The sequence below is a fragment of the Nyctereutes procyonoides genome, unplaced genomic scaffold (genome assembly GCF_905146905.1).
Source record: "Nyctereutes procyonoides isolate TBG_1078 unplaced genomic scaffold, NYPRO_anot_genome, whole genome shotgun sequence".
In the NCBI taxonomy this organism is placed as follows: Eukaryota; Metazoa; Chordata; class Mammalia; order Carnivora; family Canidae; genus Nyctereutes; species Nyctereutes procyonoides.
Genome location: NW_026575160.1, coordinates 28,757,387 through 28,901,565, shown reverse-complemented (window position 1 = coordinate 28,901,565; position 144,179 = coordinate 28,757,387). Strand labels below are relative to the sequence as shown.

Here is a 144,179-nt window from a genome sequence, read left to right as displayed (position 1 = left end):
CATAAAATATTTTATTTAAAAAAATTCCTTCTTACATAACAACCAAATACAGTAGCTTACAATGTGTGTGAATATATTTTATCATTTGAATCCTTGCCTTTTTTTTCTTTTAATATTCTGCATAGAGAATTGCGATCATGCTCAGGTTTCAGCTTAGAGGAAATTTTAAGTTACTTTCACTGTGCATTTCCTGAGTATGTGTGTCAATGTGTTATTTTCGGGTTTGTGCCCTTGCATTTTGTTCTATCTTGCTCATATTTGGGGATTATTTCTTCAAATACATTTCTGAAAAAATTATTTCATGTTTCTATGATAAAGGTAATATAGGTAGTTACATTATTAAATTTGACTTTATATGGTAAAGATAACTAAGAGTGTTCCAAATTTGGTCAGAGAGGAATCTTATTACCTTAAAATTAAATTTTGGGGATGCCTGGGTGGCTCAGCAGTTGGGTGTCTGCCTTTGGTTCAGGGTGTGACCCCAGGGTCCTGGGATCAAGTCCCACATTGGGCTCCCTGCATGGAGCCTGCTTCTCCCTCTGCCTGTGTCTCTGCCTCTCTCCCTCTCTCTGTGTCTCTCATGAATAAATAAATAAAATCTTAAAAAATGATAAAATTAAATTTTGTTATTGAAACTTCCAATTTGTTTTACTTCCAATGTTTATATTTTCTTCAGATTTATTGTCTAATTCAATGATACTCTTTTCTAAGGTTATAATAGTAGATTATTAAGTACCAAAATACTAAAATACCTAATACTATAGTTTGTATTAGGTGATCTGAGAGAATTTGTTAGTTCAATATTTGTTCATAAATATTCAATTTATAAATAATCTTATTTTTTTTCAGATAAAGACATGGTAGGTATTTTTGTATAAATTAACAAAAATTATCCATTTGTTTCCATTAGGAATTAATTTGACCTCTTGCTTTATTTGGTGACAGAAAAATAATAAATGAATAATAAATGAATATACTTGACATTTTAATATAAGAAAACTTATTGAAAAAAAGAAAAAAACATTGAATTTTATAGATTTTGCTAAGAATTAACAATATTGGATTTCTTTAGGGATTTTGAAATGAGCTGTATACTTAAACACATATTTATATTGCTTTATATATGCCTATTTTTATGTCTATAAAATAAATATATATTTATATTGTTTTAATATTATATATATTTATTATTATTTTTAAATTTTTATTTATTTATGATAGTCACACAGAGAGAGAGAGAGGCAGAGACACAGGCAGAGGGAGAAGCAGGCTCCATGCACCGGGAGCCCGACGTGGGATTCGATCCCGGGTCTCCAGGATCGCGCCCTGGGCCAAAGGCAGGCGCCAAACCGCTGCGCCACCCAGGGATCCCATTATATATATTTATATACATATATGTATTTTTTTTAAAGAAGCAGATCTGGGAGTCAGAGTACATATCACCACTAGAAGCTAAAAATGATCAAATATTTTGATTAAAATTTACTCTAGACCATTAGAGATCAATTTATGAAAATATATAATACATTTTTAAAGATTTATTTATTTATTTTAGAGAGAGAGAGAGCATGCAGAGTGGAGAGAGGTGTAGAGAGAAAGGGAGAGAGAGAGTCCCAAGCAAACTCTCCATTGAGGGTAGAGCCCAATGCAGGGCTTGATCTATGATAATGAGATCACAACCAACTCGGTTTCAGCTCAATGGAGTGAGTCATCCAAGAGCCCATCTAAAAATATTTTAAAGTTGATTAGTAAAAAGATTAATTAATTGTGGTTGGCAAAAAGAAAAAAAACATTTGGGGAGTTTTTATAATTTTTGATACAAGAATCATGAACCTATCAACTAAGGTAGGGGCAGTAAGAAGGAGAAGGGTGGGGAGATTATTTAACTATTGATTAACACGTTATTGGTATAGGATTAATCATTAATTATGACTGCTTTGGAAAAAGGAAGCAGTGCTCACTAAAAACCTACATGAATAAATCATGTCAATCTAAAATTATAGCTAAGAATCATGACAGATATCTATTACATTGTTGATTAATAGTGGTCTCCTAACCTGGAGGTAAGGCTCTAGCAGCATTTCAGGGAATATTTGAACTTTTCCTCTTCAACACTTTTGTCATTAACATGAAGAGGGAATATGTATCAAATATGTATTTAGGATTACTCAAGATCTTCGTTTCGTACTGAGTCAATTCTGATTAGATGTGTTTTTTTGGGCAATTGTAAGTTTTGCTTTCAAAATCATTTCCATATAGATATTGATTATATTCTCTTTTTAGTCTCATATCTTTTTTATTATATTGTTTATGTCTTCTCTATTTTTTTTATCAATCTTTTCAGAGATTTATCTCTTTTGTTAGGCTTTTTTTTCCTTGAAAAGTTGAAGAACCAACTTCAGCTTTGTTGATCTTCTCTAGAGTACTCTGGTTTCTATTTCATTGAACTTGAAGAATAATTACTCTTTATATGTATTTGAGCTCAGCATGTTAGCCAAGAATCAAGTATGGAGAAATGTAATGTTGACAAACCTCAAATTTAACATATCTTAACAAATTATAGTTACCTATTTTTCCTATTTCTACAAGTTCCGTTCTTATTTCTATTATTTCTTTGTGTTCAGCATTTGCATTTATTTTTATTATTTCAGTGTGTTCAAGTTCAGTATATTCTCTTCTTGGAAATATCCTTGGAAAATATAAATGTTATAATAAAAAATGAGAGAGTAGATCGTTGTAAAAATAGCCTGTATATACATTGAAGAACTAGATATATCTAATAGACTTTCTGCAGTTGCTTTATGACTTCAGGATATATTTTTTGTCTTTTATTTTTAGATTTATTATTGAGACTTGTGAAGGCAAAGCATTCTTTTTTGGTAGTGTTAAAAATTAATAAATTTTACTTCATAGATAAACTGTTTATATACAAGTCATCTTTCTCCCACGTTGTTAATTATTTAAAAAATCTCCAGTCAAACTATTCAGAGTTATAACTAAAATGTTTTGTACATATTGTTTGGACTATTAGAACTTTTCAGTGTCAGGAACTCAGTTTAATTCTTTTTCAGACATAGATATATAATTTTCAGCTTTTTACTTTCCTGCTTACTTAACTTCCACAAATCTAAATCTGTCCACCCACAATTTACTTTCCAATCCTTTTAGGTTTTTAAGGACAGATTTTCTGAATTGTTTTCAAGTCACACTTAATGTAATATTTAACTATTTCCTGACTTGGCAAAATTGAAATAGGTATTTGCCCAGATTCAGGGAGAGCAGGGCCAGCCTTATATAAAAAAAATAGGTAATCCTCTTGTCATACAATGTAAGGGAAACAGGAACTTCCAAGTCTCTTCAACTCCCTCAAAAATAGGAAAAAGAAATTGCTTCATTTTGCTTGAAATCCTCATTTTATTTTGCAACACTCCCTGAAACTCTGCCTATTAAACATTCACTCAAGATACTATTCCCTTTCAAGATAAACAAGGGAAAAAAATCCTCAAATGATGAATATTTATATGGATTTGTTCTTTTTGAAATATCTTAGATAAATTGGAGAGAGAGAGTGGAACTTCTGAGGAGAAAATGGTGAGAAGATTTTCAAGGTTTTCAGTGAACTACAGGCTTTGGTGACATATTGTTACTTTAGGTTAGAAATGAGGCAAGAACTCCTTTTCCTTTCTCCCTCAAGGAATTTGATTTACTGAAGAGCAGCTTGACAGCACTGAAAGCTGGAGGTTAATGGCCAAACACGTTATTAGAGAAGGAATGTAGAGTAAGTGGAAGAAAGACTAGTGAAGGACACCATTTTGACTAAAGATGGATTATTTAAAAGTGATTTTGGGGAGTACTAGCTATAATTACACAGATATTAATAAATATTTGCTAAATTAACAAATAAATGCATGATCAAAAAAGGTAGAAGTAGGTATCAACAGTCAAAGCAATTGAGACAGGATAATCTCCTGTTAATTGCCCTGTGCACCTGGACTAAGCAAAACAAAGTGAAAATCAGTCATGCTAAGTGCTTTTTTTCGTGGATATCCAAAATTCTTGTCAATTGTCTACAGCTTTCTCCATATTTCTCTTGTCTTCATTTTTTGTTTCACTTTCTATTCCATGATTCAGAGCCAAGAATGATCAAGATCTCACTGGAGGTGCCATTTTGGTTTTGCTGAAATCAGAGGCATTGCAGACATGCTCAGATTAGCACTTGAAAGTTATTGATTCATCTCTGTCCTATACATGAAAACATCCATGAATAATAAGTCATCCGTAAGCACCTGAAATGAGTAAATCAAATTTTGTGGAAAATTAGGGAATCTGTAGTAATATAAGCTATGGAAAATAAAGAGTTTTTTTCCAGCTCCTGCCTCATGTTTTATGGCCTTATCCTTCTGGGCTAAAGGGGTTGTTCCAAAGATCCATCTAACTCTCCCCTTTACAAAACTCTATATGCAGTAATTTGAATCTAAGAAATTTTAGTAGAAAAATCAGAATTTAAATGTTGATTTAAAATGTGCTTTATATTTTACACAAACTGATCTCAAAGATCATGATACCACTTAAAAATTTTTCACTGTGCTTTTTTTAAATACAAATAATTCTTAGGTGAGAGAATAATTGAATTCCAATATTTAACTTGAAATCGCCTCTTGGCCAAGATGAATTATAGTCTTTAAATTGTACTTTGATTTTAATAGGTCATATACTCCTACTGTGTAAACTGCCTAGGGAATAATTTAGTAAATTTTAAATTGCATTATCTTCTCAAGACTACTAGGGTACTATTGAGCTACTAAAGATGCAATTTATACAGTAGACATAATATATGATATACATTTAGCTCCAGTGATTTTTTTTAAATGTGTAAGTCTATTTTTTTTTAAAACATCACACAAAATAATTACAATTCGGCTAAACTGCTTTATCTCAACTATTTAACACTTCACCAGTTAAGTTCAAAAGCTCTCAAGCATTTTACATGTTTCCCAGGCTCATTACAACTCAGAGAAAGAAAAATGTAATTTAGCATTTTAAAATTAAAGCATAATGTTGTTCTTCACATTTATCTCAGACACATATTCCCTGACAGTTTTAAAAACATGCTCATCTATTTAATCTCCACTAACTCAGAATTACAAACTAAAAAAAGAAATATTTTCCAGCATATTAAATGTTGACTAATATCTTTGGGAGGAATGCACTTTAACCGAGATGAAAACGAATGTGTGTAAAATAACAATTTCCAAGGAGAAAAGCAGCTACCAAGGTTGCTACATATTCGTGTCCTCTGATGATTTTTTCCTGATCTTCATAGCTTTGTGATGGACCTGGAGTCAGAATAAAGGAGAATTGTTTAGATGACTCAAACATTTAATGAAAAATGGGTGAATTTATTTCTTCATTAGGAAGAGAAAAGCCTCCAGGGCCATCAGGCTACGTCAGGTAAGCAGAGCACCTTCTGCCCCGGGCAGGCCTTGCATGAACACTGCCAGTGTTTACCAGGAAAATTCTTATTTTACTTCGTTCACTTTGCTGACCAAGGCTCCTGCTGTTTGATGTGTCCCTTCTTTAGGTAAGATAATAACCTCAATCCAGTCGCATTCCATTTTTTTTTAACTGCCTGGGAAGCCCTTTCCTCAGTTTAGGACGACACCGTATAACTTTAATGTGATGTTATGTCTTGATTCAACTGCAGAGGGCCGAGAATCCTAGGGGAACACCATCCCCATCCCCATCAAATCCATACCATAAGTGTGCACATATGTGTATATATTCACCACCGCCATACAATAGGTGATGAAGACTGACACAAGTTCAAATGGTGAAATGTTCTTTGCTTTAAGAGTCAATCTATGATCAATTTAAAATTCATGCCATAGTTAATGCGCAATAGCTAAAAGTCTGCGCTGGATATAAATCCTTTCGTTGGTGTCCATTTTTATCAGTGTTAAAATAGTTCAACAGGGTTCTTCTAAAAATCAGCATTCTACCCCCAACCCCCATCCCTCCACTGTCTCTGTCCCAGAAGCATCTCCATTCATGATTTTAGCTTATTTGTTTCGTACTGGTCAAGTCTCTAAATGATGTATTCAGAGGAGGAACTCCAGTAGGCCGTGATTATGTTTTCCACGTGATCAAATCAGTGTCTGTAGTGATGCCACCTCTTTCATTCCTTTTTGAGTGGTTTTTATTTTCTCTCTCTATTTTCTATTCTGCTTGACTAGAATTCTGTGTTTTATTGATTTTCTCAACCAGTTTTTGGTTTCTTTAATTTATTTCTATTTCACTAATTTTCACTCTGATCTTTAGTATTTCCTTTCTTTTACTCACTTTGGGTTTAATCTGCCTTCTTTTTCTAGTTTCTTTCTTTCTTCTTTCTTCTTTCTTTTTTTCTTTTTCTAGTTTCTTAAGGTAGAATCTGAGGTCTCTGGTATGAGGCATTTCTTCTTTTTAATATAGGAATATGCTGGTAAAAATTCCTCCCTAAGCACTGCTTTACCAGCATCTCATATATTTAGCTGCCTTATTTTTCTTTTCATTCAGTTCAAAATACCCAGTTTCTCTTTTGATTTCCTTTTTGACCATGGGTTATTTAGAAGTATATTATTTTGTTCCAAATGTTTGGTGATTTTCCAGAGATCTTTCAGTTTCGATTCTGTTTTGACTGTAGAGAACATACTTGGTGTGACATGATTTTTTTTTTTAATGTATAAATATTTGTTTTGTTGCCAATACTATGTTCTATCTTGGTAAATTTTTCATCTATACATGAAAACAATGTGAATTTGTTGTGGTTAGATGAGATCCCTAAGATTTTAGGGGTGCCTGGGTGACTCAGTTGGTTAAGTGTCCAACTCTTGATTTTGGCTCAGATCATTATCTCAAGGTCTGGCTCCTGCTCAGCATGGAGTCTGCTGGAGATTCTCTCCCTGTTTCTGTGCCCCTCAGTCACCTCCACCCCTGATACTTGCTCAAGCACCCTGTGCTCTCTCTAAATAAATACATCATACATACATACATACATAAAATCTTTTTTTAAATCCCTAAGATTTCAAGATTTTCTATTTCTTATTGTAGTTCTATCAGTTTTTGCTTCATATATTTTGAATTTCTATCATTAGTTGCATAACTGTTTAAAATCATTAGGTCCTCAACACCTTCATTATTATAAAGTGGACTTCTTTATTGCTAATATTCTTTGCTCAGAAACCTGCTTCAAGTGATAGTACTGTTCTTTTGACTAGTGTTTTTATTATAAGTTTTTTTCCATTCTTTCATATTTAAAGTATTTATTACTTTATTCTTAAAATGTATTTCTCATAGAGACCATACAGTTGGGCCTTACTTTTTTTAAAAAAGGCAATTTTACAATCTTGGCCTTTGAATACAGGTAATAAAACAATTTACATTTAATGTAGATTATTAATTATTAATTTGGGTCATTTAAATCTATCATCTTAAATTGTCTTTTTTTATTTTTCCATCCATTTTCTGTTCTCCTTTCCCTCATTTTCTGCCTGTTTTTGGATTAGTCAAGTTAAACAGATATTGTTTATGATTCCATCTTATCTCCTTTGTTGGTTTATTCATATGATTCTATTTAGTTATTTTAATTGTTACTTTAAGGTTTAAATTTTGTATCTTGAGTTATGACAGGTTAGTTTCAGTCGATAGCATACCTTTTGATGTGTGCTATTAGAACCTAACAATAATAGATTTCCATTCTCCTCCCTGTAAGCTTGTGCTATTTTTTCATGAATTTTACTTTTACATGTATTATAAATTTCACATTATACTTGTCATGATTTTTGTTTAAATAGTCAATTATCTTTTAGAGAAGTTTAAATAGAAAAAAATCATATCTGTCCATAAATTACTATTTGTAGTCCCTTTCTTTTCTTTTCTTTTCTTTTTAAGATTTTTTTTTTTTTTATTTAATCGTGAGAGACACAGAGAGGCAGAGGAAGAAGCAGGCTCCCCATGGAGCAGGGAGCCCAATGCGGGACTGGAACCCAATGTGGGACTGGAGCCCACTGCGGGGCTCAATCCCAGGACCCCGGTACCACAACCTTAGCCTAAGGCAGATGCTGAACCACTGAACCACCCAGGTGCCCTGTAGTCCCTTTCTTCCTTTAACATTTCTTATAGTATGGATTTGCTGGTGATGAATTCTTTCAGATTTTGTATGTCTAGAAAAGTATTTCACCTTCATTTTCAAAAGATATTTTTGTTGAGTTTAGAAAACTAGGTTTATCATTTTTATGTTTCAGTACCTATTTCACTGACTTCAGTAACAGAAATCTGCTGTCGTCTTTATCTTTGTTCCTCTATACATAACATGTTTTCCTTCTCTGGCTACTTTTAAGATTTTGTCTTTATCACTGGCTTTGAAAAATTTAGTAATGATATGCCACGATGTTTAGGACTTGGGGTTAATTGAACTTCTTGGATCTCTGCGTTTATAGTTTTTATCATACTTGAAAAGTTTTGGGCCATTATTTCTCCCAATATTTTTTTCTGTTCTCTCTCTTTTCCTGACTCTGGGGAATACAACTGCACATATTTTAGGCTACTTGAAGTTGTCCCACAGCTAACTGACATTGCGTTCATTTTTATTGTTGTTGTTATTCTTGTTTTACTCTGTTTCTTTTTGGATTGTATATTTTGGTATGAGTTTAAGTTTCCTAACCTTTTTCCTCAGCAGTATGTAATCTGTTATTCCAATCCAGTATACTTTGTGTCTCACATGCTTTTTCAAACTTACGGTACAATTATCATAATGTTTTAATGGCATTTTCTTCTTATTCCTGAAAATTGATTTTTCTTGATCGATTTTTCTCCTCAGTTTGGGTTGTGTTCTTCTGTTTTTTTACATCTTTGATCATTTTTTCTCTTTTTTTTTTCTCTCTTTTTGATAATTTTTTAACACTTTCCAGATATTGCAAATTTTACCTTATTAGATGCTGGATATTTTTGTATTCTTATAAATATTTTTGAACTTTGTTCTGGGACACAATTCAGTGACTTAGAAAGTATTTGAAAATTTTGGATCATGGTTTTAAGTTTTTGTTTTGGTTTTTAGATAGGACCAGATCAGTGCTAAAGCTAGGGTTAAGTATCCTCATAATTGAGACAAGATCATTCTGGGTTCTCTATCCAATGCCTGTGAATCATGCTTTCCAGAATGTCCACTGTCTCTAATTATTTCAGGTAGTTCTTTGGTTTGGGCTATTTTTCTTACATAAATGTGCTAATCAGCATGTAGTTGAATACTTTGAGGGATACCTGCTGATATCTGGAGTTCTTTCTCTGTGCAGCTCTTTTCTCCCCAGTATGCTGTCCTGAGAACTCTATCCACCTTGGTCTCCCCATATTCTCATTTCTGCTTTCCACACTTATAGAATCTGCCAGCTTCTGCATAGGTTGACTTTTCTCTGTAAGACAGGCTGGAAAACTCTCATGGCAGTAAACTAGGGGCATCACTGAGCTTATTTTATTCTTGATTGTCTCCTGTCTCTCAGGGATCATTCTCTTATTAACTCATGTCCAGTTTTGTGATAGTTGGGTTGTTTGTTTGTTTTTTGGGGGCACCTGGGTGGCTCAGTTGGTTAAGCATTGGCCTTCCTCTCAGGTCATTATCCCAGGGTCCTGGGATCGAATCCTACATGGAGTCCTGCATGGGGCTCCCTGCTCAGTGGGGAGCCTGCTTCTCTCTCTATCTCTGCCTCCCATTCTCTCTCTCTCTGTCTCTCATGACTGAATACATAAAATCTAAAAAAGAAAAAGAAAAAAAAAGGGAAAGAAAGTTAGTTTTGTTTTGTTTTTTTCAAATTTTTTGTCTTTTTTTTTTTTTGTTTTTTTCTGTTAGAAGAGTAAGTCCAGTCCCTTTATCAGCTATAGTAGCATTCAGTTTATGCTTTCTTAACAATATTTTTACTACTGTTTTAGTAAGGTTTAACAATGTGCTAGCAATCATTATAAAGTAATCCTTAATAGCTGTTAATTATAGTATCAATGAAAACAGAAACAATATGGCACAGTATGTACCAAATAGGAACACCCGGGAATGTGGGTTATCATAGTAAAAAGATCATAGAAACATAATAGAAATATCTGGTGAAATGAATGAAACTTACAATTGATTAGTTTGTCATATTTCAAGCTTTCTCTGTATTCTTGATTTTTTTGTTTGCAAAACAGATATTACTATAGCTATACTGAATTCTTCACAGAATTGTGAAGTCACTGGAATTATGTGTATGTAACATTCCATTGAAAAATCAACATTTTACTTACAGTATCTCTTTAAAAGTTTTACATTTTGATTGTATAAAATATTTATTACAAATATTTTTGCAACATATAATCCACATAGATTTATGATGTTGCTCATATAATTTGTAGGAAAAACCAATATGACAGCACTAAAAAAGTCCAAATAGACTACAAAATCACCTTATAACAAATATTGCAAAATATTTGTATGTTTAATTCATTTGGAATTATTTAGATTCATATTCTTTTTTATACACATATATTTCTATCTTTTTAATTTTGTCTACATAATTCAATAAGGATTTAAATTAAAGATGAAATAACATGAAATAGCATTGGAAAAAGAAAAAAAAAGCCATATTTAAATGACAGACATTACCGTAGCATTGATTCCAAACTATGGGGCCTATTGCTTTTAAAAGCATAACTTCAAACACAATGCTAAATTTGTTTTAAATATAACTATGGAATTACTGAGAGGAATCTTTTCCCATTTATGTCAGAGATGAAAGATGATTTGTGATAATGCAGAGCTATTTTCCTGTCATCATAATTGGACTTATTCGCTAAACTGAATTAACAACATAGATGATCAGGAGCCTGCCCATTGATATCTAATTACACATATAACTAGTGATAAAAGTTTTAGGTTGCAGTTTGTGCTTTTAAAATACTTTTTGCTTTTGTAAAATTCCATACACATTTATATATTCATATGAATATAATATCGTAAGATCATAGAAGGAAATTTACTCTAATTTAGTAAGCTACAAGTATAATTCTGACTTGGTAAAACTTATTTATTAACTGGTTTAAATTGATAATAAAGATAAAGATATATTATACCAAGTTTAGGAGCTTAATCTGTGAGTAGGATAAATCTGAATTCAGATGCTGGCTCCATTAGTAGGTTTGCCAGATAAAACATACAACGCCCGGCTATACCTGAGTATCAGGCGAACAATCATTTTTTTTTTTTTTTGGTATATGTATGACCCACACAATATCATTTCAGTTTTATCTGAAATTAAAAGGCATCTGACCATCTTGTATTTTTATTTGCTAAACCAGGCAGCCCCATCCAGCAATCATCATCATCTGAGTATTGAACTTCTTCATTCTCTGATCTGGATTGTGTCATTCTCTGGATCTGGGTCATTCTCTCTAAAACTGGTTTTGTGTTGGTCATTTCAATACTTCTATAGATATCATTAAAACTTTGGTCTTTTAATCCTTTGATCTTTTTTCCTCCCAGGGATCTTGGACTCTATTACGTTAACCAGCCTTTTATGCGATTATATTCTAGACATCATCATTCCAGATATAGGCACATCTTTCATGATTTTTAATTCCGTGAATTCCATCACCAACTAACACATCGTGTTTTTTATTTCATATCATTGAAGACCCTCAACTACTGGCATTAAGTCTTTTTTACTCCACTGGGACCTACAACTCATTGATCTTTCCACCATTTCATTACCTTTATCTTTCATGGTCGTAATTCTCTCCTTATTGAATAGATTCCACAGTTCTTCATGGCAGTATAGAATTTCTGTTATATCAGCCAGACTGCCTGGAATAAAAAGGCTTAAACCTTGCCTTCACCACTTACTAGCTATAACCTTCAATAATTTACTTAATCTTTCTGCTTCAGTTTACTAATCTGTAAAATGGAGAAAATAACAGTTACATATGCCATGTAAGATTATTGTGAAGAAAAAATAATTTATGTAATGTGCCCAGAGCAGTTCCTTCTTGGCATACAGTATACACTATTGGGTTAGCTTTTGTTATTATTGTCATCATTATTAACAGTATCACCACTGGCAACATCAAAATGCCTTTGTTCACACTCTTCAAATGTTCAAATTCTTTGTCCATCTCTTCCTTCACCTTTCTGATCTGCCAAAACCTCAAGCCTATTTAAATACAACTGTACTCTGGACATTGCCCACAGGAAGTAGAGGGAAGAAAACCCTAAACAAACAGGCTGTCTGGTTTCACTTTAAATTAATAACTATGAATTTCAAATTGGCTTTTACTATTGCCTAGAAATTCAATTACATGTCCAAATTCATTCCATCTGTCTTTCAAATCTCTCCTTCCTCACCAACCTTGCATGCCTCTCCCCGCTCTTACATTCTACGTCACTCAGGAATTGTGAGCCATTGGAAGAGAACTTCCAAAAACTCTCACCCCCCACATTTCCCATTTTCCAGCTTTCTGAGTCTGTCCACACTCCCTGGCTTCCCTCCTTTCACTCTGAATGGACTCTTGGTGCCTCTACCTTGACCAATCCCTCCATTTGTGCACTGCATCTACTCTCCTCCTTTATGTTTGCATTTGGTAATTTAATGGGCATCTAGAAATTAACATGTTGCAAACCACACTGCTCATTTCTCCAGCAGCCCCATCCTCAGGACAGTTCCTCAGGACAGAATTTGGCTCCTCTCTCCTTCTTACAGCACAAATCCTTAGCATGAGGCTCCAAAAAGCACCTGACATACCAAAAAGTCAATTTAACTAGTCTTTAGTTTGACAATATGGATTAAGTAGATGATAAACAGTAGTACCTATCAAAATTTTTTGGAAGGATTAGACCAATAATGCATGAAAAGTGCTGATCACAGTGTGTAGAAAATATTCAAAAAATGTTTGCAGCTATTTTTGCTATTATTAATGCTGTTCCTTTTTCTGTTCCTCCTCCTCCAGAATATACTAATATGGATACATACATGTATGCTGTGCTTGAATGTAAAATACCACGGGCATAAATGTTTCAGATGTGTATTAATACAAAATAATACTGTTTGTTCCAGTTCTGTAGAAGAGCAATTTCTTTTGGACAGCTTATATGAGTATAACTTGATAGGTACCTAAAGAATCTCATCACTAGAAGTAATGTTTTGTGATGTTAAGAATTCAACTTTAGGGGCACCTGGCTGGCTAGTTGGAGGAGCATAGGACTCAGGATTTGGAGGTCATGAGTTCAAGCCCCACATTTAGTAAAGAGATTACTAAAATGAATAAATAAACTTAAAAACAATTCAACTTTAGACAGACTTCCTTCCTGAGCATGAATTTTGCCTCCAATATGACTTTGTGTCTTACTTGAACTCTATGCTTCAATTTATCACCTATAATATGGGAATTATTAGGATCTCCTCATTGGATTGTTTAATTTTTCCATATTTATATAGTTTTTAGTATGATTACTGAGATATTATAGCACTTTGTATAACACTTTGTAAGTGTTCACTTTTGGTTTTATTATAACGAAGTGGTCTTCTCCATAAGAAGGTTCCAAGGCGTAAATTTAAAAGATTATATAATAGTTCATCTCCCTTGCAGGTGTTATAGTCTATGCATACGGGAATAGTTCTTTTTTTTCGGGAATAGTTTTTATTTCAAAAATGTAAATCATTGTGTGATTTTGCCCTAGATCCTTTGCCATTTTTTTTGTATTTATGTCTTTCTGGAAGGAGATAGGATGATTTTAGCTGCACTTAAAGTGCAGGAAATATCATCAATATGTTTAGTGGGTTTAGTCGTACACTGAGTAATTTCATTTATTCATTAGAGAGCTATTAAGTGCTAATTATATGTTGTGCACTAAATTTTGTGGTGGGGTTCAGTGGTGATTAAGGTGAAAAAATTTTCTGTTCTCTTTGAACTCATGAAACAAGGAAGAGATATTTTTCACATAAATTATTAGAAACCAAACTATTCCTTTTCTTTTGGATACCTGTGTTAGATTACAGATCCAGCTGACTTCATAGCATCATATGGTGCCAGTTTTTAGGCAGCACAGCAACAACAATGAGATACCTGGGCTGTAGTGCGCTAATTTGCTCAGGTTTCCGCCATGCAATTCCTTACATAACTGGTAAAATCAAATTTAGTTTCCTTTCCACTGAAGTGACACTGCTAGAAATAAATTTGAAAAAGAGAAACCCTTCACAGACACTGTCCTGTCCCAGTTGGTATTTTGCACCTTACATAGGCAGGTTCCAAGCGGAGCTACAGATTATGCCTCCAAGCCTGAGACCAGTCAGCTGTCAGAGGCCTGAAGTCAACAGGTGTAGGCAGTCAAAATGCTGAAGGAGAGAATGACACTCAGCATCTGGCTGTTTACCAGGAACCAGTGATTCACTTTATTATCTAACCTCGAATATGCTTCCCAAATGGTTGTTGCTCAAGAAACTGATGAAAACACCAGGACTAAAGAAATTGAAGACTGTTTTGTCGGTGTAGTAGCCAGAAGAAAATAAACTTACAATCTGAAAGACATAATAACAAAATAAGTGGTTAGATACATCTATTCTAGTAACTGTAGCGCTGTGAAAGGAAAGAATATTCCAAACAATTTAATTTTATATTCAGAACATGCAATAAATCTCTTGTTTTGAGTAGAAAGAAGCATTATATTAGTGGTAATAAGAGCAAATGTTTGTTCTTATTAAATAGATTCTGTACAAATACCTTAAAAGATCAATTAATGAAGGGGCAACACATTGTTGGCCTATGGGCTAGCCCATAAGACTTGCTCTGGCCATGATGGAGAATACACGTCGACAAACCTTGGAGTATTTAATACATCCCACTCCTGTCTTCTTTAGGGCAACTTACAACTATGTTGAATATTCAGAAGGCTGAGTTCTCAACTTCTGAAAAAAAACTTTATATTGCTCCCATTGGAAGACTTAAGTGATGATTCAGCCATAAACTTAAATGATCGAATTTTAGAGATTGTAGATTGCCTTTTTAGTTTTCAGCAAATAATTATGCATTATGTAGCAGCTGAGAGTCCCAGAAATTAGATAGTAGTGGCTTTGTGGTTCACATTCACAGGAAGACCCCATGTAGCAGCCAGAAGAGTTCCTTCATAGCATTAGCATTCCCATCCATGCATTCTCCTTCAGTAACCAAAGAGTTCAATAGTGTTTGGCTTATTTTTATGACCATCAAGTACATGAGAAGTTGACCTTGGGTTTGTCAGTGTATGAGTAAACCCAATCGTGATCTTCCATGACATTTCTCAGCAGAGACATCTCAAATGGTCATAGTCTCAAATACTTAGACGCACATTTTCATATGGGTTTCCTTTCCTTTTCCTACTTACCTATTACTTGCAGGTAAAACTAAGCTGTTTTTAATACTTTTTCATTGAAAATAAGGAATGTTTTATTCTTAACACATTTTAATAAATATAAGTAGATATCTCAAATTTGATCATAGCTCGCATGGCCAGATTTGCTCGATGAGAACTGATTCTTTTTACTTAAATCCTCCTGTACTGTGACTCAGTTTTAACAATTTATGTTTTAGCCGACCATTTCCTCAGAAGAATTCAATGAGGGTTTTTTTTAATGACTTTTCCATTCATAAGCTTATTCCCCTTTGTATACCTTCACTTACAGTGCATATAGTTTTTCAAAAACTTTGGTCCTCTGTAGTGTGAGACATCTATTATTAATAAAATATTGGTAGATTTTTTTCTGAATTGTCTTGAGGAATAGTGTTCTATTACTCAGGGAAAAGAAGTCTTTCAGAATGAGGTATTCTTACAGAAAAATCATTATATACACATATGTTCATAAGATACACTATTAAATTTAGTAGTCCCATCACATGTAAGCTTCAGATATTGTTGCTTTAATGCATTCCCTCACTACTTTGATACAAGCCTTAAGATGTTGCCACTAGTTCTTTGATGATTTCCTCTGATGTTACAGTACCTTTCTTTTTTCTCCAAAAAAATCTGTTTTGCATAAACATGAGAAGTCAAGGCAGTTTGAGTTAACGAGTAAAGAGATTCAAGTTTTAGCAACAAATGTACATATATCTGTGATCAGCTCTCTTACACATTATGGCCCTCTCTTTCAATGTAAGGAAAGTTTATTTTTAGATTTCTGGAAAATATAACCATTATCTTTCAGAGGAACCCAAATAAGTTATTTAGGTTTATAATTTTGAAGTTTATTCAGCCTTTTCCTCATTGAATCAATGAGAGTTATTAATAAAAGTTAGAGGGAGAAGAGTCATATTGACCTAGATTCTGACTTCCTCTTACGCCTTTCTTCTATCATTCCTACCTAGTTTCTGAATGTGTCCTGCATTCTGCTGGATTCAGGAATGGTTTTTCTTTCTTTCTTTCTTTTTTTTTTTTAAATGTTTAGTTCTAGCTTCCAAATCCGTTTGTGGTAATTACCTTTAACAAAAAGCTATTATGTCCCTAGGTTTTTATTCCTGTAGAGATGAACGATTAGCAAATTAATAATGAACTTAACTTTCTCCATTTAACTATAAAGTTCTGCTTTCAATTACACTATACTTAATAATATAGTGTTTTATACTTGAACTTTGCTCAGAGTATATCTTAAGTATTTTCACTGTAAAAAAGAGTTGACTACATGAGATGATGGATATGTTAACTATCTTGATCATGGTAGTCATTTCATACTATCAAGTATATCAAATCATTATATTGTGCATTTTAAATATATGCATTTATATCATTCCATCATTCCTCAATAAAGCTGGAAACATTTTTTAAAAGCCACCTAATATTCAGAATTAAATAATATTAGTTAAACAACTCCAAGTTTATTTTGATATTAGGCAGTATCCATCTCATATCACTTCTTTTGTTCACCGTCTGGTCCAGTTGTCCACATTGTGAATGTTTCCCTGAGCCCCCGCAACCCATTTAATTGTTCCTTCTTCATATGCAACATGATCCTTCTAGTGCTTATACTGTATTATATATTTTTTTGTAACCAAGCATGTTCTTCTGTGGCTCTATTCCAGAAAAGAATGCCATTCTAACCAACTCTCAGTGGTACCTGTGGGGTGGCATTTATCTCATTGTGCTAAAATGTCATTTTCACTTTGCTACCTATACTCCGTGAATTGATAATATAGACATCTAAAACCTTACTATTGTGTCTGATACTTTTACCCGTTTTTTTCTTTTCTTTAAAATTAAGGTTACTAGGCACCACTTTCACTATTGTTCCTTCTAGTCACACTATTGTGTCTCTCTAATACCTGATTTATAGTTTCATATCCGATTGCCAACTGAAGGTGAACAGTTGTAGGTCTGCATATTGTGTGAGAGATACATCTCTTGCCCCTTGCTTTGTGAAATGTCTGAACGTGAATCTATCTTGTGGGAGTTAGAGTCACCAACAGCCATATTGCTTGTGTGTGTGTGTGTGTGTGTGTGTGTGTGTTCTCTTTGTTTCAGAGCTGTTAGCCAAAACAGGGGAGCATAACAGAAAACACAAAACCTGTGAAAACCCTGGGTTTTTAGAGGCTCAGCTTTGCCTGCTTTGAAAAGAAACCAATGAAGTTCAGTTTTCTACATGATTAGCAAGATCTATCCACAGAAGAAAAGAATCACTTCTGAGCACACCATTACTTGTCATAGGTTTTCAGATATATCAACATGGTTACTGATACTTACCAGCTCCCTTTTTTATCTTACTTAACATAGGAAGTTCTCAAAGGTTGAATTTGATAGTCTTCTAACTTTAAATTTTTTGAAATATGTTATTTAAAAAAATCACAGTATTCCACAATATACTCAAGTGAAAGCACCTTGCACAACTCTTGGCACTCGTTTCATATGCCCAAAATTACTCGAAAATAGAACTGACATTTGGAGAGAGTTTTACTTATCTTTTATGGTAGTTAGCCCACTTTCACTAGCATTTTAAAAGTTGGTTATATTTTCATTTCTTTTCTTTTTATATCTTCCTCCTTTTTCCTCATTAGTTTATCAAAAAACGAAAGGAAACATTATCATATGGGAAATGTAACACATAGAAATGTCATATGGAAAAATAAGGCAATTCACAGGGCTTACACCCAGTGCAATTAGTGTGTTTACCTGCTAGTCTAGACACACCCAGTTATTTGTATCTTGAGACACATTTCAGTTAGCAGACTTAACAAGTCTTGTTTAAATCTCACAACAGGAGATAAAATACAGGAGATAGATACACAAGCTATTTGAACTAAGTATCTTGGGAAATTAAGTATTAACAATCCCTTGAGGGAAACCTCTACATAATAAGAACATATTCCATTCTAAATTTCCTAAGCCATGGCAATATATCTAATTTATTTTGCCATTTGAACTCTGTCAAAATAAAAGTGAATAATCCAATCTTCATACTTTAACCATTTGGCATAATAATATTCTCACAAACACAAAGGCCATGCATGGAATATGGCAAATCTGGGTTAAACTATATTGCATGGGTTCAGACGGTAAGAGTGGAGTTGAAAAGATGGTTTGGAAAGTGCAAGATGAAAAAAAAAATTAAAAGAAAAGGAAAGTGCAAGATGGCTTTCATTGACCATGATATGAGTGGCAATTGTAAAACAAAAATAATATTAAAATATCAGTCTTTATAATTTCTAATTTATATGTCCTTGTAAAAATTTAAGGGAAAAATATTTCAAATGCTGATTTGAGTATTTATTTTGGCTTCTCTTTTGAGAACCCATGCGAACAAATATATAGGTATGTATATACATATTTATTTTTTAAATTAGGAAATAAGAACAAATCATGTTGGCTACTTCCTGGATACTATCGATTAAAAAACACTATTCCTGCCAGTGCAATCATTTTCTTGGGATTTATTGACACCCTTATTGAAATCCTATGAGCCTCATTTTCCTTTATTTTATTCCTATATGATGAAGGACATACTGACAAAGTGAATTTAGATACCATCGACATTTGTTGTCACCAAGAGTAGGAGTTATCTCTGACAGAACATCTATACCTTGCCTTATTCTGCTCTTTTTGTTCAATTCACATCTCTATCTCTCCTTCTTCCGTTTTTCTTATTTTACTTTATCAGAATATAGTTTTATTATTGGCAAAAATGTCAATGAAAAGACACAAAACAAGAAATGTGCTTTGATGATTCTTTTGTATGCATGGGCATTTTTTAAACCTCTGAAGGAATTTTTAAAAATGGAAACAGGGAAAAATATTTCTACATTTTCTTCTTCCAACTCTCTGCTCTTATTACCCTTTCCAGAATTTCTCCCTTTAAACATAAGTGCATTGTTATTATAGTTTTCTCAGGGAAACTTTATTTTTTATAGCAAAATACGTATTTATGACATGTCTCTCTCATATTTTTATGCTTTGAAAGGTGACAACTTCCCCCCATTGTAGATAGATTCTGGGAAGCGTTTTCATCATAGAACTCAAGAACAAGCATCACAATACCGACAAGCATACATACGTTTATACATAGAGTTTGTTTTAATTTTAATTCTTACCTCTCCAAGTTATGATGGCCAAAAATTATCATCTTCAGCTATCTATTTGTTTCTCCTCCTATTCCTGTACCGAATCTCTTTTCTTATTTGTATTTATAGTGAAATGGTTCAGAATAAAACTCACAATATCTTATTGGGTGGACTGAATTTGTCTCTTAGGTGACATTATGGAAAAATACAGCTTCACTGAATAGTAATTCGCTGGGAAAAATTGATGTATTAAAGACTATTAGGAGTCATTGGCTCTAATAACAAATACCCTTGTTCTCTCTTTCAACACACGGGAGAATTGTGGGTTAATTTCCTTTGAACTAGGTAGGCATGGCCCTTGATAACTTCAGCCAGTGAATGATAAACAGAAGTGAGTCACTTCCTGCAGAAACTTTAAGAACCTGTATATGGTTCTCCACATCTTGTTTCCCTGCCTCAGTGGTATTGAACGCATATGTAGGCTTGGGACCTCCATGAATGTGGAACAGAGCTCTCCACTATTCCACGCTGGACATGTAGAATATGAAATAGCATTTCATTTTTAACATTCTCGTTTTTTGGAGTTGTTTGTTTCAACAACATATTCTATCCTTCGCTGTCTGACAGCAACTGTACGATTTTGGCAGACTGTAGAAGACTTGTCATTTTTCCAATCTCTAGGGAGCTGCAATGTCAATCATGGGACATGGCATCTCGTTTGAAATATCCTAACATTACAAAGGAAGAAGCTTTAAGCTTTTATTTTATGGGTAAGACATTGTCTACTCTAACAGTGCTCAGATTAGATGGCAGCCTCCATGGAATATTTTTGATTTCTGAAACTTTATATATAATAATTCCTTCACAAATTTAAATATATCTTCCTTCTTTACCTTAAAGATTCATTGCCTTCCAAATGCAAACGCTTTTGGGAGGGAGAATATTTTAAGTCTTATCAGTCATTTATACGTTAGTGAATAAAGTGTGTAATGAATTAGAGAGTTTTCTAAAAATAGTTTTAGATAGCAGCAAAGTGGGCGGATGATAAGGAATTATGGTATCTACCTGGCAAAAGGGAAAAGGACACTGAGATTTCATGTTAAAGACAAATGTTGCCTACTTCATAATTTCCAGAAGGGCTGGTTCTTCTTTAATCCTCTAGTGTGTGCCAGAATCAAGATCAAACATCAACTTTAGGGAAATCTTAAAGCCTTTGGCATCACAGAAGAGTTAAATTATATTAATGCCTTGAAGGATTCCAGAGACTTCTTCAAAACTGAATTGTTAGTGATAGAAAAACTTGGAAAAGTTCATTTGAGTTTATTGATAGAATTTACCCATTTATCATGGAACAATGGTAAGTCCATGCACTTCTGTTGATTCTGGTGGATTGGTGAGTTGATGTTTCTGAAGTTCACTAAGGTAGATGAAGAATTTTATTTTATTTTTTATTGAAGTTCAATTTGCTAACGTATAGTTTGACACCCAGTGCTCATCCCGTCAAGTGCCCTCCTCAGTGTCCATCACCCAGTTACTCCATCCCCCCTCCCGCCTCCCCTTCCACTACTCTTTGTTTCCCAGAGTTAGGAGTCTCTCTGTTTGTCATCCTCTCTAATTTTTCCACACTCATTTTCCCTCCTTTCCCGTATAACCCCCTTCACTATTTCTTATATTAACCATATGAGTGAAACCATATGATGACTTTCCTTCTCTGATTGGCTTACCTCACTCAGCATAATACCCTCCAGTTCCATCCACATTGAAGTAAATGGTGGGTATTCGTCGTTTCTGATGGCTGAGGAATATTCCATTGCGTATAGACCACATCTTCTTTATCCACTCATCTGTCGAAGGACATCGAGGCTCCTTCCACAGCTTGGCTATTGTGGACCTTGCTGCTATGAATATTGGGGTGCAGGTGTCCCAGCATTTCACTACATCAGTATCTATGGGGTAAATCCCCAGCAGTGCAATCGCTGGGTCGTTCGTAGGGCAGGTCTATTTTTAACTCTTTGAGGAACCTCCACACTGTTTTCCAGTGTGGCTGCACCAGCTTGCATTCCTACCAACAGTGCAAGAGGGTTCCTCTTTCTCCACATCCTCTCCAACATCTGTCGTTTCCTGTCTTGTTAATTTTCACCATTCTCAATGGTGTGAGGTGGTATCTCATTGTGGTTTTGATTTGTATTTCCCTGATGGCAAGTGATGCGGAGCATTTTCTCTTGTGCTTGTTGGGCACGTCTATGTCTTCTTTGATGAAGAATTTTAGAAGTAAAAAACAACTACTGCAGTTATATGCTATGCACATTTTACTGGTGTTCCACAGTCATTGTGCCTGGTTGCTTCTTGTTAAGGACATAATAACTTTGATAGGATAAAACTTGAGTGCAATTTTATATTTTAAAAGTTTACAAATACTCTACTTGCTAGAATGCTAATGATAGTAAAAATCTAGGTAAGTTCCAATGTTCATATTTTAGTGAGATTAATTCCTCTCTATGTTAAATAGTCTGTAGTTCTTAAATAATGTCAGAATTCAAGATCAGATTTGACATTTGGTGTTTGTTAAAGTGCTATTCAGGCAATGTTTGGAGTTAAAACATGGAATATAATGACATAAAAACATGGAATATTCACTAACTTTTGCACGTCCCCAAACTGATAATGAAATCAGAATTTTAAATAATCAATACCAATTATTTACCAAGTGACTGAATCATAACGTTGATCTCTTCCCAAAGCATGATTCCTACTTATGAGTGACATATAAATTTCAGTTCTACATACTCAAAAACTGATTTTGTTTGTTTGTTTTCTGTGGTAATATTGATCTTGGGCTTTCTTTCCCAACTTCTTAGGAGAGGTATATCATTTCCTTTGATGTATTTGAGTCCTTTTTAAGAGAGAAGCTAGGTTTCTTCAGTGTTTACCAAATTGGAAACTTTCTATAAAGTAATGATGTCTTTGACTTGTTAGTAAGAAAAAAGACATATTTAAAGGCATAAATATCCTCAACATCCCAAGCAATAGTTCTAAAATCAATTTCCATTAAAAAGATTTTTACCTTTTATCTTCTGTGAAAGCAATCTGAAGTAACAACAAATGGGTTGTTTTTCCATTTTGAAAGGCTAATACGCTACCTTCTCATCAGCTTTTCACAGCTGTAGTACTACTTTCTGGGTCTCTTCCCAAAAAGGCAAGCATTTGGCAAGCAGTAATTTTTTTCCTGTGTGATCTGTTAATATTTTTAATGAAAATGTTATTTCACTTAATCATTATATATTATTGATTACCTTAATGTTTCCAAATACGATAGATTTTAGAAACCAAACAACCTCTCATTTCATGGCATTTCCTATTTCAATATCCTATTTCCTATGAAAATCATATATAAGAAAATAACCCCCTTATTCCTTACATCGTTTTTGTTTGTTATTTTAAATACTACTCCATTAAATTACTGTTTTTCTGTCTTGCAACTCTTTTAAACCATGGTTCATTTATCTTTCAAACTCTATTAGATTTTAATCTCCTTGAGGGTAAGAACCGTGGTGTTTTCCTTTGTATCCTAGCACCTGATATATGGTAGGCATTCAATAGAAACTTACTAGCAAATGAATAAATAAACGAATATGTTATTAGTTTTGATGGGAAGGTTAATGTAAAGAACACTGAGGCTTAGTATGTCATGTAGACTGTCTGCTGTGTGACAGCACCAATTCTAAATGCTTGGAACAGATACTGTTGGTGTCGTCTATACTTCCACACACCCCTTGCCGTGTCAGTGAATGACAGCTTGTCTTCCAACAGCCTCCAATGGAGGTTTTGTCAGAGGGCTGCCCTCATTGTGACAGAAACCACTTTGCTTATGTGCAACTTGGGCGGGATGTGTCTGGGAATCAATTTTCCTTGCAGACAGTCAGAAAACAGTGATTGATAGATTTTGAGGGGATAACTATTCTAGATTCTTTACTCCTTGCCTAGGATAAGTCAGAGATATGTATTCTACATAATTTTCGGGGTCATAAAACTAAGACAGAATCACTACTAATAGAAGAAGATAATGTTATAATCCAATCCAGCGATAAGCGCATTTTCAGGTAAGAAGACAAAAAAAAAAAAAAATAAAAAACATTTATAATGCAGTGGTGACAATTAACTATATACTATGGAAGCTGCAGACAAAAAAGCATTTTCTGAGTTTTTGTTTTGTCAAATTACAAAAAAATAGTTCTTTTTTAAGAGAGGCTTTAATACTTATGTCATCAAATATGTTGGAGTTTTCTGTTGATACATTACTCTGTGGGTTATAAAATAATCACATTTTTCTAAATGATGTCTTGAAATTTTTATATTTAAATCTGTAAGAGTTTAAAATTAGATTTTTGCTGTAGCAGATGTATGGGGTCTCTTTCTCTCCCTCTCCTACTTCTTTTCTCTCAACAAACTGTTAGTCACCCTTACTGTATTTATTGAGGAATGTATCAATTTCCTATTAATGTGACATATAACCTTCAATACATACTAAATTTCTAAAAATGAAGATTTGGGTTTTCTATTATATACCAGTAGTAAAATGTTTTAGTCAGTGTAGTTTTATAGTGTGTTCAATATCTTATTTTTCAAATACTTTCTCACAATATTTAATTTAAAAATATTTTGCCTGTTTTTCACTTATTATTCTTAGTAAATAATAATAGAAATACCCAATAGAATGAAATTAGAATTCTGATGGATATTATATTGAATTTATAAATATATTTGATATGAAAATATATTGACATTAACACATTAGAAATATGTGTAAAACTCCATCTGTTCACACATACACATAAGTACATTTAACTCACTCCTTCCTTCCTTCCTTCCTTCCTTCCTTCCTTCCTTCCTTCCTTCCTTCCTTCCTTCCTTCCTTTCTTCCTTCATCTTTCAAGGGAATATTACGGACAGGTCAGATATGACCTAGACTTTGAAAAAAGGAGATTCTTATAGCAAGACATTCTAAGCAGAAGGAAAGGAGGATGTTTCTAATAAAGCTTGAAGTCCAGCCTCAGATTCGGTTGTGAAGACTTTTGTAAGCTATTTTAGAGAATTTAGAATCAAAGTTTAGGTAGTAGGAAATTTCTGATGGTTTTAAGTAAGGAGGATATAATGATCAAATCTGTGTCTTAGAAAGATAACCCTCAAAGGAAAAAAAAAAAAGATAACCCTCTAATCACATGGTTGATTCCTCTGGCAACCAGCCCCCATCCCTGAAGCTATTTAGGGGCCTGGCAAGTTACCTCATTAGCATAAAGCCATATACGTTGGAAAGGGACTTATTATGAATTTAAAAAGATGCTCCTCTCACTGTTATCAGGAACCAGGGGTGAAGACCAAACATTTTTTTCTTTAAGGATTTTATTTATGAGAGAGAGAATGAGAGCGGGGGAAAGGACAAGCAGATTCTGTGCTGAGCATGGAGCCCTTTGTGGGGCTCAATTCCACAACCCTGAGATCATGACCTGAGTGAAATAAAGAGTTGGAGGCTTAATCACTGAGCCACCCATGGGCCCCCATGTATTTCTTATAATACAATACCTACCACACAAGTCATATGCTCTCCCTAAGTGTTTCGATGTATAACCTATTTTTTGCATAAGAACTATTTCTTCAGGTGTATATATCCACATGGTCATTTGCAACTTTTCAAAACCCAAATGTATGACCATATAGTAATACAGTTTCAAACATAACCTTCTGAATCACAAAAATGTGTTTTAAACTGTAATTCAACCTAAACTAGTTTCTAATATAAGTTAAAGTCCCAAATGTTTCCCTTTCTCAATAACATTTCTTATTAATCTTGTTCCTTTATTTCTAATATTATTAATCTAAGTGAGTTTTACTCTAAATTAAATATTTACTCCTTATCACCTCAGAGATTTAAATGTATGACAACATTATCAGAAAATGTAAGATGACTTAAAACTTTGCTATTGACAATGAGAGAACTTTTTACTTAATAATTTTATGGTTCTTCAAGCAAGATATAAAGTGCTGAGATATTTTCACATAACTTCCACTCCTTGCAAAACATAAATGTTAATTTAATTACATGAATTTTCAAAGTACAAGGGCTAGAGAAATTTGCATGTAACATTTGCATTAAACTTCAGTAATTAATGAGAATGCTCTGCTTCATATATTGTTTTAAAAATACGGCTTTAGATAAAGTAAGCAAGTGGTGTTAGGATTATAGATTAAATGTAGATTTTTCTCAGTATGAATTATAGTGTGGGAACAAAGTTGTGTCTTTAGATTTTTAAGTTCATGCAGATAACTAACACATAAAATAAAACCTTTTAAAAAGTTTCATTTGTAAAGACTTGGTAAGTAAATAACCAGTGTTCATGTTCCTCAAAAATACAGATCACACTAGAAAATGAAAATAAATTATTAGAAATCTTATAAGCTGAATTATATGTTTTCCATCTACATAAGAAGATAAAATATTCTTAGACAAGATGAGAAGTATCCTGGAGTCACTTTGAGAGCAATATCATACGTAAGGTAAATGGGACAGGATGAAACATGGGAAATTTGATGGCATTAAGCAAAAACTCGGAATCTATTAATACTCTAAACAAAACTAGCATTCTTAAAACATGAAAATTGGGGCAGGTCAGTTTGTTGAAGAAATGTTAAATGTGAGACTTAACATGCTGCAATAGATGTGGGATCTTAGTCCATTTTGATAACAACCATGTACTGCTTGTGTATATTCTGGGAAGAAATGTTAATTACGGGGCAATAATGGAATCAACGAGAGCTTTTACTGTGGCCACAATTACTGTGGAGTAGTGTAGTTGGAGTACTGTTTCTCAAATTGGTAGCATATTTCAGATAAAGAAAGGAAGTCCCCCCTACTTGAAACTGCTGTGTCATTTCTTCTTCCTTAACTGAAATTCCAACTGAGTTTCAGGAAATGCCCTAATGAGCCACTTCTCTTTTCTCTTTCCTCACTAAGTGGATTCCAACCAGCCCTAACTATTCATTACTCATGATCAGATCGTTTACTTTGGTTGTCTCTTTGGGCATGGTGCTTATGTTATGGGAAGAAGGATTATAATTTGGTGCTGTTTGTAGAGGTGATAACACTGATAGAATCCAAACATTGCGGGTAGGTAACTAAACTGACAGGTTAATTTTCTGTATTTTAGATGAACTATGAAGACAGGTCTAATCAATACTTATTTTACTTTGATATGTGTGGCTATAATTATGGTTTCATTTGCATGATCATTAGGTATCATATTAGAGTAGTTGAGCTGTGATTTGCTGTAATTTAGGTAAACTATATCTGTAACTTTATTAATGTCTTATTTTAATCAAGATGTAGAAATCACTGTTTTAGTTCATGATAAAGCAATTTTTTCTTCTGGTTTCATGTTCTTGGGTATTTACTAAATTGTACCAATTTAACATTTTATTGCATCTTATATGTTATTTTGTGAATAAATGTTAATTTCTGCTTACATTTTAGCAATATATATTATATTGGCTTTTAAAGGTAAGAAAATATGAGTTCTATTCATAGCTAAATTAACACCACATAGTAGTTTAGGGTTTGTTATTTTTCCAGGGTTAGAAATTATTCTGATTTTTTAAATGAAGATTTGGATCTGAAAAGTTTGTGTAGGAGATGTCAAATATCTCAAAGCAATAACTTTTTGTAGTAATAGTTTTCAATTGTAATAATTAGTAGAGTTGTGGTAGGGACTTGAAGATTATATACCTGTATATATACACACACATATGTACACATCTATTTTTTATATATTTGTTTCTGTCTATTCAATCCCATACTTTTAATAGTGCCTTAAAATGTTTCATTAGGAATACATATTTTGAGAAAAAATAAACCTGCAGTAATCTTTAATTTCATTTCAGGTAGCTTAAATAGTAACTTATTTACTAGAAGCTTCATTTAATATTGAGACTAAAATAACCTTCACAGTTTTTTCCTATTCAGAGACTGTGTCAACAAAGCAAAGTGAAACAGAATGTGGAGTTTCTTATCAAGATTATTCAGACCATTCTGCTTCACTTCTATTTTAGATGAATCTAAGCATAGCCTTACATTTTCAAGTTGCTTTTGAATGAATATAAATCTTTTACTTTTTTGGTGGAAACTACATTGAATGGGCCAACTTTGTGATCTCCATTTTGAGAATGAAAAGTCTTTTTTAGCTATTAAAACACATGGAATATATATATATATATATATATATATATATATACACAAATGTATATATATATAATATTTCCATGTTGTCTATTATTTTGGTTTTGATTATTAATATTATTTTTAAATTTTTCAATTTCATTACAAAGCAGTAGAACAGTTAGATGCATGACTATATTTTGTTGAACTGAAACTTGGAGCTGATGTCAAAAATGAAACAAGCTGAAAAACGTTTCTTAAGCGTCAGCTTAATTTTAGTGACTGTGGCACAGGGTTTGTTATAAGTTCTAAATAACCAAAATGATTATGAGACATTTAAATATGATGCAAATATCTAGCATAAGGGAAATTTTCAGAAACTGTAGTAATTAACACAGTGGAAATAGAAAACAAGTTTGAAAACAGTGGTATGAATAGTCAAAAAGGAGAAATAAGCAAAGAAGAAACTGAAAGAAATGAAATATCCTTACACAATAGTTTCAAATAAACTAATGAAATATGATTCAAAGGGAATAATGATGGATACTGATAAAAAAATCATAATTATACATGTGGGAATGCAATCATTCAACTCTTTGGAAATTAATGTACAAATAAAATTATCTGAAGTGAGGCATCTTATGGAGATAAATTTAATTAGCTCTTTTAGTAAGAGATACTGGATTAAAGCAGGGGGGCAATAGCAGATCTAAAGGGATGATATTTGCTAATAGTAGATTGCAAGTTTTATGCTGACAAACTAAACAAATGTAGAGTGCAACAAATAGTTCCTGCTCAGGTTTTACTGATTGTGTTTACTATATCAGAAAGGAGAGTCTGTGAAGCATAGAGCTGAGGATGTATGAGGAAAGCAGGAAGAACCACAAGTGTCCTCAAAAATGTGAGCTATGAGGAGAGAGCTTACCAATAGTCTTACAGGGAAAAATGAGCAGCAAGAAACTAATGTATAAAAATATTCCTTATTTTGTAGAGTTGTAGATCACTAGCCATTTTAGGAGTCTGTGGGTTGAGGTGCAGGTGTTTGGAGACATATCAAGATTTGGCAGACATCACTTTGCCTGTGAGAGCTTAGTGGATAGATAATTATGTGGTTCCATTAAATTGTATTCATTGGAGCATGGGAAATCTGTCCACTTACTCATCATCAAAAAAAAAAAAAGAATTGTTTGAGAATTATTACAGATAGGTTAGTTAAATATCAGAAAAATTGGGGGGATCTGTATTATTGAAAAGTGCAAAGCACGTTAAGGCAGGTTGTAGAATTTCCTCAGGTGACCAGTTTAAAGAATAGATTACTCAAGGAGAGAAAGCCCTTGTTACAGATTTTGTAATTGGTCTCAGGATACAATGGGAGGTTGGGCCTAATGATCTTAAAGATCTATTAGGTTGCTGTTTTCCTTTTTATCTCTTCAGGTTTGAAAGAATAAGTGAGAATTCAAAAACAGAACTAAAAAGAAAAAAAAGGCAATTGAAGGGAATGAATCTACGAAGTAGAGATACAGTTTTAATAAGGATTCCCATGATCCCTTATGTTCATTCCTAAGAGTTACCATGGAAGGGTATCTACAAATCATCTCTTGCCTTTCCTGAAAGACTCCTCCACCTGCATACTAGAACACATTGTGATTCATTTTCTGAGTTTTTCTACTGGGCCAGAGAATCCTTCTAGCCCTCCCTTTTGTTCTTTATTTTTTTTTCTTTTGTGAACATGTTTCCACACAGAAGTTCATAGGCACATGAACAAATTAAGTTCTGAAGGATATTCAGCTTGCTTAGATGTATTTCCATCCAAAAAAGAATTTGAGTCAGGACACTCTCTTCAATCAGATATTTTGCTGCGTGCTTTTCCAAAAACTCATTCTATCCAGCTTCTTCCCCCACTCCCACCAAAACCTAGACCAGTACCTGCTACTTTGAAAATCTGTCTACAGACAGGTAGTGATCTCAGCTAGTGTCTGCAGGGAATATCTCAGTAGCTAAGACATTTATAATCTCTGCTCCCTTTGATTTTATGCACACTGGAAGGATTTGAACCTATTAAACAATCTAAGGTCTGCAATAGAAACTTTGTCAGCAGCATTTTTTACCATAAGACTTTAAATTCTGGTAAGTTTTAGACTTCCTCTTAATTAATCTTAAGCCAAAAGGCGTTGATCATACTCGCAAATGTTTCTCTCCATTTAGACAACTGTTTTTTCTCTTCTATAGCTTTATAATTGTCCTCCACCTATGCAAAGCTTTTTTCACATGATGGATGATTTGCTCTTTTCATCAGAAGTATATCTACCATTCAAGATTTTTCCCAAAAGTATATTCAACCTTCTTTACTCTCTCTCTCTCTCTCTGTTCTCAAATTGCAAAACATCTATTGTCGTTTTTATTACAAATGACCTTTTTTTTTCATTATTAGCCTTTTGACATATTGTGGACATGTAGGGATATAGTGTTTAGAAAATTCTGAGCGTATTCACTCTTAGAGTGGGAACAAACCAGTGGGTGAGTCTGCCGAGTGAGATGACTGATGACACCGTTTTTCTGGAGAAGATAGAGAATGTGCAATTTTGTCTTGAGCAATAACTTAGTTAATATCTATGTAAGTTGGTTAAGTTGATGGTATATACGTAGAGGAGTGTATCAAGTGCAACAGTAGGTTTTAAGGATGCTAAGATGCCTAAGATAGGGTACCTACGCATGAGCATTTGAAGCATTTCAACAATTAATCACACTGACAAGTTTTAAAAGTATCTATCAATTCCCTATGAGTCTGGGGGTTTGAGAAGGGTTCAAAGAACCCTTGAAAAATAATTAGCTATTCTTTAGGCAGGCAAAGGATAGGAGAAAGGCATCAGACCAAAAGACTAGCATGTGCAGAGTTGTGAAAAGCATGGCACATTCAGGGGTCTTTGATTAGAGCTTGCGATCATTGTGGGGAATAACATAAAGTAGGGCTAGAGAGTTAAGATGGGGGCAGAGCATAACTATGCTTTTAAGGGTTTTAGGATTTTAACAAGAGGAGTAGCTTGATCTGATTGTGTTTTAGCTGGATATCTCTGGCCATTTGGAACACAGTTTGGGGGAATAAAAGACTACAGTCATTAGGTTTAGATTTTGTTTATAAAGTGCTCCTGTATCTGCTTTAAGAGAACATACTTTGCAAAGTGGTTGTACCTCTGGCAAGAACAGAAGGCAAGTGCTTTGCTAAAAATATGATAGAACTTACTTCATAAGAAAATCAAAGGTGGGTGGACTGTGTCATTTTCCACTGTAGAAATAACTACTGAAATTGAACATGGATTAGCTCTCAAACCAGTGGGCCAAGCAAATATTTGCAAGTGATTCAGTGATTTCTTTGTGGTTGCTTGGTTTAGTGCTGATAGAACACACTGAAATGGGAAGTCAAAGTTCAGCATTTTCAGCTTGCTACTAACTCGCCATGTGACTTTGAATAAGCCCGTGTGTGTGTGTGTGTGTGTGTGTGTGCGCGCGCGCGCACGTGCTGAATATTCTAAGTTGAACTAATATCTGGTGTGGAGACTGAAGGGCTAGGGCTGGGACTGAGTGTGAAGGACAAAGGGTCTGGTGGTGTTAAAGTTTAGGTCTCCTGTGCCTGAAGAGTAGTTCTGAATCCACTCCTGGGATAGCAAACTTAGATTGGATGTGGGAACTCTAAGATTGGAAATCTAGGTCGGAGCCCAAAGGGAGGACCTCTCTCCTTCTCCCTGTGGGATCCTTGATCTCACATTTCTTACAGATTTCCAGAGCATGAAACATAACCATGAGCTACTATCTCATCTATCTGGCCTTGTTTTGTTTTGTTTTTCTCCCTCAATATCCTTTCCTAAATAGAACCTCAGAGGACTCTGCCTTAGGATAGAGCTCTCAGAGCAAAAGTGGAAAACGAAGAAGTGGAAAACGAAGCAACTCTGTGTAATTTGGGAGATAACTTTTAATTTGCCTTTCTTCACAGGTCATTTCTACTTTTCTGTATTTTCGAAAGACGTAGTGCCAATTCGTTCACATTTTTATTTGTTTCAACATGAAATACTGGTTATACCACGTAGTATCTAAATTCACTTATATTCAGTTTACTGAGCACACCAAGTGAAACATATGACAAAACAAATAGACTAAGTATTTGTCTAAAGACGAAACAAACAACAATAACAACAACAAAACAGCAAACAAAAATATTCCAGAATATGTTAGAAGGAAAGAATTCATAAAATAAGCACCGAGCTAAAATAGTAAGTTTTCTAGTAGGAGATAAAAAGGAGACAGTGACTGATAACCACTCCTGCTGGAGTAGCAGTCATCTTAGAAGACTTTTCATGAATATCAAAAGCAGATATATTACCTGAACTCAACTCTTTTCTTCTCCAATTGGTAACAGTTAACACCGAATGGGCTCTCAGCAGGTGCATAAGGCTTTGCCTGTATCACCTCATTTGAGACTGAAAATACCCTCAAGGCAAGTGCTCTTCTCTCCATTGTTTAGAAAAGTGAAGTAACTTTCCTAAGGTAATCAGTTGAGTAAGTGATGCAGCAGGGCCTTGGTTCTAGATCTTGTAAGGCGCTTAGACCTAGGCCAATTATATAATCTGCATTTTGTCACTCTTGAATTTAAACTTTATCTTTGTTCTATTTCATTCATTTTGAACAAGATCCCACCTTTAGTGCAGCGAAGGGGAAACAGTTCAAGGGAGAAAGGTAGGGAGAAATCAGAAACCATGCTATGCTAAAAATGGTTTCCAGTCTTACACACGGATAACGAGGTCTTTGACTGTATTAGATTTGCAAAAATAGCAGTTGCAGAGGTAACAAGGGACCAGAATAGATGGCTCTATTTCATAAAAGAAAGGGGCAAAGTGAAAAGACTCATTAATGTTGAAGCAGTAGATGGATAACCAGTGACAAATATCAAGTAGATTTCCTTCAGTTTGGTCAGAGAAAGGTCATTGATTATTTTTGGTTAAACTGGTTCACAGAGGCCAGGTCTCCACTAAAAAAAGGAATTAATTGCTTCCATTTCCCACTAATTGCCTCAACATTTCCCTTTGCTTTGTCATTGGAGATTTGGTCAGAGAGGCAAAAAGTCAAAAGTCAGAGTGTGATGGAATCTACATAAAAAGGGAATCTGAGGAGACCAAATTATGGCATTTGGTGTAATAATTATAATGATATTTAGCATTTTTCCCTGGGAGTGCTGTGGATTTTTAGAGACCTTTTCAATCTTTAATCAGACCGTAGGGCACATTTAAGAGAGTTCACTGTTTTTATTTCCATCTAGAGGATAAGGCATCACAGAGAGATGAACTGACCTCGGGCAAGTCTCCTGAGATGTTAATCCTGTATGTTGGATTGCACCCTCCGATGTTGAGTTTTAGCTAGAAGCCTGAACTCTTCCAGAAGTATCATTCATTCATGCTCCTTCAAAGTCTAAAGACTTCCGTGCACATTATCATCTGAGATTACTACTTCCATCAATGACAGAAAACTCACCCAAGAAAATAGCATGAAATGGTCTTGATGTCACAATTATTCCTTAGTTTTCAGCCTATTGATTGACGCTCCAGCCATTTTCAATTAACATGACATTCTACTTTGTATTTGATGACTCAACCAGTCTTTGAAATCCTAAATCCTCTGGAAAATGTGAATTTTTCATTCCAAACATTTGTTTTATTGTTTTGAAACCTAAAGTGGCATTATAGAAAGTGAAAAGAACATGAGTTCTGGAAATGAGTCAGTGTTTACTTGTACTACCTTCAGAGGCCCATGAGACAAATATTTCTCTTTAGGAAGTCCCAAATCTTCAATATCAACTACTCCTCTTTGCTGGAAGAACCAGAAATATGTTATTTTTAATTAGACATTTATTACATTATAGGTACTTAGAAACATGGCATATTAGAATGAGCATATATTTTAAAGACAGGTTTCAAGACCAGCTCTCACAACCAGTTGTTTGCCAGGTCATGTGATTTGATGGAGACCCAATTTCTTCATGTGTAAACTTGAGATACTTCATTGGGGTTCAAGGTTATAAATGAGAAAGTGATGGTAAAGCACCTTACTTAATGCTAGCAGAGAATGAGGAGCTAGAGACCTTGCCCATATGCTTATTAGTGTTGTCATTAAATATTATAAAGGTGTTAAATAATAAAACTATTAATTGGGGCAGGACTTAAAAAACTAAGATGCTGGGGTAAAGGTAGTCTAGTACTCTATAGAAAGACTTTATTTGAATAAGATGCTCTACCATTTATGGTGAACTTGAGCTGGACCTTCTTCCCTCTGGTCAGATGCCTCTCCATAACAAGTCTTCCTTATTCTATCCTATTGGAAGTGCTTTGTTCCCATTGCCATTTGGTAATCAGAATAGTTCTGGGAGTTGAGTAGACATATTATGTCCATTGTACAGATAAGGGAATTTATGTACTGGAAGGAACCTAACTGGCCCAAAGCTATACCACTTGTTAGTGAAAAGCTCAGGTTTGAAGCCAGGTAGGCTGATTCCAAAACTTGTGATCCCAACTGCTGCTCTAATGGTGCTTTTGAAACATCAGACTACAATTTAAAGTTGTCATTTGTGCAAACTGAGAAATTAAATTGCCTTCGCCTCCATTTCTAAATTAATTTAGGGGATTCTAAAGTTTATCCATCTAACAAAATGGCTATTCACACTAACATGGAAAACGAGTCAACAGTGACATGTGTGTCAGTACCCCTACATTGATTTCTTTCTAAGTGTTTTAATTTAATCTCAAAAAGTATAACTAGTCCAATCCCTTGCCAGGACACATGTCTCAGTCCTCTAACCAAAAAATATTAGGAGGTGGGCATATGAGTCCTTCCTGCTTCCATGGTGCTTTTCTCTTGTCTGCCTTCACCCCATCCCCTCTATAACTCTTGGGAGAAAAGTGAGCCTTTTCTCCCTGGTACTGAAGTTGAGACCCAACTCTAAAGAGAGACCTAATTGTCAAACTAGTTGCTCACAGCATTTTTGATTTGTTTCTCTTAAACAGTGTAACCCAATAAAACTCCTTTAAAATATATAAACAAGGCATACCTACTAATACAGGAAGAACTAAGACTATGTATACATGGAAAAGCTGATTTGACTGTTTTGATTAACTTGACTGCTCAAGTCACTCAAAAGTAATCACCAGTTAAGCAAACCATTTTGACAGATTTTTGGCCCACTGTGACTGCTTATTTGACTGGCTTGCCTGTCAGGTTGAAGTGGTCAGATTGACTGGAGACAGTCTTAACTGGGAAATTTAACTTGGGAGGACGTGGGTGTCTGTATACCAGAATCTACTTTAAATAACTTTATTTGAAATCTGTACCTATTTTTCTAGGACCAGTGAGAGAAGTTTGAAAGTGACACATTGCAGCATTTGACTTTCTAGAGTGAGATGTCTTGTCGCTTGCTAGAGCTGGGGATATATTTATAGGCTACAAAACAATCACATTTTTCCCTATGCACATATAGAGTTCAATAGGATTGAAACTCTACCCTAACTTGGCCAAGTCTTAATAAGGCACAACACTCTCCTACTCTTCTGAAGGGTTGATGATAGATATGTGACAGCAAATGACTTCTCAGATATCAGGATGCCAGTTCAGTCATTAGTGACTTGTGGTAAGGCTGAGTTGACCTTGCCACTAATAGTAGTTCTTTTAAGAAGAAGAATTTATAAGAGGAAGAAAAAAATCAAAATAAAACACCAAACAAAACCCTTGGTGAGATGCAAGAGAATCTGGTTGACATTACTATTTGAGTTGTTTTTTGAAAGCAAACCCTTTATGTATCTATGCTTGTGTTCTTTTGGAAATTTATTTTTAAATGAGCTCCCAGGTTTGGGCAAGACAACACCGTAAGGATGGAAAGAATAATTTATTCTCACATGATAGTGTTGGATTTTACGGGGAGAACACATCAAAGTTATTGACTTCTGTAAGCACATTTTTATATGGTCTGGTTTATGTTGGTTGAGTATCCTAATGTGTTTATATTGAGAATTTGAAATATCCTGTTATTGTTTGAAAGACTTATTCACATGCTGTTCTTTAACCCTCTTAACATTCTAGCTTTTCTCATGGATATGGAAATGTTTGGTAAATGTTCAGAACTTTGATGCTACGTCCTGTACTTCTATTAAATATATTAAGACGAGATGGAAGTTAGGGCTGCAGTGTTAGTAAGGACTTTAAAGTTATGACATTTTTCTTAAAACAGCTTGCTTAATAGTCATATTTTCTCTTGCGTTAGAGTCACTTGATATATCATTCTATTTTTTTAAATTTTGTGATTAATAGATGGAAAGGAGGCTTACTTTAGTTTTGCTTTCAAAGTTTATACTTTCTAGTCACTTTATGATTAAATATTTTTAGCACTAAATTCTTTGATCTGAGTAAATGAGAGAACTAAATCAAATCTCGTGGTTTAAAGAATAATATAGAGAAGCCATTGAGATGTGTATTTAAATTTTATGTGTTCTCTACCTTACAGGACCATTATTAATTATGTTTCAATGATCATCTTGATGCTTCAGAGTTTTTACATATTTAGGATTTTTTTCCTTAGGCTATGCGAATGTATAGCACAAATTTACCTCCTTGGTAGCAAGTCATGTGGGTACCTGTTGCATTGTTCCCTCCTCAGCACAAGGTACCAAGAATTAAGACATATTTGTTAAGTTAAAAGGCAAAAAACTTTGTCTTAATAATTATTTCTTTTTTAAAAAATTATTTCTGATGAGGTACAGGGTCTCAGTGAGGATTTGAACTTTTGCTTTGTTTCAAAGTTCCTTAACCTACTCTCCTCCATCTTCACTTTTTCCTATGGAGAGAATTAGGCTGCTCATCTCAGTGAGATAAGGTAATCCAAACTCTGCACATGACACAAAGCAATACTTATTACTCACTATGCTTACTAGCAATTTATGCCATTATTATCACTATGATTATTAGTATAGTTTTTAACCTTGAAGAGAGTACAATGTAAGCAGGGGTGATTAATTTTTTTAACGGTGCCCCTTCTATCACTTGGTTAATCTCTTTGAGCCTTAGTTCATCAATTAAATGCATAAAATAAGGGCTTAGAATCATAAGGGACAAAATATGAGATCACAAAAAGGATCAATGGATAAGAAAGTGCTCTATTAATAGTAAAATGTTGTATAAAATACAGTATGCCGTGTCCTACTCATTCTATTTATTATTGTCTTTGGATTCCATGGCAGTTGTCTGCTTCTCTATAATCTTGTGGCTGCATATGTAAAAATTCAGTTCCAATGACAGAGAAGACTCACATAAACTGTGGCAATGATGGTGAGTTACTAAATGGTGAAAACACTTAGAAACCAAATTATCTATGCAATGACACTGTTTTTTGTTTAGTCTCATGGAAACATCATATTCAAAGTTAACAAGTGTCCACAATTTTGTCACTGTAAGATGCTCTACAAGCAGTAAGGAAGAAAATTAAAACCATGTTTAATGCTACGATTTTTGGAGGTAATCTCCCATTGAGAAATGGTTGATAGACTGTATATTTTACCAATAAATCTTTTATGGTAGAACTTTTGCCACCATCAAGCAAGTGATCTGTGTTAAGAAGCAGAGGCATTTGTGGGCATGTTGGCTGGTTTACTGAAGCAGATAGTGAGCAACTGACAAGAGAAATGAAAATGTAAAAATTGACAGAAGACAGAGGAATACCTTGTTCAGGGGATTTCAGAGGATGACCCACCAGTGTCCTAAACTGGGGCCTCAGCTTTCCAGTCTTCTTGGTCTTACTCTTCATACTTTCTCTTTAGTCTGATTGAGTCTTAGTCCACTGGCTATTCCATCTTCTTACCTTTGGGCCTCTGTTTCCTTCGATGTCCAGCCTTCATCCTACTTATTTCAGTGAGGGCTCATTTCTTGCCCCATCGTCCTCTTACACCTGACCGTCCTTGACCAGCACAGCCTCTCAGATGCACCTTAATCCTTAATTTTATCACACCCTCAAAATACCTTTAGAAATGTAAGGTTACATATCCACAGGTTCTGAGGATTAGGATATGGACACCTTTGGTGAAGAAAGCATTACTTTGCCTGCCACAGAATAATTGAAAACAATTGATAAAAGCTTAAAAAGATGAAAATAACATATTTTATAATGATATATATTTTTTTCTTTTTAAATTTCAATGAAAAAGTTTTATTTTAATTGATTTGCTCAAATTACAATGGAAATAGAATCCTGGATCTTCATCTCTGAAATTACAGCAAATATTTTCCAGATATTTCAAAGCTAGAATATTAGCTAGCATTTTGAGGCTTTTGTTGTTTTTAAAAAGTGATTGACATACACAAAAAGATATTACAAAGAAGTTTTCTGTTATTTCAACTTTTGCCAAATTTTTGTACGCATTTGTTTATTTCTTAAATTTATCTCTCAGAGCAAAAAGTTGAAAGAGATGAAATACAATAGTCATGATAGTTATTTAGAATGAGCCCAGCTGAAAATAATAGTTTCTGCCTTCCTCACCTCCTCCCTCCCTATCCACCTGTTGTTCTCTGTGATGAAAAGGACTTAGAGGTTTTGGGGAAAGAAACAGTTAAGTAAGAATAAATAAGGAAATTCCTGGGAAAAGGACTAGCTCTACAGAATAGTGTACATTTAAAACACAGATCTAAAGACAAGAGTGGAACGAAACATCTTTAAAAAAAAAAAAAAAGGAAACATCCTCTAAAGTTAGTCTATTCTGATGGTAGACTTCAATTGTGGCATTGTCTCATACTGTAGGGAGAAGCCAGATCTTGTACCATGTGGTGGTTACAGGACAAAGTGAAACGTAAAAACAAAATCATGAGTGAACCAAGTCAAACTTAACTAATCACAGGGAAACAACTCCAAAGGTTTCTCCACCAGAGTGGAGTCAGGTGATTGATACTTGTATACAGATATAGGATGCATTTTTTTTTCTAGTAATGGAGGCTGAAGTTCATTTTTATTATCCTCGTGAGCTGGTAATAAATGCCTTGTAGTTGAAAGAATGTCCTACTTACAATCAAAAAGACAAAAAGTGTTTACTTTTTGCCTGTGTGATTGTGAGCAAGTCTGATAATGCGTTTGAGTTTCAGTTTCTTCATCAATGGAATGAAGACAAAAGTCCTTCCCCAAACCATTGGAATATTTGATTCCATATGTGACAGTGGCTACTATTATATGGTATCCTCAGGTCTTCGTTTACTCAGTGAGATGCTATGATCTGTCTTCTCAATAAATTAATGCTCCTGGCTATGTACTTTCTGTAACTAAACAGTTTGCAACAGAAGTATGTTTCTTTGATTCTAAAGAACAATGACAGAGGGAAGGTGAAACTGTGTGCAACATTTGGGTACCTGATGACCTTTCCTACATGCAGGCATGATTACTGGAGGAATTTGATTAATGTAGATAAAGTGATAACAGATGCATATAAAACACAGAGAGCCAGAAATCGTCCTATTTACTAGTTAAGTAAAACAAAGACAATGTAGATTTTATCCCTTTTTCCAGAAATACTAGTAATGACTATAAAAATTGAGTGATAGAAATGTACTTATGAAACAAAGCCATTTTCTGCAGTTTGTCAATCAAAATGAATAATTTCAAAGTCTCATTTTCAATTAGATTATTTTAATATTTAACTACCTAAAATGCCTCAATCGTATTCTTTAGCAAATGGTTAGACTAGAATACCACAGTTCTAATGATGACATTTTATTATCATAAAAATGACTTCATTAATTGATGATCATATATCAACTCATAAAGTAGATAAAGGACATGAAAAGTTTTCAAGCCTGAGATAGTATTAAACCATTTGAATTGTTTAGAATTTTTTTTTCAGGAATAAACCTCTATGATCCTTTTATTCTCACAAAAATGTACTAATTTCTTTGTTATAAATTCAACTACCTTAAGTGGCCTGTGAGTTTCTTTTACAATAAGGTCTGTGTAATTTGACAATATACTGATATTATCCCAAATCTAACCATTAAGATATATTAAAAATGAGTATATTGCATTTGTAATAGAATGATGTCAACGATGGCAAGTGTTAGAAGGAGGTTTAGATTTTGTCCCCGGTGTTCCTATTGATGGTTTTGGATCTATTTTAGAACATGTAAAATTAAAAATAAATGTACTGATGACTTTCCAAGATATTTGAAACTAGACCTTTTAAAGAAGTCAGTCTTGTTTCTCCTTTATCCTCTGAATCCTTCAAAGAACATTTACAACTTCATAATGAAAACGATTTAAGGTCACTAGACTGAGAATGAAGAAAAGTATGTTTAATCATTACATGAGAGCTTTGTTTTAAGTTGAAAGTAACTGTGAAGTATAAAGTATCATATAAACACAATTGCTGATTTCTGAAGCAGAGAGGACTTATAAAAGTCCTCTTAATAAATATTCATGTTTAAGCTTTAATGCAGATAAACTTTTTAAAAAAGAAATTTAAGACATTTTACTAAATCTAGCATAAGTAACTAACTTGTATATTTCTACATCTACAGAAGACAATTTATATAAGAAAGTTCTGAAAGCTTCAGAGAATAGTATTTTACTCGTTAAACACAGCTATAAGTACTACATACAAATATGTCTAATATTAAAATATAATGTTACACCTGAACCACTCCTTCATGTTAAAGGAAAAACACATCTTTCTTTTATTCAGTTGGTCTGTTGAATCAGAAAGGACACTGCCTCATGTCACTACTTCCCCAAGAGATAACATATTGCTTAGTTTGGATTTTAATTTTTGATGCATTATAATTTTGGAAAATAAAATGGAGTTAAATAGTGTGCTGAAGTTTTAAAAACTAATTTATGATATTGTAAGATTAAATAATCTAGTGTATGATATTGTAAGATTAAATATTATTTATGCAAAGCATATAGCATAGTTCTTTCTACAGACTGTTCACTCAATAAACAAAATAAAACAAAGTACAAAATCTATTATCCAAAAACCTAGGGCTAGATGTGTTTTAGAGTTCTCAGCATTTCAGGAATTAAAAGATAACGTGGTACATATAGAGGGACCCAAGACTGCATCCCATACTCAAACATATTAATATATCCACAGCAATGTCTATGAATATCTATGATAAGTGAGATAAAGATTATAAATAGTCTTACTTTATTTCAGATTTGATTTTTGCCACCAAATATCACCAGACTTAAAAAAAAAAAGAAAAAGAAAAAAAAACTTCTGATTTCAGAGCTTTATGGATTTTGGAATTGCAGTTGAAAGGTTAAGGACTGATAATGAGAGTTGTAATGCAATTGGATTAGGAAAGTAAGTCTGTATCTATATCAAAGGGTTGATTGTATAACTTTGGAAATAGAACAAACTAGTAATTATTGAATTAAGGAGGATTTACTCCACTGTGTAACACATAAAAACCTCAAGTGAACATTTTGCAAAATGTGTAAAAAAAAAATCAATAGGACCTGAGATAAAAATAGAGTTTAGAATCAGAATTGATGCTTGATGTGTAAATAGAGCTTGGGAGTCGACCATGTTCAGTTCTAGGTCCCCTCATCTTCTTAATTCTATACATAATCTAAAAATCATCTCACCAGTTACCGTCTAAGTGTAAACGTCAAGTTAGTTTTTATCCACAGTCCATACTTCGCTACTGAGTTCCATATATCTAGCGGCCTACTTCACATACTCCCTTGGACACTTTCAAAACATCACAAACTCAGTGGATTCAAAACCAAACTATGATTCTCGGTACCTCCCAAAACCCCAGTCTTCTCTGTGAAGGGCATCACCGTCCATTCAGTCACTTAAGCCAGAAACTCCAGTGCCATTCCTTAATCCATTCTAGACATCTCTGAACCCCAGCTATTTGGTTTCCATATGATTACTTCACTCTTATGGTCCTAGTTCCATAACCCATTTTTCTTTCCTAGACTCTCCTTTTACCCCGCTAGAACTCATCTGGCTTAACTACTTGTGTCCTCTTCCTTGTAGTAAAGAAAATAAGACATATTTATACACTTAAAAGCATTGCATGGACTGGCCCTACTGCTCTAGTCCTTTCGTCCTCTCAAGCACTTTCCTCATCTTGCTTCCTCCCATCAAGGTCTTTGCACATCCTGTTCCATCTCCCTGGAATGCTTTCTCTATACTCTTGCTCCAGGTACTTCCTTTTCATCTTCCAGATCCAGCACTACCATCCTTTCCTCAGGTAAATCAATCCTACCTTCAGTCTGGATAATTTCTGTCCACATGCTCGTAGTCCTGTGTATCTCTCCTTCCTATTCTTATAGCACCAGAGAATTTACAGTCATTTGTGTTTGACAAAATTCTGTCTCTTCTGTTTGTCCATAAGCTGCATGAGGAGAGGGACTATGTACCATGTTACCCACCCACGTAATGGCAACTGTATAGAGGCAGGCATGTTCATCTCAGTCTGTCTGCTTGCTTTTGTGACACCTTCTACTTTTGCAAAATTTATCACACTGTATTACAATTTTTTGTTTAGTTTTTTTTATCTCTCTCAATAGACTGTGAACCCTTCTAAGACTGTGTTGTTTCTCTTTTGTTCAGAATTATATCCCCAGTACTTATTACAGTAGCATAAAATCTGATGTGTCATAGGACTCAAAAATATTTGTACAATCAATGAATGCTAAGCCTGTGAACACAAGGTCAAATGTAAAGTATTGTGGCTCAAGTTATCTCTATGTTTCATATTAACTTATTTTGGTCATTGATGATGTTGCCAGTTGACTTTAGTGTGTGCTTGGCTTGTTGTGTTGTTTTAAACCCAACATGAGGCGGTCAGTCTCTGATGTGATTCTTTTTTTTTTTTTTTAAGACTTTATTTATTTGTGAGAGATACAGAGAGAGATGCAGAGATATAGGCAGAGGGAGAAGCAGGCTCCCTGCGGGGAGCCCAATCGAGACTCGATCCCAGGACCCCGGGATCACGCCCTGAGCCAAAGGCAGATGCTCACCCACTGAGCCACCCAGATATCCCTCTGATGTGATTCTTAATTGATGTTTATGGCTCAAAAATTCTAAGTACACATGCTCTTAAAAAACAGATCGGAATAAGTAAATCACAATTATTGCTGATATTTGTTCTAATTCTTTTAAAGGTATAATATGGCAATTTTCCTGAGATGCTATTATCAATAAAACAAATCAATGCAAGCATAGATGGAGCTAGATTGAATTGTAAGGGAAGCTTAGACATTATAATGTAAATATGAGTGCTCTTGGAGTGCAAGCATTTTTGCTGCTAGAACACTACTGAATTAAAAAAAAAACTCTGCTTAATAATATTCATGCCTCTTTAAAGTTTTTTAAGTGTGGGTCTCTCTTCAAAGACATACCGTTGGAATTATCCAAATTCAAATGATTGGGACTGAAGGAATATGTTACAATCACATTTTACATTATTATCCACTAAATAGCTTTGGATTATATAATACTCAGCTGAAATATACTGACAGTTATTCAGAAATCTAAGTAAAACTTTTGATGAACCGGGCCCTACTTTGTTCAGTAGTTATATCTCAATCAGACAAGCTCGACTGTATAATTTTAGGTTTAGTCAAAATGAGATTTATGGGTATATCATATCCAAAGACTGCTGCAAGGAAAGTAAGATTTGAAGAAATGAGTTATTAATCTTTACTACATAGCATTAACAAATGTCGTGTGGCTTTTATGAGTAGGTACCTAGAGGTAGTAGATTCATAAGCCCCCCAAAATAGATTTCTTCTTATATACCTCTGATGCTAGGAATATAATGAATAGTCACCTATTACTCACTTGTGAAGTCCAAGCTTTTACTTCATTTATTAAATTCAAGTTTAATGCAAAATTAACAAAATTAAATAAGGACTGTCATGCTGTAGTGAATGGGATTGCCAGTCTTGCTTTCTCATAGGGGTGTGAGTGTGTACACGCATGCAGATGTCTGTGTGTGTGTTCGACGACAGTGTAGATGTTTTTATTTACTATCGTGAGGTGCTGTATTTGCTATAAATCTATTTCTTGCTGAATATATTTCTGTTTCTGTTCTTGCAGATCGTCTAAACATGCTTGTTAGGTAGGTGCCCGTGTTTGCTTGATTGATTCGTTGGGCTAGTCAAATTAATGGTGATAAAAAGTCTTGTTATTGAGATAATTGCTTATGTGATGTTTGCCATCACTTTTTAGTTTTGAGTTTCCAAAGGCCAGTACCCAGAAGGTGTTTTATCTCCTCCCAGGTCCTGTGCCCTCAGCTTAGATAAGTGGTCTCCAGGTGGATAGTGACATGTGGGTCATAGCCCTGCTTTCTAGAGAGGAATGACTTTCCCTTGGGATGGCTTTCACAAAGAGCAAACTCTCATTAAATGTTAAACTCTCAGCAAATGTTGAAAGAATTAGCTGAGGGCTTTTATCATCATCTTATGGTTTCTCTATAAAAAGATAACATTTTAAAAGAAGCTTATATATGTGTGTGTGTGTGTGTGTGTGTGTGTGCACGCGCGCGCGAATCATGTTTATAAGTATTTATGTGATGTACAACAGTATTAAGGAGATATGATACAAGCAGGCAATCTTATAGATGGAGAATCACAGGGTTTGTGGAGTCCTTCAAAGATTTTTTGGTGCAACTACCTACTTGCTTCTAAAATTTCTTTGTACAATATACTCTCTCTGTTGTTATCCACTGGATGGGATATGAAACCCATACAAGAACTAGGTCAAAAGACTACAGTGTAGAACACTGAAAAGTAAATTGGAGGAATGAACTCATGTATCTAAGAGCATAATTTGAAAGCCACTGTGTGAAAATAAGAATGACTCCACGTGGGGGCATAGAGAGTCCTTCTAGCCAGCACTGCGTGGCTGGCCCACATTACTCCACAGTCTTCCACCTCTCAGGAGATCTTATACCCAAATGCAAATAGGGTCATTTAATGACATTTCGTTAATCTTAATTAATTTCTAACAAAATCTTTGCTGATGTGTAAAGTTGAACCCTCTCAAACCTGATCTAAATTCTGAGACTTAAAAAAAAAATGATCAGACATCAGTTACCCTAAATAGTTCCTCTTGCTTCACCTGCTATAGTCAGAGAATGATAGCTGACTTTTTATTATGACATTTGGCTACTTTGTCCTGGACCTTCATCAGTTCTCTCAATAGTCAGGATTCCTGCATCTGTTCTAGTCTAAAAATAAATGGAAAAGGGCGGGGGGGGAAATCCGCAGATACATACATTTTGCTTTTGTAGTGAATTTCCCCAAATCATTGTTTCCTGCAACCAGAAGAATGCATTTTTTGCTTCCTGACCAACTCCTTCCCTTTAGCTTATTGTATTTGCAGGAGTTTGTGTGATTATAATTTTTGTAATACTAAATACTGTAATCTTTGTCATTTTTTATAAACTAAAAAAAGTTTACCCATTAAGCCCCATTGCCCTAGTTCACTTATTAGTGAATCTAAACATTTTCTATAGCTCCCTAATACATTATTTCTAATTTCTTAAGAGACCACATCCCTTTATAAGAACATGGGAATCTAAACTACATTTGAAACATTAAATAATAATTTGACTTTTTAAGCTAAGGTTTTCATTTTTTTAACTCCAGATAATGGAATTTTTTTAATGCCATAATCTCTATCTAAAGGTTAGTTTGAGTCAGTTGCTGTTGGCGTGATGATCTTCCCAAGTGATCCTCTGGATTAGTGAATCTGGATTAGTGTATCTGCAGTGCAAATTGCTCTGGAGACTGTGAATACTATCTAAGGGTCCAGTCAGATTGGCACAAGGTTATGTATTTGGGCTTTTCACTGGAGCTGATGCATATCATGCTTTGGGCCTTTCATCAGAAATGAACGTAGTGGATGTTACGATGCATTGCCTAGATGATCCCCTTCACAACTGAGCCACTGTTCTGTCTGCCTGCCTCTTTCTTCACCCTACCCTGATTCAGGTTCTGAAGTCACCCCCTACCCCCAACAAACCTTCTCCAGGCAAGCTTCAGAGTATATTTCCTGGGTAACCCAACTTAAGACAGTAATTTTTTTTTTTAGATACGGGCAGTTGGAAAATTTCATGGCTTATTTTATAAAAACTGTTATCGGGATTTTGTTCAAGTCCTCCATAAAAAAAACCCAGTTTGTAAATCCTCAGATAGTATTTGTAAAAATATTTGTCTTTCCTCAGAACTGATATGATCTAATTACTTAATAGGAAATATATATTAGGTTGAGCCATAGGGAATTGATACTTTATAGATCAAAAATACTCAAATGTCTACAATATCACAAGGTTCCACCATATATATATGTATAATATTAATATATATATATATATATATATATATATATCTTAAATTTACCTTTTTCCTTGGCTGCCAGGATGCTCATGGGTAAATTTCTATGCTCAGTTGAAATATTAATCTTCAGCCTACATTTCCTGGTATGAATATCTCTTACCACATTCACACTTTATATTTATTTATAATGTTTTAGAAAATAAGGGGGATTATGAGTAAATGCATTCTTTTAAGTGTGATACAACAGATTTCTGCATATAGACAGAACCTTAGACTTAACATGCCCCTCATTATGTTTAGTTTGCAATAGCAGCATATCAGAGTGAATGTTCGAGCACAGTACTGAGTTCTATTCGTTTTTTACTTGTTTTTATAAGCAAAATTTCATTACATTTAGATGGTCTCAACCTCTTTGACAGTCCAGTGCACCAAATCACAGTTGACATCTGCTCCAGCTTTCTAGGCGAAGACTTTGATATTCTGGTTATGGCTTACCAACTCTTCTAGTAGATTCCCAAAGCTCTCTGTGGTCACCATAGTTATTCAAACACTGTACTTCAATTACTTGAATGACTCATTTGGTCATTCATTGAACATATGTGAACACATTTTTAGTCACTTGCTATGTGCCCTCCTCTGGGTTGTGTGCGAGATTTATGGCAGTAAAACAGTCAGCAAGAGAGTCACAGTCCTTTCCCTTACAGGGCTCATATTTTTCTTCCCTTTCTAATCTCTGATGAGACTGCAACTCTATGAAGGCAGGCACCGTGGTTATTTCCCTTCTGCCTTTAGTGCACATACACTTGGCACTCAAAAAACATCTCTTAAATAAGTGGATAAATGAACAATGGCAACCTGTCATTTCATCTACTTCATCTCACAAAATCCTGGGACTTCCATAAGACAAATCCAATAGTTTAATGGTTATGTCTGCAGATGCCAGACAATTTAAAAGTATTTTAAAGTAGGCCACACATGGTTTGGCTGCTGATTTACGCTCCGTTGTCTCGTTGTTCTGATATCAGTTCCTGACTGGAGAAGATGGAGGTTTTCTGGGGAGTAGTTTTTGCACATTCCATTGAATCTTTCCCTGCTCCACTAAGCTTCTAGTCCCTTATGCCTACTCTGCAGATGTTCCATAGATGGCATCCCAGATGGTCCTCACCCATTGTAATTCTCTATAGAAGACCTCAATAATTTAGGCAAAATTAGAGTTGATCCATTTTATACTTTACTCTGTCTCTGTATACAGTGGCCTACAGAGGAGATGGTAGTCTTGCTCTGAGGAAGGAAATGGATTCATTTGAGTTCTTTTTTGCAACTAACATTTGTGAGCATCTCACAGCTTCTTGTCTTCTTTCTTGTTTTGTTTGATTTTTTTGCATTTGACATTTCCTTCCCTTTGCCCCTGTGCAGGACCATTTCCTTCCAACACCCAATTTATAACCACTTTCTCTTATAATTGTGTTTTTAAAATCAACTGCTTTTTGTGGCATTTTTATTTTTTAATTATTTTTTTAAGATTTTATTTTATTATTTGAGAGAGAGAGAGAGAGACAGAGAGAGAGAGAGAGAGAGAGAGGCAGCGGAGTGAGGGGCAGATGGAAACAGACTCCCTGCTAAGCAAGGGAGCCCAATGTAGGGCTCCATCTCAGGACCCTGGGATCATGACCAGAGCTGAAGGCAGACACTTACCTGACTGAGCCACCTGGGCACTCCTTTGTGGCATTTTTAATTCATTGTATACACCACTGAGCTTTTCCTTTGCTCTCCAGTCATTTCAACTACTTTCTCAAAAGCCATTATTGCGTAGTGTTTAGGAAGGCAGCCTCTTGCATTGCAGCTCTATCCCTTGCTAGCAGAGTGATGAGAGGCATGTTATTAAACCTCTCTGTCTCTGTGGCTTCATCTACATAGTACAGTAGGGATTAAATGACACTTCCCTCCTAAGGTTGTAACAAAAAGTAAATGAAATAATGTAAATATCTTAGTACAGTGCCTGCTACCTGTTGCAAATTATTATTATCGTTATTGCTTTTACTGTAGTTGATATTAATACTGTCCAACTAGATCGTAAGCCTGTAGAGCCCTGGGATCACATTTACGACTCCTCTTGTACTCTTGGTGTAACAGCAAATGCAATAAGTACTCTAATGAAGGCTCTTAGAGTCAATGGATGAAAAGTAAAAAATGAATTAGTTAATGAATGTTGTAAATTCTGATTCCACATACTTTTCTTAGAACAAGAGGTATTTTTCATTTGTAGGGATACAATGTTCTTTAGTCTTCAATTACATTGTGTGATTCATAAATCCGAAGACACTATTTATAATGTACATTTTGTAAATGTATACAGATTAAGAAGGATTAACTAAAACTGTAAGATAATCTAAATAGCTACCCTAAAAAAATTATCACTGGCATTTTAATGAAATGTTATTTTACAACTTTAAAGCTCATAGCAATATAATTAGTAATATGTGTAATCTTTATTACCAATCTTAATCTTTTTTATATGACTGAAAAATTATTTTATGGTAGTACAATTAAAATAATGCTAAAAATGTCAGCATAACAGAATTAAACTAAAGTAACTACTACAATATTGTACCCCAAACCAGCTAATTTAAATGCAAAATACTTTGTAAAGGCTATTTATCTGGGCTAATGCATGTTAAGGGATTTAAGGAGTAGTTTGTGTAGCTGAATAAAAGGAAAAATAAGCACTGTACAGCAATCTTTACTATTGTTTAACATGAGGGAAATATTAAATAGGTTTATATATAGGCCACTTGAGGAAAATGTATTAGAAGCCACATCACAGCATAGTAAATATAAAGAGGACTGGCAGGCAAAACTACCTTCAGAGTCTTTTAAAGGAAAAGCTTGACATACTTAAAACTGCACTTATGCAATTGATGTTATATTGTTAACTGTGATAACTAACCAGAATTTTAAGGCTTGTTTTTAAAAGGGATTTCAGACTACTGGACAGTTGTCCAGTTGGCACATGGCACCAGTCAGATTTTTCTCTGAATGCTTCCTTCAATTCATAATGGTCTACACAATTATTATTAAGTGAGAATATGGAAAGGTTTAAAAGTAAGATTATTTATTTATTTATGAATTTATTTATGTAATCTCTACACCCACCACGGGGCTCAAACTCACAACCCTGAGATTAAGATCAAGCCAGGTGGGGCACCTGGGTGGCTCCGTGGTTGAGTGTCTGCCTTTGGCTTAGGGCATGATCCTGGGGTCCCGGGATCGAGTCCCACATCTGGCTCCCTGCAGGGAGCCTACTTCTCCCTCTGCCTGTGTCTCTGCTTCTCTGTGTGTGTCTCTCATGAATAAATAAATAAAATGTTTTTTAAAAAAGATCAAGCCAGGTGCTTTTAAAAATAAGATTTTTAAAAATAAAAATAGGGAATGCCTGGGTGGCTCAGTCAGTTAAGCATCTGACTCTTGATTTCAGCTCACATCATGATCTCAGCGCCCTGGTATTGAGCCCCAAGTGGGCCCACGCTCTGCAGGGAATCTGCTTGAGATTGTCTCCCTCTCCCTCTCTGTCAGCCCCTTCCCCTGCTGGTGCTTTCTTTCTTTCTCTTTCACTCTCTCAAATAAATAAATACATCTTTTAAAAAAATAAAAATAAAAATAAGTCTATCACAGAAATTTCAAAAAGTATGGAAAAAAATCACTTAGATTTTCACTACCCATAAAGCATCATACTTCATACTTAGTATATATATTTCTAGTTTCTGCTCCATCATGGATAATTTTTAAAATATTTAATAAAAATAGTTGTGATTATGTCCCATGGAATATTTATATATAATATAAAAAAATCCAAGAAATATAAAGTATATGAAAATTACTAACAGTAGTGAGTCAGCTATATTTTCCTTGTGTTATTTTAGACTTCCTTTTCTAGAACCTCAAAAAGTATTGCTACTTACATATTTATTCCAAATTTTGGTTCAGTTACATGTTATTTTGAGAGCTATTCTTAAAAACTTGATTAGCATTGAAAATATTTTAGTAAGTTTAAATTACTTCTTAAAACTATCATCTAGGGCAGCCCGGGTAGCTCAGTGGTTTAGCGTTGCCTTCAGCCCAGAGCGTGATCCTCGAGACCCGGGATCGAGTCCCACGTCAGGCTCCCTGCATGGAGCCTGCTTCTCCCTCTGCCTGTGTCTCTGCCTCTCTCTCATGTGTGTCTCTCAAGAATAAATAAATGAAATCTTTTAAAAAGAACTATCATCTATTAATATCTTATGCAAATTATGACAGAAGCATAAACCATAAATCTGAAAGAAGTGGATGCTGTAGTGTGTCTATCATCATAATTCAATTCTTGAAAATGTAACTCTGATTCACCAGATGATACTACCCATGATATTTGTTTGGTTTTATTTTGTAGGTCTCAGCACATCTGGAAAGTCCTACGAAGTCCCAGCTACAGAAAGTCCAAAGACAACAAGTAAAACCCTTCATGACCCTTGACTACCAGATTGTCAACCAGACTCTTAAACGGTCACACCCTCCAACACCAAACAGTGCGCTTCTGGTACAGCATGGACACCAGTCTCCTGAGAGTGACACTGGCCTTACTGGAAATCCACTCACCAAGTTACTAACTCTTGGGAAAGAAGATGACAATGCGGAATGGCATGTATGTCTAATAGCTACTTATGAAAATATATAATCAGTTTTTAAAAATTTAAAGAAATTAAAGTCTACATTTTTATAGTAAACGTTCCAAATGCAAATGCATTTAACAAAAAGGATGTCTTAATGTACTCACTTATAATAATTAGTTATGCACATATTAATTACAATATATAATGAAATATAACAACTCATTTCTTAATACCTCATTTCAGTTGTATCTCAACGTGAATCAAAATCGGCTCTAACAGTAATTTATGTTAGGAAGATTTAGCTTTGTAAAGATTTTCTGGAATATTTAGTTAAAATGTTTATCAATAGTTATATTATCTTAAATACGCATTAAAATAAAACAGGAAGAAGTTGTTTAAATAGCAGTCAATATGCGCTCTAAAATAAAAAAAAATCTTACTGCACTTAATATTTTATGGAATTATATCTGGATTTCTTACTGTTAATTATTCATTTATTTCTATTTTCAACAAATACTTGTCTACCATTTACTAAATAACAGGAATTTAGAGGTGTGAGGGATACAAAATGAATAAGAATGTGTACCTTCATGGAAGATATGTTTATTATGTTTATTGTGACCCACTTGTGAATGAAATTTTGAAAAGCACTGAAGAATGAATTGAATTGGCAAACTACCAGAACTGGGGGAAAGATTTTCTTTAATATTTCAGTGTAGAAAAACTACATTTGTAGCTGAGCTTTCTATTCTTTTCCTTTTCTTTTTATCCCATTTGATTTGTCAGAGGGAGCCACGGTCCTATGATCTCCCACATTTAATCTCCCAATCTACATTCCTGATGATTATTACTGATTTCAGGTCGCTGCTTTTTAGCTATGAAGTTTGTAGCCTTCAGTCACCAAAGATTAATGCTCAGTACCCCGTTATGTGAATGCCAAGTGGTAGAGGAAGATTTCATTTTTTGCACATTTTATGTTAATCTGGAAAAGGGAGAATAATAAGTATCTGGTAGACTGTTTAATAAAATGTAAAACAACCACAAAACGGGACTCATTGAAATCCAACACTGAGCATAAATCTCTATATGTGTTATCTACTGATAACTGTCAATGGGTGGATATATAAAGAATTTTTTAAAAAATGAATGTAGAGTTAGTTTCTCTATTCACTCTATGAAGAGCATAAAAATATATGTAGAATGAAAATCATCTATATAGTAAATATTAGAACTCAACCCATACAATTTATCTTACAACCACCTTTCCAAAGTTCATTGCATTGTGTGGAAGACTGATTTCTAAAGGAAAAAACAAATCCCAAAGGATATGCATATGCCAGTCAGTTCCAGGCAAAACCCAGAATATGATCTTATTATGTATCTTATGAAATATGTTTTCTAAAAAATAAGAAAGGATAAGGAATATATCTATATCAGTGTTCTCAGTTTTTCTTAGTAAATGTTTTTATTCCCTAGGCACACAGCTTACCTTTTCTTTTATAATAGTTTTTACATTATAAAGGGAATTGATGTGATTTTAGTGGTCTTTCAGGTGGTGCTAGTCAAAAGGAGTTGCTGAGAAGGGCTGAAAGCCCCAAGAGGTGCAGAGCTCTAGGGGCAATGTGTACGTTGGTTACAGAATTTTTTTTCTATTTTTTAAGCCATTATACTTTCAACTATGTGTATATAGTTTCTTCTATCATTAATGTCTATTTAATCATAATTTTATTCAACGCGTTATTGTTTTAATCAGTGTGAGTTCTCTTTGAGGTCGACTTACCACGTGCACATTTTCACATACTGCCACCATGCACAGCCTTGTTATCTTTCATAGCTAAGATGTATCCTATGTTGTTGCAATTTCCTAATATTCTTTGATTCATGCTAGGAGTCCATGTCACAAAGCAGCAAGTGTGCAGTCTTTAGAGTCAGACCATATGGGGTTAGAACCACCACTTACTAGCTGCATGGTCTCAGTCTTTAACCTCTCTCTTCCCAGCATTCCTACAACTTGAAGAGTTGTTTTGATGCTTGCATTTTTAAAGTTGCTAACACAAAGGCAGAGTGGGGGCTCAGGAGATGGTGGCTGTTGCCATCCTTTGGTGTTTCTTTCTCCTATGCTTGTCTTCCTGAGACATCATAGAGTATTTTATTAATTCAAAGAAGATCTCAGAAATCATAGCTACCACAGAATAAGTCTGTGAGAGCATCCTTAGAGTCAGGATTTGGGAATTGGTATTAGGAGGAACGTGGTGATTAAGGGTCTCTGACACAGTGAAATATAAAATCAAAAGAAACTTTTTATAGCCTAGGCCTTTCCGGGATAAAATTTGTATTCATGGCACACAAGACCCTTCCTATTTAACCCTGGCCTCCTGACTCAACTTCTCATTCAGCTGCCCCATTGCACTCTGTGCTTCAGGCATATGGGTTCAGCCATATGGTGATTCTCACAGTGACCAGGTTCTCTCTTCTTATGTCCTTTCTTTACCAGCTACTCATCCAGTCTCCACCATTTGTCTAGATTATTCTAACTCTTCAAAATCCATTTCATGTTTCTTCTCTAAGGAGCTTTTACTAGTGGTTCCCTGTGTGGATGAGCACTTATTCTCGGACTTCTCATAGTAACACCTGTGTCATGTGGATAAAAATTGTATTATTCAACACAGCATTTTCACAGCACATACTATCTCTTAATTATTCATTTTCTTGTTTTCTTATCTGCTGTACCTCCTAGAAGCTATAGGTTGAGGGGAAGAGAAAAAAAAAGTCAGCAAATAATTATAATATTATGTAGAAAGGATAATGGTATAGATAGGAGCATGAAAATGCTGTTTTCATTCAGAAATGTCCATAGTAAGACTTAGAGAAAGTGCCTAGTGGGGGCATTTACACAGATTAGGGAGCATGAGTAAAGAATAAAGGTGGAGGGGGCAGCCCAGGTGGCTCAGCGGTTTAGCGCCACCTTCGGCCCAGGGCCTGATCCTGGAGACCCGGGATCGAGTCCCACGTCGGGCTCCCTGCATGGAGCCTGCTTCTCCCTCTGCCTGTGTCTCTGCCTCTCTCTCTCTCTCTCTCCCTGTGTCTCTCATGAATAAATAGATCAAATCTTAAAAAAAATTTTTAAAAAACAAGAATAAAGGTGGAGAACAGCAGAAAATGGCGTGAGCAGAAAAAGAGAGGCAGGTGGCACATAAGGTGACAAGAGATGACGACAATAGACAAATCACAGAATCCATGTCAATCGATTTCAAATCCTTGAAAGGTTTAACTGTGGGGGCTAGAGTGACATAATCAGATTTGACCATAATATTCTGTCCTCTATGTAGAAGAGGAATGCATCCAGGAGGGAGAGGGCCAGCTGAGAGTTAGAGTTGAGGTATGTGGGAGACCACCATGTGGAGATGCCAGTAACAGCTAGAGATCCAAGTTCACCTTGAGGAGAGTAATCTAGACCAGAAAAAGAGATTTGAGAGTTGACAGCACATGGGGAATACTTAAAAGCTCAAGTGAGAAAGAGAGCTCCTGGAGATCATGAATAAAGTCAAGTCAGGAGAGCAGGGAACCAAGGATGGGATAGAGCCATCAACAATATTGAAGGGGGGGGGGTCACAGAGGAGAGACTGTCAAGGTAAAATAAAAAAGATAGCCAGTGGGGTGTCATCGAAGCCAAAGAAAGAATTAGTATAAAGAAGGAGGGAATGAACTATACACTCAAGCGTAGCAGCCAAGTCTACTGAAATAAGAGCTGATACATATCTATTCAATCTGGCTGTTAAGCAGTCAAGGAAAATAACAACAAAAGGAATTTCAACAGGATGGTGGGCAGAAACCATTTGACAGGAGGTGGAGAGGTTGCAACCTGGGATGTTTGGGATGACTGGAAAGATAATAAGGCAAAGACAGAGAGTGGTAAACTGAAAATTGTTTACTTGATCTGCAACAGGGTCTAGATTGGATCTACAAGGAAGTTTGTGTTCTGATGAGTGAGATAATGGAATTTAGGATTTTAGAAATGGAGTGGTTTAGAGGATGACAAGACTCAAGGCCTGGCTAAAGAATAGGTAAAGAGAAGGCTAAATTCAGATTTATGATTTTGAGAGAGGCGAGTTAAAATATTCAACTACAATTGTTGATTTATTTTTCTGTAGAATTCTGACAAGTTGTTGCTGTAGGTATTTTTAAGGGCACGTGAATTTCTGATCACTTGGTATTACTTTTCCTTTAAGATTTTATCTTGAATTTTATACAGCCATTAGGCATAGCATTGCAACTGTGATTTCCTTTTGGTCATATTTGTGGTACATCTTTTCACTTTATTTTCAGCTTTCTCTCTTTTTTTTCTTTTCTTTTTTTTATTTTAATTAATAATACAACACCTAGATTCTTGAGGTAGTATGTTAGTTCACTTACATTCTTGTTATTACTATTAGGATTTATTACCCTTTTAATGTTTTAAAATGCCTATATTTCATTATTTGCCATTTTTTTCTATCCTCCATTGAACAGGTTAAGTTTTTCTCTGTTTTTTTTGTTGCTCTAACTTTTTAAGGTACATAGTTATATTTTTCTGCATCTATATCATTGTTTAACTAGGTCTATGTCATACCCTCAAGTAAAAATCTTCCTGAATATGATCTTATCTTCTTGTTCTCACTTATCTCCCTGTATTGAGATTTATAGTATCTCTCTCTCTCTCTCTCCCTCCCTCCCTCATCTCTCTGTCTATCTATATTCTTGTTTAGGCTACAAAAATTTTACTTTTATTCACTCATTTTTCTTTTTCTTTTTTTTAAGATTTATTTATTTGACAAAAAGAGAGCACTTGCGCACACATGTACATATGCCTATGGGGGGGCAGGAAGAGAAAAGTAGACTCTCCACTGAGCAGGAAGCCCCTACATGGGGCTTGATCTCATAACCCTGAGATCATGACCTGAGCAGAAATCAAGAATTGGACACTCAACCAACTGAGCTACCCAAGCACCCCTATTTATTCATTTTTCTTATATTTTGTATAGATTTTATAGTGTTTTTTACCCAAGATTTTATTTGTTTATTTATGAGAGACACACAGAGAGAGGCAGACACACAGGCAGAGGGAGAAGCAGGCTCCCTACAAGGAGCCTGATGCAGGACTCAATCCCAGGACCCCGGGATCACAACCTGAGCCAAAGCCAGATGCTCACCCACTGAGCCACCCAGGTGCCCCAGATTTCATAGTCATATTTATCATCTAACTGCAGTACCTCCTGGAAGAGTTTTTCAAAGGCTATTTGCCTTAAAACTTCTGAGTTCTGCCTTAGAACAATTTTTTTTTCCTTAGAACAATCTTATTTCACCCCACATACTTAAAGGATATTTTACTGGTTATAAATGTCCAGGTTCAAAGTTCTTTACCTTTTTATTTTATTTTATTTTATTTATTCATTCATTCATGAGAGACAGAGAGAGAGAGAGAGAGGCAGAGACACAGGCAGAGGGAGAAGCAGGCTCCACGCAGGGAGCCGGACGTGGGACTCGCCCTGGGCCAAAGGCAGGTGCTAAACCACTGAGCTACCCAGGGATTCCCCAGTTCTTTACCTTTAATACTTCAATTATTATCCCATTTTCTTCATGTACCCAGTGTTGTTGAAAACTTTCATTGTTGGTCTTTTGTAGATGTTTATTTTTAAACGTGTCAAATCTTATAAATGTTCTATTGCCTTCAAATCTCATAGTTCACATACCTATTATCTCCATTTTTATTTTAGTTAAATAATTTGCTTCTTATTTTATTATCTTCATTTACCATTTTGAAGATGCTTATTCTGCTGATCTGTAATTCTTCTTTTGTCTAATATATTATTTCTGTTTCATCTAATATAAAATGTTGTGTTTATTGTCTTTTTAGAGACAACAACTGGATTCCTAGGTTTGATTAATTTTGAACATTCCTGGAAGCTATGAAGGAAGGTTTTGAATGGATTTTAGCTATTAAAATCAATTTAGGATAATGGAGGAACCAATGTCTTCAATAAATTGGGGGCAAAATTAGTCAAGTCAGTGGGTGACAAAAATGAAGGATAGATGTGTTAGAGAAGCAAAGAAGAGCCTCCAAGGAGGATGGGTTTTCACATGTAGGAAAGAAAGGGTTTCTAGTGAAATAGGAGAAACCTATGTTTATTGACAACAGGGAAAAATTAAAGATGCAGGAGAGTGAGTCATTTAGGATGCAAGTTTCTGGGAAGAAAGGGGAAAAATGATATATATATAATTTTGGTGAAACTACTAGAGATACTCCAAAGAAAAGCATTTATCGTAAATTGTGTTTAGCATCCTTCTTTCCTCAGGTCTTCTTTACATTTGTCCAGTACAAATTTGTTTGTCCATGTAATGATAAATGTGAATGAGAGAAACATCATGAAATTAAACTCTGAGTTTAGTAACAATCAAGAACATATTTTAAAACTTTCATGGACTATGCTAAACCAAAGAAACAAAATATGCATATTTATTACCCTAGATCCTTTAACAATGTCTCTATGCACATGCAATAACATCTGATGTCCAGACCATATGTGGAATCCAAAAAACAAAACAAATGAATAAACAAACAAAAAAAGCATAATCAGACCTATAAATACAGAGAACAAACTGATGATTGCCAGAGGGAATAGGAGTGGAGAATAGGCAAAGTGGGTGATGAGGAGTGTGAAGTACAGGCTTTCAGTCACAGAATGAATAAATCATGGGAATAAAGGCCCAGCATAGGGAATGCCCTCGATGGTATTATAATAGTGTTGCATGGTGACAGATGGTAGCTACACTTGCGGTGAGCATAACATATAGACTCATCAAATCACTGCGTTGTACACCAGAAGCTAATGTAGCATTGTGTGTCAACTGTACTCAAATTTAAAAATTAAAATTAATTAATTATTTAAAAAATCCAGATCATTGTCAAGAGCCCGCACCCTTGAAGATGGTACTCGCGAACCACATGTGGCTATTTAAAATTTAATGTTAAATTAATTCAAATTCAATAAAGCCTTTAAAAATTGAATGAGATAAAAAAAAACTTAATTCTGAGCCTGGGAATTTGAATAAAAACTTGAGAAAGGAAGATTTAATCCCTCAGTTAAACTAGCTACATTTCAAGTGCTCAGTAGCCACATGTGGTTAGTTGCTATGGTATTAGACTGTGCGGATGTAGGACATTCCTATGCTTGCAGAAATTGTTGGGGGACACCACTGGGCTAGAGGGCTTTGCAACCTAGAGAGCATACTTTTCAACTTCGTCTCAAACTTATCTCCTGCTCCCTTCCCATTGACTAACCTTCACATTCCAACCTTAAGATCTTTGACATTTTTGCTTCCTTTCCAAGACTACTCTTTGCCATGTTGTTCATGTCTTTTTTTCAAATATCAGTAAGCCCTTCTCTGACCATTTCTAGCAACACTCATCCCCGTTAAGCTCTCTCCCCTACCTGCTTTAATTTCTTCAGACCACCATTTGTTATTAAGCCGTTTATTGTCTCTTTCCTCATTAGTGTTAGAGCTCCAAGAGGGCAGCGACTTTGTGCTGCTTGCTTTTACCGTTCTAGTAAATTCTACCGTTCTAGTAAAACCACTCACAGCGTGGTCCTGCAATAAATACTGCTCCACAAATTTTTGTTAAATTAATGCTAAAGCGCGTTCCAATTTTTTGGCATATCAACTTTAGGAGTATCTTAGTGGAAGTCTGAATATTTGATTCTCTAAGGTTCTCAGAAATCTTGCGTAGAAGATAACATTAACAGAATCATAAAATGTTTTTATCTATCTCTCCAAGTTTATCCTCATTGTTTCTGCACATGTTATAGGAAATTCAGAGTACTACAGCTGTATAAATTCAGCATTCTCATTATCTTGGAGTCTACACCATATTTTAAAATTTCATTGAAGAGAATATAATGGGAGAGAGGAGAGCGAGAGCCAGAGAGAGAATGGGGGGAGGGGGGGAACAATCAGAGTATTTTTAAAATACAAGTATTTATTTATTTATTTATTTATTTATTTATTTATTTATTTATTTATTTATGTTTGATGAGGAACTATTTCTTGTTGTTTCAAGTCTTTATTTAAATTCTAGTTAGCTAACATTAGTGTAACATTGGTTTCAGGAATAGAATTTAGCGATTCACACTCACATACAACACCCACTGCTCATCACAAGTGCCCACCTTCACCCCCACCCCCCATTTGGCCATCCTCCACTCACCTCCCTCCACTAACTCCCTCCATTTTTCCTCTAAGGCTAACAGTCTCAATGGCTTACCTCCCTCTGTTTTTTTAAAGGCAAACGTTTAAAATCTTCTCCAACTAAAGTAGAGAAAGGAAGGAAGGCTATTTTAGAAAGGAATTTGAGAAAGGGAGTAAAAAGCTGATTTAAAGTAGGATTTTAGGGGATGCCTGGGTGGCTCAGTGGTTGAGCATCTGCCTTTGGCTCAGGGCATGATCTCAGGGTCCTGAGATCAAGTCCCACGTCAGGCTCCCGGTGCATGGAGCCTGCTTCTCCTTCTGCCTGTGTCTCTGCCTCTCTCTCTCTCTCTGTGTGTATGTCTCTCATGAATAAATCAGTAAAATATTTTTTTAATAAAATAAACCAAAAATAAAGTAGGACTTTAGGGCCCATTTTCCAGAATTTCAATCCTGCCTTTGTCACTCACCAGCTTTGTAACAAGTTATTGCACATTTCTTCCCCTCAGTTTCCTCATTTGTACAACAGAGGTAATGATGGTATCCACTTCATATTTGTTGTGAAGGTTAAATGTGCTGGTGTACGTGAAGCACACAGAAAGTGCCTGGCTCATCTCCTGTCCCCGCACTGTATGCGTCTGCTATTGTTACTATTAAAGGGGTGGGTGATTGTTGTTGTTTGTTGATATTGCTATTATTATTATTATTATTATTATTATTATTATTAGCCATTTGGGGAAGTTGGATAATGTGTTTCCCCGTAGTTTGTATCCATGTAGACCAATCAGCTGGTTTGACCACTGCTGTTTGAATATCCACCTATAAGATGCAATCAAAACATTTCAAAAGGAAAATAAAGTTTGTAGGAAGTCATCTCTCTACATGTTAAGTACATGGGCTCTGGCTTGAGGCACCTCATGATAACCACTCTATTTCTATAGATACTGATTTCCAAGGACTAGCCCAGGGTGGTTGGCCCAGCCATCACCTGCCAGCTGGTGGAAGCAAATGCATGGAAAAGGAGCACAGATCAAAGAGTGGCAGGATTTCTTCATTTTAAGTTCTGAAGTATTCTGGGTTTTGATATACATATAACCTTAATTTAAATAGCCCTTAAAACTTTTAAAGATTGCTAAATTTTTTTCTCTCTGAATTAGGCTGAAGCACAACTCTTATCATTATGCACAGTATTCTAAATGTATTATATTTTGCTAGATGGAAGACGTTATTGAGGATATAATCGGTATGGAATCAAGTTTTAAAGAGGAAGGAACAGACTCTCCTCTGCTATTGCAAAGAACAGTAAGTGTTTCCAGACCCGAGGAGGTCAATGAGATTGAGATAAATAATGGCATCTGATGATAAGGAAAAGACATTCAATTTGATTAGTAAATGGTATCTTTTTCTACGCTTTTGATGCAGTCACAAGATAATAGCTGAATATTAGGAAATATTATTGGTGCAGAAAAAAGATTATGTAATGTTGTTGAGGAAGATGATAGGGCTTGTGATATTCTCTCCATCTATCTATTTAATCCCTATAAACATCCATCTAATTATACATTCTAATCTGATATATAGCATTTTCTATGAATGATTTAATTTTCAGATTTCCTGAAACACAGCACACAATCAAAACACCCTCATGAGCTAATGGTTCAATTTTGACTATTTTACCACAACTGGTACCATTTTACCACAACTGGACCATCAGATTCAGAGGCTCTACACCTTGTAGAGATGAAAAAATTATAACAAAAAAATATGACTTTACTTTAGGACCAATAACAGATCAAAGATGAGCTTAAGTAGAACAGGCCTCACCCTACTTGAAGGCATGCGGACAGACATCTATGTTGCAATCAGCACAAATTCCTGGAATGACACGTAATGAACGGATGGTTTCTTATCTCCTGTTTGATTGCTGTTACCTCCTCATTACTCATTTATTAATCACTAAAAATGTTATTTGTAAAGGGTGTGCGAAGGAAGTCTTTTCATGTGCTTTGAAGGGTTATTGTTGGTTTGCTTATTGTCTTAGATCTTTTAGGAAAATGAGAAAAAATATGAAAGATTGTGATTGAATTGTTATTTTAGACATTTCATTTAAAGAAAATACATTTTGACTATATTATGTGGTACAGATATTTTTCATCAGTAAGTCAACGAGCTGGGATACGTGAATGATGAACATATAAAGTTAAGACCTTAAGAAAAAATTACTTTTTTCTCTTTTATTTCTTTTGTTCCAGACACAGTATCTAGAAAGAAGTATCTCTTTCCTCCTTTTCTCTGGTATGCAAGAGCTCATAGGACAGGTCACTAATACTGGCATTATCTGACAAAGGTCAAATGAGATTTAAAACCTAGTCTTTTTGCAAGTTTTATTTTTATTTTATTCTATTTTTTTTTTTTAGGATGGACTGACAATTCTTTCTACATCTTCTGTCTTCAGATTTCAAGCAGCATAGTCATATGAAATCTGACTAATTCTCTAGATAAATATATTATTAATGATAATTTCTCCCTGCCTAATTTCACAGCATGAAGATACTATTGTCTTAACTAGGATTCAGCTTCTGGGTTTCAGTAAATGATATTAATTTCCTGCAATCTTTTCTTTCTATGTGGTACTCATTAAAATTGTGTACAGAAACATTCTCTTTGTTAAATGATTGTGCTTGTTCTGTAGAGGCTGCATAGAACGGCTGACTCAGTACAAATTAGTGGCAATAACTATCTGGAATTTACTTTTGATATCTGGGATGTACTTTTAAAAAGATAGATACTACTGGCCTACCTGCACTTACACAAAGAAATATCTGTGTGTTGACCAATCAGCAAAACCAAAGAGTTTAATTAACCAAATATAGTGATTCTATATGTATTGTGTGCAAAGCATAATACACGTGCCATAGGAAACTGAAGTAGAATAAGACACAATTCACAAGCCAAGAGATCACAGGATGGTGGGGTGGGGGAGTGAGGTGTACCTGAGAGACAGGGAGGGAGAGTGTGGATCTTGGTTTTAAACCCAGTTTCCAATCTAGGCACTGTGCAAGGCACTTAACCTCTCAGCTTTCTTCTACATTACAAGAATGATTAAAATATATATCTCCAAGGCTGTTTTTTTTTAAGATTTTATTTATTTATTCATGAGAGACACAGAGAAAGAGGTAAAGACCCAGGCAGAGGGAGAAGCAGGCTCCCTGTGGGGAACCCGATGTAGGACTCGATCCTGGAACCCCGGGATCACGTCCTGGGCCGAAGGCAGACGCTCAACTGCTGAGCCACCCAGGCGTCCCTACAAGGCTATTTTATATTAAATCTTAGTATACTACATGTGTACATTGAAATATTAGTCAGAGAGTTGCTCTGGAGTTTGAGTGAAGGAGAAACCATATTAAATTGAGGTTTTTTTTTTTTTTTTTTCAAATGCTTTAGTTATGAGGGATAGTTAAGGTTCTAAGAGGCAGCCATGGACACAGAAAAGTAGCAAGTCTTGAACATAAGAAAAAGCAAGAGGGGAGGGGGGGAAAGGATGTTTAAGAACGGCTGATAGAACAGAGGAGACTCTGAAGGATTTTTGTAGTTCACGTGGATAAAAATAAAGACCTGTTGGATTCAGAAGAATGCTTTGAGTGAGCGTGTTAGCCAGTGAACTTTTGGTACAGATGGTAGAACCTGGCTCATCCGGGGCTTAAACATGAGAGAAGTCTGTTGGTTCATGTGCTGTGTAGATTCCTAAGTAGTGCCCCATGTGGGCAGCCCCCCAAAACTTCGCCCTTGTTTTCTTCTGTGCTGGCTCTATTCCCAGCCGTTGAGCAAAGACTGTCATGGCCTGTTCCTAGCTATGCACATAGTTCCTTCTTGCCAACCCAGTTTGTTTTTTTTTGTTGTTGTTGTTTGTTTGTTTGTTTGTTTTGGTTTGTTTGTCAGCTTTGGGTTTTTTGGCAAACACCTACTTCTGCACAAGGAAGAGAGTTTTCTGATTAACTGAAGTCAATCCTGGTGGCCCCACTTCCCCTACCAGAGGCGGTTTTAAGAATGGGCTCGTGTTGCAATTTTGACATGTTGGGCTGCCTTCTGGGAACTTCCTTAAGTCTTTAAAGTAGACCCCAAGAGAGAGAAGGGTTTTGCCTCTTCATGACATTATAGGATAATGGGACTTATGTAGTCATTTTATTGCCCAGAAGCTAAATAGACTAAGGAAAACCAAACCAAACCAAACCAAACCGAAACAAAACAAACAAAAAAAAAAAAAAAAAAAGGGAAGAAGAAAAGCCAAAAGAAATGCTGCTTATATGCCCTTGGCAAATTCTTTGCCTGTGGATTTCATATTATGTAAGATTTTTTTTTCCCTTTATTCGATAAGCTAAGTGTGTCTGATTGTTGTAACCAAATTCATCCTAATGGATACACTCCAGGCAGGCTTGGCGGCCTAAGGGAAGAAGAGCATTCCTCTTGGTTCCAGTGAAATCCCCGGGATGATTCTTACTGGAGCAACGCCTGTCATTTATCTATGCCTCAGCCAGCTGCTCTGAGTCTTAGAGTTGAGCAGCCCCACGCAGCAACAAATTCCCTAGACTAAGTGAGAACGAGCAGAGGAGTTGTTACCAAAATAAATGTCAGTGAATTCTAATGAGGCTAAACCAACAGATGTCATTATGGTGAGCTTCAAAAGTGAGATATTTATTAATTCACAATAACTATCATTAATTTCTCACCTTTTATTTGAAGCTCACTTTTCTATGCATTTTACACACATTTTCTCTAGTTCTTGTGGAGATCGATGGAATCTCAGGAGCCGTCTATTGAGTGCTTAGTCATGGGGACAGGCTCTGGCAGGGGTGTGAGAGAAAGCCTTGGATCTCACCGAGCTAAGATTCATCTCGGGACCACGGCCTACAGGCTTAGCTACAAGTCATGATATAACTTCTGTTGGTGGGAAACTTGGAAGCTGCTGAGGGGAGCCTTGGACCCCTTGTGGTGGGCCTTCCAATTTATCCAGCTTGAATGAACTAGTGCAAGGTCTTCACAGATCAATTCAGCCCGGGTCTTTCCGACCCAGAAATGAACGCTGAGTGATGAGTGACTGGAGGCAGAAAAATTAAGAAGTTACCTCTCGATTTCTATTGGCTACCTGTCAGTTTCTTCTCAATGCGACTATGTAAACTAGATGGCGAGGAGCTAAAGTGCAGGAAACCTTCAGCCAAATCAGTCATGCTTTTGACAAAACCCTAACCGGTCAGTTTCTCAGTCCCTTTAGCGTCAGTGCATTTTTCTCTTCCCCATTTAGCCCACCCCCCTTTGCATGATGATATCCTAGATCTTGTTATTGCCATTTTTTTTCTATCCCCTAATGTTTTTATTTCACTTTTGACCATTGCATTCTATTTGCTGAGTGCTTCTGTAGTTTTCTTATTTCACCAATTGTTCAAGCTCTAAATCGATGCGCTCTATCACTATTTTCAATAGCTATGACTCTGCACTTGCAACATTTTGAAAATGTCTAGAGTCTTTGGTCAAGCACTATACCCAATCCTCTTGCAAACACTCCTAACATATCTCTGGGTTTTTTTGGTGATTTTTTTTTTTTTTTTCATTTTACTTCCCTGGCAAAACCCCAACCCTGATTAAACTTCTCTCATCTTACTCCACACCTCAACCTGAGCCGCTTACTGGATAAAATTTCGTCACATTTCTCATAGTATTCACCTCAAGTACATCACCAAAATGTCACAGGGCCTTTTACCACCACTGTGGGAATTCACAGCTATTCCCTGGTAAATATTCCCATTAACTGAGACCATTTTTTAAAAACTCCTTCTCTTTTCACTTCAAATCTCCACAGTTCATTGCCCATTCTTCCTTTTTCAGCCGATTTCTCTTTTACAGTGTATCTCAAAGAGCAAATGTATGCAACGCTATTGGAACTCATTCATTACTCGGCATCTCCAGTTATACGAAACCACCTGTATCTGTTTTCATTTCTTCTGCCATCTCTTCTTTTAGCATAATTGCTCCAGCTCACGATCTAAAGCCAGCCCACCACGTGTGCTCCATATCTCACTCCTTCTCACCTCCTCAAGGACTTTGCTTCTCTAAGTAGTGACTCCTTCTCCTACATAATCAGTCTATTCTGATCTATTGGGTTATAAATATCAGTCTTACACTGGTCTTTAGTAATACTCCCTAAAAATAAAACCAAACCCCTAAACTCCCTTTGAACACATTTTCTGTCTGGCTGCCATGTTATGTCATGACTGACTCACACACGAAAGAACTTCTTGCTTCTATCTTCACCCTGCCACCTTTTGCTCCCCTCCTGTTTTCTAGTCTCCAACAGAGCTCTTGTCCTCACAATTCTAAAGGGGCTCTTCAAGCCAACCGAAGCAGAAGCCAGCAGTAAGTTCTCCATTCTCACCTGACTTGGCTTCTTGGTGGTATTTGCCATGGTTGACCACTCTTCCTTCTTAAAGTACCATCTGGGATTCTATGGCACCACCTTTTCTGGTTTTCTATTACCTTGCTGGTTCTTTCTCTTCTAACTGATGTCTAAATGCTCATGTGTACCAAGGCTAGGACTTCAGCCCTCTTTTCTCATGTATCAATACATCCTACGGGTGACCTCCACCCTTCTCCACCCGATCTCTCCCCTCTATGCTTGTATATCCTCCTGCTTGTTGTCTTTTATGCTCCTAACAGACATCTCAAACTTAATATTGACTAACAAAAAGTCTCTGTCCCCCCCCACACACACACCTATCCCAATCTCCTTTTGGTTTATCTAGCACCCCCACTCCCAGAGTCATCTTTCTTCTTTCTCTTACTCAGACATCTGCACATCTATCAATATGTCCTACGGAGCATCCGAGATTATCTGAATCTTACAGCTTATCAGCATCTCCATTAAAACGCTTTTCCAGACTGCCATCATCTCTCACTTGAACCTCAGAAACTGACTGCAGCCAAACTTCCCTGCTACTTCTTGCCCCCTTACAGCTGTTCATGCAGTAGCCAGAATGATCTGCACAAAGCAAAAATCAGATCCTGTTTCTCCTTGCTTAACATGCTATTAACTTCCTAAAATCCTCAGAATATAATCCAGACACTTTACCATTGTCAGCATTTCCCTTTAACTTTAGGCTCTGGCCTCTATAGCCTTCTTCTTGCTCCTTGACAATGACATGCAGACCATGATCTTAGGGCCACTGAACTTCCTTTTTTGGCTTGGAATACTTTGTTCCAGAACTTCACACGGCTGCCCCTTTATGTTTCCAACCTTTAGACAATGCCACCTTGTCAGAGAGGCCTTCCACAAACAGCCTAGCTAAAAGATCCCATCTCATCATTCCCAAAATCAATACCTTATTTTGATAACCTCTGACTCGTATGATTAGAATTATTATTTTATCTACTTATTTATTGTATGCTCCCACCCCTAAAATGTAAACTCCTTGAATATAACAGTTTTGTCCATTTTGTTCACTTCTGTGTCCCTGGACCCTAAAGCTGTGACCTCTTCATTATATCATCAGCACCTGGCACTGGCACCATCCCTAGCACATCGTAGGTGTTCAGCAAATGCATGTGAAATAAACACTTCAAAATACACACATAGGGATCCCTGGATGGCTCAGTGGTTTAGCACCACCTTCAGCCCAGGGTGTGATCCTGGAGACCTGGGATCGAGTCCCACATCGGGCTCCCTGCATGGAGCCTGCTTCTCCCTCTGCCTGTGTCTCTGCCTTTCTCTCTCTCTCTCTGTGTCTCTCATGAATAAATACATAAATACAATCTTGTAAAAAAATACGCACATAGTATTGAAAAAATGATTCCCATCATACATTAGTACTTAAAATTTTTTAAATGGGAAAAAAGCAGTAGCAACAAGGATAATGACCATAATAAAAGCTACCGTGACTTGGGTACTTGCTACATGACAAGGATTGTGCAGAACGTATTTAGTGAAAAATTGCATTGATCATCACAACAAACCTAGGGGATAGAGACTAGTATTACCTATTTTCACTTTATAAACGAGGAAGGAGGCTTAGGGAAGTTCACTAATTTGTTCAACTTATGCAGTTAGTGAATGGCAGGGTAGGGTTTGAATTCCAGTCGTGTATGATACCAGAGACAGCAGCAATCCTCCTCCTCCTCCTCCTCCCGTCCCAGAAGCCTCAGAAGGAAGCTGATTCCTAGAACTGTAGAATCATAAGAGTTGACGGGACCTTAGACTGATCTGATTCTCTGCCACTCCAGCGGAATGATTGCTTGGCCTAAGAGTTTAGATCTGTTTCCCTATAATTTCCACCAGTTGGTCTTGATTTCACCCCTTCCCTTACAAGATGTGGTTGTGCATAGTAACTCATATCTTTTATCCTCCATAGCTCTTTTTTCAATCAGGTGTCTGTAAATGCTGGTGGCATTTGGCAATCTCAGTAAACTGTTATAGTTCAAGACCATTCCAGAGACGAGGACTGAGTAAATATTAACAACCCCTTGTGCTTGGTTGGAACTTGAGAGGACTGCATAACATCAACAAGCAAGCTTTTGTCAATCACAGCCTAGACCAGATTAGTCTTAAAGTCCAAGGAAGAGCCAAAGTTCACCTTGGCACAGAGTTTTCTGTGCAGTCCTCTCAGCTATTGTTTGCCAGTTTTTAAGGAAAAGAAAATGATGAAGTAGAAGGAGAAAATCGTGGCTCTCTTGGAGGTTAGAGACACTGCCGAGTTAAAACTGGTGAGCAAGTGCATTTTGGAATTACTTCAGTGTTTGGAGATGAAACCACCTTAAATACTGAATAAACTTTATAAAGTAATAGGCAATAAAATAAGGTATGTAGAAATTGAGCTTTGAAATGCATAATATATAATCTGCTGTACTGACAAGCTTGTTTACTTACAAGATAGTTTTTGGTGCTCTGGATAGAGTAAAAATATTGTTATACTCTCTTTAGTAAAAAAAAAAAATGTTAAAAATATTGGGATTTTTCTATCAAAAAGTGAGGGTTCCCTTGGTTATTTATTGCAGTGTTTACATTAAATCAATAACCGTTTTTGTTAATTTAGTACTAAATAGATCATGTGCATATAAAGTATATGGTACTAAAGTATTTATAAGTTACCATCTCTATTTTGTGCTTTATCTTTTCTACTTAAGTTATAAGCCAGCTGGCCAAGGACAAGGGACATTCTACTCCCGCCCAACACATTATTTTTTTATTCACTCATAATAGAACAAAAATAATAATAACTCAGTGGGATTTCCCTATTCAATGTTTGTCATTCAAACCTCATAGCCCAGCTTTTGCAAATAAAATAAAGAGGGAGAGCAATGATGTGTGTCTTAAAACTGGAAAAATCTAGTTTACCACATTTAAATGAATAAATACCCCAAAGGGGAAAAAATAATCTTTTAAACGTCAGTTTTTTGTGTATGCATACATTGTGTGGTATATGCTTCCCTACAGCGCTCTCTCTTTATGCCTAATGTTTGTCTTCTTTTTATGTCTGCAGTTATTCTAATAATCTCATGCTCACTTTTACCATTTTAGTTCCACAGTGACTATCTTCACAGAACAGAAAAATAGAAGATTAAACCATTTAAAGTTTTTCTCAGTTTCCCATGAAATTTAGTACTAAATATGTGCTATGGATAGTATGTAGATATCACACATTCGCATATATATATATGGGTAAATGGGATTTTTTGCTCTTAGTATTTATACTGAAAAATTGTCTGAAAATATATAAGTATATGTATTTTCTTTCCCTCTTTTGTATTTATAATGAGATATTCTGGGAGAAAGACATGTCACACACCCAGACCACACAGACACATGTACATAATATGCATATGTAATACATCTATGCATATACATTATACGTATGTATGTTCACACACAACCCTCCAGGAAATTCTCAGGGTTTTAGATAAGCAATTAATTTTCACGAACATGGTAAGTAGTGTATACTGTTGTGCTCCCCATGCTGAGTGAATATAAATGAAGAGGGGTAAGACAATAAATATAAACTAAATTATTAAATTTATGGTCAAGTTTATTAGTCACATAGTGTTTTGGTGAAGAGAGAGCTAAACGGAGCCACCATGAAAGACAGTGTTGGAGAAGGTTTGGACTTTGAATTGAGCCTTAGAGAGTAGGTTGGATTTTGATACTTGAATAAAACTGAAGAAAAAAATAGTCCAATGGCTTCCAACTTTTTTGCATATTCAAATCACTTCTTACCATTAAAAGTGTTAAGGCAAAGGACTTTCCAGAGTAGAGTAGGTAGTAAAGAATGCACCCTCTGGTTCAGATAGATCCAGGATTAAATCCCAAGCCCTCTATTTATACAACAGTATGATCTTGACATAATTACCTACTTTTTCAGTTTTAATTATTTAATATTTAAAATCGGAAACGTGATACCTCATGGCATTGTTATAAAGATGACTTGAGATAGTGTTCTTTGTTATTGTTATTGAATATACTAGCTTAATATCTGGCACATGATAAATATTCAACTATCTAGGACATAGTATATATGTTAGGATAATGCTTGTATTTTACTCTTTTTTTTTTTAAATTACCAATATATAGATTCCTAGGTTCCTTGTGGCAAACTCTTTCCTTCCCTCCCATTTGAGTCTAAAATCTATTTTGGAAGCCATGCTATGGCATATGGGTACGTGGTGACAAGAAATCTTTTATAACTTGAGAGTGGTGGCAAATAATATTGACTAGATAATGACGGGCCATTTAATATGATTCTTGAAAGCTAGACATAAGAGTTTGACCTTAATATAGACATTAGAGGGGAGAGCTTTCTGATTTGGGGGGTGGAGAAGATCAGAAGGAAGTTGTACTTTTAAAATATGAGTTGGTCTAAGAGGGGTAGTTGGGAATTGAGAGGGATGAAGGGATACTAGAGAAACATAATTTAAGTTTAGGACCTGAAGAATTGATATATGAGGACAGAGAAGAAAATATAAACTGATAAATAATTTAAAAGAAAAAAATCATACGGGGAGATAGATTGGACATAGTATATGAAAAGGGAAGAGACCAAACAGGAAAACATATCTAAAACTTAGATTATTAATGTCCTTTATTACATTAGCTTGATAAGAATAAATGGATATATGAGCATTTTCATATTTTATTTAGATGTTTCTGCAGTATATTTGGACCCAGATTTTATTTTCTCATAGGGCAGCATGATTTTAACAATATGCAAATCTATATTTTTCTAGGGTTACGGGAATTTACTATCTTCTCAAACACTAAGAATTTAATCATAAATAGGATTCAATTTTGTCAGACTTTTTCTTAATCTATTGATCTCATCATAGAGGTCTTTTTCTCTTTTAACATCATAAAATATATTTATGGGAAATGCAACTTTTTTATGGTAAAATATTTATATTCCCTTGGATTCATATTGCTAATGCTATTTTTTTGTTGTTGTTGTTGTTGAGGTATACACAGTGGTACATTAGCTTCAGGTGTACAACATAGTGATTGGACAACTTTATATGTTATGCTATGCTCACTGCCGGGGTAGCCACCATTGTCACCATACCACAGCATTATAAACACCATTGACTGTATTCCCTATGCCTATAATTTTCCTTTCTCATAATGTCTTTGTTTCAGATTCAATGAATCAGGACATATTCCCTCGTGTTTCTATTGTCTGGAAATGTTTGTACAAAATTAGTATGATATATTTCCTGAAAATGTAACACTTTAGCCCATAAAACCATCGAGTCCAGATACTTTCTTGTGCAACATGTTCAAAATTTATTTTGATTTCTTCTGTAATCTTTAGACTGTTCAAACTATTAATTACTTCTTCAGTCAGTTCTACTAAATAATATTTTTCTAAAAAGTCATGCTTTTTGTCCAAGTATTCACAATCATTGGCCCCCAAGTATTATAGGTAATATAGCTCATTATCTTTCTTTTTATTGTGGTAAAACATATAGAACATAAAATTTGCCATCGTAAACACTTAAAAGTATAAAATTCAGTGGCATTAAGCAGGTTCATAATGCCATGCAGCCATCATATCCATTTTCAGAGCTTTATCATCATCTGCAACAAATACACAGTTTAAATAATTGCTATCCCTTTCTTCCTGCCCGAAGCCTCTAGTAACTTCTATTTTACTTTTTGTCTGTATGAAGTTAACTATTAAAAGTCACCTTTAATAAGTAGAATCATATAATATTTTGTACACCCTTTTCTGTCTGGTGTATTTCACTTAGCATATTATTTTCAAGGTTTATCCATATGTAGTATGTATCAGAATTTTATTCCTTCTCAAGGCTTTGTAATATTCCAGTATGTGTATATACCACATCTTATTTTTTCCTTCATCTGTTGGTGGTCATTTAGGTTGTTTCCATCTTTTGGTTTTCATGAATAATGCTTCTATGAACATTAATATCTTAAGTATCTGTTAAAGTCTCTGCTTTTAATTCTTTTTGGTAAAAACTTAAGAGGTGGAAGTGCTGGCCACATGGTTATTTTGTATTTTACATTTTAAGTAACTGTCATACTGTTTTCCACAACAGCTGCATCATTTCACATTCCTGGCAGCAATGCACCGAGGTTCCAATTTTCACATCCCTACCAGCACTTGTTATTTTCCTTCCTCTTGATAATCGTCCTCTTAGTGAATGTGAAGTAGTACCACATTGTAGAATTGATTAATAGTTCCCTAATGAGTAGTGGTGTTGACCATCTTTTCATGTGCTTATTCTTTTTGTAGCTCTTCTTTGAAGAAATGTCTACTCAAATCCTTTGCCCATTTCTTAATTGGGTGGTTTGTTGTTGTTGTTGTTGAGCTGTTGGAATTTTTAAAAATACAGTCTGATATTAATCTCTTAGATGATTTGGAAATAGTTGCAATATTATGCTTATGGATTATCTTTTCACTCTCTTGAGAGTGTGCTTTTATGTACAAAGCTTTAAATTCTGATGAAGTCTAAATTCTATTCTTTTGGTTGCCTGTGATTTTTGTTCTTGTATTAAAAAAAATCATCACTGAACACATTATCATGAAGATTCCCTCTATCTTTTCCCCTAGAATCTTCATAGTTTTAGCTCTTATGTTTAGTTCTTTGATCCATTGAAAGTTAATTTTTGTGTATCATGTAAGAGAAGGGTCCAACTTCGTTCTTTTGCATGTGGATATCCACTTTCCCCAACACCATTTTTTGAAAAGATTGTCCTTTCCCTATTGAATGATCTTGGCACCTTTGTCAACAATCATTTGACCATATACTTGAGGATTTATTTCTGCACTATGTCTCAAATAGTGCAGAAATTCCACTCCATTAATCTATGTCTGCTATTATGCCAGTACCACACTATTTTGCTTATTGTCACTTTGTCATAAGTTTTAAAAACTGGTAGTGTGAATCCTCTACCTTTGCTCTTTTACTGTTTGGAGACCCTCAAACTTCTATATGAATTTCAGAATGGGTTTTTCTTTTTCTGCAAAAAAAAAATGCTTTTGAGGTTCAATTAATTTTGTAGATCACTTTGGGTACTGTTGTCATCTTAACATCAAGTCACCTGATCAATAAATATGTGATGTCTGTCTTCCTTAATTTCTATTAGCAATATATTTTATTTTAATTCATTTAAACTTTTTTCCTGTGGCAATATTTTTTAGTTTTCAGTGTACAAGTTTTTTGTCTCCTTGGGTAAATATATTACTAAATATTTTATTCTTTTTGATATTACTGTAAATAGGACTGGTTTCTTAATTTTCTTTCAGAATCTTTATTGTTTTAAGATTTTATTTTTATTTATTCTGGAAAGAGACAGAGAGATAGGAGAGAGAGAGCAATGGGGGAGGGATGGAGGAGGAGTGTGGAGGGAGAAGCAGGCTCCCCGCTGAGCAGGGAGCCCAATACAGGGCTCCAACCCAGCACCCTGGTGTCACGACCTGAACAAAAGGGAGATGCTTACAAACTGAGCCACCCAGGTGCCCCCAGATTCTTTATTGTTAGTGTATAAAGATGCAACTGACTTTTGCATGTTGATTTTATATCTGGCAACTTCACTGAATTCCTTTATTAGCTCTTGTAGCTGTGTGTGTGTATAGGTGTGTGTGTAATCTCAGGTTTTTCTAAATATATGATCAATGAACAAAGATCACTTTATTCATTCTTCTCCAATTTGGATGACTTTTGTTTCTTTTTCTTGCCTATTTGCTCTGACAAGAATTTCTAATACTGTGCTGTATAGAGGTAGTGAAAGCAGGCATCCTTGTCTTGCTTGTTCCTGATCTCAGGGGGAAAACATATTTTTAAATCACAGCTTATGTTCTTAGTATTATCTTACTTTCACTTGCAATATTATTTATTTATTCTTAATTCTTTTTGATAACTCTTGCGGGAAACATGTCATTCTTGTTAATTTAAAAAAAGAAATTTTGCCTTGTGGATCGACTTTTTTTTTCAATAATTTATGCTTTTATTTTATTATCTGTTCTACTTTCTTTGGTCTTATTTGGTTATTTTTCTAGCTTGTTGAGAATGTTAATTTATCAAATTTCACATTTTTATCGATTTTTCTCATATTACTATTTAAGGGTGTAAATTTCTTTGAAAGCATTGTCTTTCCATATACCAGATGTTTCTTTCTGTGTATTTTTAGTATCTTTTATTTCTTTCTAAATTTCAGCATGATTTTGTCTTTACCCTTGAGTTATTTAAAAATTTCCAAGCATTTTAGAAATCAGGTCTCTGTGAAATACATTGAAGGTGTTTTTTGACTGAGTTCATAGTCAATACTTATATACATTCCATATATACTCAAGAAAATTGTGTATTCTCTAATTTTTGGATATGGAAGTATACAGTGTCCTTTGGGCCAAGCTTTTAGTTTTATTATTCAAATATTCTATGACATTATTGATTATTGTTGCCTGCTTCACTTTTCAAAAATGAGGAGAAATGTCAAAATTTCTTACTACATTGGTGGATTTATTAATTTTGCCTCATAGTACAAAACATTTTGTTTCACATATTTTGAGGTTATTTTATAAGATGAATGCATGCTTATAATTATAATGTGTTTTTGGAGAATTGAACTCTTTATTATTATATAGAGACTGTCTATCCCTAATACTTTTTCTAATTTTAAAATCTATTTTCTCTTATATTTATATAGCTACGTCAGTTTTCTATGTTATCATTTGCTGGCTATATCTTTTTCCATCCCTTAATTTTCAAACTTTGTGTGTCCTTTTACTATGTAGGTGTCCTTTGTACTGTTGTATCCAAACTATCAGTCTTTTTGCTGAGAGGTTTGACTTATTTACACTGATATATTTTCACCTGTTTCTTTCATCTTAATTTATTATTTAGGTGTGCCCATTTTTCTCCTTAGTACTTTATTACTACTTTTACATCCTCTGGTTTCCTTCTACTCCAATCAATCATACTGATATTATTTACTTTAATATTGAGTTATATCATTATATATTTCACTTTCTTACTTTGGTTACCCTCATCTTTTTTAGACTACAACCACTTACTAAGATATTTGATAATTTTTATTTCATGTTTTTGAAGCATATCCTTTAAATATCTACTTCTATTTAGGTACTTCATACTAACATTGAAAACAGTTTGGATGAAGTACCTAAATATTATGCCTCTAGAAATATTTTCATCATGATCTCATTTGTGAATGACACTTGGGCTGGATATAAAACTCATGTTTTAAGTTCTTTCAACATTTAAAAACTAATGATTCACTTTCTCCTATCATTCAATTTTGCTATTAAAAACTCTTGTATTAATCAGAGTCTTGTTCATTTGGACATAATCTTACCTTTTTCTCTTTAGTCTTTAATTTTTACCTCTTGGTCATTTTATATTCTAAAATTTCACTATTATGTGTCTGTAGGTGTAGGTTTTTCCTATCTATATTCTTTCACATCCTATAGGCCCTTTGATTTTTTTTAAATTTTTATTTATTTATGATAGGCACACAGTGAGAGAGAGAGAGAGGCAGAGACACAGGCAGAGGGAGAAGCAGGCTCCATGCACCGGGAGCCTGACGTGGGATTTGATCCCGGGTCTCCAGGATCGCGCCCTTGGCCAAATGCAGGCGCCAAACCGCTGCGCCACCCAGGGATCCCAGGCCCTTTGATTTTTATATCAAAATATAATATAATATAATAAAATGAAATAAAATAATAGACTTTAGTTAATTATCAGAAATGTATCGCTATTATTTTTTAAAGTATTTTCTCTCTTTTAATTTTATTTTTCTTTCTCTCTGGGACTCCTACTATCTGTATTATAGTTCTAATAACTATCCTCCATACTGATTAGATTTTCTTTCATATGTATTATTTCTGGGACCTTTTCTTTATCCTCCTGAAATATCACTTCAATTTGGTTTTATATTTTACTAATTCCATTATGTCTTTCTCACTGTGTTTATTATGCTACTTTTCCATTTTACATTTTTATAATACTTTTTTTCAAGTACTGTATTTTCAAACTTCTTGTTTCTGCTTATTTACTTTAGCCATCTGTATGTTTATTTGTTCTCATTTTATGTTATAAATTATTACAAACTTTTTTTAGAATGAACATTAGACTAATTTAAGAAATTTGGTTTCATGTGATCGTTCTTGGTTCTTTACATTCTTGCTTCTGATGTTATTTCTCACACTGCATGTTGTTTTACTTTTGAAATAGTCATTTTCGTCAACTGTTTTGCTATTTTCACTGGTTTGCTTGTTTTCTTCAGGAAATACTGGCTACTGTGAAGGCAGTATATATGTGGGAAGGTCAGAGCCTAGTCCACTTCAATCTCTATAATCTCAGTAGTGGAGATGTGACCAAAATCTGAGGTGGAGAATCCTAGACAACAGGAGCCACTGCCAATCACTCCACTTCAAAGTAATTTTTGAGATCAGGAGTTCAGGTTTTTTACCAGAAAGAAGTGTCATCTTGAGGAGTATGTTCTACCTTGTTGAAAATATTTTTATGATAAATTCTTTATAGAATTTCTTTAAAATTTGTGATTTTGTTAATATGGTATGTTCCCCTGTTGTCATGTCAAAGGTTTTGCCTTACTGAAAAAGAATGTGTTTCCAACCAGAGTAATAAATAGTTCTTCATAAAAAATCTAGTTTCCTACTTATCTACCAAATAAAGTTAACACATTACCTAAGTAACTTATACCTTTGAGAAAAGTAAATATAATTTTGCTTTGTAATCCTTTTCAAGGGTGTATGTAATCTTTAAATTTTAAATACCATTGTACCCATATCTTTTAACGGAGAAAAGGCACTATAGATCACAGGAAGTATAGGACATACTTTGAAATGGAAACCAATTGTCTAATGATATTCAAAAAGTGATTAGCCATTTACCTAAAATAGAGTAGTACCTACAGCATAAAATTAAAGTGGATATTAATCATTATGCTTTAGGGCATAAATTAAACAATAATCAAGGTCAGAAGAAAATGTAAGATACCCATCGTTAAGCAGGATTAGATTCATTATCAGAATTCCAGCACCATTTCTATATTAGATATGGTCTGACCAAGTAATATGGACCTAGAATAATGTTATAGTTAGGACCTATCACTTTATTGTTACAGTATATATGTAATATGGCTCGTTTTCTTCTTAAACATTTTTGCAATTTGCCACTGCTGCATTGAAATCCATCTGAATTCAAGCTCTTCAGAGAAAAGTGCCCTTTCTCTGGTACCTTCCCTCTTCCTTCCCCCTCACTCCCTATCTTTTTGTTCAGCACATCCATTATGTTTCTCAAAGGAACAACGGAAATGTACAATTTAGGTTGGTGATGCCTCAGCCTATAACCAACAAGATTTTTAAAAGAGGTCTTGGAAACTTTTTGCTTTTACAATATGACTAAATGACTCACACGTTAGGGAAATCTGCTTCTTGGATTTCTTTTCCTGATTGTATTGTTCTGATATAAGCATTCACCATCTATCCAATTTGATCAACTTCATCCTTACTTTTCAGATGAGAAATTGAAAAGGAATAATTACCCAAATTAAGTTCCCTTCCAAGATTTATGTAGTAAAAATACATTTTAAACAGAGTTTATATAAAATAAAGATGAGGATTCTTAAAAGAGTAAATAATGAAAAGAACCGATATATAGAAATATATATCAGAATAACAAATTCAATCTATGATGCCCTTGTTGTTATGCACATTTGCATATGTTAGCCTGATTTCCACTGTATTATCCAAGTTCATTTCCATCAGAAATACACAATATTTATTATATGGAGTTTAATGGATTATTATGTCAGAATTAATTTTGGTCTTAAAATGTTCGTTCTTTACATTTATTTTCAGTCTGATTATATAAGTATAAAAATCTCCTCAATTTGATTTGGAGTTTACAAAAAAAGGAAATAAGGAGTTAAGAATCTCTTTAATAATCTGGTTATAACTTTGTTTGATTATTTGTAGTGTTTCTAGTTTTAAGGATAGAAAAAAGGTACTACTTATTCAGTTTTTATTTTACTAACCAGAAATTAAATAAAGATACTTAGAATGGAAATTTTTTAAATGTTCAAATCCTACATTTTAAATATGACTTGTCCTGGAATAATGACTGTTAACTTGAATTATGAATATTATTTGAATTAAATTTTCTTGGGAAGTCAAGTCAATAAGCATATTTTAAATAATAAATTTGTACAATTTTGATTTGTGTTATAAAGAAACTTAGTTTTCTGAAAAATTATTCTCAAGAAGCATATTAAGAATTGCAGTGTTTCTATAATTAGATGTACCCTATATCCACTAAAGGCAAAAGTAGTTTCAGACTACTTTTGGTTACCAGCTGGGATATTTATAATAATCTAGAACATTAAGTGTGCGATGAGAAAAAATATGCCTTCCAGGAAGGAAAGAAAGTTTCTCACTTAATTAACAGTTGTAAAACACCTCTTGACTGTGAGTTGCTGGTAGCACTGATGGTATTAAGAGTGCTTCCAAAATGCTCAACCGTTTATACCTAATTTATGATACGCAATGAACTTTCCAGCTTTGCTAATACGTATACTGATTTTGTCCAAATGATTTTTTAAATCTTACTCATTTATAACTAGGTAATGCACAGATCAAACTTCCATAACTTTGTAAATATTAATCAGAATTTTCTTTCATGAGTGAAATAATTTCTCTTTTTACCTAAATATAAATAGCTTTTTTCAACATATCCACAAACATCCCATAATGATTTTTAAAAGTCAGTGCACACTCACTCTTGTTTAAAATTAAGATGCTGATATACAGCATCAGATTTTATTATTAATAAGATGACAAATTTAAAATATGAATGAAAAGATATCAATGTCCACAGAAAGTTTGATTCACCTTTTCTCCCTTTTCTTTCTAAAGTTATCTGGAAGTATTTTGGATGTATACAGTGGTGAGCAGGGAATTTCACCAGTTAATATGGGCCTTACAAGTGCTTCCTGTCCAAGTAGTCTGCCAATGAAAAGAGAAATTACAGGTAATGTTGCTTTTATAATTTTATCCCTTCTGAAGTCAACTACTTAACTTATGAGTGACATATATTATCAAGCTAAACAGAATCTTAAAAATATTAACAAGATAATCAGTTAAAATTGGAGAAATATAGATAGCAAATCTACCCTTTTTTTTTCTATGACAAGCAGCAAGTTAACATAACTTACAATTCAACTGAATTGATTATTTCAGGAACTAGGCAAATATACACGTACACTCTACACAAATATATGACAACTTGACTAAGTTTTTCACTTAATGTTGGATCAGTTTGATATTGAACTGATGCAATTTATTAACATGGTTGCATAATAATAGATTAATTGATCAGGGAAAAATAGTCTCTTCAGTATGTGAAGTTTGATATAAAAGAATTAGATTGTCCCCCTTTTTAGCTTGTTTTATGAATTTTGTGATACACTCACATTTACCTTTCTCAAGTAGGTAAAAGAAAAATACACTCAATTTTCAATAGTTCATTTCAAAGTTCCTACAACTCAAAGAATTTTAGGGGCACTGTCAAATTCCTCCAGTATATAGATGAAGAAATCAAAGGTCAGGGAAGTCATTTTCACGGTTGTACAGCTGATTTGAAGCAGATGTGCTTCAAAATAAGGATTTCCTGATTTATAAAGTCCAGTATTAGTTTCTCCATAAGAATAAAATAAAATTCATTTTATTTATATATTCATTTATTTATTGATATTTCTGTAACAAGTTTTCAATTTGGAGCCCAAACACTGATCTTTAATAATTTTTACAAAGTTGATATTAACATTTTAGTAAGTGTAATATGTCCATTCTTGGAGCCTAGCCAGTAACTCAAAAATGTTTATGCATACAAATAATTTAGACTAAAATGAATTAATATAGTTTTAAATAAGCAAAATTATTTTTATTACTTTTTTATTTAAATTCAATTTGCCAATGTATAGTATAACACCCAGTGCTCATCCCATCAAGTGCCCTCCTCAGTTAAATAAATAAATTTAAGTAAATGTATTCCTATATTACCTGTTTTAAAAACTAGAATCATGTAAGAAACACTGCATTAATCATTTATTACTATATAAAACTTAACAGCTAGAAATAATAAACATTTATTATCTCATATCATGTCTATGGGTCAGAAATCCAGAGATGGCTTAGAATATTGGTTGTCACTCAAGTCTTTCATAAGGTTGCAGTCAGGATGTCGTCCAGAGGTACAGACATTTGACACAAGATGGCCTAGAGGATGTGCTCCCAAAACAGTTCAGTCACAGGTATTGCAAGTAAGTCCTGCTTGTTGGCAAGAGGCTTTGGTTCTTTACCACATGAACCTCTCCATGGAGCTGATCGAACATCCTCATGACATTACAACTGGTGATCCAAGAGACCCTAAAGTGGTCTGAACATATCTTTTATGATCTAGTCTTGGAAGCCACATTAGTCATTTCCACAATATTCCATTGGTGTCACAGGTCAGCCCTGTTTAATGTGCAAAAGAACTACCAAAGGTGTGAATATCGTAAGAATCATTGCAGGCCATGTCGGAGACTATTACAAATGCTTGCAACCATGTAGCACACAGAGCAAAGTGTAATCTCTGGGAACTGTTCGATAGGAATACCTGAGAAGTGTAGCTAGTTCCAACTCCAGGGATGTAGAAATCAGCATTATTTATGAAAAATGTTGGTTGTAAAAATTAGGGTGAAATAATTTTGAATGGTCTTAAAATTCTTCAAAAAATAATGAGTGAGCAGTTTAGTATTTGCTGTGTACTGTACTGCTTTTCATCATCACAATGCTTATCAGATAGGTATTATGCCAATTTTACAGATGAGCTGAGACGCAGAGAACTTAGGTAATAGATCACATGGCTAGCAAATGGAAGGCCAGAATACAAATCCAAGTTTTACTGCTTAAACCCTAAAAGATTCGCCATTGCCTCTTTCAAAAAGAGTGCTCTGCTCCAAATTTCTAAACATTTGCATAAAAATATTATTATAGCATTTGGAGCAAGTAATATTGTATTTCCACCTAATATTTCTGAATTATGTTGACTAGAGAGGTTGTAAAATAGAACTAAGTACTATTTAAATTATCTTCCTTTCGATCAGAAACAGACACTCGAGCTTTGGCAAAAGAGAGACAAAAAAAGGACAACCACAACCTCAGTGAGTATATTTTCCTTTTTCTCTTAAAAAAAAAAAGAAAGAAAGAAAGAAAAAAGAAAAGAAAAAATTAATGTGGGAGGAAATGAATGGAGGTTAAAATATGTGGTCTTTTATTGTCACTCCATAAGTATTAGGAGGTCACATAACCAAAATGACCAAAATGAATAGTATATATTCACCAGTTGAGCTATTTTGGGACATTTAAATGATGTGAACTCTCAGAAGAGCTACATATTTTTAGGAAGTGAAACATCTCAAATTGTCTCCTTGATCATTCTGTCTCTCTTAAGCAGGCTGGGTGAGACAGGGATGAGTGCATTTAGTTACATTTGAACTCTGTTGTGACTCATTGTCTCAAAGGTTTAAAGAGATAAAAGTGGTTTTAGAAAATGTACATCACTTATAAAGCAAGAAACAATTCCGTGTTCTCATCTTTCTGTGTCAAGCTTCTCCTCCTTTCCTAACGATGAGTTACCTGAAAAGCGTTGCTTATATTGTACTGCTAAATTCTCTCTCTTCAATAAATAAATAAATAAATAAATAAATAAATAAATGTATGTATGTATGTATGTATGTATGTCTGTCTGTCTGTCTCTGATGCCTTCCTGGGGGTCACTTTGACTCTGATAATGGGTCACACGGAATGGAGAAATACCAGCAAGGGAAGTAGGCTAGCAGCAATGTTGAGCTTGATAGTGTTTGGTCCTGTCTCAAGTGAGCCTGGCTAATTAAGTGTGAAGCTTTTCTGTTTTGGAAGCCAAATCAAAAAATGAGAAAAGAATAAAATAGAATAAAAATAAATAAAAACTTGAAAGCTCTAAAACAAGCCAGAAATGTTCTTACATGGGGTTAGCTGAAATTGATTCTACATGTACCTGTGAACCCTACGTCGGTGTGCTCAATTAGCTTCTGCCTGCATCACGGATGGGTCAGAGTTTGCTGACTAGGAGACTGTGAAGGAAAAGCTGGCAAGTGGTTCTGTCCTCAGGGCAGTCATGGAGAGGGAAATGATCTGATTCTGATGGCCCTTAGCGGTAGAGCAGATGAGCTTTGGTCTAGGTTGTAAAACAAGTAGAACATGATGAGCATGTGGTGGGGGGGGGGCTGGGGGGGGGACTAGTTGTTGATCGAAGGGATTAATGCAGCAAGGAACTATGGCTTCTCTCTTAGTTTTAAACCTGCTAACTCATTATTACTCTCCTTGCTCTTGTCTCCTCTTCTCTCCATCTATAGTTTAAATAGCAGGTCACTTAGCATCAAGTATGATGAGTTCCTGTTACATCCATTGTCAAGTGTTTTCTAATCCAGACTCCCTTAGTGGGAGATGTTGCTTTTTGGAGGTATCAATGTTAAAAATACTTTAATATCCTATTTTAACTCCTACAAATCTAGGACAAACCCTAAAATTTGTGAGGATCCTGGCAAGAGGACAGAGACCCACTCTCCTGAAGCCTAAATATTTAAAAGGTGTAACTCAAGCTGGAAAGTGCTACATTATGTATTCTCTATTTCTTTCTAAGGACTGGAGGGCCAGGGGTGAATTAAAATTCTCAGATCATCGGAGCTCCGAGTGGGGGTGTGGGGGTAAGGCAAAGGCAGCCCTCAGCCAACAGCCCAGCTCACTGCTCTCCCCACTCCTTGTCTCATTCTGTGCTGCCAGTGGCCTTAGACAGGAGTATGAACACTCATCTTGTACATTTTAACTCCACACCCATCTGTGTAAATAACTTCCCCCTTCTGCACCTTGAGCCTAGAGGTGAGCACACTGGTGGCATGGTCCTCGCTCAGGAGGACAGACCCAGGAAGTGGCCTGCACAGGCTCTGGAAATGGGCTCAGGGCATTTGGGAAGATATTCCTGGTACCAGTTACTCAGAGTGGAGTTTGACTCTGTGATGGACTTGCTCAGTGGGGAAGGGTGTGGTGAGAGAAGGCAAAAATAGCTCCTCTTAAGTGTGGGTCCAGGATAGGGGCCTCTCTCACCCTCCTCTCAGGTCAGGAAGGAATGGATATATCAAAACTGTGAAGACTGAAACCACAGATGGCATAATTCGGAATTTCTTAAAACTCGACTCCTTTACAAATAACTAGTACTGGATACAAAAACATTGAGGAACCAAGGTTCTCAATATAATTAGCCATTAAAAATTTATCAAGCATAATCTAAGAAGACTAGGAATTTCTGATATTTTACATAAGGTACATTTAAATAATAGATCTTGAAGAAATATTATAGGACTAAACTAGTTCCCTATTTTGAGGTAAAACTGTGAATATCCTTCACAGCTATTCTTCATTTTATATTTAAAAGTCTGTTTTATAATATAGGAGTGTGTATGTGTGAACATAGAACTATTAGTAATTCTTACTGTGAAATACGTGTGTATTTCTCTCAGCTTTACCTTTGTTTATTTTCAGTTTTTTAATGTAGTGTCATTGTTTTTTGATAGGGAAAACAAGATTGGCAAAGAGGGAAAATAAACTCTCTCGAGAATCCATTATATTCTAATTTTAGAGTAATCCCAATATATTACTACTGAAGGTCAAATCCATTAATGGTAAATTGCTTTGTAGAGACAATTGTTATTCTTTCATAACTTTCCTTGTTTCTGGTAGCAGATCTTAATTTTTAGCATGTATAAAGTATTCTCAAATATATTTTTTTAAAGATTTTATTTATTCATAAGAGACACAGAGAGAGAGAGACACAGGCAGAGGGAGAAGCAGGCTCCATGCAGGGAGCCTGACGTGGGACTCCATCCAGGGACCCCCGGATCACGCCCTGGGCTGAAGGCGGCGCTAAACCACTGAGCCACCAGAGCTGCCCTCTCAAATATTTTTGATGTATGATTTTTTTCCTGGAAAGATTTAAAAATGTTACCTATTGAAAAAAAATACTATATAGAAGCATATATTGTAGTTCTTGATTCTAGGAATATAGAGTAGACTATAAGACTACACTATAGTCTGTAAGACTGCTTTTGCATAGGGGTTAATATGGGAAAATCTACTTATTTGTATAGCTGACATTTATTCAACATTTCTTAGATGCATAAAATTTCCAAAAGCAATGAATTTATGGAAACGCAAACAGAGAAAACAGTCTCTGCATAAGAATTTACACCAGTAGTACTCAAAATGTAGGTCCTAAATAAACTGCATCAACATGATCTGGGAATTTGTCAGAAATGCAAATCTATGGGCCCCAACCCAGATCTACTAATAGGTTTGGGATACAAATCTATTTAGCAATCCCTCCATGTATATCTGATGCATGCAAAATTTGAAAACCACTACTCTATTATTGAAAATTTTTAAATTAGAAAAATATACTTACAGTCTAATCACCATTTATTTAATACCTCTTATATGCCAAGCCCTCTGAGGATAGAAAAATGAGGAATAAGTGGCCCCTGCCTTCAAGGAGGTCACAGTTTAGGGGTCCTGGATGACTCAGTCATCCAGTTGAATGTCTGCTTTCGGCTCAGGTCATGATCTCAGGGTCCTAGGATCAAGCCCTGCATCAGGCTCCCCGCTCAGCAGGGAATCTGCTTCTCCTTCTCCCTCTATGCATGCTCTCTCTCTCACTCTCTCTTAAATAAATAAGTAAAATCTTAAAAAAAAAAAAAAGACACAGTCTCACTGGGCACACACGCCTGCCATCTGCCAAATGTTGTGTTAAGCCTTTAGGAATTATATAAGAAGAGTCAAGCATGGTGCAGAGTTCAAAAGATTATGATCCTGATGGGCAAAATGCATATGTGTGAAATGATGATCCAAGAGGAAATATATAAATACGTATATGTATTTCAGTATGAGTAAATATTACAGCGTTTCAAAACATGGAAAATTTGTTTTGAGAGGAAATGTTTTTAAAGCATTGCCAATAACAGAATCACAATTCTAACATTGTTATTTTTACTTTTAGGTTGAGATATATTTGAATTTTTATTTTTGAGTGCTCTTTTGACTATATGGAAATTTTTTTGCTCATTGTTTTTTAAAGATTATTGAGAATGTTTACAGCTGACCAAAGCTGAACTGTGCTTTAATGAGAATAATCAATAACATTTCTCTTTTAATAGTCGAAAGAAGAAGAAGGTATAATATTAATTACCGAATCAAGGAGCTTGGCACTCTTATTCCAAAGTCTAATGATCCGTGAGTTCAACAATCATTTCTATAATAATGTTATGGTTTGAATACCCCCCAACATGGGTGGGAGGGGGAAGGGAGGAGGAGAAACAATTGCTAGGAAACTGAGCAGCATATGGCAAAGGTAAGGCTATTGCTGCTCTTTATAGTTAGGTATCTACACCAGCCTCGTAGTTATTAAGAATCAAAGTTGTTACTAACATTTGTTCTTCTAAGATACAGGAAATAAGGAAATTATTTCTCTCAGTTCATAGCAGGTCTTTTTATATGGCACCGATATTGGCAAATTTAGTGGTAGTATCGAATGTTGTTTATGATACTAACTGGTATTCCCGATTTATGGCTATAGCACTTCTTTCAATGTAAGATTTATTGAATTGTTGGGTTTTCAGAGGTCCCAAAGTTCTAGACATGTAAGTAAGAGATGGAATTGTAAAAACATGCTGATTGATGCCAACCAATAATCGGTTATTGTAATTAAATTTTCATCCATGTTTTGGTGTTGTAAACTCTCAAAGTCGGTTAAACAAGATGTTTAAGGTTGTAAATTTTAGGAAATAGTTGATTGATCAAAGTATTAAGTTAGAATGTTGAATGTTTCTCCAAAACATAAAGATAAGATTTGTTGCAATAATAATGACTTGAAAAATGTTTTATTCAAACTGAAAACTGGCCTTTCCAAATACTGGTGATCATCCATTATTTAAACATAGTGATGTTTGATGGAGTGATATTAGTGAAATTTGGAAATACTCTTTCCCTGCATCCAGATGCACCAACTCACTTGGACCATTCAGTAGTTTGTAATAGAAGGGAATGTAATATTTATCCTCATGAACATTGTAGATGGCAAAAGAGCTCTGGTTGGAAAGTCTGAAGAACTTAGTCATAACATAGGCCATACTGATAACCTTCAAATCTTTTAAAGTCTCTAAGCATGCAACTCTTTCTAAAAGCAGAAGAAAACGCTCTCTTTCCTGATAGGACCCTTTTTTTAACACTTAACATATATACATGCATATTTATTCACCAAACATTTGGTGTAAGGCCAAGGCTTTTTTGTTTGACTATGTGTTTCAACTTTTCTTTCTTACATAAACTGCACTAAAATGTATAGCCTATTTTAATTTCTTTAAAATAAAACAAAAACCGGCACAACCTCAGTATAAATGGACTTTTAAAATGTTTACACAACCTAAGTATAAATGGATCCTTATTTGTGACAGTAAATTTTTTAGCAACCAACCTTCACTGACATTTTAATTGAGTCTTTCCAAAACTTATAATCTTTGTAAAAACAGTAACTATTTTTTATAAATGCTTTCTTTTTTGACATTCATATTTCACTAGCTAATGTACCAATTATTTAATTATATTATCATTGTGGTAAGTAATATGGGCATTAATTTAACCTCTTAAGAGGTACTGTGGCACCACAGTGACAACAGAAATACCTAAATGTGTCAGAGGGTAGCCCATTGCTCTCTATCACCTGTTTTGTCTTGACAGCAGTCAGGGAGCATCACAAAGGGAATGGAGAACACTAATTAATCTTGTAAGTGACTGGATAAAGGTCAGTTAAGAGAGGTCCTCTTGTAACTGGTGGAGCTAACCCACAGTGCCAGCGTGCGGTCATATGCAGAAAGTAGATGAGACTTTAAGATTGGACTCTGAAAAAAAAAAAAGATTGGGCTCTAAGACCTATCTTCAGATGTCACTCTGCCTAGACATCACCAACTATATGGTTGAGTTTTTGTAAATATAAATCCAAATACTATATCTGAGAATACTGTACAAATTATAAAGCTTAGGTGAGGGATTATTATTCTACATTTTTTTTGGAAACTTTGGTTATAAAAAGGCTCCCGTTTACTTCTAACTCACTGTCCGGAACAAAGAATGGCAAACTTGTCCTGTAAGGGACTGGAGAGTAAATATTTCAAGCTTTGTGGACCACACATAGTCTATGGCAATCTTCTAACTTTGTTATTGTAGCATGAAGGCAGACGTAGGCAATATGTATTTGAATGACCATGGCTGTGTCCACTGAAACATTATTGACAAAAATAGACTGTAGACTGTTGTCTGTCTACCCTTGATCTAGAATACAGAAAATCAGTTTATCATAGAATCACATCCGAAAGAGACTATCATCGGGAAAAGTTTATCATAAGCATTCTTAAGTGTTTTTCTCTTCTTTATGGATGTCAGAAAGAGGTATTATTATTTGTTTTAATTGTAATATGTTAAATGTATGGAAATGCAATTTATTTGGGGTCTATTGAAAACACATTAATTCATTAGATATTGATGAAGTCTACATGTGGCTCTGTGCACATAACACAGACCAGAAGAGGCACCTCACTGCTGGCTGTGGCATTCCACCCATCCAGTACATCAATATCCTTGGGCTTGCTGTGGCCTCACCTCTTACCCTAGTGCTTCTCTTTAGGGCCCACCAGTGTGATTCCCATGGTTGAATTCGGAACACAGCTGCTTTAAAACTTAGATCCATGGAAGGCGGGGGGCACCTGGGTGGTTCATCGGTTGAGCATCTGACTCTTGATTTTGGCTCAATAGATTGGTTAAGAAGAAACCTTGTATATAAAAATGGTTTTAAAACAGAGTGAACTTTTAAAAACAGTGCAAATGATGTCAGGTAGAAATTGTCGGAAGACCCATCGTGTGGTCTCTACCACCATTTTGAAGGTTTACTTAATAAACAGTGCCTTAAGACCAGAGGTTATCCTGTCTGCATTATTTCTTCTGTCCTTCAAGTTTTTCTTCCCATGAGAAGAAATGAAACAAAATCAGGGCCGAAAGGTTCCTACTGCTGCTTGGAGTTTTAATTCAGGAGTTCAATACCTTTTTGTGTTACAGATATCTTCTTAGTTCAATGACAAAAGTAGGCTCTTTTCCCTTAGACTTCCTATCATCTGGGAAGTCCCTGTGAGTGGAATGAGACCAGCCACTATGATGGCCCTAGAGGAACTGACAAAGCATTTGCACACTGTAGAGAGACTCTAGTAATGGGTTGATGCCTTTCAGGAGAAGATGGCTTAGTCAAGCCCTCGTAAGCATTTGTATCTTCCTTTAATTTGTTACAGCTAATGGGACTATCATCTAATTTGAACGCCCAGGGAGGCACATGGAAGTCAGATTTTTTCATAAACTATATTTTCTGCTCTGCTCACTTCTGCTCACTTAATAAACAGACTAATTCCAATATATCTCGCATAGATCACATAAACCAAAAGTACATAAAGTGTAAAATCCTTTCAAAATTGTCCTACATGCTGAGGTGCCTGGGTGCCTCAGTCGGTTAAGCGGCAGACTCTTGATTTCTGGTCAAGTCATGATATCAAAGTCCTGGGATTGAGCCCCAGTGTTGGGCTCCCTGCTTAGCTTGGAGTCAGCTTAAGGATTGCTTGCTCCCTCTCTCTAAAATAAATAAATAAATCTTTAAAAGAATTTTGCCTTCATGCTTACTGTTTGCTGTATTAAAAAAAAAAATCTCATCCCTCTAAGCTGAAAATTCATCAAGGTCTTCCGCAACTCTGATTAACTTTTAGCAATTAGTTTGGCCACATTCTCCACACGTATTATTAATTCTCATATAAGATTAAATTTATTGATGTATTTTTCCAGATGTTAAAATCAGTAGCCTGTTTCATAATTCCAGATTTATCATTTCTCCTGACTTAAGACTAAGTTTTATTAAAGTATTTTTTCTACGCTCTAACCTGAGAGGTTATCTGATGATGTTTAACTGTATTTACTTATCTTAAACTTCTTTAAAGATAGGCACCCAGCTTTTATTTTTTATTATTTTTTTTAATAAATTTATTTTTTGTTGGTGTTCAATTTGCCAACATATAGAATAACACCCAGTGCTCATCCCATCAAGAGGCACCCAGCTTTAAAACAAGTATTGCTGTCGTTTGTGCAGAAGAATTTGCCTAATGATTCTAGAAAGTTTTGCTCTATTGCTTAAAGTGACGTTGCTGAACTCTGATTTGTTTCACAATCACTCAGGATCACCATTCAGAAGGGACCCTTTTTTTTTTTCTTAGAAGCATAAAAGCAACTTTATTAGAAAGTAGGTTAAAAGACTGGTACATTTGAAATGATCTTAAAAAATTTAGGCTTAAGTCCTCAGTAATGTACATTTCCTAGTTCATTAATGCAGAAATACCGCACATAGATTTTAATCTCAGAGTTAATAATAAAAGCAATTTTCACTAAAAATATAAAAACTGTAATGGTAGAATCATGATATTGCATTTAGCTCTCCCACAAAAAGTCACTTTATTACTTTCTTTTGACACTTATTTTCATTCTGGGATTAATTTTACTATATAAGGGCTTCTTAACTATTCTATTAAAATTTCTATTCAGAAGCAATAATATCTAAGAGTGAATAATAGTCATGTAAATCATTATTTCATATTAATGTAAAAGATTTTGTAAGTTCTTATGAATTCTGCTGACGTGCACAATTGTGAAAAGGTTATCTCTCCGTTCTGTAGTGATATGCGCTGGAACAAAGGAACCATTCTGAAAGCATCAGTGGAGTACATCAAGTGGCTACAGAAAGAACAACAGAGAGCTCGAGAATTAGAACACAGACAGAAGAAATTAGAGCAGGCTAACAGGCGGCTCCTACTCCGGATTCAGGTTTTTATAAAAATGTTGCCATGAACCACGTAGCTTATGTATGACTTACCCATCATCAGCTTTATTCATTGTCTCATCTGGGTTTTTTTTTTCTTATTAACAATTATTATTTTTCCTTCTGATGGATCATTTTATTGTCTTTCGGAAGCTCACGAATTGGGTTGTTTCAATTAGATTTTGATTAGAAGCCCAGGATCACAGCAGCTTTGAAAATGTAATTGAATGGTAACAACCAGTTGCAAAATGCAGAAAATAGAACCAATTTTATAAACATACAATGTCATGCCACGCAAAAAATAGTAATAAGTAAAACATTGGTTTCTCTATACAATATTGGGCACTAAATTCTTCCCTCTTCCTTTGATTTCTTTAGTAACATTGCTATGGATTTCGTTGCCTTGAGGCATATTGTGCGGGTGTATATTAAGTCACTCTTCATCTGTTCTTGTGACACAAAATATCAAAATATGGGTTTTCATAACTCTCAAGATTTTTTTTTTATGTGAGCATGCTTATTGCCAGGTAAAGCACTATCCTGTTCCATGAAATGGTCCTACGGTGAGAAATTAATCAGAAAGAATAAGTGAAATATTCTCCACTATCTCCAAATGGCTGAATTGTAATCTGAGCCACTATGGAACCATTATATGTTATGTATTCCTTTAGACAGCAACGAGAAGAGGATTCTTTTTTTTTAATCTGGGTAGTTTCCTCAGGGTTATTTTTCAGGCATTAGACATAGACTAGATTCCATCACTTGCAAAGAATATTATAATAGGTATTACTCTTCATTTTGAGTGCTCGTTAATATTCTGCTTCTATTTCTGCTTTATTTTCTAGAGTTAAGTCTACTCGCAAAGTCATTATTTAATCATTCTTATTTGAAATTGCAGGAACTAGAGATACAGGCTCGCGCTCACGGTCTGCCAGCCCTGGCTTCACTTGGCACAGTTGATTTGGGTGCTCATGTCACCAAACAACAGACCCACCTTGAGCAGAATTCAGTAGACTATTGCCAACAACTGACTTTGTCTCAGGGGACCAGCCCCGAGCTCTGTGATCAAGCCATGGCCTTCTCTGATCCTTTGTCACACTTCACAGATTTATCATTTAGTGCCGCTTTGAAAGAGGAACACAGATTGAATGACATGCTCCTGGATGACACAGTATCTCCATTTGGAACAGATCCTCTGCTATCTGCTACTTCCCCTGCAGTTTCCAAAGAAAGCAGTAGGAGAAGTAGTTTTAGCTCGGATGATGGTGATGAGTTATAAAAAAAAAAAAAGAAAAAGAAAAAAAGAAAAAGAAAACAACAAACAGGTTCGATTCATCAACTGGGAAGCAAGTCTACACAGGTGCTATGCAATTACGTTCTGTTCCACATATTGCTTTGGCTTACTCTTTCCAAAAGGAATCTACTGCCCGCGGAAAACTGTTTTGAAATGACAGAAGAATTCACAGGAAGAAGAAAGATGGTGTTGAAGAATTATTGAGAACTAAAATGGATTTTTTCCTCTTTGACTAAGACGTCCAAACCTACTTAAATTGTGTTTTCCTGGAAAGAGGTACAACATAAGAAATAGCTCTCTACGAATGCTTTAAAAGTAGCAATGTGCTGGTGCACCATGGAACCTAACAGACTGCAAGGAGCAAACCTACTGAAGTATACAACCCCCCATTTTTTTTTTTTTTTTTTTTTTTTTTTACTTATTCACTTCCAACTCATTTCTGTTCAAGCCTTAGGGTAGTTTTCAAGCATCAAGACCAACAGATCTGATAGCCCACTGACTTTCTCCACTGTCTGGTAGACATATTTAAAGTTCAAAGTCTATAGGAGAGATAGTTAAATGATCTATTATCTTTCAGTTCTTTTTTTTTTAATTTTTTATTTTATTTATTTTTTGATAGTCACAGAGAGAGAGAGAGAGAGGCAGAGACACAGGCAGAGGGAGAAGCAGGCTCCATGCACGGGGAGCCTGACGTGGGATTCGATCCCAGGTCTCCAGGATCGCGCCCTGGGCCAAAGGCAGGCGCCAAACCGCTGCGCCACCCAGGGATCCCTATCTTTCAGTTCTAATTAAAAAGAGAATCTACAGTAAACATTAGAATTTTCCACAATACAATTCCAAAAATTATTAAAAACTTTGCTTTCTGAAATCAGACCCTAACCCTTTTTGTCGATTCAATTACACTAATTTCAAGAGTGTCTTTGCATATTTATGGAGACATGCTGTGTTCAGAAACGGAACACACCAAGTACTTTCCTCAAGAATACGAGCTAAAATTTTACTCCTTTACACAAACATACACTTATACCTAGGCACACAGTGTAGATAGTATATGTCTTTTTTATTTTCCTTCACTTTCAGATTTTTCTAGTAAACATCAGAAATCGTATTCCAAATCTTCTTTTCTTCATCAAAAAGAGATATTGGATAATCCACTTCAATAAATAAAATACAAAAAAAATCCTATTAGGACAATTTCTCAGCTATCTAAAATTTATCTCTGTCTCTAAAAATGGATGTAAATTAATTAGGTGATACAGTTTTGCTCCAAATTGACAAAATATGGAAACTTGTTGCCAACTGACAAAATCATTAGCAAAACAGAAACTTTTTCCTATTATATTGAGCTCCATTCCCCTAAGTACTTAGAGTACCCTATGACCTTTGCTAGCTTTGTTAGCATTTATTAAAAATATTTATAACTGTAATGCTTTACTCAAAATTTTCTCTCTTGAGTTTAGGATTGGGAATTAACTCACCAAGCATGTTGCTCTGTGCTAAACCCCCATGAGTGATCATCTGATCACTGAGTATTTATGGAGGGATACTCAAACTGCAATGGATCCTGTGAAAATGTAGAACACACACACACACACACAAAAGAAAGAAAATGTAGAACAGATGAGCAAGATATGGTTTTACTCCTCAGGTAGTAACAAGACTACATGAGAAAAACAACAAAAGATAGAAGATGCATAGAATTAAACTCTATATGGATAAATACAGAAGGTCAGAGAAAATGAAAATGAATGAAGAAAGCTGGAGAATCACAAAAGTCTATGGAAAAATAGAATGCAACCTCTTTTAAAAGCATAACTTTAGGGAAAAGGAGGGCATATTAGGGAATAATATTGATCAAATGATGAGAATGAGAATAGATTGATAAAGTGTCTTCATGGAACATTCACTAAAGATGCCAGCTTGGAAGTCCTGGAAAATAATATTGGCAACAGGTTGTGCTTGAATATTAGGATGAAATTATATGGCATAAATTGGATTTTTTTTTACTAGGAGGGAGAAACCTAAAAATTAAAATGCTACTGCACATTACTGAAGTAATTCAGAGGTAATCTTTCTTGAATATTAACTTTGGGATAAATTTTTGAAAGGGTGCTTTAGGTATTACTCATAGGGAAATATGCCATCACAAAATTTGAGACATAATGCTAATGAAAGTGGGAAAATATTAAATTCTTACGGTCTAGTAATTATCTCAGGCTTAGCTTACAGCATTAGCTTAGAGTTGGGAGAATTAAAATAATTTTTATTGTTTGACATGGAAAAAAATAATTCCAAATTTATAGGAATATTCATTAAAGCCAGATAGATAGATTCATCTGAAGTATGCCATATGAAAAAGAGCAATAAGATACACTTCAAGAATTTTCAATAGAACATTATATACTTTTAACTTTGTGATAAAATTCCACTTTATTATCTGGGTTGATAGTTCAATATAACAATACAAATCATAGAGAAGGAATATATTTTTGAGTCCATGCAAAACACATTCTAGATAGGGGCTAATTTCTGTTTTCATTTTATCATTATTCTCATTTCTTCAGATTTTGAGAAGACTTACACTGATGATGTCATTACTCTGTCATTCTTCTTCCATTCTGTTAAAATACTACTACTCAGCCCTGAAGCTCATTCCTCATAATCTTAGCTAACTTAAGGGCTTGACGCAGGTGATAGAGTCTGGACAAAAGAGATCTGGGAAGGATACTACTAATATTTGCTGCTACTTTCGGATTATAATGGCTATCAGGGGACTGTAAAATGGGCAATGGATTTTTAAGGACAGAGTAGAGTGGTGCTGTGTCACAGTCAACTGAAACAGATTAAAAACTTAATTTTAGTCAGTAGTTCTTAACTTTTTAAGGCATTGAGAACCTAGTAAAAGTTTTAGACTCGCCAGAAAAATACAGACTTGTATAAATGGTCCAAAATTTGCATGAACCAAGAAGTTTTAGGGACCTCCTCAATGCCTTGTTAGATGCCAGGTGAAGAATCCCTGAATCAGGTCTGTTACTTTATTGGAAAACACTGTAGCTATGTATCTATCAAGAGCTAGTGGATAGTTAATGTCATATATAGTGGTGGAGGAAGGAGCCCTATTTATCTGTATATCACTTTCTCAACCCTAAAAGTGATGAGGTTGCCTAGGAAAGTGAATGTGTACCAAACACTAGACTATTCACAAAATAAATTGTTTACTTATAAAGTAGTCCCCCTTCAAACATCCTCTGTTGTTTAAATACCTCCTGTACATGTTATGTCCTCATGTTATATGTTCATGGGTCAGTTTCTCTATGATTATTGGATATTGTAAATATCTGGCAATGACAGTTTAAAATAATGCATATAAATATCAAGGTAAAGCTACGTAAATTCAAAAGCAAGTTATTTGGGTCTCTAAGAACCAAAAGGGATCCTTGGAAAAACTGATGGATGTCTAGAATATTTTTGTAGAATTGAGACTTGTAACAGCCAAAGAGGTATATTATTTATTAAACAATTTTGTCACAAAAAGCATCAGCCGTCACTGGACAATTAATACACAATTAACCAAGCTTTGTTCATTCAACAGATTAATGCAAAATTTCAATTATAATAAACTTTGTTTAAAATACGATAAAAGTTTTATTTAAATTACTCTTAGTTATCTTTTCAAGATAATGTCCCATCCAATCTTTTATCTCTATTTATTATAAAATATTGACTGTCTTTTCATAGATGCACATCTAGCAGTCTTTCCAATTCCAAACTATCTTGAAATAACAAGTACCTCCACTGAGTACCTCTTCATAATTTTTTTTTCTTTTTAATGTCCTTTCCCATAACTGGAAAATTTATGTATGGAACAAATTTCCTCAGTTTACAGACAGGGTATCGGTGGCTATCGCCTTCTTTATATGGGTAAAAAGCTCTAAATAATAAATATCCAGATGAGCTGGAGACATTGAGAAATAGCCTTCCTCCTTTTTTTTAACTCATTTTTTTTCCACTCACATGACTGTAAATAAAATATTTAATAGCTCTTACTTTAAAAAAATTAGGTACGAGTTTCTTGATTTGGCATGCTCATTTACCTTTATGTCAGGGGAGAAGTTAGATTTCCCAACGTTAAAAAGAATGTATTTTTTCTTTGTTTTGATAGATCGAGTCATATTGGAATTTTCTTATACTTCAAGGTATCATGAAAATGCTTTTTTGCTGTTCTGATACTGTGGAATTTTGATGTTTAAATAAATAAATGTCATAACTATAAGTGTTTCAATGTTTTTACAATATCTCGAGGCTGATATTTACTGCTCTCATAATATCTAAGATGTAGATGAATACTGGAATCAATTAATCATTTTGCTGTGTTATCAGCACTAGATCAACCATCTGGGTTTCTTGAAAACACCTGAAGGATTGAATTTTACTTCAGTATTGATAATGGCACGGCCTATTTACGCTACATGGAATGACATCATTTGCCCTTCCAATGCCCTGTGTGTTGATAAGTATAAGATGTCAACTTGAGTTAGTGTAAGTTACATATACAGAGGTTTTATTAAATGTACTTAACAAATACTAAACACATTTAGAGTGTTGCTGATCTGATGTGTCAAATAACCTCCTATAATCATTATTCATTGTGTACACAAACATCATTTGTAAGATATTTAATTTGTAAATAAGGAACCTATTCAAAAACTGATAAAAATAGCTTTCTTACAATTTTTCTGTGTTACTTTTCTTTCTGTGACATTCATAGAGGATTTGGGTGTATAGGAGATTATTGAAAAATAGTACTTTTGATTAAAAAAAATCTCTCACTGGATTCAACTAATTTAATGATGAAATACTACTCTCTGCTGCTGTATACATTAAAAGGAATGTTTTGTCTTTTTCCTGTGAAGTAATGTATGTATTTTTTTCTACATATCCAAATTATTTCTCTTAACCCTCAGTAAAATCTTTTTCCTACATTTATTCAACAGGCTTCGAGGATAAAGTTAAGATATTTTGTGTTTGCAATGCCACCTCTCCCATCCCTGCACTACCATCTTATATAAAAAATTCTTTGTTTTCAACTTTGCTTTTTCCACAGAGATAAATTTCATCTCTGTGTTATTTAAAGCTGGTGATCATATTTAACAAACAAATGAGAAAATACGCAAAAGAAATGGTAGACTATTATTTTGCTGAAAGAATTATATACGATCAGGATACTAAAATTTAAAAGCTAGCTAAAGTCAAGGACCTTATCTAACAGCATTGCAGTTGCGTATGGCATACAAGGCTAAAATTAATTCAGCTATTTAATCTTAATAATAACAATGTAGTTAAAAATCTTTGACTTTAATAGTGCTTTACATATGTGAATAGCTAAAGTAACATTCCTATAACTTTCATCTAACACTGCTTAGATCAAGAAAACATTGCTAGTCTAATAAGACCATAGACTTTGTAATTATTGCTATTTTTCATTTTTAATAACAAAGTAATGTGTCTTATTTTCTAGGAAAATGAAGAAAACTGGTGTGTACTCTAATACATACTAATACATACGTAAATCTTTGTGCACATGCTTTAAAAATTGTACCAGTATTTTCTTTGTATACATTAAATGAAAGCACAGACTTATTAAATTCTTTAATATACCTTTTATTTTGCCTTTGTAGACTGCACTGGAAAATAAAAAATGTGAGTTAATCATCTGAAAGGATACTTAACAGCCCCAAGACTTCACAACTGACAACTGCTCACTGCACAGTCCATGCTGAAAAGAGTGAACCCATATTTCTCTATTAATGAAAATAATTGTTACATTCTTTATTACAGTCTCCCACCATCTGCTTTTCCATGCTGTTACGGTTTTGACTTATGGAAAATATTTATCAAACTGTTGCAAATTTGCTAACAGGCATAATTGTAGCAGTGCAATCACTAAGAAACGCTGCAAAATCTTTTAATATACTAGATGGTCCCCAGATAATCTAGGATAAATAGAATACTGTATTTTAATATGTAAAACATTTTAAAGCTGCTAATTGGTATTGACTAGAGCTATCCCTTGGTAATGAAATTAATAAGGATTTCAGTTAAATGTTAAGACACTCTAATATTTAATACCATGTTTATGAATTTTCTTCTATATACCTGCTTCAAAAATAATCAAACAGGATAGACCTGAGTTGACTCTAGAAAACAATATTTTATATTCAAATATAGTTTCATTCCTTTTTTAAGGCTATACCATATGAGTATTCTTTTAAAGCATTAATCAATGCCAACAAATTCTGATCAATATAATTATTTCTGTGTGGAAAGAAATAATCAATGTAATATAGGTTAAAAAAAGTCAGGATGACTTTTTTGGCCCTATGCATCTGAAAATATGGATGACAGAATGGATTTTTTACCCGACTGTTTATCCTGTATATATGGACATGTGTGACGTGTTTAGGTATGGATACAAGTATGCCCATGGGGGTGCTTACAAAAAAATTTTCTAATGTCTTGATGTCAGGACGGACTCTATTATAAGAATATGTTATTCTTAAGTTATTAGTTACTGGAATCCACACATAGGCAACATTTGGAATTGTCCCCAAATCTGTTCTATTAGAAACACACACACACACACACACACACACACACACACACACACACACACATCTTGCTCTGAATTGAGTCAAAGGTGGGAAAGATGAAGACAGCTGTAACAGGTTTTACTATTTTTGTTAAAATAAGTGGCATATGATCTATCGACCCTTGAGGTATAAGCATTGAGTTTATTGACCACCAACATTATCGCCTGCAGTGTTCGAGCTGCAGAGTGGCTAAGTGGTAAAATACAATAAGGCTTATTGGCTAAGTATGGATACCCATCATGTAAAATATATATCAGTTTCATTAATTGGCAACCATAAGACAAGAGTACAACATTCTAGATGGTGATGATTTTGATAGGACCGACCAACATTGCGGTTAAGTATATGATTCACGTAATAAGAAAAAGGTGCCTGCAGGCTATTGTTCCTAGCATGGATTAAAATTTACATATTGCTTCTCCTTATGTCAAAACATCTGGTGCCTGCAAATGCTAACATTTCGTTAAAAAGTTTCAGAAGCCAGGAAAAGTGGATTGGAAACATTGCATGTGAATCATTCAAGCATTATAATAGAATAAGAGCTATGTTCGGAAAAAAAATTAAAATGCTGCAAACAATATCATAGTCAAGATTGTAATTTATTTGCTTACGCAAGTGAAAGGTGATGCTGTGTATCTGTGGAGAAAAATAATGTTTAAGTTATGTGGTTATCCCTTCAAAAATACTTATTTCACATTATTACATGGAGCGAGTAAGTTTCTAAGTCCTCCAAGATTTTACAATGACTCTCAACGATTCTAGAAGCAGTATATAGTTCTCGAAAAGCCATTGTGATACACCTAAGAATGGGACGAGGAGGATATCTGAGACTTTATTCATCCTGGAATTAAATTTTTATTTATTCGGTGGTAAATATAAAAGGATACTTGGAGTGTAGATGAATCACCTTTCCTGCAGAGGTCCCCAAATCAATAAAGACAGACATCCTTGCACCTTTCATCATAGTCCAGCCTTGTGTTCTATAGTCTAACATGGCCTCATCAAGATTTTCCCACTTTGAAAGCTTTCTTCATCACCTCACTCCACAGTTAGCATTATTATCATGGTCCCTGCCGGCCATACCAGCTGGCTGCTACTTAAAATCTTTGGATTGCTGTTTATCATAGCGGAGCATAGACTACCTTCCTCGTCCAAATGGACAGGCATCGCAAGCAAGAATTATGCCTTAGCTTTCTCCGTATCCCTCATTACTTAACACAGTGTCTTGCTTGACATGTTATTCCCTTAATAAATCAATAAGCGATGGTTAATTTTAGGTAAGGAAAGTGTGCAAGTGTCGAATGATTCAGGTAATGAAACAGTCCTCACTCAAGGCTGTGATGATTCACTAGAATGAACCTCTTCCAGGGTCTCTTTCAATTCTTGCAATTGCAGTGAGAGAAGTGTTTGTCTTTCTTTTGGCTCCCCTAAAATATGAGTTCGGGATATGAAAATAATATCAAATGTTGCAACAACGGATTTAGAGAAATCTACTCTAGAATTCATCCATTTATTCATTCACTGTCCCTTTAATAAGCATCCCTCAAGGAATAATGGTTGTTGCTGAGGGGAATATATAAGATGAAAGTAACCGAGATCTTTCAATAAAGGGTAGTAAAGGTTATGCTGACAGAATTAAGGATGCTATGGAAGCACGAGTCAGGGCATCTGTGCCAGTACTAGGGAAACTGAGACCTAGGGGCAGAGGAGGGGCCGAGCCTGGGGCAAGATGGGGAGGTCAGGGAGGGGGAAGTGATCCTTAAGCAGAGGCAACCAGTCAGATTACTCCTGCTGATTCAGAGGGCTCATCAATGCTTTCAGTACATAGAATATAACTGTTTGGGGTCAGAAATTTTAGACTTACTTAGAGTAATGAATCTTCATTCTTCTTATTTATCACACAGGATCCAGGTTATTCGGGTACTTGGTCAGAGGACCTTTATGTCATTTCTCATAGGCCCAGAGTCAGAAAGTATATATTAGCTATTTCAGGGTGTGTGTGTGCACGCTCACACGTGGGAAGGGCAGGAGGAACTACACTGATATGATGAACTGAGGTATACAGGCGTTCTCAAATAGCTTTTTTCCCCAAAGATTTACTTATTTATTTGAGGAAGAGAATGAGCATAAGTGGGGGAGGGGCCGAGGGGATGGAAAAGGAGGAGAGAAGCAGATCCCCGCTGAACAGGGAGCCCCACACCGGACTCAGTCTCACCGCCCTGACATCCTGACCTGAGCCAAAATCAAGAGTCAGTCCCTCAGACAAACCATAAGAGACGCTTAATCATAGGAAACACATGGAGGGTCCCCGGAGGGGTGGGGGGCAGTGGGATGGGGCAACGGGGTGACGGGCATTAGGGAGGGCCCGTGATGTAATGAGCACTGGGTGTGATGTAAGACTGATGAGTCACTGACCTCTACCTCTGAATCCAATAATACATTATGTGTTACTTAATTGAATTTAAGTTAAAAAAAAAAAATTCCTTCAACCAACTGAGCCACCCAGGTGTCCCTATTCCCAAATAACTTTGCCACGACTCACTTCTCCACCCAAGACGAGTGATGAGCTTGTTCTTTTTTCTTATTAGTGTTAAGCATACAGTGAACCCTATGCCTCCAGTACTATTCCACCTTCAAGTACCTCTCCCACACTGGGAATGCCCAGCAATATTCAATAACCACTTTGTCCCTTTTCATGAATAATCCTATATCTATTATTTAAGAGCCCTAGTGTGAAGAGAAGACTGCCTAAGTAGAAAGGCATACTATGTCCTTGGATGGGAAAACTCAATACAATTCCATGGGATCCCACCCAAACCTGCCCTGTCACATGTCTGTGGGTCCAAAAAAACAAAGTCTCCTTTCATGTTTTAGCCAGGTTGGGTGGGAATTTCTGTTCCTGGCAAATGAAAACCTGCGAATAGACACACCAGAACCAGGACAACAAGGCCTAATCCCTGGCTGCACTGGGCCCTGTGTCCCCTGCAGGGCATTAGAGCAGGACTCCCGTGTGCTGATGTGGAGGCCGCGGGCAGGGAGGCCAGGGCCCTGGCCCAGCCCCTTGTAGCACCTGCTGCAAGGCCCTGGGACCCTGCTCAGGGTCTGGGGCCCAGCCTGAGGTCGTGGGTCTAGGCCTTGGAGACACAGCCTTTCCCTTTTCAAACAGAGGGGGACTCAATCACAAGCCTTTTTTTTAAATTATTATTTTTATTATTTATTTATTTGTGTGTGTGTGCATCACCCATAATGTATAGCCTCTCTCACTGGTACAAAAATTAACACCGTTTGCAAAGTCTCTTTACATTTCACAGAAATGCAAGTAATTCTGAACGCAAACTGGACAGGTCACCGTGAAAATGGGGCTTCTCCCTATCACCCACTCAGCCCTTTATCAGATGCTTCTGGCTTTCCTGCCAGGTGTCCGAGATGTTACAGCTGTCGGGGGTTGGCAGAGATTAGGTTTCCCGAGTTCCCATCCCTGAGGAACTCATTGCTGGAGAAGAGGGCCCAGCGTGCCCAGGATTAAACACAGAACCACGCAGGATGCCCCGGGATGCAGGCCCCAGGTCAGGACAGACAGGAGGACGGGATCCTGGGAGAAACCGCCTCTGCCCTGAGTGTGCGGTGAGTGTTGCTCTTCCAAGTGAATGCAAGCACATTTCTTGAATTTTTAAATTGTTTCTCTTGCTTTTTAAAGTAAATTAACATTATTCTCTAAGGTACTAAGCCGAAAAGTCCAGACAGTATAAAGTAATATAAACAGCATGATATATAATAAAGATAAACTACACAATCCTATATAAGAGTCGGAACTTCTAAAATAACATACAAGCATGATCGGTTCGTCCAAACATATAAAATAAAATGTAAGTATTTATACCATTCATACTCCCACATTGCAGAGAAAGATTTATTGGGATTTTCTTGCCTTCTTCAAGTCTGTTTTTGTGCATGCGTGTGAGTGTGTGTGTCTCAGTGTACATGACACGTATAAGGTCTGGTTCTGAAAAAATAAAATCGTATTGAGTTTATTTTTTGAGTTATTAGGGATGGCTTTCTTGCCGTGGTGGAATATTTTCTACGTGTTATAAGTGCTTCGTTGCAAATATGTAACTGGTGTGACTTAACCATTGCCTGTTGGTGGACTTCAGCTTTGCACTTTTACAGAAGATGCGTGAATCCGCAGGTGTGTGTCTCCCAGCATACGCGTGGAATTTTTCTCTAAATCACATATCTGGAAAAGTAATAGCCAGAGTATGGGGTAGTGGCTTTGAAAGTAGGAGAATTATTTTGTATCTCTACTTAAAGCATTTGCTCATGCCCCATGGCCACAACCCAATGACACTTGATTTTCTTTTCGGTTTTATTTTTGCCAATTTTATGGGATACGATGTTAGTTTTGCCTTATTTTACATTTCACGGATTCCTACTAAGAATAAATGTTAAAAACACGTTTTTGGCCACTTGGGGATTTTGTGCATGTGAGTTTTCTCTTTCTATCTTTTGCCTCTTTTCCTGTTTTATTGTTTGTTGTCTGAAACTATTTTTTTAGTTGATGGTAAGAATGCTAAATGTATTCTGGATGCCAATTCTCTGTTGCTTATACCTTTGTAGATTTGTTTTGCTAGCCTGTGGCTTTTTTTTGGTTTTGTTTTTGTTTTTTTTTTAACTTTGTCAGACGTATCCTTTGAAAGGGAAATTTTAAACTTTGACGTAGTCATATTCTCCAATGCCCATCCTGAGTTGTATTTCAAATACTTATCTAGAAATTTTTTGTACCCCTGTTAATTGAAGATACTGCATATATTATACCTTATAATAGCTTAAAATTTGAATTTTGCACATTTATTTTTTTTAAGATTTCATTTGTTTATTCATGAGAGACAGAGAGAGAGAGAGAGAGAGAGAGAGAGAGAGAGAGAGAGAGAGGCAGAGACACAGGCAGAGGGAGAAGCAGGCTCCATGCAGGGAGCCCGACGTGGGACTCTATCCTGAGACCCCGGATCAGGCCCTGAGCGGAAAGTAGGCACTAAACTGCTGAGCCACTCAGGGATTCATATTTTGCACATTTAAATCAAATTCTTGGGCCAGGGCTCAGTGGTTTAGTGCCTGCCTTCAGCCCAGGGTGTGATCCTGGAGACCCCGGATCGAGTCCCACATCAGGCTCCCTGCATGGAGCCTGCTTCTCCCTCTGCCTGTGTCTCTGCCTCTCTCTCTCTCTCTGTGTGTCTCTCATGAATAAATAAATAAAATATTTTTTAAAAATTAAAAAAATAAATAAAATTCTTCAGGAGCTTATTCTGAGATAGAGTAAGGCAGTAATCAAATTTTTTATTCCAACATTCCAATATTTATTCAGTTATCTATCTTTTATAAAATGTACATTTATCATATACTATGTTATATGTCAGTATTTTCATGTGTTCTCTTTTCTATTTTGCTTTTCTATTACATATCATTTTGTCAGTTCCATACTTTAATATTGTTTTAAAGTAATCAGTAACATACAGGAGAATATGTTCCTATACCCTTCATTCAGAATTGTCTTTGCCGTTTATAGGTCTGCGTGTGAATATGAAAAATACTTTTCTAGCTTTGTAAATCAGGCATGTGTTTTAAAATTGAATTTCCTTTAAAGAATAATTTAGATGTAAATTTTTAGGAAAATTTACAACTTTAATATGTCCTACCTTTCCCTCTATGGCAAGTTTTATGTACCTAACAGTGTTTTGTAATTTTTTTCTAAGGTCTTGCACACTTTTGATTATATTTTTACGTGTGTTTTAGGTTTTTCTTGTATTACAGGTGCAATTTTTTTTTTTACATTAAAATTTTCTGTGCTTACATTTGGGGTAGGAAAGCAATTGACTTTTACGTTTCTGTGAATTTGTCTATTTCATCTAAGCTTTCTAATTTGTTAATACACAGTTATTCATTGTATTCTCTTATAATCCATTTCATTTTTGTAATACTGGTGGGACGTTCCCTCTTTTATTCCTGATTTTAGTAATTGGAGTCTTCTCTCTCTCTCCCTCTTTTTTTTCTTTTTTCTTGGTGAGCCTAAGCTACTGTTCTTTGTATATTGACATTTAATCCAGAATTTTTGCTGGATTTTTTTGTGAGTTATAATAATATGCTTGTAGATGTCTGATTTTTCTATCTAGACAGTCCCTGAAAAACATTTTTCCTTTTTTTCATTATATCTTCTAGTTCACTTTACAAGTATTAATTCAATGACTTCTATGACTAGTTCAGCGTTAAATTAGCAATGATAGAGCCTTCCTGATTTCAGTGGTGTCAATAAAAATTATCCTTTCAAGAAAAAGTATTCGAAATTGGAAAAATGTAAAAGAGAACATGGAGTACTTTTTCAGTGCTTGTGACTTTGGCTTTTTATTTACTAAATGATTTTAAAACTCTGAAGGGGAAGGCTTGAACTTGCAGAAAATTGCAATGTAAGCTATTCTTGTTTTAGAGAAAAGCAAGTCATCCCGTCCATAGCAACACAAAGGAGTTTTATCGGATAGTCATACAATTGATTTTAATACAAGTTAACTTTGTGTTTGTTTTGACTTTTTAAAACTATGCTTCAGCAATGAACATGTTTATATATATTTAGCAATAAATATGAAGTTTGCTGTAAGTTTTTACTAAATTGCTTTTATCAGGCTAAAGAAGTTCAATCTATTCATATTTGTGTGAGGAGAGGGATTCAGAGGGTATTTGTCTTTAGCTTTCATTTTATTTTTTAGTTTAGCTTTTTCTTCCTTTTATTTTTATTTCCTTCTACATTTTATTTTATTGTATTTTTATTTCTATGGATATCCAATTTTTCCAGTACCATTTGTTGCAAAGACTGTCTTCTTCCACTGAATTGTCCTTGCACCTTTATTGAAAATCAGTTGTCCTTATCATTGTAGGCATATTTCCGGACTCTATTCTGTTTTATTGACTTTGACTAATTTATGTCAATAGCACGTTTGAATTACTTACATTTGTAACATAACTTGAAAGCACATAATATAGGCTCAGGATCTTTTTTTTTTTTCTTTTTTTGGATTTCTTTACTTTTCCATATGAATTGTAGAATCAGCTTGCCAGTTTTTGCAAACAACTGAAATTGTAATTGGGATTGTTTTTAACTGATAAATCAACTTTGGGAGAAATGGCATCTCAAGAATATTGAGCCTTCTAACCCACAAAGATGGCATCTCTATTTATTTAGGTCTTCTTTAATTTCTCTGTTTTGCAGTTTTAAGTGTATAAATTTTACATGTTTTTGCCATACTTATCCATTTATTTTTTTTATCTATTAGTGATGGTATTTTTTATGTTAACTTCTAATTTTTTGTTTCTAATACATAGAAATATAATGTTTACAAATTTATCTTATACAATCTTGATAGTCTCACTTATTGGTCCTAGTAGCTTATTTTGTAAAGTCCATCAGATTTTCCACATAGATGATCATGTTGTCTGTGAGTAAAGATGGTTTTACTAATTCTTTTCCATGGTGGGTCCCTTTATTTATTTTCCTTGCCTTACTGGTTCAGCAACTAGAAGCAAAGATACAAATTGAACAAAGGCAGTACAAGCAGACATTCTTGTATGTTTTTTATCTTTTGAGAAGAATATATTCAGGACTTCATCATTAAATATGTTTGCTGTAAGTGTTAAATAGATGCCCTTTATCTGATTACAGAAGTTTCCTTTTGTTGCTTAATTAAAAATTCCGCTAAAACTGGGTGCCTGAGTGGCACGGTTGGTTTGTCTGACTCTTGGTTTCGGCTCAGGTCATGATCTCCAGGTGGTAGGCTCAAGCCCTGCATGGGCCTCTGGGCTCAGTGCCAAGTCCGCTCAGTCCGCTCCAGACTCTTTCCCTCCTCTTCTGTTCTTCCCCCACTTGCACTCTTTCTGTCTTTCTAAAATAAATGAAAATAAGATCTTTTAAAAAATTACGCCAAAAAGAAATGGTTTGAAACAAAAACATGTATTATCCTATAGTTTCTGTGGGTCAGAAATACAGATCCCCACTGAGGCAAGACCTTATAAATACTCTACACAAACCCTGTGACAAATGAGTTCTTCTAATATGTTTCAGAAGATAGAAAGTACCTTAAAGAAATTACAGGTCAGATCCTATTAAAGTGAAAAGCCCTTTGGCAAATATCTTAGGCTTTTAGTTGAGAAAGTCTATGCCCTAGAAATAAGGATTATGCCCCAAGAATAATGAATCTGCCCTTGGAGTAACAGCAAAACTGTATGAGTATGATACATACTTCCATAAAGGCAAACTCACTTTAACAGCCTAAAACTGAGTTTTGACAGTTGCAATTCATCCTCCAATAACTTAACATTTGCCAAAAGAAAATTTTATTTTCCTCTCCAGAGGAAAATAATGTAATCCAGAGTTTCTCTACTATAATTGTACAATGCTCAGTACGTATTATAATAATATGTGAGATGGCAGGAAAAAGTTACTGATATTGACAAGCAAGACAGTTTTTTTTTGTTTTTAAGGTAACAGGAGCAAGTCCAGGGATAATCCAGATTTGGGATTTAGCAGAAAATTACTTCAAAAATGACTTTGCTTTCCAAATATTTTCAATTTGCAAAAAAATCCAATTTTGAATTTAGGAGCAAATTAAAAACCGCTGTTTCTCTTTTAGTTTCTGTGGTAACAATTCTAACATTCTTGTAAGTAAATGAATGGCCTTGTGACAGTCGGAAGGAAATCAGTGTAAGGAAATAAAAAGGAGAAACTTCATAAATAAAGTTAAGTAATGATTTATCCTTCTTAAAATTACAAATTTAAGGAAAAATGAAATACAATTCTGTGCCTATCGATTAAGAAAAATTAAAATAAATATCAATATAATGCTTTGTTCCATCTTGGAGGGTTTAAATTGTATATACTTACACAGCGTGACATTATATATCAGAAACCTTAAAATCCTTTAACATATTCGATAGTCATTTTATTTCCAGGAATGTATCTTAGGAACAAACTTTCAAGTACAGGCAAAGATTTCTATGTCAATGTGTTTATTCCTACCTTTTTATACCGAAGTGTCAGGAGTATACATATTTCTTATAAAGTTGAATGATTAGTCAATTATTCACCGTTTTGAAAAAAGCATGCAGTCATTTTAAATATTAATTTAGCGATGCCTGGGTGGCTCAGTCGTTGAGTGTCTGCCTTTGGCTCAAGGCATGATCCTGGGGTCCCGGGATCAATTCCCACATCGGGCTACCTGCATGGAGCCCACTTCTCCCTCTGTCTGTGTCTCTGCCTCCCTCTGTCTGTGTCCCTCATGAATAAATAAACAAAATCTTTAAAAAAAATTAATTTAATTATTTAAAAATAATATATAAATCTATATATGATATATACATATGCATATATATGTAATAACATGTAATCATATGTATCATATATAGAGAGTTCATTCCCAATTAATTAAACAAAATTATATGCATACAACAACTAGAAAATATATAATAATATTAATATTTATTATATTTATTATCTTTGGCTGTAAGACTATCATTCAAATTTATTATTTTCTTGTATACAGGCTTCAGTATTTCCCAACATTCCCATAGTGATTGTCTCCTACATCTCTTTCATATACTCAGAATTTTTCACTTTCCTGCTTTTGCACCTTGAATAATCTCCTTCAGAATGGTCACCTGTTTTATCTCTGCATGCTGATTAATCTTCATGGATCAGTTCAAATTTTATCTTCTCTCAGAGATTTTCCCATAGAACCTGTAGCTGGAAGTCATTTTTACCATGTCTGAAGTGTCATAGCATATTATCTCTACCTTCTTTATGGCCTTATCACTTTCCATCTTGGATTATAACTACTTAGATATATATTATGATTCAATGGGTAATAGAATTTAAGTCCTTTGAGAAAAAGAATCTTTCAAAACTTTTTTGCATATTTCATAGCATCTAGCTTAGTGCATAGCATGTGGGTGTTTTAAAAAAAATCTCTTGAATGAATGAATAAATTTTTGAAAAGATGGATAACAATCAAAACCAACAATTCAATCACGCAGAATTTACTATGTAAACATTTGTTTACATATTTGAGGATATGGCTAAATAAGCTGTCATTCTTCAAGAACAATTTACTATATTATGACAAACGTGCATATTATGCTTTTCCCTGGTTAGTCATTGCTGTGGGCATTTAATATAAATCCAATTTCAAAATCTTCTTAATTATCCTATGAGGATATTTGGACATGGAGATGCTAAGAAACGTGACCAAAGTCATTTGGCTAGCAAGGATTGGAACCCAGGTGTCTGATCCACAAAATCTCGCTCTTAGTCATATTACAGGTTCTAGGTTTTCATTAAGTCTTCTGATATGTTGTATGCCTCTGCAAAGCAGAGGTTATGAAAATCCTTTCCTCTTAGTGTCATTAAGGTTTATAGATAAATTACATACATATACACACATATTTATTTGTATTTATATGGGTATGTGTGAATATATATATGTATGTGTGTCTGTATATAGATAGATAGATAGATAGATAGATAGATAGATAGATGGATGAATATACTTCAATGCCCAACCAATTCAAATGAAGTGCTAACCATAGGATGCCACAGTATCAATTGCCCATTCTATTTGCCTTTATATTTAATCCTTGGATTAATTAATTGATTCAAGTTTTTCCCAGAAAGTCACTCAAAAATAATATCTGCCTTTACAAATGAATGCAGATAGTTCAGTGGGCAATTAATTATTAACTTTGTCCTGAAGGAATAAGGTTTGAATAAATTTACTTTCGTGGAAAGGGAAATATGGCAGCAACAAGTCTAAAATGATGGGACATAACTCTGACAGGTGATGATCCAGATGAACAATTCAGGAGTGCCCTGTTTGATTCTTGAGAAACTAGGGGTGAACTTGGGATTGATGGCCATGCTGGTCAATGCCTGAGGAAGAAAAGTAGGAGATGCTTGAGCCTTAGCCTATTTTAGAATATTCCTTGGGATTAACCTCATTTGGGGAAATTAATCTGAAGAACCCAAAGACCTATCTAGAATATTCTAAAATTACTCGTGATATCCCACTATCTGTTATTTTAGTTTCTTTGAGGAGAAAAAAAAATTAAAATAGCAGATGGAAGAATTGTTTGGCATTTATCCAGGCCATCTGGTTTAACCACAGAGACACATCCACTAGGACATTTTACTCATAATAACAGAAGGATACAGCTAAACAGGATAGAAGACTGGAAATCCTCTTCCTCATCAAAGATGTGCTCAGAATATTTGAAGAACTGCCATTGGTATTCTATCTTCCCAGAAAAGAAACTTGTAAATACAGATTATTTGAGGGCTTACAATGGCTATGTGTCTACCATCTACCAGAGCCCGTCAGTTCAATGAATAAAAAAATCCATCATAATTGTGATTTTCTTGTAAGGAGCACTAACAGATCTTTTTTACTCTTCAATTGCTTTTCAGAGCATCACACTGTCATGGTCATTGTGGTGTTATGTCTCTTATGATTGTGTACCAATAAGCCTTATCAAGTTTTCTGGTAGCCCATATGCAGATGCTCTTTTATGCTTCTAGCAATTGGGTTATGTATGACCTGTCAGAACATGTTCTGACTATTACGGTCTACTCTAAGAGCACACAAATGCTTTCTCCAGAATGACAGATATTCTACAACCTTGGATTTCTTATTTTATCCAAAAACATACCTTGTGTAAAAGAAGCCTATAAATACCAAGAAAAATGACATTTCCATATATATGTGTTTTGTAATACTTTATCCCCAATTACAAATAATAATACCTATATGCGGTACATAATTCTAATGATATAATCCAGTCTTAGTGTTTTACTGCCATTCATAAACTGCTTCAGCAGAAATACATGTGATTTACAGCATCAATAGAACCCTTTAAATTACATCCTATATTATGTCGTAGGGCATGTATTGCCCTATGGTCTCACATGCAATGTCAGAGACAGAGGGAACAAGAAATGGAGAATTGTGATTTCACTGTAAATCAAAAGCTAAGTGTTGTTTATGAGCACTGGGGTTTTAGCACATGATATCATTTCACCTTTTTTTTTCTCTCTTATAGTAAGTTAGCCTAATGTGGGACAAAAATCTAATTCAATCAACAATTATTTATACCTTAATGTCTTTGGCATTAATAAGTAAAGGCAAATACTAGCCATATAATTAATTCTCCTAAAATTACTGTTATTTAAAAAGTTGGCTGGATTTTTACTGTAAGAACAGAGAGAATATTGAAAGGGTGCATGCTTATCCCAGTGCTTATGTATACATTGTTAGGCACTCTACAAACATTTGTTGACTTTCCTATTAGCTATAAAAAACGAAATTTACAAATTAAATTAATTTAATTTGTGTGTAACGATTAATATGAAAGTTGCACTTGAGAAACCATCTATAATCACCAATAAGTTTGCTTATTTTTTAATTTAGATGATATGTTTTAACAAGTGAAGTCAGTCCACCAAACACAAAAGTTGGAGTAGACACTAAATTCATTTCATGGCCAAATACTTGAAGTTTCATATCATCTTTAGTGATTTATTTTAGGACTACCGTGATTTTTCAAAGCAGTTTAGGGTAGCTTGACCTTGAACTTTTGTAGAAAAAGATGTCTTTCACCTCAGATTTCCCCACAAAATCTGAGCGATAAATAGTTAGAGATAAAAGCAATAATAATTTGTGATTGAAATGCAAGAATTTCATCTGAGCATACCCAGATTTACCTTCCTGGGAGTAAAATAGTGTAAGAGGCAGACAAAATCAGAGTGAAAAGGCAGGAAAAACAACCACTTTTCATCTTATAAGCATTACTTACCCTTGCACATACATGGGAAGGTATGCCTGCTTCTAAATGAATATATCTTATCGCTTCCATTTGTGATTTGATGTCTCCAAATCCTGTTCAAACCATAAGCAGCAATTCTGAAATTCTATCAACGAAATATATGTATACAGATGAAAAAGAGTCATTTGAAAAAACAGATCCTCAAGCCCATTTGGATTTAGTTAATCTCTAAAGAGGCTGGTTAAGAAATCAAAGAAGTAGATAGGGTTATTTCTATATTCTATGTGTCTAATATTTATCTGCAGTCATATATGAAATAATTCTTAAATAACTATGGCTACTTAAAATTTACAGAATTGAACCTATGCAGGGAGTAGTTGATCTTAAACTGACACAAACCAGATAGTCTCTTAATGTTACTCTAAGGAATTTTAAACTGACTCTGTTAAAGCTGAGGTTATTTGCCTTGGGGATGCCTAATGGAAGGGTTATTATAACACTGTCCACAAATAGGGGCCTTGAGAGAGTCAGGCCACAGCACTCCATTGACAGCTAATACATCGGACCATTGCCATGTCACAGGGTTCTCCAAGGCCAAAGGTCATTTCTCTTCCTTAATATTTAAATAAAGATACTTGACAAAAGCAAAAAACATCTTATTGCCAGTGATGGCTGCTGCTCAATTTATAAGAACCTTTACAAAGTCATGCTAATTCTCGGCCTTCTTAGAATGCATGGTAACCTTTCATAAATCCATCTTTTCCAGATGTCCTTGGAAATGACAGTTATAAAACTACAAATGATTTGTAATGCAAAATGGGACTGACAGACTTGAAGATTAGGGCTCGGTGTACTAAAATGACTAAGATTATAGTTAACAAAAAAGGCATAAAATGCATCGATAAACACCTGCTGAGGTAGCTCCAGATTATTCTAAACGTACTCAGTAAATGCTAGAACAAAACAAAAACTTACGCTTGTAATGCTAGAAGTAGCCGTTCACTTTGCGAAGATAGAGGAAGAGATTCCTCTGTCTGGGTCAGCTGGAAGACAGAGAGCAAACCACTTATATTCTTTTTTTTTTTTTCTTTTTCTAGGCAGTAGAATTTTTTTTCTCTTATGTCACTTTTCAATGTGTAAACATATGAACTTGATTTTTAAAGTCTTTCAGGAATACTGGACTAGTTGAATTTAATTATATATTTTCCTTAACTTAAAAAAAAACACAAAAAACGAGCCAACCAAATGCTTAATTAACCTCTTAATATATCTACAATGAGTCATAAATTAAAACCTAATGAAAAACAATTTTCATACTTCATCTTTACTGCTGAGATGACTTACATCAACAGGATAAGTTTGGGGCTCTGTGTTTAAGTCACACGTATCAGTGGAAGTTTGCAATTGCCTGTTTTTAGGGAAACTGAAAGTCGGGGAAATAATTTGAAGCAACATAGAGTGCTGTAATAGGAGCTTTTGAAACATACTTGAGGAAATGACTGAATACTACTTTTTTGAATAATTTTGAGTAACCTGCATGATAAGCCACCTGCTGTGTTGTACTTTCAAATATCAGGTATAAAGTCTGCCTCCAAAACCAGCAGGACAGTGTTAGGAACTTGGACCCAGCGCAACCTCTGATCTTCCGCTGGAGAGGAAGCTGACCGCCGACCCATTTACAATGTGTTGGTTCTGTTTGATTCCTATCCCTCTTTTCTCCATGTGTCCTCTAACTCAAATTTAATTCCTTCCATGTTATTCTTGCTTCTCCCCTTCCTAATGGCTGTTCAGTAAAACTGAGACCAAGTCCATAGCTGTGATTCTGCAAGAGGAGGGCAGGAAAAAAAAAAAAAACTGAAAAATCAGTTGAAACCTTCAGAGTTCAGTCCTTTATTTGCATTCAGACAGTTATTGAAAGGGAGCCATAGCCTTCCAGTATTATTGACCTAGAACTAGAATTCTAGTAAAGACATTTTTGTAGAGGAGCTAATATATCTTTGAAACAGGAAATAATACATTTTCAAGGAATCTCTTAAGCTTTTCTATGAATAGTTGCATTCATTAGTCAAATTTACTCAAAGTAGTAAGTCCATTTCTAAACATTTCTGGAAACCGTATGTGTGCTAAGTTTAGTTAACTATAAAATATATTTGACCAAAGCATGGAGAAAGGATATTTCCTTTTCTTGCTTATTTTTCCAGTGCCATAAAATACGCTATCATGTTTACAGTATGTCAGAGTGATGTCATATGCAGAACACTAAAACAGATGATGTTTTCAGTATGCGGGTGAAAAAACCCTCAGAGCTCACCAGAAGCCCTAAAACGAAAACATTCAATTGAGGCGAGGGGGACTGTGCTGGGGAGGCTAGGCCCCTGTGAAAACCAAGGCATGCCTTACCTGTCACATGGTCGACTTATTCTCCTTTCTCACCCAGTCCATCTTATGAAACGATTAGGTTGTTGGGTGGAAAAGGCAATGCACTATGGGGTCGAGCTACAGAGCCAAGAAAGCTGGCCTCTTCTAGATATTTTGAGCATGAGACGTGCAGTATTGAAATCATTCCTTCACCATTAGCTTAACGTTTATGTATTTACTGGCGCCAAGAAAACTCACCTTTGTTGGATTCTTTGAGAATTTGACCTGCAATTTTCATTTCACTCAATCATTCACTCATTCATTCGCTCATCACTCAACATTTATTGCCTTCCATGTACCGGCAACTCATCTAGACACTGCAGGGCATGAAGATGAGCCATAGTAGTGCCTTCTTTAAAGGCCTGATAATCATCTCAGTGTTATATCCTCCTCAAAAGACTTGACTTCCATCTTCATTTTGGCTCTGTCTTCAATATTAGCCAATATACTTTCACTGAAAGAGGTCACTGCATTTATCTTTCTTACCTCACTAGATGTGGATTTCCACAAGGAATGAGCTAGGCTTCGTCATTTTTATAACCCCAGGGTAAATGTTCAATAAAAGAAATTGAACAAATGAATGAATGAACAGAATACATAGCAACAGAATTATACTTACTTTGTGATCCTCAGCTAGCTAGTCTTCATTCTAAGATACCCAGACACTCCCAGGACACAGTGTTTTCAAACATCTTAAATACTATTTTATCCCAAATCTTGGTTTGGGAAAATTTAAAAGAAAAATGCAGAAGGGGAAGCTTGTGAATCGAACGTGGGCCAGAGGTGTCCCTTGTTTATTGTGTGGTTCTATGTGAGAATAAAATAGACCCAAGGTCAAGAGGAGATCCATGGAACTTTCTACATCTATTACCAATCAAGACAAGTCACATTGACATTCACAACATTTAGCATTGTTTAAATGATTCCCCAATTGATAATTCCTCATGCAACATTTATTTGGTTTGATCTATGTGTACCCTAACATGCATAGCATACTGCCTGATTGTCTTAAATATAAGAAATATATAATATCTCTTCAGTACGCCCAAGAAACCATCATCACCCCCTCCCCTACCCCACTACCTCTCTTTTTGCAACACAGAAGCTTTTTTTTTTTTTTTTTGAGTAACATATTATTCTTTTTTTCTCTTTTAAATACAAATCCAGACTGGCAGGCACAGTGCTATGTGTAGACTGGATTGAATCAAAGCAGCATTCTCCTACTTTTCCTGTGCATAGGAAGTGATACTAACAAGAATCAGATTTTCCTGGACCCGTAACAGAGTAACAGAGGAAACAACTTCTGGCACAGTAATTCTTTGAACTGGAACCATGAGGGCAAGTACTAACGTGTCCTTCTATTGCATGCAATGCCTTATGCACAAAAGCGGTTCTTGGGCTGTTGAAATGGACTGAATCAGATTTGCGGTACTAAATTTTTAAGGGCATGTGAATATTTTGATTTATTTTGAAAGATTCTATGTTCGCAATTCATCTGGTCAGATCAGGAGTTTCAGCTCTGGTTCCATGTAATTTACTTATGGAATGGATTCGAGACAGATGTTTAGGAAGATGTTTTATAAATATTTTCGTTTGATCAGAAGAAGCAGCAAGACAACTCGTAATCCAACAGTATTAATGCGATTAATACAAGCTTGTATCGTTGGATTATTATTAGTATTTATTAAGCACTCATAGGATTTGGGATAAGAAGCCTGGAGCCCAGACCTGCCATTGATTAGCTGAGTGACCTGAAGCAACACAATTAACCTCTGTGAAACTCACTTTCCTCATCTGTAAAAATGGAGCTAATTATACCAACCTCACACGGTTGCTAGGTCAAAAGGAGATCATGGAAAGTAAATCTGTTTCTCAGTTACTAAAATTATATTATTATTTATTTCATTAGAATGTGAGATGTATTGGGGCTAGGATCATTCTCTTAAAAATTTCTACACTTAACACTTGTCCTGGCATACAGTAGGTGCTCAATAAATGTCAAATGTATACATGAATGAACTGACTCAGGATACTAGAACTATAAGGATTAATATGATCCTTGTCCTCCAAAAACGTATAATCTAGTAGAAGAAAAAGCTTATGTGCAATATACTCTGACAGTTTAAAATTATACCTGTACAACCTCAGAGTGATCACCGATGTGGTAATTTCTCTGTGTGTACGAACATCTGCGGAACAATATGCAAGAACGAATTCAGGCTCTCACTGATATATGCTAGTTTTAAATTCCTGTGAATTTTACCGTGTGAACGGAGAAAAATAAACTCAGAGGTTTTAGAGTTGGATGAAGTACTTAGACAATATATCTAGGGAGGAAGGTAAGCCCATATTCTACAGATGGCCTCTTAGACATGATAGGTGAACACCCCATTTCCTATTTCCCTATATTTGATGTAGTAATAATGGATGTCCAGAAAATCCATAATGACTAAACTTGGTGATTTCTCATGAGGAGGGGAAAGTAAACCTAATGTTTCATTCCCAGTGAAAAAATGTTGAATTAAGATGTTGGTTGTAATAACTTACATCTCAAGGATATTTCCTTCCAGAAATACTTTTGTTGACAAACCAGAGAGAGCTCTGCTTTCTTAGTAGGACTTAAATAATTACTGTTGTAAGAATGGACCAGGTGACCCCCCCCCCCAAGGTCTTTTTTCCCTCTGAAATACTGCGTGGATGAAAAGCCTAGAACAGTCAGGGGTCAGCCACTCTATGCCTCTTTGGTGCGATTTCACCGGGAACCTGAAATCACTTATTGGCTGGAAGATGGTGTTGGACACTATTTGGCCACAGCCACCTTATTGGCAAAGGGAAGGAAACACCGCAGGTCAATTCAAGGTTGGGCTTGGCCTCTCCCATGATTTACTGTCCGTCATCTGTGTGGCCATAGTAAGATCTCAAAACAGTGGACGCAGGATTTAAGCTAGGGGAGTTTCAAGTAGGGGCGTCAATTCTATGAAGCAGAATTCTTCTAATGGTATCCTGCAAATACCACCTTCATTTTCCCATACATAGTGTTACTTTGTGTTTCTTTAAAGCATCTTACCTTTATATCAACTTTTGGATGGGGAAATAGTGACATCTCCATGCTGCAGATAGGGAAACCAAAGCACGACACATAGTTCGGGACCTACCAAGGTGACCTATTTACTGGTGGAGCAGAGACAATAATCCGGTGTTGCAGAAATTTGGAACACTCAAGTCGTGGGGCACTTACTGGTCCGCTGCTGCATGTTTGTTTTTTGCCAGGATGCTTCTTTGTAATAGCACATCTTGTGCCTCTTTGGTGGTTCATGCTGTTGGAATGGGAATAAGGGTGCAGATGCAGTGAGAGGTGGGAAATGATCAGTTTTGAATTAGCTGGTTGCAGCCTGAGAGACGAGTATATAAAAACGCAGCCCCAAACTAGAAGTGAAATTAAAAACAATGTACACATTTAGTGCAGAAAGGACTCTTACTTGTTTTCTTACTCCTTTTCTTTCTTTATTATTTTATTCCCATCATTTGCATCCAAAAGAGAAGCCAAAGTGGCAATAGTAGATGTATCCACACTCATCATTAAAAAGGGGGTCTGCAACATATCTAAGATAGGAATAAAATTATATTTGCAGTTCTTTCCTCTTGCTAGTGTGTGTGTGTGTGTGTGTGTGAGAGAGAGAGAGAGAGAGAGAGAGAGAGAGATTGAGAATGCGAATGAGGCCCCTCAAGCAGGGCACCAGGTGGTGAGTAGGATGCTCTTTGCATTCAGCCCTTTGGTCAGACCCAACTGTGACTTTTCCACTGAGAATTCAGGCACACTCTGAAGACTTGTTTCCATCTTCACTCTTTCTCAAAACACCCTAAGATGCTTATGCAAATTAATCTTGGGGGGCACCTGGGTGGTTCATTGGTTGAGTGTCTGCCTTCGGCTCAGGTCCCGGGATCAAGTCCCACATTGGGCTCCCTGCATGGAGCCTGCTTCTCCCTCTGCCTGTGTCTCTGCCTCTCTCTCTGTGTGTGTGTGTCTCTCATGAAGAAATAAATAAAATATTTTTTTTAAAAAAAAGGAAATTAATTTTTCATAGAGCATGAATGGTGAGACCTATTAAGATCAGAAAGAGTGCAAGGAAACCATTCAAGAAGTGCATGTGCCTGTAGAGACAGGGTTCAACATTGTTGGGGAAACAGTCACAAACCAAAATGTGCACGTTTTATTTAAAGAAGACCTGATAACCTAAGAATGGGGTTCCTTTGATTTGAAAGAAGAAAGATTCTGAAAGGAGGCCATGTAATAAATATGTTGCTTTATGCTCTTCTTTCAAATTTGTCTTTTAGCCATTATAATGACTTTTAAAATCTAAACAAAAAATCTCCCTCAGAGCCTCCGAATTTTGGTGCTATTTTCCCCTCAAGCTCCATTCCACACTGGACACAAAGTCAGGGAAATGACACTTGTGTGACACAATGCCACCCCCACCCCGTCCCCACACACCCCACTACCGAGTTTCACTTAGCCGGCTGCCAACCACCAGCCCAAATTTGAAGAGATTCATGACCCACGCTTCCTCGGGATTATGATGTCCTGTTTTATGGGATGTTCAGACTTTGGTAAGAATGGAGAGATAGATCCTCCTCGGTATTAACTGAGATGTATTAGTATGAGGACTATCAGGGCCGTGAATTACCTGCCTCGAAAACAGGCTTTAAAATTTCATCGTCCTGAGGAAAAATTGAAGAGGGTTTTATTAAAGACAATAGACAGAATTAAAGCTGGGCTAAGAAAGTTAGGGGCTGGCACTGAAAATTAAAATAGCCTCATGAAATACTCCTAACCCATCTGACGAACATCTGAGCAATAATAAAATCTAAAGCTCTATTGTGGTTTTTTTTTTTAAAGGTATGTGTAACAATGGTCATTATCATAGAAGGGAATTTCAGAAATTGTAACTCCGTGCAGCTGGTTTCCACAGCTATGATCTTTTTCTTAAAAGTTGCGACAGTATTTCAGTGCTGCATTAAAACTATACCGTTGGGTTATCAACTTCTCTCACTTCCTCCCTTATTCCTGGAGCAACTTTCTTAAATTCTGCGGCTCTGGGTCACAGGGCCTCCTTGAACTCAAGAGGCTGCCCCAACTTAAATTAGAGGTTATATTACCACCCAGTTGGCCATCACAGTGAATAGACCCGGACTTCTCTGGGATTGAATGCCATAACCCCAAGCAGAACACATATCCTAATTTTTATATTTATCATTAATATTGTTTCAAGTAGAAAATGTCTGTAAGCAGTCAAATTAGTTATAGACATCAGAGGGTGAATTAAATGCAAGTGCATGGAGAACAGAGGAAAAATGATCTTAGGACTAAGAAGCATTAAATTAGTTAATGAGATATTCTAATCTAGAGGCAACTATTTTCTTCAAATAACCTGTCCTTGGGTGCCTCCCTACTCCACATGGGACCAACCTTGGACTTTTTCCTTAAAACTAACTTTCAGTTATTTATGGTTAAAAGTTACAATTGGCGAAAAACTGGAAAATCCCCCAATCCCCGCCTTGCCCCCCACACATGGCAAAGTGCTTTGATTATTTTTTACGTGTCAAAATATTACCTACAAATAAAGTATTCAGTCAACAAACAAATAAAGCCATAGTTCCTAGATCTCTGCGGCGCCTCCAAATCCTAGTTGCCCACTCTCAGACCTTGGCTTTCTTCATAGAGAGCTGTAACTTGTTTTTCAAAATCTTAGGCCTAAGAAGTCTCCCTCAAGCACTGCATTCATTGGCTCCGCTCCGAAAAGCATTTTTTGCTTGAACAGATCGCAGATCCGAAGCCTCAAAGAAGAAAGTAGTTTGCTGCTTTGTGGACGTTGCCTTGCACAGCATATGCAAGTTCCGTTTTTTCAGATGAAGCCTAAACAATAAAACCCTTCTGCAAGGCACTTGCAGTTTTTTCCACTAGAGGTCTCTCTCGTAACAGCTTTCCTTTTGTTGGGAATCATTAATTATTTTACTCAAAGGAAAAATTCTACCTTTTAGATTGGAATGCTGCACTTAACATGTTATGCTAGAGAAAGATATAATGCCTCCTTAGCTTGTTCTCCTCCTTGATGGGTAGATATTAGGTTGACGGGATGAATCATCTTGGGTATTTTATTACACAATTGGCTACACTTTAGTAAAGAAGTTGGAACTTTCACCTCTGCCTCCAAAAGTCTCAAAATTTGACGGGTTAAAACAGAACGTTGCAGTAAATATGCCTTATCAGTGAGCACTAAACAGTCAGGCTTTGAATTCTCCTAAGAACATCTAAGATCTGGTGCCAACTAAGATCATAAAAATCTCAAGCCTGAAATCATTCTACATTCATCACTTCCACTTTGGCAAGAAAAAAAAAAAAAAAGCATGTTTTCTTACTTGTGTAGGGATATTCAATTTTTGCTGATTCCTTGTATGTTCTTTTTGCAGAAAATAAGCCATTAACTCCCAAAAAATCCATAGGATATTATGGTGGGTTGCTTGTTTGTATGTTTGTTTTAAAAAAAATGTATTCTGGGGACATACTATGACAATGTTTTTACACCCCCCCCCCAAAAAAAAGTCTCCAACCATTAACCAATGCAAAAGACCAGTGAGTTTCGATAATGTTAAAACAGAGAGGATCTAAAATGAAAACAAGCACTGAATACTCTCAAGGAAAATTGCATTGAACAAAGTACTATAGAATAAAACACGCTGACATCAGTCACAAAGCCACTTAAATATTCAGCAGACCCAAAGAGTGTGCAGATTTCTGAGGATGGAAGTAGAAAGACAGTGCTGCGCTCCTGACACAAGAAATTCAATGGGAAGATGTGAAATGTGAAGAAGCAAAGGAGCGCCTAGCAAATCAATTTTAGTGTTATACTGAAGGTAGAGGATGTCTGCACGAGCGGCTACAGTGGCTAAGCACAGAGCAATACTGTATAATGAAAAAGGGCGCAAGGAAATTTGACAAGCTGAAAAATGTACCAGCACCTGGCCAGGAGAACACAGACCTGTCAGACAACAGTTTTGAGAATCAGAAACTGCTATAAGGGAAGCAGAAAATAGATGATGCATTATTTACAGTATTGAAATTTCATCCTGCTCCCCAAAGGGTTTACCCAACACCTCTTCCTCCAACCGTAACATATTAAGCAGCTAAGTCCTTGCTTTCCTTCAACGCCAATCCACACATATCTTTGGTGACAAGAGTCTAAACCCACCCCTGCAGCCACTGCTCCTGTAACTAAATTATGGTTTCGTGGAACCACCACCACCACCACCACCACCACCACCACCACCACCATCAATGGGATGAAAGAGGAGGCTGGCACATTTTGAGACTCAAGTGACCCGATGAAGCAGACTTTTGGACAAAGTTTTGGCCCCAGCCTTAGTGACCCCCCACCCCCTCCAACACCACCGCTGTGAAGGCACACGCCCTGGTCTGGCTGGGCCATTCAGATGGCAGAGCTAACACACAGACAGGACAAATTCTTGGGATTGCCGCCCAAGAAGGAGCCTTAGAGCCCAGTGTTTGCACTTTGCAATGGAAGAGATTGTTCGAGGAGGTCAGTGGCCCCTGTAGGACCCCATGGGGATGGATGATTCCGAGGAAGTGGTTGAGGAAAAGACCCAAATGTTTAAAAACAAACAGCAGCTTGGTGGCATCCTAGACAATGGCAGACGCCACAGAGATACGTGGATTCCAAAAGCTCTGAGAGTTAAGGACACGTTAACAGCATGTTATTATGGAAAAAATATTTTTTTGAATATTAATTGGCTCATTTTAATGGAATGTAAAATAAGCACTATCTTTAAGGAAGATGGTTTTTCAGGATAGGCATTCAGTGCAGGAGGTTTTTTATCTATCAGAGGACACTATGCCCCTAAAGGTATGTTTCCTTCATGTGTCTGTTCCTAAGTTATGAACTATTATCTCTGGTTTCAGGCGGTTCTTATTATTTTTTATTTAATCTGGAATATTCTAATTAATAAGAGGATAGATTGACCCAGTCAGCCATACCCAATTGGAGCAACAACAAAATTATCCAAATGAGAGCAATGAATAAAGGTTTTGGTTTCTTTCTTTCTTTCTTTCTTTCTTTCTTCTTCTTTCTTTCTTTCTTTCTTTTCTTTCTTCTTTCTTCTTTCTTTCTTTCTTTCTTTCTTCTTCTTTCTCTCTTCCTTTTCTTCGAAGTTTGTTGCTGAAACTAGTCCGTGGTCAAACTTGTGCATTTCAAAGCACACTTTTGAAAAAAGGATGGCAAAATGTCATTAAAATATGGAAGCTAAAAAAAAATCTCTACAAGGGGAATTAGAGATGAAGGAACAAAACTGGCTTTTTCTTGGCAAGAGTGCGATATTGCATCTTCACGATCGCTTTCCTACCTACCTACCTACATAAACAGGGCAGCTGATAACTATATTTCTGTGTGCTTTTCTCATCACCTTTATTCAGACAAGTTATTGACATTCTGATGTTGAGCATATTCTGGGGAAAAAAAGTATTCTATGCAGTTTCCAAACTTCTAAGAGTCATCACGCTTTCCTTCTTAGTAACCCTTTAGGTAAAAACATAATGTTTATTCTATTCGTTACCAGGGAATTTTAAAGGAATGCAATATGTTTGAGTCAGATTGGTTCAGACTTGTGTGCAGTCTTAATAACTAGAAGGCTTTACTTTTAATATATTTTGGGGTGAGAGGGAAACAACCTGGAGCCCCCACCCCAAATTTTTCTCATTTTTCCCCCTTTTCATTAGTTCTCCCTCTGTCTTTTAATCCTTTTTTTTTAAAGCCCTTTTCTCCTTTATTCTCCAGGGACATCTTAGAAAGCTATTTGCTTAGCTTTTGTTCCCACTTCCACTTTAAACCCTGGATGCGTTTCCTGAGGTCAGTGAAAACCATTTGGAAGACAATGTATTGTGTTTTTAGTGAATTTTTTTTAAAGATATGCTTCTTAATTCATATGTACATAGGATTAGTTCTTCCTTTTTTTCTTTTTCTTTTCTTCTTCTTCTTTTTTTTTTTTTTTTTTTGGTCCACCATGGGAGTAGAACTATTCAGGCATATTCAGGTATCCCCTCCCAGTATTAAATAATAGATTGTAGTAATCCCCAATCAGAGATAAAAATGCCAAGATGATAGGGATCCAGTATGTTCTCTTTCCATTGAGAAGATTGGGTTTATTGTCTAAGCAAAAGTTGAGCCTTCTCCCTGTGTGGCCAACCAGGGTGTAGGCACAATTTATGAGACAAACACTGAAATAGGCTCTTGTTTTCCTTTTGGAAATTTGCATTTTTTTTTCTCTGACCATTAAGCTTTTAACAAGTGTTTCCCTAGATGGAGTGTTTTACAGCTGGTTGTTAAGGTAAAATAGCACATTACCCTACCTGTGCAATGACTGTTCACCAATTAGATCACGCAGAAGTTAGTGCCTGAAAGAGCAACATGCACTCGGATTTAGCTCTGACTTGGGTGAACTTAAAAAACAATTGGCTTTTCTTTCTCTAAAGGAGATTTCCTTAATGGAGAAAGATTATTTCTCTGAAGCAAACATTCAAACCATGTTGTTGATAGTTCTCTCATTTTGGCAGATAACTAAAATGGCACAGGAAACACATAATGGAATGTCATTGGCTTTATTTTACTTTTAAAAGGACCTACTTTATTTTCATAGGACTTTGACATATTTATGTGATTGTTTTTCCTTTAAAGTACAAGTGAGTAGTTTTTAAAAACGTCTTTGTCAGTAGCCATCAGATATATCATTTCAACTGGCTTTGTTTACAAGAAAATTTTTACATAAATAAATATGAATATTGAACCACTACAAATGCCTTGGGCAGTCAGCACAGTGGATCATACATCAGCTGTCATCAGGAGTTGAAACACGTCTACATACTGGGTAGCATGCTATGCTGTGCCTAATCAGAACAGTATGTAATCTGTGGGTGCCTGTGAGCCCTTGCCAGGTCAGGATTATTTACAAGTTGCACTTTGTATCCTAGGAAGTTTTATAAAGGAAGAGAAAGGTATCTGGGGGGGAAAAAAACCTTAAAAAATGGAATGCAACACGCTGGCTTCAAATCCACAAATAATCATTTTTAAAAATCGCAAGCATGATACACAGTAGACATTCCCAAATAGCCAGAGAGTTTTATAGCTCAATCTTCTTCTTTTTTTTTTTTTTCCTGAGTATTCTGGACTCAAGGTTATACTAGCTTCAGGTTCATACTAGCTATATTAGCTCCAACGTAGTGAATTGACAAGTTTATACATTGTGCTATGTTCACCGCAAGTGTAGCTATATAGCTCAATCCTGATAAAAATGTTTTCATAATATTGTTTGTATTATTGTTGATCCTGTTTTCCTGGGTCTCTGTGGATCTGGCTTCAGAGAATCACTTTTTGGTTAGTCATCTCTTTTCCACTCTTTCAACTCAACATGCCACAGCATGTGATTGACAACAGACGCACGTAAGAGGGTATGCCTGTGGTTGTGTACTCCATGGATGTTGAGATGAGCCGTGTCTGTTGAAGGTGAACGGGTATGTGCAACGGCAAGAAAGGTAATTGGATTCTTGAAGGAGAAGGAAGGAGACAGTCAAATATAGGAAGCCCTTGGAATGAGCAAAACTTTATTCTCAAGGACCTCTAGTTCCTCCTCAATGCCCTTCTCTCAACTTCAGACAGTGTGTGCCTCTGTTTTCTTTCCCTCTTTACGTAAGTTTTCCCCTCCCTGCTCACTCTCCCACCTTGCTCTCAAAGCATCTTAGTGGCTCTTAAACTGTTAAATAAAGTGAGCCAAGGACGTATCATTGGCACTTTAGAAAAATTTTACCTCTCTTGTGTTTCTAAATTCACACCCCAGATAATTTACCTGACACTAGCCTGGCTTTCATTGCACTTGCACAATTTTTCTTCAAATAAATAAAGTGCAAAACCTAGGCTTCTGTGTGCGTAATTGGATTCCAAGTTTCTTAAGTAATAATGATAAGTAGTATGGTATCTGTAAATGCAAGTTTGAAAGAAATGGCTACTAACTGATAAATAATAATTTCATAATTAGAATTCAAGTCACTTTTTCTTCTATTAATGATTATAGGTAGTTGACATACTTAAGTACCAAAATGTTATAGTATGTTTCAAGTATCTTTTTTTTTTCTTAGAAGAAAAGGTTTTTACTTGTGATGGATTTTTACCAAGTCACTTATTATTTATAATCTTTCACCTCGTGATAAATTGTGCACATACAAGACATCGCTAGATGGAAAAGATGGGGATCAGGGCATTTTGTAGTAAAATGCTTAATTGGTTATTTATCATATATATATATGTGTGAGGTTCACTTTTTAGTTTAACAATTTACCCAAAAGCAGTTTATCCTTAAAAAAAAAAAAAAAAACTTGCTATGTCCCACACTATTTAATTGTCATCACCTTAAAAATGTCAGTAAATAGATCTAGGTGAATTTTAAGAACTTTGGCTGTTAGCCCTTTATTACTTTCTGATATTTCAATCCGTTAAAACCTAAAATGTTAGTGGTTTTTTTTTTTTTTTTTGGTCCATAAGAATACAAGACTCCAAAGATTTTCATGTAACTTCTAAAGAAAGCCTTAAAATCTGTACTTGTAGGGGGAAAAGAGCAGAAATAGATCTATTTCCTGCCCAGTAGGATATTAATTCATAGAAATGAGAGGAGGAATACTGGATAGTGATGCTCTTTGTAGGAAACTACAACAAAACTGCTCTATCTATATGATATTTGGTTATATCAATAAAAAGGCTCAATTAGAAATTTCAAGATGTAACGCATTACATAGGAATTAATCTGGATTTGGAAATGATGTTGATTTGGTTTTATTTTTTCTGAGCGTTTACTTTTGTGCGTACTCTACATTGACCATAATATTTCATTTCACTCTGTTATAGTAAAAATGGATGAATATTCTCAAACAGCTCCTTATTTTTGCCATAAAAGTGGCTGAGATTCAAATTTTTATAATAAACTAGGGACAATATATAAGTGTATAAATGTATAGTTATAGATATAAATTTTCATAACTCATTGTGTTCATTCCATAGGAAAGCTGCTATATCAGTTCTTGTTTTCTTTCCTTTTTTAACGATTTTATTTATTTATTCATGAGAGACACAGAGAGAGGCAGAGATGCAGGCAGAGGGAGAAGCAGGCTCCCTGCGGGGAGCCCAATGCAGGACTCGATCCCGGGACCCCAGGATCATGCCCTGAGCCAGCGACAGCCACACTTAACCACTGAGCCACCCAGGCATCCCTCAGTTCTTGTTTTCAAGTATTTCTCATAATCCACAGCTTTGCTTACAACAAGTGCTGATCCTGGAAGACATAGTGGAAAATTTATTTTGAAAATAAATGTCCATTTCCCAGAAAATATGCAGTATCGATGAAACCAGAAATTTTGTGACATATTTAAAGATGTAAGGAACCTACATACATAAATCTTTCAAATAAAAAGAAATCACTAAATATATACTTCCCACTGCAATAAATAAGAGTAAATGAAAAATGAGGATAGTAATATTAGTTACCCCATTCGGAGATGGGCATATTTCTTGTCACAGTCTGTTCCACAGTATTTTTCTAGTGGTCACTGAGATTGTGAATCAGATCTAATTAGTCCTGCTTAACCATGTTAACACTGAGGCTCTTCAAGGACTCAAGCAGAATTAGGATGATGATCACAAGAGAATTATTTTGAACGCTGTGTAGGGAAAAAAGTTCCTCATGTAAAAAAAATAAGAATCAGTTGCCATAACAGGTCAACAGTGCACTGTCTGGTGCTGTGCTTTCATGTGTCAGGAAGCATGGAGGTGTGATGACCTTCCTAACGCTGTGGGGCTGTGCAGAGAGCCATGGCCTGTGCCTCTGGAATATAAGGGCTCACCTAGAGCTGGAGAGGCTTTACATCCTCACACAGGGAGCTAAGGCACTTACAGAACAGTCCTGGCCAGGGAACCCCATAAGTGGCACCAACTGTAGGGGTTGAGGCAGGGCTGTAGGGTATGCAGCCGCCTGGATTATAGGATCTTAGAGAATGAGGGTAATGTTGGAGAAGAGGTAGGAACCTCTTTAGGAGAAACGCCTTGGCAGAGTGATACACCACAAAAGATTGGGATATTTGTTATTGTTGTTCATTGCCACTGATAATACATTTCAGTTATATGTTTAAAAAATTCAGTGTCCTGCTGTATCAAATATTTCTCATTGCTCACTGAAGTAGCATAGTTATCAGTCAGATAAACATATCAAAGCTGACGACATCTCTTGTGGTAAGAGCTCACCACGGTAATTTTAATTTTGAAATTTGTCTACCAAACCACACAGTGATAACTATATAATTACTAATAATTTTGATGGCTGACAAATTAAATACAGAAAACAAGTAAAGCAGGTGAAATTTTATTCGAAAATATACGTTAGATGAATTTTCATCTTGAGCCAGATACTTTGGTGTTGCATAAGCACAGCATAGGCATAGTGTGTGAGTTATACATTTAATTTAGGGGGAGCCTGGGGGCCATAGTCCATTATGTATTTGACTCTTGGTTTTGGCTCAGGTCATGATCTCAGGGTCGTGAGAATGAGCCCCATGCTGGGCTCTGTGCTCAGTGAAGAATCTGCTTGAGTTTCTCCCTCTTTCTCTCAACCCCTCCCATTTGTGTACTCTCTCTAAAATAAAAATAAAATAAATAAATAAATAAACTTAGTTTACCATATATTAGTATAATGCAAGATTTAGCTGAGGTGATTTCTTAGCTGCAATAAAACTCATTTTCACCTTGTATTTGAAATATAATTTATAGCTTCTAAAGAATTTTTCAAGTAAACTATAATTCTCAAAATAATCATGGTCATGTGCATATATAATAGGTCTCATTTTATAAACATGGAAATCGAGGCTCAGAGAGATGAAATGACCTTTCCAAGGCTAAATTGCTATTTTAAAAATAGAACTAGGGTTAGACATTTGGGTGTCTTGGGCCAGGACTCTTTCCTGTCATCAATACTGCCTCTTACATCAGAAGGTATGTCTGAATTACCTACCATCACCTTCATTTAAATATTCATATACTTAAAATTAAGTTATTAAAAATAATTGAACTTTGTACTTTTAGGGAAAGAGGGAATATGAAATGTATTGGCTCCTAGTGGGAGGTTGTCCCAAGTAAAAGAGCCAGGGGGTACTCTATCAGAAACTCCAGAAAGTAATTGTAGAATTTGTCACAGGAAAAACACTAGATTCAGATAGTATCTTTATCACTTCTAGTCCAGTGTTCACTCTTAGGGAACAAAAGAGAAAAATAAAGGGCATCTGCCTAAATGCCTGTAAGAGAGGCTGTGTTCTTTAGAGGGATGCTGTTCAAAGTTTGTACAACACAGCTAATAATGTAACCATGAAGGTGGTTGCCTTGATGCTTGTTTAGAGGTATTCACTAAAATGCTTGAGATTCCAAAAATGGCTTAAAAATTTCAAAGGATTCTTTACAACTTTACATGAGTGCTAAAAACTAAGTAATGCTAAAACTTTAGGATTCAAAAATTTACCCTAACAGTGATTGGTCTTCAACATTGTTTTTAGAGATCCCGAGTTCCTATTATACTATTTGCCTTGCCTTGTCTAAAAAAATATGGTGAGGTTTTGGTTTCCATGGTGACATAACTCTTTTCATACATATTTATCATCGAAATGCCAGAAACCCACCCCGTCCTATCAAAGAATGCTACTTTAACACTTAATAATTGAAGTTAAAGCTGATTTATTTTTTATGTCAGAGTGTTTTAAACAGATCCCTCTATCACTGAAAACTGAGGCAGCATTACAGTCATTTTCTCATAAGCAGTTTATTTCATACATGACTTCTGAAAAATACTTCTGGTTTTTAAAAACTGGAGAAGACTTTGCTTCCTTTTTTCCTTCAGTCAGCACCACAGGGATTCCCAGTTAAGCTTTCAAAATGTTGCAGAACATACATTGCATAAAGCACACAACCTTCAATTTCATTAACATGGTGTTCAAAAGGAGAACACGCGCATCTTGCCGTTGCCAATAATCAGCAATAAAGTTATTACCTATTGCTAAACTAATATTTTGGAAAGTGAAATGTTTAACTTTTCCTCCATTTACTCTCTTTTTAGAGGTGCCTAATTTTCCTTGAGGTCTACATAGAGATTCCGTTTTTTCTTCTACCAAGGTCCTTTTCTTAAAAATAGCTTAATTGGGTATATGCTTATGTCATCTTAAATAGTTCCCCTATTGTTACTATATCATATATTAGCCTCTACTTAACAGTGTGCTCATTTTGAAGTCTAGGTATCATGATTTGTTTATTATTTAACTGATTTTGCCTATTAAAACCACCAAGAAAGAGAAGAAATATAATTGAAGCAGTTAATTGTTACTAATCTGTTTTTGTTGAAACACAACCACAATAATGTTAAGAAATGAATGAAAACATGATGAGTTAAAGAAGTTTCTTCCACAAATAAGACCTGTTTAAAAGCCCTTACAGTACATCAAAACAGAATAGATAAAAATGTACTGGAACCTCAAAGAAAAGAAGCTGAATGAAAGGTAAAGGTCTAAGTTGTCACTCAAAAAATAAATTGGACATAGAGAAGTTCAAATACTTCTATCCCCTATTAGGGTACGATGTTCGGTTGCATTTATTCATCTTCCTAGGAGGAAAAGTAAGGAAGCCTCTGAGGGCAGCACAGTGAAGTGGTTTGGGTCAGTTTCCTTAGCATCACCTTAGGCATTTCCCCACGGGAATGCCAGCTCAACTATCACAACATATTTTGATTTTTGTTTTATATGAATAAGCCCTCTTTATGACTAAAAATTCAAGGATGAAAAGGAAAAATTGTCAAAGTTCTCCTATGAGAGGGTGTCTTATTCCAATTTAGATTGTTCTCTCATTATCACATTCTTTGGAGAACATTTTCTTCTTGACAAGATGCAGCAGTCTTCTTTCAGGAAAGTAAATTCTTTGGGATGATTACAAATGATGACATTTTTGTGGTGTCCTATGTACATTCCACTATCATCCGAAGACATTGCAGCTTCTACCAATATTCCTGAAGTTACATGAGTAGAATATCATATTCAGAGAAAACTTAGAAAGCATTAAAAAAAAGAATGTACCACCTTAGAATCTGTATGCTAAAGTACACTTATTTATTATGAAATAATGTCCATTCATTTTATAGAAATTAAAAAAAAACATTAAAGTAAAATAAGTGTGAGTAAAAAGACCTTGAGATTGTTATAACTTAGAAATAAGGTCAATAGCAATTGACCTTTTGACACATGTTATTCCAAATGATCTTATTAATAACTACAATAACACTAAATGCATTAAACAATCCAGTCAAAAGGCAGAAATGGTCAGTCTGGATTAAAAAACAAGGGATGCTTGGGTGGCTCATGGTTGAGCATCTGCCTCTGGCTCAGGTTGTGATCCCAGGGTCCTGAGACAGAGTCCTACACCAGGAGGGAGGGAGCCTGCTTCACCCTCTGCCTGTGTCTCTGCCTCTCTGTGTCTCTTCTGAATAAAGAAATAAAATCTTAAAAAAAAAAACCTAGATTTAGCTACATGCTATCTACATGAAACATACTAGCTTCAAAAATACAAATGGAATGAATGTAAAAGGATGAAAATATATATACCATGCAAACAACAACCATCATAGAGCTGAAGTGGCTACACTAGTATCAGACAAAATGATTTTAAAATAAAAACTAATGGTACTAGAGATAAAGAGGAGTAATTCACAATGATACAAGCCTCAATTAATCAGGAAGCTATGACAGTTATACACATATATGCCCCTTACAAAAGAGCCCCAAATACATGAAGCTAAGATTGACAGAACAGTGAGGAAAAAGACACAACAGTAATAGTTGGAGATTTCAATACCTGTTTTTAAATTACAGGTAGAACAAAAAAGTAGAAAATCAATAAGGATAGAGTAGACATGAAGGACATTATCAACCAATTCAACCTAACAGACATCTATTGAACACTCCAAGCACAGTAAAATACACATTCTACTCAAGCGCACATGGAACACTCTCCAGAATGGAGCGTATGTTAGGTCACATACAAGGCTCATTAAATTTAAAAGTATGACAGTCATGAAAAGCATTGCCCAGCAACTAATGGGATTAAGTGAGAAACCAATAACACAAGGAAAATTGAGAATTTCACAAATATGTCGAAATTAAGCAACATGCTCCTAAATCATTGGTGGATCAAAGAAGAAATCAAAAGGAAAACTTGAAAATGCTTCGAGATGAATGAAATGGAAGCATATTGTACCAAAACCTTTGGTATGCAGCTAAAGCTATGCTTAGAAGGAACTTTAAAACTGGAAAAGCCGGGGATCCCTCGGTGGCGCAGCGGTTTGGCGCCTGCCTTTGGCCCAGGGCGCGATCCTGGAGACCCGGGATCGAATCCCACATCGGGCTCCCGGTGCATGGAGCCTGCTTCTCCCTCTGCCTGTGTCTCTGCCTCTCTCTCTCTCTCTGTGACTATCATAAATAAATAAAAATTAAAAAAAAGAAAAAAAAGAAAATATTTAAAACTGGAAAAGCCTATATTAAAGAAGAAAGATCTCAAAAAAAAAAAAGACAAAAAAAAAACCCAACTTTACCTTATATCTTAAAAAAAAGAAAAAGAAGAGCAAACAGTTTAGTTTAGCAAATAGAAGAAAGGAAATGATAAACATTAAATATAAATGAAATATAGAATAGAAATAGATAAACAAGAGAGGAAATCAATGAAACCAAGAGTTGGTTCTTTAAAGATTAACAAAATTGACAAATCTTTGCACTGATGAACAATGGAAGACTCAAAGTACTAAAATCAGAAGTGAAAAGGCATGAATCATCACTACTGACTAAAAAAATTTTTTTAATGATATTAAGGGAATACAAAAGACAAATGCCCTCCAAATTAGGAAAATTAGATAAAATGGACAAATTCCTAAAAAGACACAAACTACTGATTCAAAACTGACCTGAGAAAAAATAGGAAAATCTGAATTACTTAAAAAGGAGTATTTGGGACAATGTTCAGAGGGCTTTTCTTCAAAATTCTACCAAATATTTAAATAATTAGTTTAATCATTCACAAACTCTTCTATAAAAATACATAATAGAAGGGACTTCTCAATTCTGTGAAAACCATATTATTCTGATACCAAAACAATACATGGGCATAACACAAAAATAAAACTATGGACCAATGTATCATAAATAAGAATTTAAAAAACTAATAGCATACCAACAAATTAAATACAGCAATATATTAAAAATATTATTTACCATGACTATGTGGAATTTATCCCAAGAATGCCCAGTTGGTTTAACATCTGGAAATCAATTTATGTAATGCACTATTTTAGTAGAATAAAGGGGAAACATGATCATCTTAACGGGTGCAGAATAAAGCATTTGACAAAATCCAACACTCTTTCATGATAAAAACATGTAACAAACAAGAGGTGGAAGGGATCTTCCTCAAGACCAACTACAAAAAGCCCACAGTTAATGGTTAAAGACTGAATGCTATCTGCTTTTGCCACTTCTATTCTACATGTACTGATGGTTCTGGCCAGGATAATTCAGCAAGAATAATAATGAAAAAGGACATCAGGATTGGAAAAGAAGAAGATATGCTATTTCTATTTGCAGATGACATGATCTTGTATATATATGTTAAAAAAATCCTAAAGAATCTACACACACCACATACACACAAATACAAACTATTAAAACTAATGGTAAGTTTAGCAAGTTTGTGGAATGTAAGATTAATGTGTAAGGCAGCCTGGGTGGCTCAGTGGTTTAGCGCCTGCCTTCAGCCCAGGGTGTGATCCCGGAGACCTGGGATAGAGTCCCACGACTGGCTCCCTGCATTGATCTTGCTTCTCCCTCTGCCTGTGTCTCTGCCTCTCTCTGTGTTTCTCATGAATAAATAAATAAATAAATAAATAAAATCTTAAATAAAAGATTATGTGTAAAATCAATTGTTATAAAAACTAGTAATGAACAATCTAAAAATGAAATTACAAAAACAATTCCATTTATAATAATATCCAAAAGAATATAGTTTGGGGAATAAATTTAACAAAATAGTGTAACTCTGATACATAGAAACCTACAAAACATTGTTGGAAGAAATTAAAACTCTAAATAATGGAAATATACCCCATGTTCGTGGAACTGAACATTGAAATTTTTATGATGGCAAACAGCCTCCCAAATACATCTACAACTTCAACACAATTTCTATAAAATTCTAGCTGGCTTTTTTGGTGGAAATTCAGAAGCTAATATTAAAATTGATATAGAAATGCAAGAGACCTAGAACAGCTAAAAGAATCATGAAAAAAAAGGAGCAAAATTAGAAAATTTACACTTCTGAATTTCAAAACTTACTGCAAAACCACAGTAATCAAGATAATATAGAGCCTGTCCAAGGACTGACATACAGATCAGCACAATAGAATTGAGAGTACAGAAATAAACCATAATATCTATGGCCATTTGATATTTGACAAGGATGCCAAGACAATAAAATGGAGGAAAAACAGTGTTTTCAACAAATAGTGCCAGTACATCTGGATATTCCACATGCAAATGTATGAAGTTGAATCTCTTCTTCAGAGCATACACCAAATTCTTTAAACCATAGATATAAGTGTAAGGTCTAAAATTATAAGACTCCTAGAAGAAAATATAGGGGTAAATCTTTGTGACCTGAGGATAGGCAACGGTTCCTCAGATATGATATCTAAAGCATACGAGACAAAAGAAAAATAAATGAATCGGATATCATCAAAATTAAAAACTGCAGCAGATGATACCATCAAGAACATAAGAAGACAGCCCACAGAATGGGGGAATATATCTACAAATCCTATACCTGAAAGGAGACTTATATCCAAAGTGTATGAAAACCGTTACAACTAAATAATAAAAAAGACAACCCAATTTAAAAATGGGCAAAGGGCCTGAATAGTCATTTCTCCAAAGAAGAGTTCTATATGACCAATAGCCACGTAAAAATATGCTTAGCAACCATCCGTTCTTTAAAGAAATGCAAATCAAAAAGATTCAATTCACACCCACTAGGATGACTATAAAGAAAAAGGAGAAGGAGAACAAGAAGGAGAGATACTAGAAGAAGAAGGAGAAGAAAGGAGGAGGAAGAGGAATAGAAGGGGGAGGAGAAAAGGGAGAAGGTGCAGGAGAAAGAAAACAAGGATTGTCAAGGATATGAAGAAATTGGAACACAGAGTTAGTATGACCCAGAAATTTTGCTTCTAGATATAAACCCAACAGAAATGAAAACATATTTCTATACAAATGCTGGTGCATGGATGTTTATTCATAATAGCAAAAAGGTATAAAAACCCAAATGTCTACCAATGGATGAATGAACAAATAAAAAGTGGTATGTCCACACAACGGAAGATTATTCGGTGATGGAAAGGAATAAAATACTGATACATGCTACAACATGGATCAGTTGTGAGAATATGACACTAAGTGAAAGAAGTCAGACACAAGGGTCACAAATTAAATGATTTAATTTTTCTGAAATGTCCAAAATAATGACATCTATAGAGACAGGAAGTAATTTAGTGGGTTTTTTTTAGTGCTGTGGGAGACTTGGAGTAGGGAACGATTGCTAATTGATACAGACTTCTTTTTGAGGTGATGAAATGTCCTTACACGAGTAGGGTGTTGGTTGCACAACTCTGTGAATATGCTAAAAATCATCAAACATTTTAAAACAGTGAATTTTATTACATCAATAAAACTTAAAAATATTATATGAAGAATGATTTATTATAGTATTAGTAATAAAGGTATATTTAATAATTTAATTAATTTCATATTTTAGCTTTCATTTCTCAGTTTTTTGAATAGCAATGAAATGAATACTTATTCACACAAATATTGTACAAATGTATAGTCATTTATCAAATTTCATTCCTTGATATAAATTTACTGGACAAAAGTGTATAGACATTTTTTAGGCTTTGGATTAATTCCACCAAATTGCACTCCGGAAAGCCTTGCTTGGTATAATTACTGGACATAGAATTTCTGAAAAAAAAATTCTATGTATTTTAAAATATTTTTGTTAAGTAGTCCTCAAAAATGTTGCACCAGTTCACAGTCCCATTCAGTGTATGCTAATGCCTATTTCTCCACTCATTTAATGCTTGGTTTTACAAAATGCTTTTATTTTACCTGTAATTATATGTTATGTGTCATATTTACACGTATTGTGCGTACAATGCATTTTAAAATCTTGTATAGTTTTACTTGACTTTTCTTGATGAAATGTTAGAAACACACACAAAGAAAAATTTTATTTGAATATAATTGGCACACAATGTTACATTAGTTTGACAAATGTATACATTATGCCATGTTCATCATGAGTGTAGCTCCCACCTGTCCCCATACACCACTATTACAATATCATTACCTGCTATTCCTTAGGCTGTGCCTTTTACTCCTGAGACTTATTCATTCCGTAAGTGCAGGTTTGTATTTCTTATTCCCCTTCATCCATTTGGCTGAACTCCCCCTGGCAACCATCAGTTTGTTCTCTATATTTATAAGTCTGAATCTGCTTTTGGTTTGTTTATTCTTTTTTTTTTTTTAGATTCCTCTTATGAGTGGAATCGTGTGGTATTTGTCTTCCTCAGTCTGACTTACTTCACTTAGTGTAATCCCCTTTAGATCCATCCATGTTGTCTCAAATGGTATAATCTCATCCTTTTTAATGGCTGTGCAATATTTCATTGCACACATATGTGTGTATGTGTGTGTGTGCCATATATAATCTATATATAGATTACTACATATATATTACTATATATGTATGTATACTATTTTGTACACATTCATATACACTATTTTATATATAATATATACACTAATATACGCTATTTTTATACGCTGATTTATACCATTATACACTATATATACTACACACTATACATTATAGTTTATAGTTTATATACACTAATATACACTATTATACATAATAGTGTATATAGATATATATAAACATTTTCCTTATTTTTTTATTGAAGGACACTTAGGTTGCTTCCATATTTGGCTACTGTAAATAATGCTGCAATAAACAGGGCTACATATATCTTTTTGAATTAGTGTTTTCATTTTGGAGGTAAATACCGAATAGTGGAATTATTAGATTACTTGGGACTTCTATTTTTAATTTTTTGAGGCACCACCACAATGTATGAGGGCTCCCTTTTCTCCACATCCTTGCCAATATTTAAATCATATGCCAACAAATTGGACAACCCAGAAGAAATGGATAAATTCCTAGAAACATACAATATTCTAAAACTAAACAAAGAAGAAATAGAAAATTTGAACAGATCATTTAATGTAATGTAATTGAATTGGTAATCAAAAACTACCAAAAGATGAGGGGGTAGGGTAACTGGGTGATGGGCATTATGGAGGGCACATGATAAGATGGGCAATGGGTGTTATTTTAAATTGGCAAATTGAAGTTAAATAAATAAACAAATAAACAGCAAAAACTACCAAAAAACAAAAGTCCAGCATGAATTCTAAAAATTTATTTGTTTATTTATTAATATTTTATTTATTTATTTGAGAGAGAGTGAGAAAGAGAGCATGAATGGGGAAGAAAGGGAGAAGCAGGCTCTCCTTGAGGAGGGAGCCTGATGCAGGGCTTGATCCCAGGACCCTGTGATCATGATCTGAGCCAAAGGTAGATACTTAACTGATTGAGCCACCTAGGTGCCGTGAATTCTACCAAAAATTTAAAGAAGAGTTAACATCTATCCTCCTCAAACTATTCTAAAAAATGGAAGAGGTAGAAATGCTTCCAAATACATCCTATGGGGCCAGCATTACCCTGATTCCAAAATCAGACAAAGAAACCACAAAAGGAGAAAACTACAGGTGAATATCCTTGAGTAACACAGATACAAACCCCTCTAACAAAGTGTTAGCAAACTGCATGCAATAATACATTAAAAAGATCATTCACCATGATCAAGTGCGATTTATTTCAGGGATATAAGGATGGTTCAATATTTACAAGTCAATCAACATAACACACACACATCAACCAAATAAAGGATAAAAACCATATGATCATCTCAATAGTTGCAGAAAAAGCATTTGACAAAATTCAACATTAATTCATGATTAAAAACTCTCAACAAAGTGGGTTTAGAGGTAATATACTTGAACATTACAAAGGCCATATATGAGCTAACCTCATACTCAGTGAAAAACTGAGAGGTTTACCTCTAAGATCAGGAAAAAGACAAGGATGTCTCCTCTCACGACTTCTATTCTATAGTATTCTAGTACTGGAAGTCCTAGCCATAGCAATCAGATAAGAAAAAGAAATGAGGCATCCATATTGGTAAAGAAGTTAAACTGCCACTATTTACACAGCCAAATCAATCTTGATAAATAAACCATACACAAAAAATGATTATTTTGCTTTTAATTAAACAACTAATTAATTAATTTGAGTAAGAGTATAGTTTTTCTAATTTTGTGTCTTCCTACCAAGAAATATGGTTTATCTTTCCGTTTATTGAAATCTTTTAAAACACAATTTATTTAAGCTCAAAAATTTTTGCTCACATTTCATTTATCTTTACAATTTTACTTGAGTGTTGAGTATCATGGTTAGTGATTGCTTTTTTATTTTATTTTTTAAAGGTTTTTATTTTTATTTATTCATGATAGACACACACACAGAGAGAGAGAGAGAGGCAGAGACGCAGGCAGAGGGAGAAGCAGGCTCCATGCAGGGAGCCTCTTGTGGGACTCAATCCCAGGACCGCTGGGCCACTGGGGCTGCCCTATATCCAGAAACTTAGCTGGAATGGGGTCTGGGGGGAAAATGTGTCTTTTAGTTTTCTGGCATCTGCTTTATCAGAAGCTACCTTGAGAGAAATTTAGCTAGAGGTTGAGTACTGAGCCACATTATCTACTTCAGTTTACTGGTTTGGATACTCAACTTGGAACAAGTTCCTTCTTTCCAACCTTAACCTCCCAGATGACACCAATAGAACAGCAAAATATATCCTGCAATAATGCAACTTTCAATATGCCAGTGACAATGCTTTTAACTTCTCTCTACAAAAGGAGATCTAAAACCCTGTTAGTCACCACATCCACAAGGTGGTAATATTCATTTCTCATGTGCTTTAACTTATGGACTCAATTACAAAGTAAACTAACACCAATGTGCCTTATGTTAAATGACAGGACAAATGAGGAAAATAAAATTGCTCAGCAAAAATTTTATAAATATAAGCACACAGGAAGACAATACAAGCATTATGAGTATCATGAAGTCATAATTATTATTTATGGAGGCTTGTTTTGGATTTCCTGAATACTTTACTTTTTTACCATGGTATTACTACATAGCTACACTCATAATTATTTATTATTTATGAAACTTCCTTTCAAAGCCCTCCCTCAGGTCTCTCTCTTCTTGAGCAATGTATCAAATGGGCTGGGATTTTTACCTGGTGGAGTGACCCAAACCATCATATCTGAGGTTTCTGAGCTTTTACTGATCCTGCATGCTATTCCATTAAGTTGTTTAGATTTATCTATTTAAGAGAGCAAGAGAGCACACAAGTAGCGGTAGGGGCAGAGGGACCAGTAGACTCCTTGCTGAGCAGGGAGCCCAACACAAAGCTTGATCCCAGGACTCTGAGATCATAACCCAAGCCAAAATCAGACACTTAACTGATGAGCCACCCAGGTGCCCCTCCATTAAATTTTATAGTTGGACATGGCAGTGCCCAGCCAGATGTGTTCCAGAGGATTTCCTGGGTCATAGATATGTTTTTCCCTGCCCCACATGACAGCTACAATTCTATTTCCCCTTTGTAATAAGGATCGCTCACCCCAGCACACACAATAATCCCCTTTCTGTCCATTGGTCCAGTGGCATGGATATCTCAATATTGAAAAGCAACAGTCTCAACTTTCAGTTGAAAGAACCATTGATGTGTTCCTGGTGGAAGCTTTCATCTCTTGAGCACCAAGTTCTCTAAATCATCAGGAACAAAGTCACGGAAATGAGAAACAAAAATATTATTAGTGGGTCAATGAATGCACTGATACAGAGTGCCATTAGGACATCCAACCCATAGTGCCCATTCCAGTGTGTTCCAACCAAGAGAGAGAAAGGACTATCCCTCCTTTGCTCACTGAATGCATAGATAGGTCATCCTGTAGGGAAACATTCTATCTTAGCAAGGTATCCACTTACAGTTTTCAAGTCTATTCTATCTTTACAAAAGGCCCATTGTTTCTGAGTGCATGCTAAAAATGGTGAATCTCTTGTGAGTCAGCTCACTTTCTCTCCTATTTCTTCTCTATTATGAATTTCATGGACTGTCAGTAGTTGTGCTATGTGGTAATACCATGGTGAAAAAGTAAACTATTCAGGAAATCCAAAACATGCTGCCTTACAAAATAGGCAGTAGAGGCAAATCCGTACCTACGATAAGCCAGTATTCTCAGGAGTCAGTACACTCACCTACTCTTCCCGGTAGGAGGACTCCATGTAGCTGCTCTGTCCCAACTGCTCGCTGGGCCCTCCTGGCAGTGGTGCTATAGGTTACTGAATGCCTATAACCAGCAACAGAAATTTGTGTTTTCCCTTGTGGACAAGGATGATGTAAGAAGCTCTGCCACTCTGTGTCCACCTTCTAAAGCTAGCAAAATCATTGCTGCCTTCAAATGCAACTAATTCAGGAAATCAGTCACATATCTTCATTTCCTCAGGGTTTCCTGCACCGGTGACCATACACTGTATAGCCCATCACAGTAGAACATGGAGAATGGAATGGCACTGCAGGGAGTTAAAGTCAAAGAGATTTACTGGACGATGTTAAGTGGCTCACAAAACTGTTGGAAGGCCGAAAGAAATGAATGCACCTGTCTCTCAACATTCAGGAAGACATTATCCATCTTAGGGTACCTACTAATGCTATAGCCCAAAACACAAATATCTCTGTTATGAACTTGCCTGTAGTAGAATTGAGGCAACTGCCACATTTTTGCCTTTGAATCTAACCTAGTGCCATTCAGTTGTTGAAACCTAAATCATCTCCAGAACTTAGGCCACAAAAGAGTCTGGGAAATTTTTTCAGCTTTCTAGATACAGTAGAGGAGTTTAAAATGGATACAGGATGCGAATTGATGCTATTGATAGCCCCTTCCTACACAGTCACTCCTCTTTTCCATTGGTTGGTTTAATCATGACTGATTAAATTGATTAATTCATTCATTCTGTAACACTTGCCAGCATCCAACATTTCACTTATTTTACTCTAATTTTTTTCTAATTTCTTTGATGGCAGGGCCTTTGTTTCAGTTTATATCACCAGAGCATGTCATGCTCATGGTAGGATATCAACTAATACTAGGTCTTATTGAATTCTTACTAGTTCTAAGTAGACACTGTCAAGCACTTCTACTTAACTCTAGTTTTTAAATTTTTTTTTACAATTTATTTGAGAGTGTGTGTGTGTGTGTGTGTGTGTGCAGGAAAGGGGAGGGGCAGAGGGAGATGGAGAGCAAATGTCTAACAGATTCCCCACTGATCATGGAACCCCATGTGGGGCTCGATCTAATGACTCTGAGATCATGACCTGAGCTGAAATCAAGAGTCAGATGCTTAACTGACTGAGCCACCCAGGCACCCCTAACTCTAGTTTTCAAAAAGAACAAAAGTAGACATTTCCTAATGGAGGCTTTCTTTCATTGCAGATTCTCCTGACAGTCTTATTTTGGGCTTTCATTTATTCACATATTCTTGAAAGGAGGGAGATAAATTCAGCTAGAAGTCTGCCCATGAACAGTTTTTCCTTTTGGATCCCCATGTTATATTCTTGGTTGTTCTCAGACTTCTGCTTTGAGCTGTTCAGCTGGGAGGACCGATATATGTTCATTAGCAATGTAGAACCTCACTTCCTGGAAGAAGAGAAGGTCAGGCTCAAATACAGAACTTTCTAGTAGAAGGAGTAGTTCTTTATGCAATTTCTTCTCTGTTTGACTAAGCTACTGCACCAGGATCAAGTGCTCTGATCTTTCTGCCCCACCTACAGACCAGGTGTATTGTGAAGCTGCCCTTGTGCCTCCTCCCGGCATGGCTGCCTCTTGGTCATGACAGAGCCATGCCTAGGGTTGACAGATAAAGCACAGAAGGCCCAGTTAATTTTAACTTCAGACAACAAATATATTTTTAGTTTCAGTATGCACCAAAGTGCATAGGACGATGCAATTGCAGTAAAAAACAAAACAAAACAAAACAAAACAAAAAAAAACAAAAAAAAAAAACAAAAAAAAAACAAAAAAACAAAAAAAAACTTCATTAGCCATCTGAGATACAAATGTTTCTGGGCATCTCATATTTGTATTTGCTGCATCTGCCAAACCCAGTCATACTCTACCCAGTGCAATTCCCTGCATGTTATTGAGAAGCCAAGATAGCTGGTGGCGTTGTTGACATTCTGGGAGGCCATATAGAACTGCATCTGAGGGCGTCGGCCTGAGTCCGACTGCCACAGTGTACCTCTTGTTTCCTTCGCTTATTTTTTGAACTTGGGTAAGTCACTTAAGCTTTCCGTGCTTTACTCACCTGTGAAATTGCTCCGTTAAGCATACCTACTTCAAGGGTCCATAAGAACGTTAAGTGTGATGATTCATGTTAACCATTTAGAGAAGTATCTGGCATGTGATAAATTCTCTACAAATATTAGTATGGTTATTATTTCCACTGGGAAAACAAGGAAATGCGGGACACTCCCCTAAACAACTCCTTGGAAAGGCTCATCTGCAACAGAAAGGTGATCCCAAATTGAAACTCCCCATCTTCCCCACAGATTTTCCTTGCCTTCAGTGTCCATGTTGCCAATTAAAAAGGTGTCAGGGCTCAGCCAGCCTGTCCTCTGATTGCTTCCCGAGTCTGAACCGCTTTCTCCAGAGAGGAATTGTGAACTAGCCTTTGGTGCCTTGTCATTTCATGTGCACTAAATCTAGCAGAAATACTTTGCTATTTCTGACAATGGAAATCATAACCCTTCTCTGGTCCTTTAACTGATGCAGATTAGTGTCTATTTTTATATTTCTTTGGTCAGTTCAGGAGATGGGTAACAGGATGGCAATTAGACCTCTGGACTCAAGTCATCAGCTTTCTCAGGATTCCAAGGCATAAGCAAAATCATCATTTTGTTCTAATCACTTGACTGTACTGATACTCTATAACTGGTATGATATACTTAAAATTCAGAGAGACAGTAGTGGAGAAAAGATCTTTCAACATGAGCTTCATTGACTGGCCCACTTCTGCGTTGTTTAGGAATTTTAGCTCAAACCTCCTCACTAGTTCTCTATATGTCAATATATGAAAGTCCCTGTTTTTGCAGTTAATATAATACAGATCTAATCCTTATGCAATGATTCTAGCTCAGGCTTCTTTCCAGTCCTCTGGAGTTATTTATATGCAATTTTCAAACAGAGATGATCTTTCCTATATGCACTAATAATATTTACATTTTTAAATGGAACACAGACTCAAAGTTGAGGTAAAAGGTTATGAGGTCAAAGAAACATAGAGATTAGATCTTTAACCATGGCAGACTGTAACACTGAAAATAGCGATATCATATTTTTGCAAATTTCATGCTCTCATTGGAGACATAGATGCCTAATGGAAGGTGGATTTCTTTTTAAAAAGAACAACTATGTTCATTATTAGCTATTAAGTTAGCCCATACGATGATTGGTGGCTATTAGGATAAAAATATATCTGAACAATTCCAAACAATGACGTCTAAAATACTGCATGAAGACGGGTGGAAATAATGGAATACTATTTCAAACAATCAGTGAGAGTAAAGCAAATATAAAGTCCTAATTAATGGAGCTGGTCTTTCAAGGAGTGAGGTCGTGATTTGCAGGGGAGCCGAACACTGAAAGATCATTTTGGAGGTGCTGTATACAACCATTGATGAATTTAAACATTTTTATAAAGCATCAAGGGATGAATATAGAATCAAGGCAAAGTAGGAATGCAAAATGCAGGCAAATTGAAAAATGTCTCCCCTTTTCCCTGGTTCTACAGACTCATCCTCCCAGAAAATGAGTTGGATGAGAGAGGAGTCTGAAGACCTTCCAATGACTTGCACAGATCTTGTTGCCTCTTTTTTTTTTTTTTTTAAGATTTTTAAAATTTATTTGAGAGACAGACCATGCACGAGTGGAGGGGTGGGGAAGGACACAGCGGGAGGGAGAGAAAGAGGGAAAGAATGCCAAGCACACTGTGCTGAGCATGGAGCCCGATATGGGGCTGGATCTCAGGACCCTGAGATCATGATCCAAGCTAAAACCAAGAGTCGGCCACTCAACGTGCCGAGCCACCCAGGCACCCCTTTTATTTCCCCTTTTATATGAGAATAAGGTTCTTGGTGTCGTGACTGGAAGCTTGTGCTCTCCGCTGTATGAAGTTAGATCTTTTGTCAAGGTGATGAATAGCTCTTTCAGTGTCTGATGGAAAGTTTCCTATAGTGTATCTCAAGTGGTAGAGGTTTTTGCCATGGACAGTGAGCATTTTGAGATATAACGTTCCTTTCTTTTACACATCAGCCCCAGTTGCTGAATCTCATGCCTTGTTATCCGATAATAAAATGTATCTATAACTTACCCTTAGAAAAGTGACAGCTACCACATTCACCTTCTAAATTTGGGGGATTTTGGTTATACTGATATATGTGTACATCAGAGGTCAGCAAGCCTTTTTCCTTAAAAGGCCAGACAATAAAGATTTTAGGATTTACGTGACTTATCATCTCTGTTGCTACTCCTCAGTTCTGGCATTGCGGGGGACACAGCGGAGACGATGCATAAACTAAGGGGCATGCCTGGGTTCTAATGAAACTGCATTTACAAAAACAGCTAACGAGCCGAAGGCAGACACTCAACTGCTGAGCCACCCAGGCTCCCCTAAACTACAACTTCTAGTTAAACTTTTATAAATGAATTCTGCAGAATCAAAAGATATGTTTTATAAATGTTTGCTTTCTGACACCGTAACTATTTTATTTCAAGGAACTCATGTCTGTGTCTTATTTTTACTAAATTTACATGAATAAATAATACAAAGGAAAAGGCAAAAATATTTTTCTTTAATAGAAGGTGTGGCCTAAGATGAATATAGTAGTTCATCCTGAAACCAGCCCTAATACAAAAAAGAAAACAGTGACACCTGGGTGGCTCAGCGGTTGAACGGCTCAGCTTAGGCTCAGGTCATGATCCTGGGGCCTCGGGATCAAGTCTGACATCGGGGTCCCCTCAGGGAGCCTGCTTCTCCCTCTGCCTATGTCTCTGCCTCTCTCTGTGTGTCTCTCATGAATAAATAAATAAAATCTTAAAAAAAAAAGAAAAAGAAAACAAAAGTTAAGAATTAGAACTGCTTTGATCAGATACCATCCAATACAGTCTAAGCATTAAAGCATTCAGAAGTTTGGGCAGAAGAATAATGAAGAATATATAACTTTCCAAAATGAGGATAGTCCAATCCCATAATCTGACAGATGAATAAATTCCATTCGCAACCCTCAATAGAAGTACTGTACGTTAAAGAACAAAAGAGGCAGCTTCAGGCTGTTTTTCGTAATTTTTCTAATTCATTGTTTTAATGGAATAGTGAGTTTTGTGGGACTGAAAGAAAAAAAAAAAAAGAGAGATGAAGAAGAAGCCCTCTCTCATGAGCTCTGCATTTGCAAATAGTACCTGCCACCTGAATAAAGTGCAGTACTTTGAATGATGGTGATATTGTCAATGATGCATTTTAAATCAATGTAACTCTAAAAGCAGGCAAGAGCTTTTCTTCACTTCACATTACTGTATTCGCCGTCCTTCCTGGCTTTTTCCAAGGTATTAAATAATAAAAGAACTTACCCTAGAAAAAAGTGACAGTGAACGAAGAAATCCTAAATCTCTGTTTTAACAAAAATAATAATTACTAGTATCCTGTGATAACTCTAACAAACATTTGACAAGAAATGGTAGTTCTCCTGTCGAAGATGAATAAGCGTTCTGATTTACACCTGTAAGTGATATTTCTGAAATTGCAACAGTCCATCAAGGGAGAGAAGTGGGGCAAGGTGGTGCCAAGTGCTACTTCTTTTACAGATATCTGGCCCCTCCCAGTTTCCAAAGCAGCTCCCCATTTGCGAGAAATGTATAGTTCTGAATTTGGAGAAA

The 144,179-nt window shown here is 35.4% G+C and overlaps 1 protein-coding gene across 2 annotated transcripts; it reads left to right on the top strand.

Moving 5' to 3' along the window:
* Positions 1-26,599: 26,599 nt before the first annotated feature.
* Positions 26,600-96,414, top strand: TFEC (transcription factor EC). 2 transcript variants are annotated; one of them, XM_055314480.1, is made up of 8 exons: positions 26,600-26,728; positions 50,560-50,811; positions 60,215-60,301; positions 78,445-78,559; positions 80,679-80,735; positions 84,819-84,894; positions 89,418-89,565; positions 90,459-96,414. In XM_055314480.1, exons 2-8 carry the CDS (start codon positions 50,632-50,634, stop codon positions 90,837-90,839), a joined length of 1,044 nt encoding a protein of 347 aa, XP_055170455.1. In that variant the 5' UTR covers positions 26,600-26,728; positions 50,560-50,631; the 3' UTR covers positions 90,840-96,414. The 2 variants fall into 2 exon arrangements, with proteins under 2 accessions (XP_055170455.1, XP_055170456.1); XM_055314481.1 differs by lacking the exon at positions 60,215-60,301.
* Positions 96,415-144,179: the final 47,765 nt, after the last annotated feature.

Excerpts from the sequence above, each read along its gene's own strand:
- TFEC (XM_055314480.1), top strand. The coding sequence starts at position 50,632 with ATGACCCTTGACTACCAGATTGTCAACCAGACTCTTAAACGGTCACAC. Across the intron at positions 60,302-78,444 it reads CTCTGCTATTGCAAAGAACA|TTATCTGGAAGTATTTTGGA; the intron begins GTAAGTGTTTCC and ends TTCTTTCTAAAG. Across the intron at positions 89,566-90,458 it reads GGCTCCTACTCCGGATTCAG|GAACTAGAGATACAGGCTCG; the intron begins GTTTTTATAAAA and ends TTGAAATTGCAG.